Source organism: Balaenoptera acutorostrata, chromosome 12, assembly GCF_949987535.1.
Source record: "Balaenoptera acutorostrata chromosome 12, mBalAcu1.1, whole genome shotgun sequence".
Taxonomy (NCBI): Eukaryota; Metazoa; Chordata; class Mammalia; order Artiodactyla; family Balaenopteridae; genus Balaenoptera; species Balaenoptera acutorostrata.
In genome coordinates, this window is record NC_080075.1 from 41,338,982 (window position 1) to 41,483,160 (window position 144,179).

Here is a 144,179-nt window from a genome sequence, read left to right on the forward strand (position 1 = left end):
ATGTATTTTGCATGTAAGAAAGACATGAATTTGGGGGGCCAGAAGGCAGACTAATACAATGACTATAAATTAGGTTAGGGCAAGAGAAGTTTAAAAGATGAAAATAAGTTTAAAAGAAGAAAACAATCGTAGAAATTTAGAATTCTACACTCATTGCTCTGTGAGTATCCTTAAGTTCTTCACATGAAAAAAAATTAAAACTTGCAACAATAGGCAATGTGTTATGAGTATGGTTTATAGAGGTTATCTGAGGAACTCCAACCAGAACGCAAATTCAAGAAGTTTTGACCCTACATCAAAGCATTAGAAGATAATTATTCACACATCTTAAGTTAAAATAAAATGTTTAAGTATACATGTGTCAATTAGAATTTGCATTTGACTACTAATATCCAAGATCCACACTTACTGTGTAATAAGTCTCACAAGGTCTTATTTTCTCACTGAAAGGAAGGCCTGAGATAGGGAGAGTTTGGCAGCAAAGTTATCAGCAATCAGGCTCCTTTTATGCCATCTCTAGTGGCATATAAGATGGCTGCCAGGGCTCTGACCATCATAAATGAATTCCAGATAGGAAGCAAGAGGAAAGGGAGAAGAATGAAAAAGTTATTTCCCAGAAGTCACACTCAACAGAATCCACTTACATCTCATTGACCAGCTCTAACTGCAGAGGAGGCTGAGAAATGTCTTTTGGTTAGTACACTGCCTACGCAGAATGAAACCTCAGTTTTATTGGTAAGGATGAAGGGAAGAATGAAAATTATTTAGGCAGCTAACAGGCCCTGCCAGTGTATATAATTTTGTAATGATTTCCTGATTTAGTGACTTAAAATTAATTAACCAATTAACCAGCCCTAACGGCATCAGAGAAGAGAGCATCTACTCTACAACCTATTCAAGTGGGATACTGGAAAGCTGTTTGGATTTGGTTTTTTTACTCATGTGGCATATAAAAGGTATAAACTCAGCTAAAACCTGAAAATATGAGACTTGAAGGCTGGTCAGAGTTTAATCGTGTGACATGACAGCCTGTTGGATGAACTCATAGAAGGGTAGAAAGAAAAAGAAAGTCTAGGACATCAGCTCAGATAATCATAGTTAAAGAAGAGTGAAGAATGTTAAAATAAAAAAATTAGAAAGGATAGAATATGATACCATGAAGATGAAGGGTGAAAAAAGTGGGTGATTGGGCTTCCCTGGTGGCGCAGTGGTTGGGAGTCTGCCTGCCGGTGCGGGGGACGCGGGTTCGAGCCCTGGTCTGGGAGGATCCCGCATGCCGCGGAGCAGCTGGGCCCGTGGGCCACAATTGCTGGGCCTGCGCGTCTGGAGCCTGTGCTCCGCAACGGGGGAGGCCGCGATGGTGAGAGGCCCGCGCACCGTGGTGGAGAGTGGCCCCCACTTGCCACAACTGGAAGAGGGCCCTCGCACGGAGGCGAGGACCCAGCACAGCCATAAAAAAAAAAAAAAAAAGTGGGTGATCAGCATCAAATGAGATAAAAAGGTAAATGCGGACTAATTAAGCCTTTGGGTTTAATGGTAGTCACTGGAAATATTCAAAGGAATAGTTTCAGACCTCAGTATTTATCTTGGAGGCTTTCTTTAAATGTCTAGTGATCCTTGGCTTTCCATGCACAATTAAAGGGTAAGTTGATTGGACTATCTGTTTATGTGGGCATTTTATTAATTAAAGGACTTTACTGTCAACTTGGGGAGGGCGCTAAGGGACCTGACCATTTTGTTGAGGGTACTCCCAAAATATCACCTTGAGGTTATTTCCTCTGAGACCTCAAGATTTATTTAGAGAAAAATCTATTGCATGGGGTGTACACACATGGCTATCAGTGCTCTGAGAGCACAGTGGAAAGGGGCTGGGGTGGGTCTCACTATTCAGTACAGAGACTTTCATTTAATCTGGTTTTTTGCTTGACATGAGGTCCCTGAATCTGGGTCCCCTCTGGTTAAAACTCTCCACCAACTAATCCTCGTATTTCACAGAAGTGACTAGGGGTGAGCTAGTAACTTGGCTACGTGTCCTAAGGATGGTGACCTAGACCTAGAAGTCTAACTACTTTGTACAGATTTTCAATCAATCCTCTGGTCTTTCCTTCCACACCTTCCCATTGATGAGGTACTTCCAGTTTATGAGCCTGTGGTACAATAAGCCATATATTTGGTCTTTGTCCCCAGTTCCTGACACAGAGCTCCTAAAACCTTTGGAATTTCCTGACTGATAGTATCTTTTGTTACTCAGAAGGTGCCCCTTTTGAGCACACATGATTTTATGCTAATGAGGTGATTTAGGGGAGAGCTCCTAGATGGCCGCAGGATGGGGCTGGTCACCAGAAAGACCAGGTGATTAGAGGGCTGGAACTTTCAGCCCCAACCACAGATTGCCAGGAAAGGGAGAGGGGGACTAGAGATTAAGCTCTATAAAAAATTCTTAAACAGGAGATTTGGTGAGCTTCTGGCTTAGTGAACACGTGGAGGTTCTGGGAGGGTGGTGCACAAAGAGAGGGCATGGAAGTTCTGTGCCCCTTCCTCCTACCTTGCCATATGCATCTCTTCCATCTCTCAGTGGCTGTTACTGAGTGTATCCTTTCATAGTAAATCAACCAATGTAAGTAAATATTTCCCTGAGTTCTGGGAGCCATTCTAGCAAATTCTTGAACCTGAGGAAGGAGTCATGGGAAGCTCAATTTATAGCTGGTTGGTCAGAAGTAGAGGTCGCAACCTGGACTTGTAATCGGCACCTGAAGTGGGGGTAGTCTTGAGTCAGGGTTCTCCAGAGAAACGGAACCAATAGTATATAGATAGATATAAGAGGAGTTTTATGACAGGAATTGGCTCACATGGCTATGGAGGCCAAGAAGTCCCATACACTGCTTGCTGTCTGCAAGCTGGAAAAACAGGAAAGCTGGTGGTATAATTCAGCTTGATTCCAAATACCTGAGAACAAGGAGCACCACTGTGTGAGGGCAGAAGATAGACACCCCAGCTCAAGAAGAGAGAATCTGCCTTTCCTTTGTCTTTTTGTTCCACTGGGGCTCCCAACAGACTGGATGATGACCACCCACATTGGTGAGGGCAGATCTCTTCTCAGTCTGGTGAGTCAAACGCTAATCTCTTCCAGAAACACCCTCACAGACACATCCAGAAATAATGTTTTACCAGCTAACTGGGCATCCCTTAGGCTAGTCAAGTTGACACATAAAATGAGCCATAACATTTTAACCTCTGGGATCTGATGCTATCTCCAGGCGGACAGTGTCAGAATTCAGTTAAATGTGTAGGACATCTAGTCAGCGTCAGCCAAGAATTGGAGAACTGCTTGGTGTGAGATAAACCCCCACATACCTAGTGTCAGGAGTACTGAGAATAGAAGAGAAAAATAAAATTTCCCTTTACAGAGCCTTTCTGGAGTTCTGAAGTATGAATTACAGGTTTCCCTCCCCTATTATCTTAAAGGAGAGCATTCCCATGAAACCTTTCCTAAACTGAAATGGTATAAAGTGAAGACACAATTACCTTGGGGACACATCTTGCTAACAGATGCACAAAATAAATCGAGATGCTCAAAGACACAGTTCAAAGCTATGGCAGCTTGATGCTGAGATGCTCTGTACAGTTCTTACAATAGAACACACTAACACCTCTCATTCTCTATTGTCTCTTCAGCACTCTTTGTCTTTGTGGGTTTTACATTTTCTTATTTCAGTGGGGTTTCACAGGGAAAGAAAATAACACATGTTTCACCTCTCAAATTAAATCAAAAGTCACTTTGTGGAATATGTTTCCAAAATTATGAATTTTTAAAATCAATGATGCAGTTTTCAATTTCTTTCTTTTTTCTGATTAGAAAAGTAATGCTTGCTCACTATGATAATCCAAATAATATAGAAATATCTAACAAAGAGAAAGTCTCTAATAGTCCTAACCCTAGATAAAGTCACAGGTTGGTTTCTATCAAATATACTGTTTAGTGATTCTATGCTTATAAAACATATGATAGGAGAAAACAACAGAAAGATATTAAAGTATTAACAGCAGTTAACTCTGGATAGTGGGATTAGTGGATTTTCCCCTTCTTTTTGTTTATCTGTATTTTCTAATGTGCCCAAATAAACATCTAATTTTTTTTTGGAACTTTATTTTAAAAAACTTATAATGTTAAACTATAAGTATCTTCCTTAAAATATGTGTAATTATATACAAAGTCTTTTTGCAGTTTTTTGAAATGAAAATTTTCACTTAAAACAATATTCCAGGGGCTTCCCTGGTGGTGCAGTGGTTGAGAATCCGCCTGCCAATGCAGGGGACACGGGTTCGAGCCCTGGTCTGGGAGGATCCCACATGCCGCGGAGTAATTGGGCCCGTGAGCCACAACTGCTGAGCCTGCGCGTCTGGAGCCTGTGCTCCGCAACAAGAGAGGCCGCGATAGTGAGAGGCCCGCGCACCACGATGAAGAGTGGCCCCCACTTGCCACAACTAGAGAAAGCCCTCGCACAGAAACGAAGACCCAACACAGCCAAAAATAAATAAATAAATTTATTTATTTTAAAAAAAAATTCCAAGAATAAAATAGTAAAAGGCTCTCTGATATCTAAAAATTAAGAGAAATTTAAAATTATAATAAATAGTAGCCAACGAGTCGGTATAACCTACCATAAAGTTTCCATCACTTAGTTTTGTAATTTGTTTTAAGATAAACAGGTACTTAAGCCTGAAGAGTTTCACAGATGAGCACACCGTCAATTCTTCCTTTGAACATCATTCACCAGATCGTCTGGAAATCTGGAAGCCTTACCCGTCTGCCAGGTCTCCCATGGAGGTATTACTCTCTAGAAACATTATGTGATTCTTGCCCACTCTCTGGGGCTCGAAACGACTTTTAGCAAAGCTACTAATTCATCATCATAAAGTTAGATAATAGCCAAAGTGAACGGAATGAATTTTACAACGCTATTTACCGGCTGTTTTTAGTATTCTAAAGACACAAATCAGGGAACCACTTTCCACGGGCAATTCACAAAGACTGCCTTAAAAGACCTCACGTCCACATTTCTACCCAAATGTCCTATTGATACCCTAAACCCAACGGCCATTTATCTTGAATGACAGTCGTTCAAAAATTCGTTATCAACCCCCGCCCCAAACACAAGCTTAGTCAGGTCTATCTAGTTCCCAGTAACCAGGACGGTGACCCTCACGAGTTAACGCGAGGGTGTGGGCCTGCTCATCTGCCGGGCCCCTCACCTCCTAACAGTCTACTCTCTCGTATCAGCGCGGTCTAGCGGGGGCGGTTCGGGGCAGTGGGTCCCTCCACTCCCGCTTTCCCGCCCAGGTCTTCCCCGCCCTTCGCTACGCAGGCAGCGGCCCGCACGTGACCCGACCTTTCGGCCTGGGCCTCGCGTCTCCTTCCTCCTCTGCAGCTCCTCGCCTGCACTGGGTCCGGCCTCGGAGAAAAGCCTCGCCAGGCCTTCATAAATGCCCTCGCTCCGCCCAGTTCCCCGACTGGAGCACCCACACAGGCACCGTGGAGACCGGCAGGAGCGCGAGGACGCCTCTCCGCACGCGCGCCGCGCCGCCCCGCCCTTCCATCGGCCTGAGGAACCGGGGGCCGGTCAGAGCGTGCCTCGCCTCCGCGCCCGGGGCTCCGCCGCGCACCGTCCACCTTTCCGGGCGGCATTAGCACACAATAGTCGGCTCGCGGCATTTAAGCTCGCCGTGTTCCTGCAAGTCGTCACCCGTAGAAACAGCCTTCCCCGGGGCGGCCTCGAAGCTCCTGCGGAGTGACGGGAAGAGGCTGGTAGAGGGGAGGGGGAGACAAGGAAGACTTTCATTTTCAAGAAAAACTTTCGCCCTCCCGACCTCCCCCGCACTCATCTCAGGATAGAAACGTCCCTTGACTGAGCTAATGGTGTTGTGTTAAAGGAAAGAGATGGTTTTTCTTTTAAATGTAACAGTTTCTTCCTTGTGAGGTAATGCGGAGCCCGTGCGTACCCAGAATCCCCGAGGTCTCGCGTGGCGTGTTTCCGGTGGCTGTGCTCCCGCGGCAGCGGCGGGGCGAGGCTCGGACGAGCGTCATCCGCTTCTCTCAGCCTCCGCTCCGGCGGGATCCTCACTCGTTTCCCGTTTCTCTCCGCAAATTAACAGTTTCCTTGTATTTTGTGATTGTAAGAAGAATACTGCTTTTTAAAAAAATGCCTACTCCCTGCAACTGTCCAGTAGTAAGTACATAAACCTGTATGAAAGAAACTTAAACTCACCCGATCTCGTCACCCAGAAATAACCGTATTAACATAGTGCTGTATAAACTTGGAGACTTTTCCATATATACACGTAAAGCTTTTTTTAAAATAGAATGTGAACATGTTATATTCTCCAAATAATGTTTCATATCTTTCCAGATAAATTAAAGTAGGTTACGTAATCATTTTTAATGGCTATGTGGATGTAATGGCATTTAATGGCTATATGGTTATAATATGTACAACCAACCCCTAAATTGTTGGACTTTTAGGGTATTTACAGTTTTTTACTTGTGCAAGCAAAACTAGATGAGTGTTCTTATACATAAACCTGTACATATCCCTGATAATTTCCTTACTATAAATTCATACAAATATAATTACTGGATCAAAGGGAATGCACATTTGTAAGATTCTAGATATTGTTACCAGACTCTTCCCTTGAAGAGTATAGAATACTTTTCCACCAACATAGTAGCTAATGAATGACAGCTGGGTCTTCCTCTCTTTGCCAGTCGAGTATTGTTAATCTTTGTGATCTTTGTCACCTTTAAAAAAATCTTTTATCATCTTTATCGTCTTGTTTTAATTTGCATTTTGTTGACTAAGTGTAAAACTGAACATCTTCCGTACATTTATTGGGTCTGTTTCTGTGAATTGCCAGTTCATGATTTCTGCCTATTTGAAATAGTCACATTTTTTAAATTACAAGAGCTTTTTGTAAATTAGGACTATTAACCTTTGTCTGAAACATAATCACAAGTATTTTTCAATTTTTAAATTTATCTTTAAATATAGCCTGTGGTGTTTATTTGCCGAAGGAAGTTTTTCTTTCTTTTGTTTTCTTTATATGGCTTCCACCCAATGAAACTTTTATTGGAAGAAAAAAAGGGGCGTCTAGCAAAAAGAACATAGGATGCCAGATGGACTAATACAATTAGCAAAGGATACGGTTCATCTCTAAGTTATTTGTATATTATCAGTTTCAATTAAAATGCAAAAAAAAAAGATACTTTATAGATCTCAAGAAAACAATACTAAAATTCACTTAAGAAAAAGTACATGGTTTTAACTTTCAAAGAAAGTTATTTTAAAAGGGGAGAGAGAAGCAGAGTAGAGAATGGACTATCCTGACATGATGTGTGGGCTAAATAGAAAGACAATAGGAGTACAAGAAAAGTACATGATAAGGTTATATAAAATGTATACCATAAAATTATATATGTTCAGTTTTGTATTATTTAAAAACTTTATATAGAATTAATCAGAATTAGAACCCATAAATAGGTGCAAATGAGTAAGAAGTTTAAGGTGATGGGGTTCTTGTGAAGTTTTTCATTTTTAGGTAGGTCTTTTCCTTTATTTACATTTCCAGCTTTAATGTCATGCTTACCAGTGTGTATTTTCTTCTAACATTTTTAGGTATCTTCTTAAAAATATTTCAATAGTTAATCCTCCTGAAATTTGTTTAGGAGGAGGAAAGGAAGAATCTAGCTTAATTTTTTTTTCCCTAAACGACTTGATGGTTGCCCTATACCATTTAGTGAATGCTCAGTCTTCCCTGTAGATTTGAAATTCTACCTTTATACAGTACTAAATTTCCATATGTACTTTATTTTCTGTTCCATTGATTTATTTGTTATTGGACAATAATATTATTGTTTTAATGTACTTTTTTTTTTTTTTTTAAGAAAGTCACTTTTTTTTTCTAACTTTTGGGTTTTATTTATTTATTTATTTATCTATTTATGGCTGTGTTGGGTCTTCATTTCTGTGCGAGGGCTTTCTCTAGTTGCGGCAAGTGGGGGCCACTCTTCATCGCGGTACGCGGGCCTCTCACTATTGCGGCCTCTCTTGCTGCGGAGCACAGGCTCCAGACGCGCAGGCTCAGTAGTTGTGGCTCACGGGCCTAGTTGCTCCGCGGCATGTGGGATCTTCCCAGACCAGGGCTCGAACCCGTGTCCCCTGCATTGGCAGGCGGATTCTCAACCACTGAGCCACCAGGGAAGCCCCTGGTTTAATGTACTTTTAAATTATTTTTAAATTTCTGGTAGGGTAAATCCCTGCTTAATGGTCTTCTTTTTTGGAGTAGTTCTTTAAGAAGTGTCTTTTTGTAGAGAAGGGACTTGAGGACACGGGGAGGGGGAAGGGTAAGCTGGGACGAAGTGAGAGAGTGGCATGGACCATGTATACACTACCGAATGTAAAATAGATAGCTAGTGGGAAGCAGCCGCATAGCACAGGGAGAACAGCTTGGTGCTTTGTGACCACCTAGAGGGGTGGGATAGGGAGGGTGGGAGGATGACGCAAGAGGGAGGAGATATGGGGATATATGTATACGTATAGCTGATTCACTTTGTTATACAGCAGAAACTAACACACCATTGTAAAGCAAGATGTTAAAAAAAGACGTTAAATAAAAGACACTGGGGTTTGTGTTAGTCATTATCCCTCTTATAAGCATAGAAAAAAGGGAATAATCAGAATCATTGACATAGGAAAAGTGGTGTTACTGGTGTTTTACCAAGAAAAAAAAAGTGTCTTTCAAAAATATATTTGATATATATAAAAGAAAATTTTGTCATATATATACATTAAAAAACATAATGTGAAACAAACCACCAATGTAATATCTAGAACATAACCAATAACTTGCATCAATCTATGTGCTCTTCCCATTCTACCTATGCCATTCTCTCCATAGATATTTCTTCCATAGTAACTTTAAAATTATTTTATCAAATTAAGAATTGTGATTTTGATTTGAATTGCATTAATTTTATAGACTAATTTAGGGGAAATGGGCATCTTTATAAAAGTAATAAAATATGTGGTTTTTACTGAGTGCTTTATTTGTGTTAATTCATTTAATCCATGCAACAACCCTATTATCATCACCCTCATTTTACAGATGAGGAAACTGAAGTGTAAAGAGATTGAATAACTTGTTGAAGGTCAAGCAACAAATAAGTTGGCAAAGTCAAACTCAGGCAGTTTGGTCCCAGAGCTTGTGCTCTTAACCTCTGTATTGTATTGCCTCTCCACAATGTGGAATCTGCTCATCTATAATGGACATGTCATTCAATTTGCCTGCACCACCCACTCATGTTCCAGTCTGCATCCTTATCCCATGTTAGTAAGCAGATAGCCACTTAACCCTCTCTCTTCCCCTGCCATAGCTGCTTGGACCAGGAGTAGGTGGATAACTGATTCAAACTGGTCCAATCAGATTCTCTCTCAAGAAATTTGCAATCAGTCTTACCTGGGCTCTTGACCTAGAAAGTGATGACACAAGGGTAAGGCAGGGAGAGACGTTTGACCCACGTGCAGGTAGTACAGAGAAAGCAGGCCTGCAGAGAGCAGCAGATGCACAGAGAGCAGCAGAGTTAGGAAGCCCTGTGGTCCCCGAAGAGGGTAGTGGGGTAGTTGCCTGGCGTTCTGGGGCTTTCCAGGTCCTGGTTTACCCTACTAAGGTCTTACTGCCCTTTCTGCTCCTGGGGACCTACACAAGTTACCTCTCTTCAAATAAATTTCTCTTTCAGTTTAAAGTCACCTGATTCCTCTTCCTTTTGAAACCAAATATGCAGTCTAGAAATATGTGGCCCTCTATTTACCCAAGTTTTCTTTTAATGTTTCCCAGTGGCATTTTCTTCATAGATCCCGTACATTTCTTGTTCACTTCATTCCTAAATATATCTTAGGTGTTTTTTGCTCTTTACAGTGATAATATCTGTTACTGTTGTCCGCTTTACATTTTAATCTACAAAAATTCTACTTTCATCAGTTGAGTCTGCCAAATGTCAGTGGCTTGTAAGTGTGACATTAGCCTTTCAGATGTGTTTCAAAATGATATGTTTCCACTAGACAGTTTTTTTTAGTTCTATACTGTCAGTTGTTCTGGTGATGATTCATGTGAGGATGATGATGATTCATCTGATGGGAGTGAGCCACAGGATCCCAAAGTATAGAATTTCCTTAATTTAAAAAGAAAGTATCATATATGAATAGAAACATTGAGTTTCCAACAATATTTAGCTAATGTTAAAACAGATAAAATGAAGAAAGCTTTTTTTTTTTTTTTTTGGCCGCACCGTGCAGCTTGTGGGATTTTAGTTCCCTGACCAGGGATTGAACCTAGGCCCACAGCAGTGAGAGCACAGAGTCCTAACTACTGGACCACCAGGGAATTCCCGAAAGCTATTTTCATTAAGACCAATTTTTCAGATACAAAATGAGAAAACAATAGGGGGCATTATTTAGATAAATATTTCAAATACAGTAGACAAAAATACAGGGATTAGAGAAATTGATATCTCACTCAATGCAGGCACATAATCCTTCATCCAAACCCTTTGGGCCAAATGTGTTTCAGAACTCAGAATTGTTGGGATTTTAGACAGGAATATAATGCATATACCATATTTTCTATAACACCTCAGTGGGGTCTGGTGTAGCATCTTAGAATCAAACATATTAATATTCATGCCACAAAAATGCATTAGTATTAACATTAATTTGGATAAAGCTATATAACATATAATAACTACGTATCTGTTTGGGTCAGATTTTGCTGCTAAATGAGTTTGCCTTAAACTTGTGAAAAATTTTAGGTTTCTAGAGCTTTTTTGGAATTTGGAATTTTAGATAATGGTTTACAGACCTGTGCAAGCAAGTATGTTCTGATTTCAATATCTGGCCAGCTCTGGGGTTCAATTAAAGCATTCTTTGAAGTCCTGGCTATGTTAGATAGTCTTGTGGTTTGGGGTGTTTAGTCTGAAGGCAAGAGAGTTCACTTTTAGAAGAACAAAATACAGACTTTGAAGTAATTATTGAAAAAGTAATGGGTAAAGTATCTTAACTTGAATTCTTGACCTTTGTCGTCAGTCATTATTTCAGTGGGAGGTGTTCTGGTTGAAAAGAATTGTAATAAACAATAACACTTCCTAGAAAATCTTAACATTAAAAATTGCCTTATTTTTCCTTAAGCCTATTGATGAAGGGCTCCTTGGTGTGTTTTCATCTTTTATTTTTAGCCCATAGAAACACTACCTTCTAAATAACATATGACTGTAAAGATATTGTTTCAGTTGACTCTTTTAAGGTATCAAAATTAAGGAACCTATTCAGTCATTATATACGTTGAGTGCCTACTCTGTCAGACTGTGCTAAGTACTGAGGATATAGTCTGGTGAGAGAGAGGCACACATAAATAGGACTTTATAATATCCTGTGATAAGTGATGGGATAGGGTAAGTACAGTGTGCTGTGGAACACCGTGTTCTGGGGTGAGGGAAGGACTGAAGGTTAAGTAAGAATTAGGCAAGTGAAATGGGGAGGGAAATAAAAAATGTTCTAACACAATGATTTTCCAAGTATGGTTCATGGACCAGCAGCATCAGCATCACCTGGGAATTTGTCAGAAATACAGATTCTCAGGACTTATCCCAGACCTACTGAATTTAAAACTCTGAGAGTGGAGCCTAGCAATCTGTTTGTTTTTTTTTTTTTAAGCATTATTTTATTTTGTTTTGTTTTGTTTTTGGCTGCACCAAGCGGCCTGTGGGATCTTAGTTCCCTGACCAGGGATAGAACCTGTGCCCCCCTGCAGTGGGGGGCACAGAGTCTTAACCACTGGACCACCAGGGAAGTCCCTAGCAATCTGTTTTAATAAGCCTGATCAGCCGGGTGATTCTGATGCACACTAAAGTTTGAGAACCACAGTTCTAAACAGCAAAAGTGGAAAAAAAAAAACAAAAAACCAAACACATCAGAGCACATAGGCAATCTGCTATAAATGGCAAGATGTTTAGTGTAACTGAATGGCGTTATTCACTATTTAGTGTAGCTGGATGGGAGTGGTGTGGCAGGGTGGAGGAGCCATGGAAATGAAAGATGAGGTTGGAAAGGTAAGCGTGCTTCATTTAGGATCTTATAGGTCATGTTAAAGAGTTTGGACTTCATTTATTCAACAAATGTTTATGCCTACATTATAAGTACAGTATACAAAATAGGTTCCCTGCTCTCAGGGAAGTTATCCTAATAAGCAAATAAATATGTATGTATATATGTCAGGTGATAAAAAATGCCATGACAAAACAACTTGGATGCATCTCCAGGGAATTATGCTAAGTGGAAAAAGCCAATCCCAAAAGGTTAATACTGTATGATTACATATATATAACATTCTTGAAATAACAAAACTATAGAAATGGAGAACAGATTGGTGGTTGTCAGGGGTTAAGGAGGGAGTAGAGGCTAGAGGGTGGTTGGTGTGGCTGTAAAAGGGCACCATGAATCCCTGAGGTGATAGAACTGTGGAAATGTCTGTATCTTGGCTGTATCAGTGTCAGTATCCTAGTTGCACTATTGCACTGTAGTTTTGTAAAATGTGACCATTAGGGGAAACTGAGTAAAGCGTACACAGGATCTCTCTGTATTATTTCTTGCAAGTGCATATGAATCTACAATTATTTCAAAATAAAAAGGTGTTAAGAATAATAAATCAGGATAGGGTATCGAGAGAGATGAGGGGACTTATTTTATACAGGATAGTTAGGAAAGGCCTAGGTGACAAAGGAAGGTAGAGCATTACATAGGAATACTTGGAGAATGTTAGAAGTACAAAGGCCCTGAGACAGAGTGTGCTTGGTGTCTGTGAGGAACAGCAAGGACACTATTGTGGATACTGTGGGTTGAGCAAGAGGGAGAGCAGTAGGAAATGAGATCAGAGAGTTGGTGGAGGTGGTGGTGGTGGTGGAAACATCATAGGGGGCTTATAGGTCACAATTAAAGACTTTTCATTTTGAGTAAAATGGGAAGCCATAGGAAAGTTTTAAGCAGAAAAAGTAACAATCTAACTTACATTTTAAATGCATTGCTTCACAAGATAAAAAACTGACCAAGTGAAGGGGACATGAGATGATAGAAGTTTGGACTAAGGTGGCAGAGCAGAAGGTAATAAGAAGTAGTGTGACTGGTAGTGTGAATAAGTTTACAGCTGACTGGATGTTCTAATGGACTGGATGTGGGGTGTGAGAGAAGGAGAGGAGTCAAGAATGATTCCAGGGTTTGGGCCTGAGCAAATGGAAGAATGGTGCTACTTTTATGAAATGGAGAAGATGAAGGAAGAGCAATAGGGCAGAAGATTAGCAGTTTAGTTTGGGGCTTGTTGAGATGCCTGTAGACATCCAAATGGAGACGTCAAATAGCCTGTTGGATATGTATACCTGTCTGCAGTTTGTGTAGGATTTGGGCTATGTGTATGAATTTGGGAGGCAATAGCATGTAAATAACATTTAAAGTCATGGACTGGATGAGAACTCCTATGAGTGAGTGTATGTAGATAAGGAAGAGGTCTATACAAGGAGTCCTAGACACTCCAATTTTTAGAGGTTAGGAAGATAAAGGAGAACTCAACAAAGAATGCAGAATGCAGAGAAAGAATGGCCATTGAGGTAGGAGGAGAACCAAGGAGGGAGGTGTCTTGGAGATCTAGTGAAAAAACTGTTTCAGGAAGAAGAAACCAAATGCTACTGATAGGTGGAATGAGATAAGAGCTGAGATTTGTCCTTGAGATTTAACTGCATGGAGGTCATTGGTGATTCTGATAGGCGCAGTTTTGATGACACAGTGGGAGGAAGACCTGATTGAAGTAGGCTCAAGAGAGAAAGGAGAGTCAGTGGAAATTAAGTATACACAATTCTTTGGAAGAGCTTTGATCAGGGAAGAGGAAGTGCAAAGAGAAGAGTCAGTAGCTCTTGCCTAAGAACAATGGGGAGTCCATGAAGAACTCTTGGTGTCTACCCTTTCAAGGACAGTTTAAAATGCTTGACACGACTGCTTTGTTAATGTGTCTTCATTAGCTATTACATGCCAGAAAGAGTGATTATGTTAGCTAACATTTAAATTTTGTGTCCTGTGAAACAATGTCATTGAAAGTGAATAAATAACTCAACTATTTAAAGAATATATGATATCAGATTTTGATTGTCTGTTTTAAGTAATAAGAGATTTGTTCCATGCCTTTGTGTGTATATATATGTGTGTGTGTGCATGTGTGTATGTATATATACAGTTGACCTTTGAACAACTTGGGATTGAATTGTGAGGGCCATTTATACACATATTTTTTCAATAAATATATTGGAAAAAGGTTTTGAGATTTGTGAAAATTTGAAAATAACTCACAAACTGAGTAGCCTAGAAATACCAAAAAATAAAAAAAGGAAGAAGAAGTTAGGATGTCATGAATGCATAAAATGTATGCAGATACTAGTCTATTTTATCATTTACTACCATAAAATATGCACAGATCTATTATAAAAAGTTAAAATTTATCAAAACACACTTAGACCATACATGGCACCATTCCCAGTTGAGAAAAAGGTAAACAAACATAAAGAGCCAGTATTAAATCATAACTGCATAAAATTAACTGTAGCACATAGTATACTACTGTAATAATTTCGTAGCCACCTCCTGTTGCTATAACGATGAACTCAAGTGTTGCGTGTTGTGAGTACAGTGCTGTGTGACGCTAATCATCTCCATGTGAGCACTTGTCTCCCTAGTAAATTGCATATTGCAGTAAAAAGTGATCTCTCATGGTTTTCAAGTATTTTTCATCGTGTTTAGTGCAATGCCATAAACTTTGAATAACACCAGGGACCCATATGAAGTGCTGCTAGTGATCCTGGAAATCCTCCCAAGAAGCAAAATCATGACATTACAAGAAAAAACTGAATTGCTTGATATGCAGCATAGATTGAGGTCTGCAACTGTGGTTACCCACCATTTCAAGATAAATAAATCCAGAGTAAAGACCATTGTTAAAAAAGAAAAGGAAAATCATGAAAACTTGTAGCTGGTGCAAAACTTTGCACTTTTGGCGAAATACCTTTTTATCTCATATTGAAAATGCAGCTTTTATGTGGGTGCAGGATTGCTATAAGAAAGGCATACCTATAGACTCTAATATGATTCGAGAGAAAAACAAAGCCATATGACAACTTAAAGCAAAAGGAAGGTAAATGATCTAAAGCTGGAGAAGTTAATGCCAGCAAAGGATGGTCTGATAATTTTAAAAAGAAGTTTGGCTTTAAAATGTCAAGATAACAGGAGAAGAAGCTTCTGCTCACTAAGAGACAGCAGAAAAGTTCCCAGACGCCATTAAGAGAATCATTGAGGAGAAAGGATATCTGTCTGAACAGGTTTTTAATGCAAACAAAAGTGCCCTATTCTGGGAGGAAAAATGCCACAAAGGACATTTATTAGTAAGGAAGAGAAGCAAGCATTTAAGGCAGGGATAGGCTAACTCTACTGTTTTGTGCAAATACAGTCAGGTTTATGATCAGGACTGCCCTTATCTATAAGGCTGCTAACTCCTGAGCTTTGAAGGGAAAAGATAAACACCAGATGCCAGTCTTTTGGTTTTACAACTAGAAGGCCTAGACAACCAGAACCATTTTTCTGGATTGGTTCCGTCAATGCTTTGTCCCTAAAGTCAGGAAGTACCTTGCCGGTAAGTGATTGCCTTTTAAATTTCTTTTGATATTGGACAATGTCTTTGGCCACTTCGAACCCCATGAGTTCAACACCAAGTGTGTCGAAGTTGCCACTTGCCCCCAAACACAACATCTCTAATTCAGCCTCTAGATCAGAGGTCATAAGAACCTTTAAACCTCGTTGCACATGGTACTTTATGGAAAGGATTGTCAATGCTATGGAAGAGAACCCCAAGAGAGAGAACATCATGAAAGTCTGGAAGGATTACACCATTGAATATGCCATCACTGTTATAGAAAAAGCCGTGAACACCATCAAGCCTGAAACGATGAATTCCTGCTGGAGAAAACTGTGTCCAGATGTTGTGCGTGACTTCACAGATTGACAGAGCCAATCAAGGAGATCATGAAAGAGATTATGGATATACAGCAAAAAAGGTGGGGATGGAAGGTGAAGAGTTTCAAGATATGGATCTTGGAGAAATCTAAGAGCTAACAGACACCACACCAGAGGAATTAACAGAAGATGACTTGGTGGAGAAGAGTGCTTCCGAACCAGGGCCAGGAAATGAGGAAGAAGACGTAGAAGAAGCAGTGGCAGAAACAATTGACATTAGACAATCTGGCAGAAGGGTTCTGATTATTCAAGACTACTTTTGACTTCTTTTATAACCTAGGCCCTTCTGTGATATGGGCACTGAAACTAAAGCAAATGGTGTTTGCTACCATATAAAAACAATTTTAGAGAAATGAAAAAGCAAAAAAGTCATTCAGGAATTACAATGTACTTCCTTCAAATTACACCAAGTGTGCCTGCCTCTCTTGCCTCCCCTTCCATCTCCTCCACCTCGGCCACCCAAGACAACAAGACCAACCCCTCCTCTTCCTCCTCAGTGTGGAGACATGAGGATTAAATGAAATAATGTACATGAGGGGTTTATTACAGAGCAATAACAAAAAGTACATCTGATTTGATTTTTTTAAAGCAAAACTATTAATTCTTTTGCAACTAACTAGTTCACATCTAATGCTTCCATATATTTACATATATATATTCCCCAAAACCCTTTAATGTAGATTTACATGAAAATATTCCTTGGTTCCAGAAAGAAATACAGAAGTGAAATCAGTTTTAGTAATTGTTTCCCAATTTAGAACATTATGTGGGCTGGAATTCTGCTTTTAATGGACTAGTCTCTTAAAGTGTACAGATATAAAACCTAGAGATGGGGGAGGGGACAATCCTATAAGACAGGAGATTTGGACATTTCTGCTGTGTGGTCTGAATAGTACATAACCAGTTTTCAGAGAAAATACTTATATGTAATATTTGCCAAGAATTTACTGTCAAACTACCAGGCTCTGTGCAGAGAGGTAACCTGTCCAAAGCTCTGTAGTTTGTAAGTGGGAGAGGTGGGATTTGAACCCAGGCAGTCTGCCTCGGGAGCCCAGGAACTTCACCACCACCCTTGCAGATAAAGAGAAAGAAATTGAGGCAACAAATTGCAAGAATACTGCTTAAATTTGCCTAAGCAGAAAGCAAATTGGGAGTTATTATAAAGACACAACAAACCTGGTTACCTCCCAGAATCCAAGGGCAAGGTCTGTGGAAGGACTGTGAACTGGTGATTCAACAGGAAGCAGGCAAGAGGTCTCATTACCAAATGGCAGACTTTATACGGAGTCTGCAGTATATGTTTGGGGCTTCGACAAATAAAATATTTAATCTTCAATTATGTTCTTTTCCATAAGTGTATAATAGCACACAATATGGATGAATTAACAAACTCACAAACAAACATTAACAAACATTCATTATGTTAATTATCATTAACAAAATAACAAACTTTCTTCAAGTATAAGAGAAGCAGCACCAGCCTAGGAGTCTGAAGATTTGGTTTTTGTTCACACAAAAAGTTGACGGAAACTTTTGGGAGTGATGGATATGCTTGATATGTTTAATATCTTGGTGGCGGTGTTGGTTTCACAGATGTATACATATGTCAAAATTTAACGTTCAGTTTATTGTAAATCATTTATACCTCAATAAAGCTGTTTAATCTTTTTTTTTAATTGAAGTATAGTTGATTTACAATGTTGTGTTAGTTTCTGGTGTACAGCAAAGTGATTCAGTTATACATATATGTACATATTCTTTTTCCTTTTCTTTTCCATTATGGTTTATTACAGGATGTTGACTATAGTTCCCTGTGCTATACAGTAGGACCTTGTTATTTATCTATTTTATATATAGTAGTTTGTATCTGCTAATTCCAAACTCCTAATTTATCCCTCCCCCACTGCCTTTCCCCTTTGCTAACCATAAGTTTATTTTCTATGTCTGTGAGTCTGTTTCTGTTTTGCAAAGAAGTTCATTTGTGTCATATTTTAGATTCCACATATAAGTGATATCATATGGTATTTGTCTTTCTCTTTCTGACTTACTTCACTTAGTATGGTAATCTCTAGGTCCATCTATGTTGCTGTAAATGGCATTATTTCATTCTTTTTTATGGCTGAGCAGTATTCCATTGTGTATATATACCACATCTTCTTTATCCATTCATCTATCAATGGGCATTTAGATTGCTTCCATGTCTTGGCTATTGTAAATAGTGCTGCTATGAACATTGGGGTGTATGTACCTTTTTGAATTAGAGTTTTCTCCAGATGTATGCCCAGGAGTGGGATTGCTGGATCATATGGCATCGATTTTTAGTTTTTTTAAGGAACTTTCATACAGTTTTCCATAGTAGTTGCACCAATTTACATTCCCACCAACAGTGTAGGAGGGTTCCCTTTTCTCCACACCTTCTCCAGCATTTGCTATTTGTAGACTTTTTAATGGTGGCCATTCTGACCAGTGTGAGATGGTATCTCATTGTAGTTTTGATTGGCATTTTTCTAATAATTAGCAATGTTGAGCATCTTTTCATGTGCCTATTGGTCATCTGTATGTCTTCTTTTTTTTTGTATGTCTTCTTTGAAGAAAAGTCTATTTAGGTCTTCTGCCCATTTTTTGATTTTTTTGTTGTTGTTGTTGTTGTTGAGTTGTATGAGCTGTTTGTGTATTTTGGAAATTAAGCCCTTGTCAGTCGCATCTTTTGCAAATATTTTCTCCCATTCTGTAGGCTGTCTTTTTGTTTGTTTTTTGTTTGTTTGTTTGTTTCCTTTGCTGTGTAAAAGCTTATAAGTTTGATTCGGTCCTATTTGCTTATTTTTGCTTTTATTTCTATTGCCTTGGGGGACTGACCTAACAAAACATTGGTGCGATTTATGTCAGAGAATGTATTGCCTATGTTCTCTTCTAGGAATTTTATGGTGTCGTGTCTTACGTTTAAGTCTTTAAGTCATTTTGAGTTTATTTTTGTGTGTGGTGTGAGGGTGTGAGGGCAGCCACATGTAAATCAACTTTATTGATTTACATGTGGCTACCCACCTTTCTCAACACCACCTGCTGAAGAGACTGTCTTTTCTCCATTGTATAGTCTTGCCTCCTTTGTCAAAGATTAATTGACCATAAGTGTGTGGTTTATTTCTGGGCTCTCTGTTCTATTCCATTGATCCATATTTCTGTTTTTGTGCCAATACCACACTATTTTGATTACTGTAGCTTTGTAGTATTGTTTTAAGTCTGGGAGGGTTATGCCTCCTGCTTTGTTCTTTTTCCTCAAGATTGCTTGGGCAATTCTGTGTCTTTTAAGGCTCCATATAAATTTTTGAGTTATTTGTTCTAATTCTGTGAAAAATGTCGTGGGTAATTTGATAGGGATCACATTAAATCTGTAGATTGCTTTGGGTAGTATGGCCATTTTAACAATATTAATTTTTCCAATCCAAAAGCATGGGATATCTTTCCATTTCTTTGAATCATCTTCAATTTCCTTTATCAGTGTTTTATAGTTATTTCATCTCCTTGGTCAGGTTTGTTCCTAAGGTTTTGTTTTGTTTTGTTTTGTTTTAAATATGATTTTAAAAGGGATTTTCTTTTCTTTCCCTTTCTGATATTTCATTGCTAGTGTAAAGAAATGCAACAGATTTCTGTATGTTAATCTTGAATCCTGCTACCTTGCTGAGTTTATCAGTTCTAGTAGTTTTTGTGTGGAGTCTTTAGGGTTTTCTATACATAGTATCATGTCATCTGCATGTAATGACAATTTTACCTCTTCTCTTCCAATTTGGATACGTTTTATTCTTCTTGTCTGATTGCTATGGCTAGGACTTCCAATACTATGTTGAATAAAAGTGGTGAGAGTGGGCATCCTTGACTTGTTCCATATTTTAGCGGAAGGCTTTCAGCTTTTCACCGTTGAGTATTATGTTGTCATATATAGCTTAAAAAGCTGTTTAAAATGTTTATGGAGTGACCAGAGTGTCATCTGTTAAGAACTAAAGCTAAAAGAAGATGCAAATTATGTTTAGTGCAGACTCAACATAGAAAATGAGTAATAAATCTCTAACAAAGTGCCCAGCTTATAATAAATGCCCATCACAATAGTTTTTGAATGTATAAATGAATGAATAAATTTGAATGTATTGCCATATGTCCCATATAGGTCATTTTAAATGACTTGTATATCAACCAGTAATTTTTTTTTCATCTCACCTGATTCTATCTCATTTAAACTTAAAAGTCCTGGCCAAGGATCCAGCAAGTGAAATAATTTCCTTTAATAAAGACTTAAGTTTATTTTCTATGTATTTCCTTAAAGAACCTCTGTCACATATATTAATAGCAGATCTTATAAGCTCTGCAAAATGGCATTGTTATTGAATACTTAGATTAGTGGATTCTCTTTTATCTAAATAATATTGAAAATATTTACATAACTATAAACTTTAGTATTGGAAAGAAACCCACGTTGACTGAGCACATACTGCTTCCCTAAATTATTATCTACATTAGTCCTCACAATATTAGTTGAAAGAGGTATTATCCTCTTTACTGCTGCAGGAACTGAGGGTCTGGGAAGTTAAGTAAATTGCTCCAGGATAAATAGTAGGTAGTAGAGTGATGATTCAAATCCAAGTCTTTGGATTCCATGAAGAGGGTTCTGTCTCCTTGTGCTTGCCAAGTCCCAGGCATTAGAAGTAAAAAGAAATACAAAGATAAGTAAGGCACAGTCCCTGCCCTCTAGAAGCTTAGAAGCCAACCGGTCAGTTAGAAATGTAAGCGGTTAGTTGAAATAAGTTCTAACTTCTTTGTGTACTGGAGAGTTATCCAGTCTCCTGGAGTAGCTGCAGCTTAAGGTGGACATCACATCCCAGGTCTCTTTCTCAGTTTAGCATTATTTTATTTTATAGTATTTATAAGTTTTAGTTTCTTTATAAAGATTAACTCATATAATTCTCATTTAACAATGCTATGAGGTAGTCACTATTATATCCCCATTTTACAGATGAGAAAATAAGGTACAGGTAAGTTAAATAACTTATCCAAAGTCACACAACTAGTAAGTGGCAATGCTAGGATTCAAATCCAAGCAGTCTGGCTCAAGAGTCTATATTTCAGCCACTAGATTATGTTGCCTCTAAACCTTTCTAGACTTAGAAAAATTAATATTAGCATCCACCAAAGTGATCTGATTCTAGGACATTGACCCATTAGGTGCCATCCTATTGCTTAACACTGAACAATATAACTATCAAGTAGACTGGGTACACTTGTTCGTTTATTACGCTCTTTCTAGGCAATTCTACCTAAGAAGGCAATTTATAATCAAAGGCTTGTTGGTGTGCTTGGAATTAGATGAAGGGGAATTACTGGCTGATCTTAAGGATCTGATTCCATTTTCACTATAAGGTTATATCTGTGGCAACCATCTCCCTGGACAATACTGAAGGCATACTGCTTTTGAGACTCTTTCTAAACTTAGGATGATGACCAATCCTCCTCAACGTTTGAAATACTCTTTAGACATTTGTGTTAGTCAGAATCCCTCTATTTTTAAGTGTGGAGAGTCCCAACTCAAATAAACTTTAGCACAAATGGGAATTTTTTGACTCATGTCCCTGGAAAGTGAAGAGGTGGATGTGGCTTCTCATATTTTCACTCAAATGAAATCATCCTCCAGATTTCTTTTTCTACCTGTGTCCCTCACCCTCCACAACTCTTGGCTTTGCTTACCTCTGTGTGTTGACCTCATTCATTCCTACAGAAAGATACTTATTGGGCCATGCTGGGTCACCTATTCTGTTTTCTATCAATCAATATCAATATGGTCAAGAGAATGAGATACTCTTGTTTGGTTGGATTTGGTTCACTTGTCCATCTGTGTGGCCTTGGGGTCTGAGTTTACTTGATAATCTCACCAGGGGAACAAGTTGGAGGGAAGGAGGATACATTCCTCAAAGGAAATAGGGATGATGTACAGACAAAAACAATAGGATCAGTAAACCGTATTGTGGCCCGAGATAAGAGAAAAAAATCTTAAAACGAATTCTATCCTTGTTTAAAATCTTGATGGGTTCATCATGGATTTTTTGCCTTAATTTTGATTTTTAAAATATTGCATTAAATATTATTTATCTTGATTTTTCAGTTTTTTGGCATCCCTTAAATTTTGCATTAAGGGCAGATGTCTCACTCGCCCTGCTTCCTCACCCTAGACCTGGTCCTACCACGAGGAGTCAACTTACTTCACAGATTAACATGGTGTCTGACTCAAAGTAAGTGCTCAATAAATGTTTTCAAAATGAATAGATTTATGAATAAATTGAAAAGTTTAGTCACTGAGATATATGATAAAGCTACTGTCAATTCTATCATTTTTTAATATACAAAAGTACACATTTTATAAACTTATGTTAAGCAAGCATAAGAGACTGAATGATAATCAGAATGTCATTTTAAAAGTTTGCAGTTAGAAATGTGAGACAGTAAACTTCTTGGAGGGAAGGGTAGAAGAGTAGAAAGGTTACTAATGTTTGTTGCGACCTTATACTGTGGATGTACTATCCACTATGTGAGGCATTTTGGATGTGTCATTACATTTAATACAAGTCTATGAGGTTGATATTTTTGTGTTGTTTAAATAAGGAAACTAAGCTCAGACAGACTTGCTCTATAACTGATAAGTGACAGAGAAAGGATTTTAAATAAATGTATTTATTTTATTATATTTTTTATTTTTTTTAATTTTTGGCTGTGTTGGGTCTTCGTTTCTGTGCGAGGGCTTTCTCTAGTTGCGGTGAGCGGGGGCCACTCTTCATCGCGGTGTGCGGGCCTCTCGTTATCGCGGCCTCTCTTGTTGAGGAGCACAGGCTCCAGACACGCGGGCTCAGTAGTTGTGGCACAAGGGCCTAGTTGCTCCGCGGCATGTGGGATCTTCCCAGACCAGGGCTCGAACCCTGCATTGGCAGGCAGATTCTCAACCACTGCGCCACCAGGGAAGCCCTATTTTATTTTTATTATTTATTTTTGGCTGCATTGGGTCTTCGTTGCTGCGTGCGGGCTTTCTCTAGTTGCAGTGAGCGGGGACTACTCTTCATTGCAGTGCGTGGACTTCTCATTGCGGTGGCTTCTCTTGTTGTGGTGCACGGGCTCCAGGTGCACGGGCTTCAGTAGTTGCAGCACGCGGGCTCAGTAGTTGTGGCTCACAGGCTTAGTTGCTCCACGGCGTGTGGGATCTTCCCGGGTCCCCTGCATTGGCGGGAGGATTCTTAACCACTGCGCCACCAGGGAAGCCCAGCGAAAGGATTTTAATCAAGGTCTTTCTGTCTAAAACGCCCTTATTCTGGCTGCTGTGTTTGTTGGAGGCAAGGTAAGCTAGAGGGGAAGAAAAAGAGAAAAATATAGTGGTATCTGTCCACTCAAGGAAAGCAGGTTTATAGATGATCTGTTAATAGAAGAGAGATAGTTGAAGAATAAATTAATGAGTGGGAGATAGAGGCTGCGGAATTTTCCCTTATTCATTTCAAAAGACAAAGAAAAGTTAATAGATCTAGAAGTTTCAATATTTATGTAATAGAGGCACTAGGAAGAGAGAAAGAGGGAATGCAGAGGAAAAAATAATGATAAAAGTGTATTTCTCAGAGTTTATGAAAGATGCAAGTTTTTATAATTGAAAATGTTAACCAAGATGAATGAAACAGAACCAACACTTAGACTCATCATGGTGAAATTTTAAAACACTAGGGATAAAGATAAAGTTCTAAAGGCTTCCAAAGGAATAAACAGGTTAAGCTCAAAGCAATGAGAATCCGTGTGGCATCAGATTCCTCACTGGCAACACTGCTGGAAGACAACATAACAATATCTTCTAAGATCTGAGGAAAAAACGATACTGAGAAAAACTAGCTTTCAAGTGAGAGTACAAAATATTTTCGCATACCCAAAGATTCAGAAATTTTACCCCTCACCACCCAGATCTTCACTGAAATAATTATTTGGGGATGTACTCTAGCAAAGTGAATGATGAATCCAAGAAAAAGGAAGATGTAGGATTTAGGAACTAATGTGAGGGGGAGACTGGGTAGGCTTGAGGTACAGTGTATTCTGGATTACTGCTAATGACCTTGTATCCTAGACCTCCAACACCACACCAAATAGGACCCATTCCAATTCTAGATGGTACTTAAGATTTTCATCACCAACAAGCTTCTCTTCAAAAAATATAATCAGAAATTTTGTTGGCTATAAGGAACTCTACCAACTCAGAACTAAACTCTGGAATATGGCTTTACTCTATTGTTTCTTATAGGGTTAGAGTTAAGAAAGTCACATTTGTTATGAAAATAATTACATGATATTTTATGCATCACCATATTTTGCCAACTGCAAAAGTTTGGATTAATAGGTTGTTCTTTCTCATAGAGGTATATAAAGATGGGAACTGGTATAGCAAAATGTTCTGTGATGTCAGACCCATCTGGGTTTGAATTATGACTCTGAGATTTGATCTTGAGAAATATATTTAGCCTCTCTGAACCTCAGTTTATTTACACATAAGGATAATCAGACCTACCTCTCAGGTTTGTATAAGGATTTAAGAAGTTAACATATGTAAAGTGCCTCTCAGGTTTGTATAAGGATTTAAGAAGTTAACATATGTAAAGTAGCATGGTGTGCCAAGAGTTTCAACTCTGGTTGCATATTAGAATCATCCAGGAGGCTTTTAAAAACTATAGATGCTCAAGCCCCACCCCTAGAGATCTGGTTTCAATTGGTTCCAGGTTGGTATATTTTAAAAGCTTCCCAAGACATTTAAATAGACATTTCTACAAAGAAGACATACAGATGGCCAAGAGGCATATGAAAAGATGCTCAACATCGCTAATTATTAGAGAAATGCAGATCAAAACTACAATAAGGTATCACCTCACACCGGTCAGAATGGCCATCATCAAAAAATCCACAAACTATAAATGCTGGAGAGGGTGTGGAGAAAAGGGAACCTTCTTGCACTGTTGGTAGGAATGTAAATTGATACAACCACTATGGAGAACAGTATGGAGGCTCCTTAAAAAACTAAAAATAGGACTACCATATGACCCAGCAATCCCACTATTGGGCATATATCCAAAGAAAACCATAATTCAAAAAGACACATGCACCAATGTTCATTGCAGCACTATTTACAATAGCCAGGACATGGAAGCAATCTAAATGTCCGTCAACAGATGAATGGGTAAAGAAGATGTGGTTCATACATACAATGGAATATTACTCAGCCATAAAAAAAGAATGAAATTGGGTCATTTGTAGAGACGTGGGTGGACCTAGAGTCTGTCATACAGAGTGAAGTAAATCAGAAATAGAAAAACAAATATCATATTTTAATGTATATATGTGGAATCTAGAAAAATGGTACAGATGAACCTATTTTCAAGGCTGGAATAGAGATGCAGACATAGAGAAGAGATGTGTGAACATGGTGGGGGGGGAAGGGGAGTAGGGTGAATTGGGAGATTGGGATTGAGATATATTCATTACCATGTGTAAAATAGTGGGAACCTGCTGTATAGCACAGGGAGCTCAGCTCAGTGCTCTGTGGTGACCTAGATGGGTGGGATTGGAGTGGGGGGAGGGAGGTCCAAGAGGGAGGGGATATATGTATACATACACCTGATTCACTTCGTTGTACAGCAGAAACTAACACAACATTGTAGAGTAACCATACCCCAATTCAAAAAAAAAAAAAATACAAGCTTCCCAGGTGATTCAAATAGTGGGTTGGCCAAAAAGTTCGTTAGGATTTTTCCATAACATCTTACAGAAAAACCCGAACAAACTTTTTAGCCAACCCAATATATTGACAAGGTTGAGAAAATTTGACAAGCATATATATGGCTGGCACAAAGTTAAGTGCCCAATAAATGGTAACTTCAAAAAATTGGGGGGAAAATGTAACAGAAAGCTTCTAGGTAGAGATGGATTTAAGCAAATAAGGCTTAAGTTTTAGGACCCTTCACCGGCACAGTCTCCTTCTAAGGCTCAGTGAGGCTCCTTAGAGTGAGGGGAAGATGTTAGCAGCCCCAGCCCAGTGCGGGAGTGCTGCCCCACCTAGGGTCATCTGCCTGGGCTATCTAATTCTCTTTTGCTTCAGAAAGCGAAATCTGGAATCGCTCCAGATTTCAGAACAAGGATAAAAATTATTTCCATGGGAAGATCTCGGTATACTCCACAAATAGGTAATTCTTGTTATTCTGTTTTACTAGTGTTGAAATAGACACCCAGAGATTATATCACTGCCGCAAGTCACAAATCAGCAAATAGTAGCCAAAGCAGCATAGTAACAGAATCCGCAAGTCTTGTCTTACACTCCTGTGTCTAAGCACACTGGTATATCTCCTGGGCAATTATGCAGGTCTGTGCTGGGTGATCATGCATAAACTCCAGAGGATGGTGCCACTGACCTTTCAAAACTTGCCTCATTCCTTGAGTAATTGATACGTCCTCAGGCCTTACTAGCTTGTGACCTCAGAACAAGGCCACGCAGCTTAATATCCAAACTGCAGCTCTGAGCCCCTGGAGTTGGGAAGTCTGTTCCTCTGCTGGATCCACACGTTCCTCCCCACCTCCCCTAAATCCAAGGACTGTTTAGGAGTTGCTTTTCATCTCCATCAGTCCATCACTTGCATGGGCCTCCTCCAAGGCCCTGGGAGAAGCCCTGGCTGTGTATTCAAATGGGTGTATGATTTTATAAAATTTGTAAATATTTTAATAGCAATCAGTTGACTTCTGTCTCTTTCTACCACTTCTGCTCCTTTGCACTCTCCTGTCTAGTGTGGTACTGGAGCAGCTATGGGCCTTTTTATAGAATCTGGCTAGGAGGAAGGTAAATACTATACTATATGTACATGTTCCTCAAAAATATTTTTTAAAAAGAAAGTTAAGTTGGAAATATGCTATTTTTAGCAGGTTTAATGTCAGATATTATTGACATACAATAAAGGCACATTTTTAAAGTGTGCAATTTGGTAAGTTTTGACTTATGTATAGTCTGAGAAACCATCACCAAATCAAGATAATGAACAGACCCATCACACTCAAAGGTTTCCTCATGCCTCTTTGTAATTCCTCCTTCCTGCCTTCACTCCCATCCCCAGGAAACCACTGATCTGCCTTCTGTCAGTATAGATTAGTTTGCATTTTCTATAATTTTTCTATAAATGGAATCATACAGTATGTACTCCTTTTTGTCTGGCTTTTTTCATTCAACATAGTTATTTTTGGATTCATCCATGTTATGTGTATCAATAGTTTGTTCTTTTCTTTGCTAAATAGTATTCCATTTTATGGATATGTTACAATTTCCTTATCCACTCTACTGTTGAGAGACATTTGGATTGTTTCCAGTTTGGAACTATTACAAACAAAGCTGCATTGAACATTTGCATATAAGTCTTTGCATGAACATATGCTTTCATTTCTCTTGGCTGAATACTTGGAAGTAGAATGACTGTGTCAGATGGTAGGTATATATTTAATTTTTAAGAAATTGCCAGGTCTTCCAAAGTGGTTGTATCATTTTACATTCCCACTAGCAATGTATGAAAGTTCTAGTTGATCCATATCCTTGCTAATACTTAGTATGGTCAGCCTTTTATTTTAGCCATTCTAATAAAGGTAGTGGAATCTCACTATGATTTTAATTTATATTTCCCTAATGGCTAATGGTGTAGCATATCTTTTCATGTGCTTATTTGCCATCTTTATAGCTTCTCTATGAAGTATCTTTTCAAATCTTTTGCCCATTTTTAAAATGTTTGTGTTGTTTGTTTTCTTATTATTGAGTTTTGAGAGTTCTTTATAGATTCTAGATATTCTCAGATGTGGTCTGGCTCCATATGGCCAGGATAAACCAATCACCATGGATGACAGAATATTTCCAAAGCTGATTACTGAGTCTTGAATAATGCCACGTGTGGGACATCTTCTACCCCACCCTGCAATGTAGTCTATACACTGGGCCAAACCACTCTGTAAGGGAAAAACACTTCCTGTGTCTCCTGTACTCTCACACTACTACCACACTTCACTTCACTTCTGCCACCAGATGTGCGAGTTTTCCACACATCTAGAAATTCTGTCACACCAGCTGGGTGTCCCATAATTTAACTCAATTCTGACACTATTGGAGACAGTATCAGATCCCATAGTTTAAGGTCTCAGTCCCACAAGACACCCCCCGCTTCAGATGCCAATTGCAAGTCCCAGGTTGTCACCTGTGCTTCTGACTGATCAGCTATACATCTCACAACCTACTCCTTGGGTTTGATAATTTGCTACAATGGCTCGCAGAACTCAAGGAAATATTTAACTCATGTTTGCCAGTTTATTTTAAAAGGATATGATAAAGGATACAGATGAATATCCAGATGGAAGAGATGCATAGGGCAAGGTATGGAGGAAGGGACACAGAGCTTCCATGTCCTTGCCAGGCATGCCACCCTCCTGCTACCTCCATCCTCCATGTGTCCAGCCACCTGGAAGTTCCCTGTACTTTTGGGATTTCTATGGGGGCTTCATCACATAGGCAAGACTGATTATTAACTCATTTTCCAGCCTCTCTCCCCTTCCTGGAGGATAGGGGTGGAGCTGAAAGTTCCAAGCTTCTAATCACAGCTTGGTCTTTCTGGTGACCAGCCCCCATCCAGGAGCCCACCAACCACTGCCTCATTAGAACAAAAGACACTCCTATCAGTTAGAAAATTACAAGTTTTAGGAGCTTTGTGCCGGGAACCAGGGGCAGAGACCAATACATATATTTTCTAATTATTTCACACGCTCTAAGTCCTTTTCATGGCTTTTTTTCTACCATGGGGAGAAGACAAGTTCAGACCTGCACAGTAACCTGCCTGCGGTCTAACCTTACAATCTCCCATGAGCAAATGCTTTAACAAAAACACACACACATCTTCCAAGAAGCATCACTTTCAGGGACACTCCAGTCTACAGTTACAATCAGAAAAACAAAAAACAAAACCAGTTCTCTTACTGGAAAGCATATAGTCTTGCTAACAGTTGTTTCCCTGAATTAAAGGCTTAATATTTTAAGCTTTCACATGCTTTACAACTGCCTGCAGTTTATCTTCACAGTGTCTCCAAGAGCAATTGATGGATTCCTGCTTGTCATTTGCATTTTGCAGGTTCCATTTTGGCAACTCTTCCCCAAAGCAAAGATTTTCATCTTTGCTTCTAGAGACAGAACGTTTATAATATCACTTCTTCAGCTTCTCAAAACACTAAACTTGCTTGTCCACTGGACACTGAAAAAAAAAAAAAAAAAATATATATATACACAAACATACATATATATGACTGTTGCAGATGTTCCATATAGTTATTTGTATATATATCTGCAACTCTCCCTTCTACAGAACTTTTGATTGAGGGGGAATGAGGAGTCTCTGGATCAATGAACAAGCATTTTGGAGGTTCCTAATGCTCCTAGATGTGTGAGCCTAGCATCTAGTCATTTCTAAACACTGGTAAAACTGACAGAAGAGTGAGAGAGTGACCCTAAATGGAGCCAAGAAGTGGATGGCAGAATTTTTTTTCCATCCTAAACTTTTCCCTGCTGCTATAACCTTTAGTTATACAAAAACAAACAAAGAGTTTACAGAGGGGCATGGAATAGGAAAACTCATGGGAATTAGAGCTAAAATTGTGCAAAGAACAGCTGTAGCTGATCTAAGACTGGTAAGAGGCCACAGAGCAGAGAGGGAGCTGAAGGAAGTCAGGGGTCTTGGAATAACTTGACAGTAGTATGAAAATTAGTCGTATCTCTGGATCCCAGGAATATGAAAATATTTCCTGAAGTTTTGCCACTTTTTTTCTGCCTTAATGCCCTTTTTTTTAATGCTGCTTCTTAGTTTAAATGAGAAAATTCCTTAAGTCATTTTTCATCAGCTTTTATTGCAGAATCTTGCAAAACTTTGGAAACTAAAACCAAGTCAACCAAAGGAATTAAAAAATCACAGTTGTTTGGGAAACAGTTATTATAGAATCAAAAAGCATTATACCCTTCAACATCCTTTGACCACCTTATCATAGTCAATGTAGTCATCATCATTATCATCATCGTATAACTATTGTCTTTTTTTTTTAAGTTTTTTTTGATGAGGACCATTTTTTTAAAGTCTTTACTAAATTTGTTACAATATTGCTTCTGTTTTATGTTTTGGTTTTTTGTCCGCGAGGCATGTGGGATATTAACTCCCCAACCAGGGATCGAACCCTCACCCCTTGTATTGGATGGCGAAGTCTTAACCCCTGGACTGCCAGGGAAGTATTATTAGTGTTATCCATCTGCCAGGCACCAAACCACATGCTTTACACATTGTGTCAATATCTTTCAATATCTCAGTACAGCCCTATGTGTTAGATATTATCCCCTTTTCACAGATTGAAAAACAGAGGCACGGAGAAATTAACTTACTCACAGTCACAAACTAGTTAAAGTGAAGTTAAAAATCAAACGCCAACCCATTTAACCCCAGAGTCAGGCTCATAACTGGCTCACCATATTCACACTTTCACTCAGTGATTGATACTTGTGGAAGCAGGTTTACCATGACCTAGTGAAGCGTAAATTTCAGGCCCTTTCATTTGTACAAGCCCCTTCCAAAGCCTTGGGAGTGGGGGTCCATGATGATGTGTTCACATGACCATAAGTCTTTGTAAAATTAACAATCAGTTAAGACTGCTGTCTCTTCAATCCAACTCCTCCTCCATCACACTTACCCTCACATCATGGGGCATTGGAGTGACTGTGGACATTTTCGGGATCATGCTGAATTGGGGGTTGGAGGATATATTTAATCTGAGTTTTATGTGATATTTTATGTAGTTCACAATCATGTTTGTGTACAATTAAGCAATTGCTATCTATGTTGGTGTAGGAATGACTTTCAGTAATTCTCTTAACCACTGGTTGTGCCAACTCACCTGGTGTTGTGACAGTTAAACTAAAAGAGTAAAAATGTGGTGGGAAGAAAAAAGAAAAGAGAGGGAATTAGAGCAAATATTACATTTTTGACATTTTAAATTAAACTTGTATAAGAATTCATAAGTCTTAAAATTAAGCTCCTTACTATTAGAATTAACTATTTTAAACCATTAATGAAATTAGGTACAGTATAATCTCTAATACATTTTAGAGAGACTTTATTAAGTGGTTTATATAAATGATCATCATTTTCCTGGGTAATATGCTTGTATGAAGCAGCTCATTCCCCTGTGGTGCCTGGTGAAGCATATATTTGATGTGAAGGAGCCCTGGCGTATGATCACATGTGATGTGTGATAAATTTATAACATTGGGCTTCCCAGTTTGAATTGTCAGATGAGCAGTGAGAGGCCTACCTGGCACATACTTAATGAAGCATTTGTGAAGTGAATGAGCAAATGAATGAGTGAATGAATCATTAGATTTATAAGGTTTATATGTCATCAGATTTACATATCATTCCCTAGATTGAGACCCCTTGGTTCAGAGAGGCTGAGTGATTTACCTCCTAATACTCAATGGCAGAGTGAAACAAGGATTCAATTTGCCTGACTTTCAATCATGCATTCTTTAATAAGATTTCAGATCATGGATATTTTCTAGAAGGCTTTAAATAAATCTCCACCATTTCCAAGCACTAAAAGTACCTCTTTAATAGCCTAGAAACTGCTGTCCTTCAATGGAAAAGAATTCCTCTTTAGAATATCCAGGAAATTAGGCAGTGATTGTTTTAAATATGCCTTCATGTTACCTGACCTGCTTCTGATAAAAAAGATGCCAAAAGAGTCTTGTGGCAGCCGGTGGGGTGGGGTTAGGAGTGGGGGGCGGTGGGGAGGCTCTTTAGATCAAGGGTTTTCAAACTGAGAGTTTTGACCCATTAGTGGTTAGTGAAATCAATTTAGTGGCTGAATTTTTTTTAATAGAATAAAAAGGAAAATATCAGATTGCGTTGCCACATGGTAAAGGAACTAAGTATTGCTTAGGGAAAACTTTGATGCACCTTGTCACAATATAAAATATATATATACATATTTTTAATTAATTTATTTATTTATTTTTGGCTGTGTTGGGTCTTTGTTGCTATGTGCAGGCTTTCTCTAGTCATGGCGAGTGGGGGGCTGTTCTTCATTGCGGTGCACAGGCTTCTCATTGCGGTGGCTTCTCTTGCTGCGGAGCGTGGGCTCTAGGCTCACAGGGTCAGTAGTTGTGGCGCACCGGCTCAGTTGCTCCGTGGCATGTGGGATCTTCTCCGACCAGGGCTCGAACCCGTGTTCCCTGCATTGGCAGGCGGTTCTCAACCACTGCACCACCAGGGAAATCCCTAAAATATATTTTTTTACTGTGGATCATGGTCAGAATTTTTTAAATTAATTAATTTTATTTTTTAATTGAAGTATAGTTGATGTACAATATTATGTAAGTTACAGGTGTACAATATAGTGATTCACAATTTTTAAAAGTTATACTCCATTTATAGTTATTATAAAACATTGGCTATATTCCCTGTATTGTACAATATATCCTTGATGCTTATTTTATACCAATAGTTTATACCTCTTCATCCCCTACTATTGTCCCTACCCACAGAATTTTTTTTTTTAAACTAGTGTTGGTGACCAAGTGCCTAGAACAGAATAAGAGTATAACATTCAGCATAGTATGTATTTAGAAGGAATAAACCCGGGGGTGGAAATGTAATTGTTTTGGGTTGATGAGAAAAGGAGGGAGGAGGACTATCACAGTTGGGCCAGCCCTTAAATGATGCACAGAGGAGGGAAAGCTCAGAGCCTGTGTTGTAAGGCCAGAGGTCAAGGCCTGGAGGTTTCTACAGAATGGGTAGACCTCCAGGGCCGTGGGAAGCTTCGCATTGGATGCAGATTCAGCCTGAGCTGGGCCTGTGATGGAATTTGATATGGACAGGCTTGCAAGAGGCTAAGTTGAAGTGGAGATATCACTGGGCATGGGGGAAGATCAAGGTTGTTGACTTTGAAGTTGGTTGAGCTCCAGGTGCAAGTGTAGTTGGTTTATTCAGTGCTAGATTTTGAAAGAGTGGCATGAAAGGATGTAACTAGAGTTCATTGGGAGTGAGTATAAAACACTGGGGAAACTGGCACTGGGCACCTACTGAATTGTGGGGGACCCTACAGGCAATGGGGTGGGGTAGGCAAGAACGATACATTGGGATTGAGAAGTCATCGCTATTACCTGTTTGCTTCAGACTGCTTAGTACATAAAAGTTATATATTTACAATACTGCAGTGCTATACCAAATAATATCCAAGTAGAATAATGAGTATAAAAGTGTTATATCCACCTTTTATTAGCATTTTCCTAGTGAATCTTTTTCCATTCCTTTATTTTTAACTTTGACATATTGTTTTGTGTGTCTCTTGTAAATAGAAAATATTTTCATTTAATTAAGAATATATCAAAATGTAAAACAGTGTTTTGATTAGGAAGGTGAATTACTGTCAAGATTCTTACCTTAAAGAATCAATTATAAGAAAATACTAAAAATTATTAACTATATAACTGGATGGGTTAAAACAAATAGTTCACCAGGTAGCTTGAAATACAATTCATTAAATCTGAATCTATAAAATTGTAATTACTTTAGAGTAAGTGACCAGAAGAAAAAGAGGTGTGGGAGCAAATAGTACTATCAGATCACACTGAACCAATTTCAGATTATTAGGGATTTGACATCCCGCTATTGCTGAAAGAAAAAATAACAGAAAAAAAAAAGGATATGTGATCAATCTATTTTAAAAATCATTTGAGGCCTTGGAAAAGGGTCAGAATTTAACTTGAAATTTTTATATAAGAAAAATTCTCTAATAAATCTACATCTTAATGAGGTATTTGTCTTCTAGCTAAAAGGGTAAAAAATACGTCAATCTTAAAATTCCTGGGAAAGAAACTTGAAATATGTTTATCATATTTATATAAAAATACGATATAAAGGCTCCACTCTCAAGAATTCCAGGAGTTGAGTATAGTTTTATTGTTGTTATTGTTTTCATTTGTTTTTTCCAGTAGGAGGATAGGTTTTGGTTGAAATATTCATGCTCTCTTACCTGATCCACTTTGTTATATTGTGAAGAAGGCTGCCTAAGGATCAGAACCAGGAAAGTCAACCTGCCCACACTGGCATCAAACTTTGGGGATTATGAGCATCAGATAACTCTCTGAGTGCACCTACTACAAATAGCTGTGAAATACATTATGCACGCTGACATTATTCAGGCAGCTGCATTTTCTGTTCTGATTATCTTTGCATAGAATAAATTTTTTTCTCAGTTTCTGTGTTAACAGAAAGACGGTTAAGATTGGATGGTCAGTGTGGTAAACATGGACCAACACAACAGGGCCAACAGTTACCAAACAAATTCATTTTCATAGCCAAGCTAAGCCAAAACTTAAAACACAAAACAATCATATTCTCAGGTAAGACAGAAATACTTTGTGGGCTATAGTGAGCTAACTCCAACAATAACATTTAACAATATATCAAAAGTCCCTTACATCAGCCATGATTAATTAGTATAAGGTAGCAATTATACCATTAATGTGGAAAGACCAAGATATTATCTGAATGAAGTAGTAATTAAATCAGAAAGGATTTAAAAGATAACTCTGTCAGAAATCATGTCATCATACTTACTGGAAAAATAATCATTGTTGAAGCTGAGTTATACTTGGAGGTTCTATTTTCTCTACTTTTGTATATCTTTGAAATTTTCCATTAAATAAGTGAAAAGGAAACAGACAAAAGTTAGAAAAACCTAAATCACTTTTTTTTTTACTTCTCTAGAAGTAAAAATAAAGCTTTAAGTGGCAGGTTATGGAAGAGTGAATGCTACAATGAGTATAACTAGACTTTACCACAAATTGAATTCATATTCATTAAAAATTTTGCATTCATTTTTGTGTGTATAAGTGTGTCGGCTTCAGTGCTCATAATATATGTCATAAGGTTGAGTAAAATGTTTTTGTAAGTATATATCACAATATAAATGTCAGATATTCTTATTCATTCTGAAAATTACCAGTAGCCGATGTCACTGAAGCTGATAGAGGGCAGTATGGTCTTGTGATTTTTAGCAACAGATCCTGAGAAATGGGCTGTGATCCCAGTTTTGCTTACTAAGGAAGCAGCCCAATTCAATCGTCATTTAAGTGACATTCATTAAGGGTTCAACACCATACTAGAACCGCGTGACATAATGGTAGGTTTGGAGTCACACATGGGCTAGAATCCTGGCTTGGCCATTTACAGTCGTGTGATCTTGGGCAAAATAACTTAAACTCATTGGACCAGGCTCAGCTTCATCTTCTGTAAATGGGAACAGTAATAGCTAACTGAGAGGGTTGTTGTAAGGATAAAATGAAATACAGCCCATTATGTATCTAGAACAGTGTCTGACGTGTATTGACAGTATGTGCAATAAACGGTGGTTGTTATTATTACTGTTTGCCCCATTGAGTATGATATATTCTCTCCATAGTGATAAGTAGAATATAGAAATATACTTAGTGGTAAGTAGAATGCAGAAATAGGTAATATCCTATTGCACTAGGCATTCTAAGATAGACACGTATGCAGGGTAGCCTAGCTCTTGACATGGACATGCATGTTGTGAAATCCAGGGGACATTTTCAGTTCTCTTGTTACTTAACCTCCCAGCAGCATTTGACTCTGTGACTTCCTTTTTGAAACACTGTCTTCCCATGGCTTCTATGGGTTTGCTCCTTCACCTCCAGCTGCTCCCTCTCTGTCTCCTTCATGGGTTAATCTTCATCTTCTAGCCAAAGTTACCATCTTTCAGCCTCTACGACATACCACGGCCTCAGCAACATGCTTTTCCCTCCTTCTGGAATGCTCTGCCCTCCCTCCTATTGCCAGCTAACTCTTCCTCACCCTTCAGTTCTCCATCCTTTTTTTTTTTTAAGGTTTAATTTTATTTATTTTTGGCTGTGTTGGGTCTTCATTGCTGCGCACAGGCTTTCTCTAGTGGTGGCGAGTGGGGGCTACTCTTCGTTGCGGTGCGTGGGCTTCTCCTTGTGATGGATTCTCTTGTTGTGGTGCACGGACTCTAGGTGCGTGGGCTTCTCTTGTTGCAGAGCACGGGCTCAGTAGTTGTGGCACGCAGGCTCTAGAGCACAGGCTCAGTAGCTGTGGGGCACGGGCTTAGCTGCTCTGCGGCATGTGGGATCTTTCCGGACCAGGGCTCAAATCCATGTTCCCTGCATTGGCAGGTGGATTCCTATCTACTGTGCCACCAGGGAAGTCCCTCCATCCATTCTTCACTTCCTCCTTGTGAGGTCAAATTTCCCTTATTCTATATTCCTTCATAGCTCTTACATAGTTAAAACTTTACCATCTTTAGTGTAACTCTTTAAGTTGCCCCTCCCTCAGAATGTAGGCTCCATGAAGGCAGGAATCAGTCTATTTTTGCTCATCATTATATCTCCAGAACCCAAAATATTCCCCAACACATAATATGTGCTCAAGAATTAGTTCTTGGAGTAAAAGGATGAATGTATAACTATACAGTGATATTTTATTGTCTGTCTTCTTCCAGCTCCATGAGAGAAGGAAACCATATCTGTTTTATTCACAACCATATATGCGGTACCTAACACATACTGCATGGCACATAGAAGGAAACATAATAAATTAATTTTTTTAAGGAATAAAAGAGTAAATGAATGAGTACGGTTCCAAGGCAGACATTCTAGTAGTTCTACAAGTAGCATGTCAGTGTTTGGGATTTTTTTTTTTTAACTATCTTTTGATAAAGTTTCTGGTTATAATACCTTTATTGTCTCTAGAGAAGAGTCTTTTGGAAAATATTACTTACTAGCTTGTTCTCCTTGCAATATGTCATGTCTAAAATAGGCTGTCTATAAAGATCTTGAATCTATACACTTCTCCCCCCTTTTCGTTACCGTCACTCTCATCAAAGTCACTATCATATTTCCCCTGGACTAAATTAGGCCACACACTTTTCCTTAAGCATTATTTATTAAACTGTATATAAACTTGGATAGTCCAGAGTTTTTATTGTATCTCAGGGCCAAGTATCATATCTGTTTATGTTATCTCCAAAGAAAGGTAGGCAAGTATAATATTTTTACTATAAAAAAAGCATAAATAATTTTTTATTTTGTTGTGGGAGAGGATTATTTCCGTTCTTCATTCTACAAAATATTTCCTTTACTTAAGGAAAAGAAGTATTTTTTAAACTAGCAACAAATCTTTGTTTTCAAATGACCAAACTGAAAACATTCAGTTTAAAAACAAAACAAAACAGCCAAAGACGTTTTAAGTCCCCCTACCTCCCTGCCCCATGAATTCTTAGCCTTTGAGGTACCTGAGATGCTCAAGGAGATTGACAAGAAGAGTCAATTATGCAACTGTGACAGCCCTGAGAATGCGCCCAGTCTTGTAGTCGGCATATCGGGATCCTGCCCTTCCTCCAAGGCAAGGCTCCTGTCTTTCTTCCTCAACAAACCTTCCCTTCACCCACTCATAGCTGTGAATCTCAACTTCTTATATATGTCTAAATAAACATATGTGTATATGTATCCTTTCTTCTCCAATCAGCCTGGGAAGGATGGAACACATATCTTACACATTGTTGTATCCTCAGAACTTAGTGCAAAATCTTGTAGGTATAATGTTTTTCTGCTGCTGCTGTTTATTATTATTATTTTTGCTAATAAGATTTACAAGCACTTGCTATTGTGCCAGGCACTGTGTTATGCTCAGTAGAGTCTATTATTGTTCCCTTTTAACCAATAAGAGTTTAAGTAACTTGCACAAGTCTCATAACTAGTGAGCAGTGGACCCAGGACTCAAACCCAGCTTATCAGATTCCACAGCTTGTGCTTTTCACCACTAGGATACCTTGTCCCTCATGAATATTCATAGGTACCAAACTCGAACAAGGCTGCATTTGCTCCTGACTAATGTTGAGAGGGTACCAGGTGATCAGCTTTGCTCGTAACTACTCAGAGGCATTTCACATTGTTTTCAAATGAAGTTGTAGGTCTGAAAATAATTAAAGAAACCATTTTTAAAACAGCAGGAAGGGGTGATGTATAGAGGTCCACTTTGACATTTTGATGTGTGTTTAAACACATAGCTCAGGGCTATAAAAAACCACTACACTGAGATTGCAGAAGCATTAAAAATCAAATTGCCTTTGAAAAATTAATAATTTTTTAGAGAACTGTAAATGACATCCTATCATCTCTGGGGAAATCTTTCCCTAAAGCTCCAAGCCTCTTGGTGACCAGGATGAATAAGTTGGCCTCCTTCCTTTTTGTTTCTCCATTTTCTGCCCCAGAGGGCCAAAAGGAAACCATCTCAATTTAAGATTTAAGCTTTATTTGTTGAAGTTACTAGCTATTTAAACTGGAAGCAAGAAAAGCCATTTCATGTTGGCATGACAGTAGAAAGCATTTAGCCACATTCCAACTTAATGATGGAAGATTAGCCAAGGTTATTATTAAATTTTAATCTCTTCACTTAACTAATAAGGTCGATTAATACCCTTCCTGTCAAGGGAAGAAAAAAGCTTTACAAAGTCTTGACTATTGGTATTTTAACCAGCTTACCCTGTTGTATTTTGAGTAAAAGCCACTATATCATGGACCGCTGAGTTTCCTCGAAAGCTCCAGAGAAACAAACAGATGGAGAAAAAAAGTCCAGGTGTAAGATAACCCAGAGACTTGAACCTGTAGCAAAATGGAGTTTCTCCAAATTAGGCAGCAGGAGAAGCAGCAAATAAGAGCAACTGGCAACTGAAGATATCCTTGTTATTCTCTGGGCTAGAATCATGCTGGCAGAAGCTTTAACTAACTAAATTTACTTGAAGGTTCTCCGAAGGGAGTGATCATATTGCACCAGGGTCACTTTTCATAACACACTATTTTGCAAACGAGTTCCCAGGACCTTGTAAAATATTTGACTTCTAAACCTCAATATAAGTATTAAAATGTCAGTATGTCCATTACATGTCCCAACTATAAAAAATATGAGTTTAACTATCTACTGAAAATGGAAAGTCCAATAATATTTATGACTTCTTAGAGCATACAGTCTTCATTTTGAAAGACTTAAAGCCTCCAGGAGGTATTTATCCAAAATTAGCATCCAGTAACAACACCTTGGGATATCCCTGTTCTGGCAGCACCTGTAGCCAGATCTGGTTACAGTTATTAAATCTAATGCTGGAGTTGCTGACCTCAGGAAGACAGGTGTCCTCTCCAACAGCAGGTCCCTATTCTGGTCAATAAAAAACGTGCTTTTCAGGCCTGGTCTGTTTGCTCAGATATGTGGCCAGCATAGTAGCCTTGTCACAAAGAATTAATGGAGTTTTCATCTCTTCCCCAAATAAGTTGCTCTGTAGTTAATTGAGCATTACGTTTCCCAAAAGAAATGCTCACTTGGCTAAATACATAATGCCATTCATCAATTTATTTATTAGTTAATCCAATATTTATTGAATACCTATTATGTGCTAAGCATTGGAGGGTTATGGCGATACAAAAATTAATGACAAGAAATCTCTTTGATCAATAAGCTCAACTTAGTAGCCCAATAATTGTTTGAAGGATCCAGATTAGATCCTCTATCTATATTTTATCCACTCAGCCTAAACTTCAAAGCCTATTTCAGGTCTTATCTCTTCATTAACTCATTTAGGAAAACTTTATTGGATTCTTAAAACTGTGTTAGGCACTGGAATGATGAAGATGAAGAGAATATAATCCCCACCACCAGGATCTCCCAGCCTTGTGGGGAGATATGCGAGGTAGACAGGACCTGATGTGGAAGATGTTGTAAGCCAGGTTAACCAAGGAATACGGGTTTTATCCTACAGCAGCAAAGAGCTATTAGACAACCCTAAGGAAGAGAGAAGCATGATTAAATTTGCATTTTAGAAAAATCAACTTAACAATGACAAAGAAGATGGATAGTAAGGAAGAATGGCCAGAGGGAAGAAACCAGAGGGGAGGAAAATCCAAATTCTAAAATTTTTCAAGAAATAGAAATAACAACATTTTATTAACAAACTGAATGTGAAGACTGAGGGAGAGGATGAAGTCCAAGGAGACTTCTAAGATTCTGGTCTGAGTGGCATTAGCAGCAGGAGAGGAGGAACAGGGTTAGTGGGAAAATGAGTTCAACCTTGAACATTGCAGGTGCCTTTGGAACATCCAGGTGTCCACATTAGGTTTGCTGTTGTAAATGTTTGTCTGAAACTCATGAAAGAGGTAAGGGCAGGAGGTAAGGATGCAGGAGTCATCACCTTATAGACTGTAGCTGAAACATGATTATAACATTATGAATGACATTGCCAATTCGGTAGCCATCTCATACTACTCCCTAGTCCCAAATGCCTTATACTCATCCAACATTCATTTTTAAAATTAATTTATTATTCATTAGTTAATTTCTTCATTTGGTTGAATAATACCTATGGAACTCTTATATATTCCAGGCAATGCAAAAGACCCTGGGTGTACATACATGAATAAGCTTTGATTCCCTACCCTAAAGGATCTCATAACCTGGCTATTGACTATAAACTAATTCTCTAATTCTATGTGTGTCTGTCATGTCTCCAAGAAGAGGATAAACTCCCAAAGTTTATCCTCTTAGGCTCTTTTTAAAAAAAATGCCTGTAAAGACCTAGCACAAAGTTCTGCTCTTTGTAGATGCTCAGTGTGAACATTGAATGATAGATTGATTACTTATTTTAAAACATAGACCAATTTATTTATTTTTAAATAGTTTTCGGGGAAGAGTTTGGACTAGAAAAGTATTAAATTTTCATTAGAAGAATTTAGAAGCTACATTAAAAAAATAAAGAAAATAATAATAATTATTAATATACTGTCCAAAGACAACCACTATTAATATTTTATGGAAAATACTCATAATCCTTTTTCTAAGTGTAAAAACATGCCTTATTACATTTTTGGTAAAAGGAATCATATTGAACATATTTTTGTGTCACTTCTTTAAATTTAAAAATGCTATATCATGAACATACTCTAGTGCCAGTAAATATAGGTTTTCATCATTATTTTTAAACCATTTCATTGTATTCCATTGTATGACTGTCCTATGATTTATTTAGCAGGTCCTGCACTGGTGGAAACTTAGGTTTCCTAAGAAAAACCTAAGACTTTTTAAAAATAGAAATACAGCATATGTTCATAAAAGTTCACAAATCAAAACTGAGCTTGATAAAATTTTATAAAATGACCACACACATGAAACCCAGACTAAGAAACAGATCATTACCAAAATCTCAGAAGCCCTCTTCTGTCCTCTAGTTACTACACACCATGACCACCTTCTTCCCAGGAAGCTCTCAGCCAGTGACTAAGCATGGCATAGCTACTAGTGCCTGGACATTTCTGCCCAACATTGGCCCCTTCTGTGGGCTGGCCAAGATTTTGTCAGAGCTATACCTCAGTCTAAGGCTCTTCCTACTCAGTCCTTCTTCCTTTCCCCTCTCCTTTCCCAGGTGTCAGACCTGTATCACGGTCTAAAATTCTACCCTGACTACTCCTGCTCCTTTTCCCTTTTGTCCTTTAATAGATGTTACCAGCAATAAATCTCTTGCGTTTCTAACTCTGCCTTGATATCTGCTGCCCAGAGGACCCACCAACACAAATGGTACTGGAAGTGGACTGAAATGACAAGCTCAGTTTGAGGATTGGACCACATACCTCCCTCCTGTTGAGGAGGATCCCTTCCAAGTGGTATGTGGACATGGATAGTCTCAGCCGCAAGTGGTAGCCCAGTTACTAAAAATATCACCAGTAGTGACTTGAGAGTGACATCCTAGTCCTGAATGCCCTGGCTGGTGAGATGATGCAAGCCTTTTTAAATGCCTGTGATCAGGCATAAGGATAATGGAATTGCCTGGGCATTAAAAAGTTGCATTGACATCCTACAGAGGAATAATTGGAAATGGAGGGCAATTAACAAACAGTTATGGCTAAATACAAGAGCCAGAAGGTCTCTTTAGTAGCTTACAAAGTAGAAGAGTTAGCACAACACAGGAGTAAGCTCAGGATCTGATAGCTAGGAGCCCCCCAAACAGTTGACTGCTCAGACATGGCAGGTCTGTTATTCCCTGGTTGAGAAAACCTGGGACCCTGAAACATGGGATGGGAACATCTCAGTGGATACCCTCAAATATAGTGCTTCGGCAGACTCCCCTGAACCCCCAGAATATACAGAGGTGGCCCACCCCTCGCTGTGTAGGACAACACTGCACAGGCCACTCCTCAAGGCAACAGATACCCCCTCAGGAGCTGTGCCACCTCCTCTTCTGGCTGCCAGATTGATAGTTATGGTTAAATCCCCACATAACTTGACTGGGACATACTGGACCTGATAAGAGCAATAGTGTTCCTCCCTCAGCTCACACCTATGGCACAGGGTGCATCCAGTATGACCAGCTAAAGGAGGAGGAAAAAGGCCAATCTTGTTACAGTCAGGTCAGCACAATTGTGGGTGCAAGCTTTGTCACTGGAACTGGCACAATGGGCACATGAATGGAGTGGCCCCGGTGGCAGAGACAGAAGCTACGTATGGGCCCAATGGCATGGACTCCCACATATCAAAGCTGGCCTTGCAATTACTGCCTTTGAATATGCAACCTGTCAGAGACCAATGCCCAGCCCCTTATATGGCTCTATTCCTTGAGGAGGCCCACCAGTAATAAGTAGAATAATTGGGCCCCTTGCATGCCGGAAGACAGAGATTCATTCTCACATAAATGGACATTTATTTGAATATGGATTTGCTTTTCCTAACCTCAGAGCTGCAGCCATTGCTGCTATCCAGGTTTCCAGGGGCTTACAGAGTATTTGGTCCACAGGCATAGAATCCCACACAACATAGGATATGACCAGGGGACCCTGTTCTCAACAAAGGAGGTGTGGGTGTAGGGCCAGGATCTTGGGATTCGCTGCAGCATCAGAAGATGCTGACCTGATAGAGTGATGGAATGACCTGCTGAAAGCATAGCTGAAATGCCATCTTAGAGGCAAGACTCTTAAGGATCAGGCACTGCTCCTGGATGCAGTATATGCACTGAATCAGAGCCCTCTATATGGTGCTGTGTCCCCAGTAGGAGGAAAATATGTGCCTAGGAACCAAGAAGTGGAAGCAGGAGTGACTCCACTCACCATCACCTCACTGGAGGATTTTGTGTTTCCCCTTACAGCAACTCTGGACTCTTCAGGGTTGGAGGGCCTAGTCAGGGAGTACACTCTTGCCATTGAACACAGTGAATGACAAACTATGGCTGCTGCCTGGTCACTTTGGATTCCTGTGTCTGAGGACCAACAAGCAGGAAGAAGAGCCACCATACTGGCAGTGGTCATTGTCCCTGATCAGCAAGTGGAGGCAGGGATCCTGTTATACAATGGGAGAAAGGAGGACTATGTGTGGAACTCAGGAGACCCACATGGGTGCCTCTTAGCAATTTATCATCGAACTGCAACCTTGAGTGGACAAGTGCAGCAATCCCAGCCTGAGAAGGGTATGGTTAACTAAAGCTCAGATGCCACAGGATGGAGAAACATGAAGGAGCTGCTCCCTGAGCCTGTGCAGAGAAGTAAATCTGTGTGGCACAAGGCATGAACCACGGCAACAACGGATAGGTGTGCTGTTCAAATGTCCCTTCAAGAAAGAACTTAGTGATGAGCTGCAAGGGGAGCAGTTAACTGACAGTCTCAATTTGCAGCACCGTAGGGATATGCTGCAGTAATTGAGCTGAGGCCGAGCTTTTCCCTGGCAGTCTCCAGCCCACGACTGAGCATGGGAAGGGTCTGCCCAACACGCTCCTTTATGTAGGGGAACTTCTCTACCCGAACTCCAATCATAGGTTTCCCACAGGAGCAATCAGGCTCTTATATGTCCCGGCTCCCACCACCCAAGTTGACTGGTCTAAGGATGGGTACCTGACCCAAGCTAAGCCACCCATAGTCCTTCCCTTGGATTTTTTCTTTTTTTTAAGTTATAACACAGGGTGACTTGCCTGGTGGCACAGTGGTTAAGAATCCACCTGCCAGTGCAGGGGACAAGGGTTCGATCCCTGGTCCGGGAAGATCCTACATGCCGCGGAGCAACAAAGCTCCTGTGCCACAACTACTGAGCCTGCACTCTAGAGCCCGTGAGCCACAACTACTGAAGCCCACGCACCTAGAGCCTGTGCTCTGCAACAAGAGAAGCCACCGCAATGAGAAGCCTGTGCACCGCAACGAAGAGTAGCCCCCCCCCGCTCTCTGCAACTAGAGAAAGCCTGCACGCAGCAACGAAGACCCAACGCAGCCAAAAATAAATAAATAACATAAATAAATAAAAATAAAATAAAATAAACTATAACTCAGAAGAAGCTCTCTCCAGTGGACGAAGTTGCAAGAGGTAGTTTGGGGAGTTGTTGGTTTCTGGCCACGGGAGGAAGCCCATCTGCAGTGAGCGAGAATGAAATCAGCACACACAGAAGCACAAAGACAAGAGACAGAGAGTGCCTGCAGCGTTCAAAGTTCTTGAGGTCCAGCTGTACCCAGCTCCCTGGGGTCTGACTGTTCTAACTTTTCTTTCTATTGGGTAAGATAGTCTAGTGTGCTTCCAATAAATAATTAATTGGAATCAGATGTTGATCACATGTGACCACATAAGTTCTAGCACACACTTAAAGTATCCTATGCTTATTTTATATTAATAGTTAACACTGATTGAGTTGAGGGTTTATTATATTCCAGACACTGGTCCAAGCACCTTACATATATGAATTCATTTAGTCCTCTCAGCAATAATATGAGTCCACCCAAATGCCCTCTCTCTATTGTTTTCCCCAAGGCTACTTTATTTTAAAATCAAAAATAAATAAGAGTTTCTACTACATGTCCTTTTAATAGAGGCTCCAAAGAGCCAACTATGGAGATGTACAATCAATCTTCAGCATTTTGGTCTCTCACCCAGTGATGCCATCTCTGATTTGGGGCTTCAGCAAGACAGGTTTGCAGGTACAGGTGTCCTTCAATGCCTCAGAAAGGCCCATTTTTAATAATAGAGAAAGTGGTATTACAAATAAGCAGAACAGATAATTTCCTATGGATACACATTTTGGAATTTTAAATTGGGATTCCCAAGGTTTGACAAGTATGAATACTTACACGGTCAGAACATGTAAATCAGGACAATCTTTGAAGTCCAAGAAGGATGCCACCAGCACCTATCAACAGAGACTTCTACAAGGCCAAATACCCCCTCACTGAGGCCTGAAATCCAATTGACAGTGAGCCATTCCTTTATGTAAGGCATCCACATGATCTCTGCTGTCTTTTAAAATTAAATACTCTGTAGAGGTATGATTAGGTACCTAATCCCTTCCCTACCTCAAGGGTGTGAGGAGTAAGAAGGATGGAGAGAAAGGACGAATGGAGACAACTAGAGTAGTAAAAATTGGGGAAAGGCCTTACAACCCCACCACTTGACTGAAACTTCTGTTAGTACCAGGACCCTACCTTCAGATCCAAGCTGTCCAACAGAAATATAATGCACACCACACGTTCAATTAACATTTTTCTAGTAGCCACATTAACATTTTTTTTCTACAACCAGGTGAAATTAATTTTAATAATGTATTTAAATCAACATGTCAAAAATATTATTTCAACATGTAGTGAATTAAAATTATTAATGAGCTATTTTATATTCATGTCTTTCATATAAGTCTTTGAAATCTAGTATATATTACATGTACAACAAATATCAATTTGAATGCTAACTGTATTTAGAGTTCACAAATTTTTTAATTGAAAAAGTAGTTTTATATATTATTGTTCAAAATATACTTAAAAATTTCCAGTAACTGAATCAGATGTTTTAAAATTTAAATTTAAACTAATTAAAATTAGGGACTTCCCTGGCGGTCCAGTGGTTAAGATGCTGTGCTTGCACTGCAGGGGGTGCAGGGTCCATCCTTGGTCGGGGAACTAAGATCCCGCATGCCATGGAGTGCGGCCAAAAAATATAAAATAAATAAATAAATAAAAATTTAAATAAATTTTTAAATAAACTAATTAAAATTAAATAAAATTAAAAGTTCAGTTCCTTGGTCACAGTAGCCACATTTCAAGTGCTCAGTCGCCACATGTGGCTAATGGCTACTGTATTCAACAACACAGATGGAGAACATTCTATGAGTGCAGAAATGTTACGGGACTATGCGGCTCTAGACGTAGCCTTTGGCGTACAGTAAACTTCACTCACTACTTGGTTGGCAGTGTCAGGGAAGTGGGTTACATCTATAAAAGAGATTCCTTAACAGATTCCAGAAGCCTCGCCACGCCTCTCCATTGACTCCCAGACTGATTTCTCCAGGTCCCCTCTCCCATGCTGCCCCACCCTCCATCCACACCCAGCAGGCTAGTAAAGAGCAAGGGCTCTGGAGTCAGAGATCCAGTTTTCATCTCAGTTCATCACTTACCAGTTGACTTCCAACAGCTTAATTAACTTCTTTGAGCCTTAGTTTTCACATTAATTAATTGACGATATTTTAAAGGATTGTTGAGTAAGTGAGGTAATGTGCACAAGACATTTAACACAATGTCTGCCACATAGAAAAGAATAAATGGTAGCTCTTAAACAAAAACCTCTGTATACGCTTTTGTATGTGTTTCCACAACTTCCCGCCACCAGGAGTGGTTATTCCTGGGTATTCTTTTTTTTAAAATTATTTATTTATTTATTTATTTTTTGGTTGTGTTGGGTCTTCGTTTCTGTGCGAGGGCTTCCTCTAGTTGCGGCAAGCGGGGGCCACTCTTCGTCGCGGTGCGCAGCCCTCTCACTATCGTGGCCTCTCTTGTTGCGGAGCACAGGCTCCAGACGCGCAGGCTCAGTAGTTGTGGCTCACGGGCCCAGTTGCTCTGCGGCATGTGGGATCTTCCCAGACCAGGGCTCGAACCCATGTCCCCTGCATTAGCAGGCAGATTCTCAACCACTGCACCACCAGGGAAGCCCATTCCTGGGTATTCTTAAGTGGGGCAGGAGTTAATGGGGGTGGGAGAGAGAGGTGGGGAAGAGCCCTGGCATCTGGGCACTGACATGTGTCCCAACTCAGCCTTGTGGCTAATTTACAAACAGTTTTTACTGCTACTGTTTTCTTCAGCTCTTCCTTCCCAGCTTATCAGTTCAGATGGCTTTTGCTCTGGAACTCCAAGTCCCACATGGCCCCCCTCATTCTGCTCTGAACTAGAACAAATGATTAACCACACAAAACAGCCATCAACACTCTTCCCAAGGACATCAATGACCTCTTTAAGCCCAAGCCCAGGGACGCTTTCTCCTCAGCCTCTCTGCAGTGTGTGACACTGTTGCTTCTCTCTCATCATCCTGGTTCTCCGCTAACATCCCTCAGACCATTCTTCCTCCTTTTTTTTTGTTTATAAATTTTTATTTTATTTATTTATTTATTTTTGGATGCATTGGGTCTTCGTTGCTGTGCGCAGGCTTTCTCTAGTTGTGGCGAGCGGAGGCTACTCTTCGCTGTGGTGTGCAGGCTTCTCATTGCAGTGGCTTCTCTTGTTGCAGAGCACGGGCTCTAGGCGCGCGGGCTCGGTAGTTGTGGCTCACGGGCTCTAGAGCACAGGCTCAGTAGTTGTGGCGCACGGGCTTAGTTGTTCCGCAGCTTGTGGATCTTCCTGGACCAGGGATTGAACCTGTGTCCCCTGCATTGGCAGGCAGATTCTTAACTGCTGCGCCACCAGGGAAGTCCCCTTCCACCTTCTTCTGCAAAGGCAACCCTAGGCCTGAACCTCCCCCAAGGCACGGTCTCGTTTGCGTACTCCTAGGCCTCAGCACAGTGCCCCTAAACTGATGACTCCTAAACCTGTACCTCAAGCTCCCACTTCAGCTTTGGGCCCAAACTCACTGCTCCCCACTGGCCTCTCCTCCTGCGTGACCTACCTCTGAATTCATCCCGTTCCCTTCAAACCAGGTTCCCAGGTTGCTCTGAGTTGGGTAAGGGAACACACACTGACCCCAAGCTCCCAAGTGCCACATACTGTGCTAGCACCTCATTTAATCTTCACAATGGCTCTGTGAGGAAGGAACTGTGATCTGCATTTTATAGCTGAAGAAGCCACGAGGAAGAAACCAAAATCTAGGTCTGTCTGGATCCAGACTCCATGTTCTTTCTAACGCATAGGACCACCTCCCATAATTCATTCAGTGGGTTGATGCTCTCAGCCAGGATGAATAATCTACCATCTACCCCTTAAAGGTTTGCAATTTTAGTGAGAGAAACAGAAGATACAGGTAAATATGGTGGTGTGGTAAGTGCTATGATAGGGCCCTATGGGAATGCACAGAAGGAGCACCTATCACAGCCTTTGGGGTTCAGGAGAAAGAACTGTTGGGCTAGAGATGGAGGTTTGAGTTTCATCAATGGTAACTTAAGCAATAGGAGTCTGAATCCTCCAAAGGGATATAAAGTGAGAGGAAGAGCAGGCTGAAGAAGGAACTCTGAGGCATACCCACATTTAGGAGCTGAGGAGAAGAAGAAGTTACCTTAAGGGAGGCTGAGAAGAAGCCAAAAACATTGGAAACAGGAGGAAAACCAAACAATATGATCTTGCGGAAGAAAGGGAGGGAAGGAGTGGAGTTTAAGACGCTGAAAGTGTAACCAGTTTCAGCAATAGGGAAATTATGGGTGCTCTTACTGAGAGCAGTCTCAGCTGAGTTTGGGTGGCAAAAGCCAGTCTGGAGTGGGTTGAAGAGAGATTAGATGGTAAGCAAATGCGGGTGATGAGCATAGACAACTATTTCAAGATGTCTAGTTGCAATAAGTTCACTGTGAAGATTAAATGAGGTGATGAAAATAAAGCAGTTAGCACAGTCCATGGCACATAACAATAATTCAATAAATGTTGGCTGTTATTATTATATATTAAGGAATATATTTTAAGGAATAAGAGAGCCAGTAGTAGCTATAAGGAAATGCGAGTTTAGGGAGAATTTTTTAAAGACCTCTCTCTTTACTATATTGAAAAAAGCTTCAAAAACCACATCAAAGAACTACATGCAGTTGGTTCTAAAAAGCAACAACTCTCCGAGTCACCGTCCCCGACCCAGAGGCAACCACTTTGAACTACTTCTGTGTTGTGGTAACCTCCATATTGCTAATTAACCTCATAATACGACTATTTCTTGATTCACCTTAGACATTATTAACTTCCTGATATGTTGAATGAGAATTTAATTCTCCTATACCTCTATCATCCAAAGTGGTTGTATCACCATTCTCAGTTTCTCTGCTGGCCACCTTCACAACCTAGTTATGCTCTATTTATCGTTCCATTAATCATAGATAGTGTCTCTTGGCTCCCTACATTTAAGATGAGGATGTCAGTAGCCTACTCTTCCCTCCACCTTTCAAGGGGAAAGGCTTGTTTTGTTTCATTTTTTTAAATACAGGAGACTCTTGAGTAGGCTTGAGTGAAAGTGAGCAATTGAAGATAGATGACAAAACAGTTGTTGGTGTGAGACGATGAGTTCAGAGCCCAGTGTGGGACATCTCCTCCATAATGGCACCACCAATTTCCTAGCCAAGTCTTGAAACCTTCTAGAAAACATGCAACTCCTTTGCACACTGGATCCAATCAGCCATAAAATTCCATAGATCCCACTTCTTCAGTTACCATCTTTTTATTATTTTCTCTCCTGCACATGACTTTAGGTCAGACTTTCATTATTTCTTTTTTTAAAAAATAAATTTATTTATTTTATTTTTGGCTGTGTTGGGTCTTCGTTGCTGCACGCGGGCTTTCTCTAGTTGTGGCGAGCGGGGGCTACTCTTTGTTGCAGTGCGCGGGCTTCTCAATACTGTGGCTTCTTTTGTTGTGGAGCACGGGCTCTAGGCGTGCGGGCTTCAGTAGCTGTGGCACGCGGGCTCAGTAGTTGTGGCTCGTGGGCTCTAGAGCGCAGGCTCAGTAGTTGTGATTGCAGGGGCTTAGCTGCTCTGCAGCATGTGGGATCTTCCCAGACCAGGGCTCGAACCCATGTCCCCTGCATTGGCAGGCAGATTCTTAACCACTGTGCCACCAGGGAAGCCCCGGGCTTTCATTATTTCTGACTTAGACAATAGACTTCTAACTGATCTTTCTCCTTACTTTTCCCTTGCAAGTCTATTTTACACTGATGCCGATTAATCTTAAAGCAGAGCTCTCATCATCTTACTCCCTTGTTTAGAATCCATAGTCTGGCTTTCAAGGTCTTCTACAATGTGATCCCAGCCCAGCATGAGTTAAGGGAATGTTCAGTCAGGAAGGAGAGGGGTGGAGGTCAGAGGCAAATGGAACATGTTCCCCAGGTAAAGCATAGTTTCTCAGGCGCCCCTATTCAACAGGAGCTTCAGGGCCCTTCTGGAAGAGGTAAAGGCTGGTTAACCACCCCAGATGTGTCTTTTGCAAAGTCCAATAACCGTAACCATGTGCTCTGGTTCAGAAATTCTCTTAATATTTCCTTTGGAAATTCACAAAAGAATGCAAACAGCCAATAAACATTTAAAAGTTCAACATCACTAGTTAGAATGTCAGCCATGAGAAAAGGTATGTACCATTTTTTTTTAAAGAGTTTATCCATTATTATCTAATAGCTGGACAGTTTAGCTGGCATCTGCTTTCCCCTCCTCTCTGGTCTGAATCCTTTGGGGAACTGGATAGGCCTGGCATGGGGCACTAACTGCAGAGAGCATGTGAGGCATGTACTTCTGTGTCACGGAAGCTGCGACACTGAGCGAGATTATTTTTAGAGGTGACCTTCTAGGTTCCAAGGAAAAGTAAACAGACATGCACATGATTTCCTCTGAGAGACTCGTGGTAAACAAATTGGCATGCACACACTCACTATTATCCCATGTTCTGACTCCAGGGCTCTTAAAGAGCAATTTCAGGTGAAAAGCTTTACTGAAAGCTGAAACCAACCAGGATGAAGAGAGGGGTAAACTGAGTGAAAGTTCACAGCTTCTAGCTACTGGGTCAGAGAACTGCAGGTGAAACAACTTATCTATTCCAAATTCTTGGAAAACATGTTGTTTTAAATGAAGTTTCAATAATTCCTCATGAAAATATTGCTAAAACTTATTATTTAATGTCTCACCTCTTATTTTGTATTATTCCTTTTGTTTTACCTTTGTTGTTTTTCCTATGTAATGTGTTTATTATTTTTAAGTGAACATTATAGAAAATGCAGAAGGAAAAAATCCCCATAATCCTGCTCCTTATTGTTTGTTATGTATCCTTCAGGTATTTTTATGTATATACTTAAATATATATATCAACAAAAGAAAAACATACTGTCATAAATTTCTTTGTCATCTTATACTGGATCTAGGGCATCTTTTCACATTGGTATATATAGGTCTGCCTCATTCTATTGATGGACATTTAGGTCATTTCCAGTGTTTTACTATTACAAACAATGCATAAGCAAGCATCTTTGAACAGATATCTTGAGCACTTGCATGAAAATTTCTGTTGGACAGCTTCTGGGAAGAATTTCTGGATCAAAACATTTACATATTTTTAAAGGTTTTTTTGTTTGTTTGTTTGTTTGTCTTGGCCGCACCACACTGCTTGTGGGATCTTAGTTCCCCGACCAGGAATCAAACCCGGCCCTCGGCAGTGAAAGCGCAGAGTCCTAACCACTGGACCACAGGGGATTCCCTAAAGTTTTAATTTGGTTATTGCCAAGCTGCTCTCCACCTGTTTCCTGGAAACATGCAAATAAATAAATTTCTCATGAAGACTTAGTAGCAAACACAATGCCTGGCACATAGTAGCTGTTTGTTAATTGATGGTTAGATTAAAGCTTCATAAATATTACTTATTGTTCTGACTGTGACACTAAAGTGCATTGCCCTGCCTGCCTCACTCTTAATTATCCCAGACAACTGAGGTATTTAAGTGTGGTAAAGTAGTAAACACAATACACATTAGTAGTAAATACAATAAAAAATAATAGTATTAATACATACCACAATACATAGCATTTCTGATTGTCTCCTCTGTGGCAAGATATTGTTGTCATCTGAAATCATAAAATTCTAGAGTAGACAGGAACCTAGACATCAAATAGTGTTTCTTTTTTTTATATGAAGAAGTGAAAGCCCAGAAAGGTAATGATTGTCCAAAGGTTTGAGAATTAATAGATCCTACTGAAAACACCTCTTATTTCTTCCTTGACTTGAATGCACAGATCTATTATCATTTTATTTCACTTGACTATATCATACAAACAAGGCACATTATTGACTGAGATATGTGTCCTCAAGTCTTCTTAGTTCTGTCAATTTACCTGCCTAGAGCTTTCCTGCTTGCCCTTCTAATTTTCTACTTCAAGTTGGCCAAGGATTGAAAACAAGAGAGCCAAGCTTATTAGAACTATACAGCAGGGCTTCCCTGGTGGCACAGTGGTTGAGAATCTGCCTGCCAATGCAGGGGACACGGGTTCGAGCCCTGGTCTGGGAAGATCCCACATGCCGCGGAGCAACTGGGCCTGTGAGCCACAATTGCTGAGCCTGCGCGTCTGGAGCCTGTGCTCCGCAACAAGAGAGGCCGCGATAGTGAGAGGCCCGCGCACCGCGATGAAGAGTGGTCCCCGCTTGCCACAACTAGAGAAGGCCCTCGTACAGAAACGAAGACCCAACACAGCCATAAATAAATAAATAAATAAATAAATAAAAGAACGTGAATTTCTTTTTTAAAAAAAGAACTATACAGCAAGTGATGGGATCTGAGAGTGAGTCTAAGATTTTCTTATGAGTGAAACACAAGAGCCTTAATACTTTTTTGTCAGCTATTTTGGCTACTCAGGACAGCTTGTGTGTGTGTGTGTGTGTGTGTGTGTGTGTTTATGTGTGTGTGTGTGCATATGTACTTCCTAAGCTTTAGCAGCTTAGGAACGTGTTGCCATGTTCTGGATAGATGAGACTGTTATCTATATATAAATAAGTGTATATGCAGTTGACCTTTGAACAACACAGAAGTTAGGGGCATCAACTCTCCTTGTAGTCAAAAATCTGAGTATAACTTTACAGTCTGCCCTTGGTACCTGTGGTTCTGCATCTTCAGGTGCAACCAACCTCAGATTGTGTAGTACTGTAGTAGTATTTATTGAATATAATCAGCATATAAGTGGACATGCACAGTTCAAACCCCTGTTGTTCAAGGGTCAACCGTATATGAAATATTGCTAAGAGTAAAATCCTGGAAGGTATTCAGAACCATTTAGATTTAAAAATTTTCCCAATTCTAAGGAAACAAATAGTCGAAGCGTTTGTCTTCATGTGCTATCAACATTTGGCCAAGGTCTATTTAAAGGACAGTGAAATAAGAATCCTTTCTCCTTCACTTTGCCGATATATAACGCCAACTTTGGTCTGATCATCAGTAATTTCAGGAATAGTTTCTGTGGCAGTCAGAATAATGGCTGCCCAAAGATGTCCACATCATAATTCCTGAAATCTGTGAATATGTGCCCTTACATGACAAAAGGGACTTTGCAGATATGATTAAATTAAGGGTCTTGAGATGGGGAGAGTAGCCTGGGTCATCCAGGTGGGCCCAATGTAATTACAAGCCTCCTTAAAAGTAAAAGAGGGAGGCAGGAGAGTCAGAGAAGGAGGTACGGTGACAAGAGCAGGGGTCAGAGTGATACGACCCCTGTTTGTTTGAGGAAGAGACCATGAGCCAAGGAATGCAGGCAGCCTCTAGAAGCTGGAAAAGGCAAGGAAGCAGATTCTGCCTAAGAGTCTCCAGAAAGGAATGCAGCCCACTGCCAACACTTTGATCCTGGTCCAGGAGACCATTTTAGATTTCTCTCCAGAACTGTAAGATAGCAAATTTGTGTTATTTTAAGTCACTGAGTTCATGGTAATTTGTTATAACATCAACAGGAAGCTAACACAGTGTCTTACCATAAGCCAGTGTAAGTTTGAGTTTTGATTGAAGGACAATTGTTCTTTTGCATTTGAATCAAATATTTAAAGAATGTGAAAATGTTTAAAAGAAAAAAAGCTGAAAAAAGTAACCACGTAATAATAGTAATAGTTAACATCAATTGAGCACTTACTATATACAAGACATTGGATTTACAAAATTTCATGGAAGGCTTACAATGAAAGGATGATGTAGGACTATGACAATAATCCGTTTATTAGATAAGAAAGCAAATATAAAGAAGGTGAAGAATTTAACTTTAATAAGCAAAGAGATTAGCTGAACTATCCTGTGGTAAGGTGCAGAATTCCATCCTCTCAAACCAAGCAGGGAAAGTTTGAAGGTAGTTACTATAAAAATTAGGCAAAGGTAAAGCTTGTAAGATTCCTAAGGGATAGGTGATGCCTTAGTTTGTGAAAATAAATCCCACCTGAAATGCTTTGAGTTACTACTACATGGCAGGCAGCTCCCGGCTATTACAATGGGCTCAGTTTGTTAACTGGCAGACCAGGTGGAATCCCCAGAAGGTGCATCCTTTCCTCCCCCACCCTCCCTACCCCCATCTGGAACCTTTGACCCATAACCCTGAATTCATAACCCCAATCTTGTCTTTGACTGACAACCCTGAATACATGACATCAGATTAACAGTCCCAAAATAAATCTGTTCCCGTCCATTGGAGTGTCATTGGATAATGACTGCAATCCCAAATAATATACACGATGATATAGTTCTAATGACATCTTATATTTACAAGATGTAGTAACAAATTTTTAACTCACTGTGCTGTTTGTGTATGTGTTCTTTGTATTTAAGATATTTGAAATGTTTTAGAGAATCTCACAGGCTGGATAAAGATCTGACATTTTAAACTGATTTTTCATTGAAATACTTAGGATTTGACCAATTAGGGATATAGTGAATATTTAAACGCTTAAGTGAACTATAGGTTTGATTTTTATGCTGCATAGATGCCTAAGAGAATCTGATTTACTATATTTACAATAACACATTTGTTAAGTGCTTATTACTTACCAGGACTGTTTTAAGTGCATTGCATGGACTAACTCAGGTAAACCTCATAACAACTCTATATGAGTTTGGTATTATTGCTACTCCCACTTTCAGAGGGTAAAACAGAGGCACAAAGAGTTATGTGACCGAACCAAGATCAGGCAGCCGGTTAGTAGCAGAGCAATCTGGCTGGGAGTACATGCTCCTAACCAATGTCCCCTCAGTGCTCAGGAAGACTCTTACAGGGGTACTCTGATAAGTGCTCAGGACTTGGCAGAGAATGGCCCAAGATGATTTACAGAGTGTAAATCTGACTTGTTAGAAGCATGAAGTACCTGGGACAATCAGATACAGCAATGTGTGAATTTGACATATTTAAGGGAATTTAATAAATGAGGTTTATAAACAGTGTCTAAATGTGCAAGAGAATGTGATTTGTTAGATTTGTATGCTTTTGTGACTTTAATATGTAATGCTTAAAAAAATTCTATCCCATTTATAAATGGGAAGTTTAATACGTCAAATTAATATGCTCACTGGCATTAATCAAAGAACAAGTGAAAGTGTTTTAACATGAAATTGACAGATTTATAAATGAATTTGATTTGTGTTTAAATACTTAATAACGACTAGACTTAAATTTTACAACCCTAATAAATATCATTTAAAACACAAGCAACTTTATGGGTTCCTTCCCGTGCACAAGAAGTCCGCTCTGACATTTAAAATCTCAACTGATCATTGGTACAGTTTTAGCCCTGTTTTGCAGAGGGGGAAACTGAGGGCAAGAGAAATAACTTCCCAAGGTGACAGAACTGGGAAGTGATGGATGCCGCGTTCCAGCCCAGATGACACCAGACTGCCAAAGCCAGCACACTAACCACTCTCCTGTACCACCTCCAGGTTCTAGAGATGCCATTTCTATAGAATACAGTGTCGGTTGTGAATACATAACCTGCAGGAATATACACCAGTACAACAACACTGGTCTTTCCTGGAATGGGAATTATGGAGGACTGTTATTTCTGTAACATTTAAGACTTGAGTAAAAGGAGTTCTCTACCCCTTCACCCCACTTTCCAACTAATTTCTTTATTGACAATTTAAAATTAAGAGAATTCTGCACCTCTTTATATTTCACTTCTCTGCATTGTCAATCAGCATTTTGTAGTCATTTATTAATATTTACCTCATGAGCTTTTTTTTTTTTTAAACACTCCTGCTTATGCTCAGATGGGTATCATTACTGGGTGAAACATTTTATGCCCTCATCCCTGTATGTCCCATAGAATGTCACTTCTTCAATTATGCTGCTTTTGTATCTAGTATATGCTTTTATTAAGTGTATAACACTGAATTATAGTTTTTCTATTCAGCCATCTTCCCTATTAGAGTATCTGTGTTATATATGACTTTCCCCAGGGTCCAGCACAGAATTTGGTTGGTTAAACCACACATATTTTTCAGTTATGGAATCTGAAGTATGCTTTGCATAGGCAATCGTTATAGTTTTTCCTTTTCGGAAAAGGCTTACTTTCTTTCTGTCTTTGAACTCTTTGGTCTAGCATTGGGGTAAATGACACAGTGCAGACTTAAGTAGACCTGGGACTTCCCTGGTGGCGCAGTGGTTGAGAATCCACCTGCCAATACAGGGGACACGGGCTTGATCCCTGGTCAGGGAAGATCCCACATGCCGTGGAGCAACTAAGCCCATGTGCCACAACTACTGAGCCTGCGCTCTAGAGCCCACGTGCCACAACTACGGAGCCCTCGTGCTGCAACTACTGAAGCCCGCGCACCTAGAGCCCGTGCTGCACAAGAGAAGCCATCACAATGAGAAGCCCGCGAGCAGCAACGAAGACCCAATGCAGCCAAAAAAAAAGACTTAAGTAGAACTAAAAGTGGAGGAATTCAGTTAAGAAGTTATCACAAAACTGGAAAAAAGTTTCTGAAAACACGAATCATTTACAAGGAGGAGCTGAGAGTGGAGCTATGTAACATATTAACAACTGGGAGAGAGGGAGAATCTTCTCTTTGCTTCCCCTGAGGTGCTCCATGTTCGGTTGCTCTCAGACTAGCTAGGCCGCCACATCTGGTATGTGTTTCTAAGGGTCAGGTTTTCTACTTAAAAGAAGAAAAAGCAGTTAACCCCTTAATCAACAGAATAGTTTTAGATAGTTGTGGGTCACAAATACTTCGGTTACTTATCATGACCCCAGTACATTTGCATTTTATCCTGGATTGCATCTATGGTGGGAATCTCGGGGGCGCCGGTAATGTTTTGGATGATGCAGTCCTGCAGACCACCTAACTCCCACAATAGTGCCCCTGTGCCCTCCAGCGTGGGTGCGAGGGTGGTGACGCTGGAGCTGGCCCCGGCCACTTCCTCCCCTCCAAGTCTGCGGCCAGGGCGGGAAAGTGAAAATGAAAACAGAATCTGCTCTGATTGCCCCCTCTCCGGCTGGCGACCCGCGCTGGTCACACAGACTGTGTGAGAGGATGGGAAGAGCCGCGAGATCACGGGCTGGAGACCCTCTGAAGAGTTTGCCTCCTCCTCTGGGGAAAGGGCGGGGGATCTCCTTTCCCACCGCGTGCGGACTAGTGCAGCCCGACCGCCCACTTGGAGGAGGCTCTAGCTGCCCCGCCCCGCCTCGCTTGGGCTCGCCCCATGAGTCTCCGCCCCCACGAGGCCCCGCCTTCCGTGTTGGTCCCTAAGGCCACGCCCCCTGGGGCCCCAAGCCCCTGAGGCTCCGCTAGGCCTGGCCAGCCTCGAAGAGGGAGTTTCCTTTTCCTCTCCTGCTCCACCTCCTCCTCTTTCTGGTCTCTCCGCCTTCTCCGCGCTGCCTTGGGTCGCCTGATGCAGAAGTTCTGGCAGAGACTGGGCCGAAGCGAAGCCAGGGTGCTTTCTTATTAGGGCCTTGGCCAGGCCTGGGGATCCGGCGGCGACGGCCGACAACCTTAGGGTTGAGTCTCCTTCCAGGCGCATCTCTGCAGTGAGAACCTTTTGGGGAGGGTAGATCCTGAAGATCCGTTTGGGAATTTCTTTCTCCTGGCTCACCAGCCCCACGTCCCCCAAGTGTAAGTGATAGGACGGGGAGTAGGTAGACTGTTGAAAGCTAAGGAATGCAGCCGAGTTACGAAGTGCCTGGCCAAAGAAAAATCAGGGAGCAGGGATATGAGAGCAGTAAAATCTGGGGCGGCCAATTCATTGTCAGTTAAAAAAAATACAAATGGCTAGAATCACCATCAAAGTATCACTAATTTCAAACTGCCTTCTAATTAATTACAGTTCACAGGATGCCTGTTAATTACAGGAGACTCCTGACCTAATGTTTGCAAACGAAGTGCAGATGGCAATATTTAGAGAAATGCAGGCATGAAGCAGGAAAATGGGGTGTTGGTGTTTTCAGAGTTCCCATCAGGTATCTGAAAGATAGTGGGGTATCTATCTGAAAGATAGATCCAACGAATATATATCAACGACATAATCAAGAATGACTTAGTCACTGCCTTCTGTAGTTCTCTGATAGCAGATTGTAGTCAGGGCAAGTTATTCATTGGCTGGTGTGAACCCTTGTGATTCAAATGAAGTCAGATGGTTTAGCACATACAGTTGTTTGCCTATGTTCTCAGACACTGAAGAACGTTGCTTTCACACTTGTAAGGAGTTTAAAGGAAAAAAACAAAACAGTTACCTGCTTCAAGTGCTTAGCATTGTACTCAAACAGTTATAGACGCCATCCTTTAGCTTCTGTGAATTTTTGCCTAAGGAAATGTGTAGTTGTGAAACTTACTTCATGACTACCTATTCCTAGTGAAACTTTGTCCTTTAGAAATTACTTAGCAGTGGTTGGTTGCAGAGTGAAAGGTACACACAGTTGTATCTGCCTGTCAATGCTGACAAGGACATACTGAAAATTCTAAGAGTTGTCAAACGAGATATAAGTTCAGGCTGTTTCTCCAGTGTTCCTTCTGCCTCTGACAAAGAATAAATGAATGTGGTTAACAGTCAGAAGTGAGGAAGAAATCAGTTTATAGATGTCTATTTGAAAGACCCCAAATAGAAATTTAGAAATATGAAGGTTTTTAAAAATCCTACCTAGTAGTAAAAGGTGAATTGAGAACAGGCTGTATGCTGGACACTTGCTGTTCTTTATTTTACAGAACATTCACAACTCTGAGATCACCACTATCCACATTTCACAGAGAGAAGAACCTAGGCTTTGAGAAGTTAAGGTAACCTGCCCACGGTCACATGGCTAGTAAGTGATGAGTTTAAGATTGAACTCAGGTCACCCATGTCTCCAAATTAAAAACCATGCAGAATGCATGTGTATACATTTATCTAAGTGCATCAAGATGTACAGTTTAAATGGGTGAATTTTATCTAAATCATACCCCAGTAAAGTTAATTTTTAAAAATCATGCAGGATGAATGTGATGTTTTTATGATAAAACTCATCCAAGAAAGAGCACTATGATGATTTCACACCTGACAGTTTCTGAGGAAAAAGGGATGGAGATGACACATGTATGTTATTAGCATACACACTGAAAGACTGCTGACACCACAGACTAGAATTGTTCATTCAGGTAACCTTCCCAAACTTAAGATACATATAGAAATATCAACCAGGATGCTACCATGTGTAAGAGACATGCAAGTCTCTTGTGGAAATCAACCAAGCAAATGCAAAATTGGAAAAGACATTTAAAGTATGTGATATCAAAATTGTCTAACAAAAATATGTCCCAAGTACTGGGCATTAAAAAGTTAGATACTTTTGCTAGTGGTATGCATTAAAGTCACATTTTCTGTGTGTAAGATAGTATGTACTATATTAAGCATTGCGATTATAAGCTGTACAGCAGAATTTACACGTTATTTTCAATTAAAATTTGTTTGAACAGTCTGTCAAAACATGCCAAGGCACCAGTTGTTAGTGCTTTTGTGTTAGAAGGCTGTGTTTGGCTGTTTATAGAGAATATATTGACTCGTTTTTCATTTTATGATGTTCCATTTTGAAGTTTCACCAGTTTCAGAAACATTTTAAACTTAAAGCTTTAATTAAAATGTACCAAATTTTAAAAATAAATTTATTTATTTATTTTTGGCTGTGTTGGGTATTCGTTGTGGTGCGCGGGCTTCTCATTGCGGTGGCTTTTCTTGTTGTGGAGCACGGGCTCTAGGTGTGCGGGCTTCAGTAGTTGTGGCATGCAGGCTCTAGAGCGCAGGCTCAGTAGTTGTGGCGCATAGGCTTAGTTGCTCCGTGGCATGTGGGATCTTCCTGGACCAGGGATCGAACCCATGTCCCCTGCATTGGCAGGCGGATTCTTAGCCACTGTGCTACCAGGGAAGTCCCTCAAATATTTTGTGAACTGGGTATTCTGAATAATCACAGTTGCCCATACATATGTAGAAACAGGACACAAAATAGCTCATGGCTTTTTACAAGCACCCAAACTGGCTTTCTTAGGATGCTTAAACTGATAGTTGCCATCCCCACCTGAAACAGATATATCTGTATTGGTCAGTTTAACAGCCCCAATAATGACAAACTCCACAAGACCTTGGAATAAGATTTGATCAATGAGATTTCACTCTTAGGAATTCTGCACAACCTTAAATTCTCCCAGAGAATATATTCTTCAGTGGCAATCATGAAGACAGTGACATATCTTGAGTGAAAAAGAAAACAACTGTGACAGAAAGCATGAGTCTTTTTGTCACAAATGAGGCAATTTGATCAGGATGCATACTTAGCACCCCTCTTGAAGTCCAAGAGGAAACTCTAACCCAGCGCTCCCCATCAGGAGAGTCCTTTGCAAGTCTGAGCATAACAACAGAAAATCACTACTCTTGGTAATTCAACATAACCAGGGTGGCGGGGAATAGCACAAAGCCTGAGATGAGATCTCTGAACACCTATCCTTCCTCTCTTTACTATTTTACTTCTTTAACATTTGTTTAGTATTAGTGCAGCTTGCTTGGCAATGAAAGCTATGTCTTCTCAGACATGCATAAGCCTATAGTTGACGGACTACTAAAAATGTTTCCACTCCAACTGACTTCTAGTGTGGTTTTTCATAATTTATTCACCAAATTTATGATTCATTCCAGAAATGTACAATTTACTAGAAAGCATTCTGGACAGGTGGAAGCAGTTTTATTTTGCATACCATGGATGTGTTATCCATAATAAATCCATAGTAAATGCACATTTTTTCCTGTTCATAGCATATCACCTCTAGTCCTTCTATCTGCATAATAAAACTTCAGGTACAATTTCAAAACTATACTTCAAATTCTTAAGATACATTTTGGTGAGATATATTAAGAACCTTTAAAAAGTGTATGACCTTTGATCCAATAATTGCCCTCTAGAAATCTATCCAAAGAAAACAGAAATTCAAGCAAAGATTTTTATATAAAAGATGTTCACTGCAGTGTCATTTATAAGGACAAACATTGGAAAATCTAATCTAAATCAACCTTAGTAAAATCCTTTAATGAATTGATGTATCAATTTATGGTTATTTTAAAATATAGTCATTTAAAATTTATGGGAGATTGGTTCAAGATGGCGGAGTAGAAGGATGTGTGCTCACTCCCTCTTGCAAGAGCACTGGAATCACAACTAACTGCTGAACAGTCATCGACAGGAAGACACTGGAACTCACCAAAAAAGATACCCCACATCCAAAGACAGAGGAGAAGCTGCAATGAGACAGTAGGAGGGGTGCAATTACAATAAAATCAAATCCCATAACCGCTGGGTGGGTGACTCACAAACTGGAGAACAATTATACCATATAGGTCCACCCACTGGAGTGAAGGTTCTGAGCCCCAAGTCAGGCTTCCCAACCTGGGGGTCCGGCAATGGAAGGAGGAATTCCCAGAGAATCAGACTTTGAAGGCTAGCGGGATTTGATTGCAGGACTTCGACAGGACTGGGGGAAACAGAGACTCCACTCTTGGAGGGCACACACAAAATAGTGTGCACATCAGGACCCGGGGGGAAGGAGCAGGGACCTGCATAGGAGACTGAACCAGACCTACCTGCTAGTGTTGGAGTGTCTCCTGCAGAGGTGGGGGGTGGCTGTGGCTCACCACGGGGACAAGGACACTGGGAGCAGAAGTTCTGGGACATACTACTTGGCGTGAGCCCTTCCGGAGTCCGCCATTAGCCCCACCAAGGAGCCTGTGGGCTCTGGTGCTGGGTCGCCTCAGGCCAAACAACCAACAGGGAGGGAACTCAGCCCCACCCATCAGCAGACAAGCAGATTAAAGTTTTACTGAGCTCTGCCCATCAGAGGAACACCCAGTTCTACCAACCACCAGTCCCTCCCATCAGGAAGCTTGCACAAGCCTCTTAGATAGCCTCATCCACCAGAGGGCAGACAGCAGAAGCAAGAAGACTTACAATACTGCAGCCTGTGGAACGAAAACCACATTCACAGAAAGATAGACAAAATGAAAAGGCAGAGGACTATGTACCAGATGAAGGAACAAGATAAAACCCCAAAAAAACAACTAAATGAAGTGGAGATAGGCAACTTTCCAGAAAACGAATTCAGAATAATGATGGTGAAGGTGATCCAGGACCTCAGAAAAAGAATGGAGGCAAAGATCGAGAAGATGCAAGAAATGTTTAACAAAGACCTAGAAGAATTAAAGAAAAAACACTTAGAAGAATTAAAGAACAAACAAACAGAGATGCACAATAAAATAGCTGAAATGGAAAATACACTAGAAGGAATCAATAGCAGAATAACTGAGGCAGAAGAACGGATAAGTGACCTGGAAGACAGAATGGTGGAATTCACTGCTGCAGAACAGAATAAAGAAAAAAAGAATGAAGAGAAATGAAGACAGCCCAAGAGACCTCTGAGACAACATTAAACGCAGCAACATTTGCATTATAGGGGTTCCAGAAGGAGAAGAGAGAGAGAAAAGACCTGAGAAAATATTTGAAGGGATTATAGTTGAAAACTTCCCTAAATTGGGAACGGAAATGGCCACCCAAGTCCAGGAAACACAGAGAGTCCCAGGCAGGATAAACCCAAGGAGAAACACTCTGAGACTCATAGTAATCAAATTGACAAAAATTAAAGACAAAGAAAAATTATTAAAAGCAATAAGAGAAAAGCGACAAATAACATACAAGGGAACTGCCATAAGGTTAACAGCTGATTTCTCAGCAGAAACTCTACAAGCCAGCAGGGAATGGCATGATATATTTAAAGTGATGAAAGGGAAGAACCTACAACCAAGATTACTCTACCCAGCAAGGATCTCATTCAGATTTGACAGAGAAATCAAAAGCTTTACAGACAAGCAAAGGCTAAGAGAATTCAGCACCACCAAACCAGCTCTACAACAAATGCTAAGGGAACTTCTCTAAGTGGGAAACACAAGAGAAGAAAAGGACCTATAAAAACAAACCCAAAACAATTAAGAAAATGGTCATAGGAACATACATATTGATAATTACTTTAAACATGAATGGATTAAATGCTCCAACCAAAAGACACAGGCTCGATGAATGGATACAAAAACAAGACCCATATATATGCTGTCTACAAGAGACCCACTTCAGAGCTAGGGACACATACAGACTGAAAGTGAGGGGATGGAAAAAGATATTCCATGCAAATGGAAATCAAAAGAAAGCTGGAGTAGCAATACTCATATCAAATAAAACGGACTTTAAAATAAAGAATATTGCAAGAGACAAGGAAGGACACTACATAATGATCAAGGGATCAATCCTAGAAGAAGATATAACAATTATAAATATATATGCACCCAACATAGGAGCACCACAATACAGAAGGCAAATGCTAACAGCTATAAAAGAGGAAATTAACAGTAACACAATAACAGTGGGGGACTTTAACACCTCACTTGCACCAATGGACAGATCATCCAGACAGAAAATTAATAAGGAAACACAAGCTTTAAATGACACAATAGACCAGATAGATTTAATTGATATTTACAGGACATTCCATCCAAAAACAGCAGATTACACTTTCTTCTCAAGTGTACATGGAAGATTCTCCAGGATAGATCACATCTTGGGTCACAAATCAAGACTTGGTAAATTTAAGAAAATTGAAATCATAACAAGCATCTTTTCTGACCACAACGCTATGAGATTAGAAATACATTACAGGGGGAAAAAAAAGTAAAAAACACAAACACATGGAAGCTACACAATACATTATTAAATAACCAAGAAATCAAAGAGGAAATCAAAAAATACCTAGAGACAAATGACAATGAAAACACGATGACCCAAAACCTATCAGATGCAGCAAAATCTGTTCTAAGAGGGAAGTTTATAGCAACACAATCCTACCTCAAGAAACAAGAAAAATCTCAAATAAACTATCTAACCTTACACTTAAAGGGACTAGAGGAAGAAGAAACAAAACCCAAAGTCAGTAGAAGGAAAGAAATCATAAAGACCAGAGCAGAAATAAATGAAAAAGAAAACAATAGCAAAGATCAATAAAACTAAAAGCTGGTTCTTTGAGAAGATAAACAAAATTGATAAACCTTTAGCTAGACTCATCAAGAAAAAGAGGGAGTGGACTCAAATCAATAAAATTAGAAATGAAAAAGAAGAAGTTACAGCAGACACCACAGAAATACAAAGCATCATAAGAGACTACTACAAGCAACTCTATGCCAATAAAATGGACAACCTGGAAGAAATGGACAAATCCTTCCAGGTACAACCTTCCAAGACTGAACCAGGAAGAAATAGAAAATATGAACAGACCAATCACAAGTAATGAACTTGAAACTGTGATTAAAAATCTTCCAGGGGCTTCCCTGGTGGCGCAGTGGTTGAGAGTCTGCCTGCTAATGCAGGGGACACGGGTTCGCGCCCTGGTCTGGGAAGATCCCACATGCCACGGAGCAACTAGGCCCGTGAGCCACAACTACTGAGCCTGCGCGTCTGGAGCCTGTGCTCTGCAACAAGGGAGGCCACAATAGTGAGAGGCCCGCGCACCGCGATGAAGAGTAGCCACCGCTTGCCACAACTGCAGGAAGCCCTAGCACAGAAACGAAGACCCAACATAGCAATCAATCAATCAATAAATAAATCTTTAAAATAAAAAAAAAATCTTCCAGCAAACAAAAGTCCAGGACCAGATGGCTTCACAGGTGAATTCTATCAAACATTTCGAGAACTAACACCTATCCTTCTCAAACTCTTCCAAAAAATTACAGAGGAAGGAACACTCCCAGACTCATTCTATGAAGCCACCATCACCCTGATACCAAAACCAGACAGAGATACTACAAAAAAAGAAAATTACAGACCAATATCACTGATGAATATAGATGCAAAAATCCTCAACAAAATACTAGCAAACGGAATCCAACAACACATTAAAAAGATCATACACCATGATCAAGTGGGATTTATCCCAGGGATGCACGTATTCTTCAATATACGTAAATCAATCAATGTGATACACCATATTAACAAATTGAAGAATAAAAACCATATGATCATCTCAATAGATGCAGAAAAAGCTTTTGACAAAATTCAACACCCATTTATGATAAAAACCCTCCAGACAGTGGGCACAGAGGGAACCTACCTCAACATAATAAAGCCCATATATGACACATCTGCAGCAAACATCATTCTCAATGGTGAAAACCTGAAAGCATTTCCTCTAAGATACGGAACAAGACAAGGATATCCACTCTCACCGCTCTTATTCAACATAGTTTTGGAAGTCCTAGCCACGGCAATCAGAGAAGAAAAAGAAATAAAAGGAATACAAATTGGAAAAGAAGAAGTAAAACTGTCACTGTTTGCAGATGACATGATACTATACATAGAGAATCCTAAAGATGCTACCAGAAAACTACTAGAGCTAATCAATGAATTTGGTAAAGTAAATGCACAGAAATCTCTTGCATTCCTATACACTAATGATGAAAAATCTGAAAGAGAATTTATGGAAACACTCCCATTTACCATTGCAACAAAAAGAATAAAATACCTAGGAATAAACCTACCTAGGGAGACAAAAGCCCTGTATGCAGAAAACTATAAGAAACTGATGAAAGAAATTAAAGATGATACCAACAGATGGAGAGATATACCATGTTCTTGGATTGGAAGAATCAATATTGTGAAAATGACTATACTACCCAAAGCAATCTACAGATTCAACGCAATCCCTATCAAATTACCAGTGGCATTTTTTACAGAACTAGAACAAAAAATCTTAAAATTTGTATGGAGATACAAAAGACCCCGAATAGCTAAAGCAGTCTTGAGGGAAAAAAACGGAGCTGGAGGAATCAGACTCCCTGACTTCAGACTATACTACAAAGCTACAGTAATGAAGACAATATGGTACTGGCACAAAAACAGAAATATAGATCAATGGAACAAGACAGAAAGCCCAGAGATAAACCCACGCACCTATGGTCAACTAATCTATGACAAAGGAGGCAAGGATATACAATGGAGACAAGACAGTCTCTTCAATAAGTGGTGCTGGGAAAACTGGGCAGCCACATGTAAAAGAATGAAATTAAAACACTCCCTAACACCATACACAAAAATAAACTCAAAATGGATTAAAGACCTAAATGTAAGACTGGACACTATAAAACTCTTAGAGGAAAACATAGGCAGAACACTCTTTCACATAAATCACAGCAAGATCTTTTTTGACCCACCTCCTAGAGTAATGGAAATAAAAACAAAAATAAACAAATGGGACCTAATGAAACTTAAAAACTTTTGCACAGCAAAGGAAACTATAAACAAGAAGAAAAGACAACCCTCAGAATGGGAGAAAATATTTGCAAATGAATCAATGGACAAAGGGTTAATCTCCAAAATATATAAACAGCTCATTAAGCTCAATATTAAAAAAACAAACAACCCAATTAAGAAATAGGCAGAAGACCTAAATTGACATTTCTGCAAAGAAGACATACAGATGGCCAAGAGGCACATGCAAAGCTGCTCAACATTACTAATTATTAGAGAAATGCAAATCAAAACTACAATGAGGTATCACCTCACACCAGTTAGAACGGGCATCATCAGAAAATCTACAAACAACAAATGCTGGAGAGGGTGTGGAGAAAAGGGACCCCTCTTGCACTGTTGGTGGGAATGTAAATTGATACAGTCACTTTGGAGAACAGTATGGAGGTTCCTTAAAAAACTAAAAATAGAATTACCATATAATCCAGCAATCCCACTACTGGGCATATACCCAGAGAAAACCATAATTCAAAAAGACACATGCACCCCAATGTTCATTGCAGCACTATTTACAATAACCAGGTCATGGAAGCAACCTAAGATGCCCATCGACAGACGAATGGATAAAGAGTTGTGGTACATATATACAATGGAATATTACTCAGCTATAAAAAGGAACGAAATTGGGTCATTTGTTGAGACGTGGATGGACCTAGAGACTGTCATACAGAGTAAAGTAAGTCAGAAAGAGAAAAACAAATATCATATATTAATGCATATATGTGGAATCTAGAAAAATGTACAGATGAACTGGTTTGCAAGGCAGAAATAGAGACAGAGATGTAGAGAACAAACATATGGACACCAAGGGGGAAAGTGTGGGTGGGGTGGGGTGGTGGTGGGATGAATTGGGAGATTGGGGTTGACATATATACACTAATATGTATAAAATAGATAACTAATAAGAACCTGCTGTATAAAAATAATAAAATTTTAAAAATAGAACAAAATTTATGGAAATTTTAGGGACTTCCCTGGTGGTGCAGTGGTTAAGAATCTGCCTGCTAAGGCAGGGGACACGGGTTCGAGCCCTGGTCCGGGAAGATCCCACATGCTGCAGAGCAGCTAAGCTCGTGTCCCACAACTACTGAGCCTGCGCTCTAGAGCCCACACGCCACAACTACTGAGCCCGCGTGCCACAACTACTGAAGCCCACACGCCTAGAGCCTGTGCTCTGCAACAAGAGAAGCCACTGCAAAGAGAAGCCCTCACACTGCAACGAAGAGTAGCCCCCACTCGCTGCAACTAGAGAAAGCCTGCACACGGCAATGAAGACCCAATGCAGCCAAAAATAAATAAATAAATATGTAAAAAAATAAAATAAAATTTATGGAAATTTTAAAATGTGCTTCATTTTCATTTGATCATATAGAGTATCATCCCATCTTAGTAAAAATACATGTGTATGCATAGAAAAAAGAGTAGAAGCAATTACATAAAAATGTTAACTGTGGTTATTGCTGAATAGTAGGATTATGAGCCATTTAAATTTTCTTTACACCTTTAATTTTTTTCATATTCTCTATAATAAACATTATTTTTTTATTGTCAGGAAAATAAATGCTATTTTAAAAAATTCTTAGAGGGCTTAGTAAGTGCTTGAGTTCTCAATTCATAACTAGTAGAATGAAATATTAGTGCTTATGCATGGGAAATAGCCCAGAAATAACCCTAAACAATGACTACTTTAGAAATCAATCAGTTTCACTCTGCCTCCTCCTTTCTTTCGTTCTTATCGTGAACTAGTTGTTTAAAATGTTTCCTATAGTTGAAAGCCTATTTCTACCAAATCAGAATAGTATAAAATGAATTAAGTCTAAAAGCTTACAGCTACATAAACCTAAAGTGTTAACATAATAAAAAGAGGTTAATAACACAAGCCCCAAAACAAATGTTATACATAATGACATATTTTCTTCTTTCCAAAAAAGCCAAAGAGCCCTAGGCCCTGTGCCAAATACTTCAGAAGTGCCATAACTGGAGGTTTTTTCTACTAAAACAGTGATATATATATATATATATATATGTTTAAACATATCTAGGAAAAGGTCTGGAAAGCTACACCTTGATATCAAGATATCAAGTCTCTGGGTTGGTAGAATTATAAACGTTTTCAGACATTTTTGCACGTCAGTATCTTCAGATTGTTCTAGAATGTACAAACATAGCCTTTTGTAAAAAGAAAAAGGTGTTTTAATGTCATTTTGGAAAAAAAAAAGATACCACTGGGAGCTGTCAGAATTAGTCTCTCTGAGACCTCCCTAACTTAAAATTAGGAACAAATTACCAATTACAGTATGGAGGGTTTTTTGTTTGCTTTTTGTTTTTGTTTTTTTAATTATTATTATTTTTTTACAGTAGGTCCTTTTTGGTTATCTATTTTAAATATAGCAGTGTGTACATGTCAATCCCAAACTCCCAATTTATCCCTCCCCCTCCCCTTTTCCCCCTGGTAACCATAAGTTCATTCTCTAAGTCTGTGAGTCTGTTTGCTTTGTAAATAAGTTCGTTTGCGTCTTTTTTTTTTAGATTCCACATATAAGCGATATCATATGATATTTGTCTTTCTCTGTGTGACTTATTTCACTTAGTATGATAATCTCCATGTTGCTGCAAATGGCATTATTTCATTCTTTTTAATGGCTGAGTAATATTCCACTGTATATATGTACCACATCTTCTTTATCCATTCATCTGTCATTGGACATTTAGGTTGCTTCACAGTATGGGGTTTTCACAGGCTAAATAATATAGCTTTATATTTGGTATTTTCCTAATACTTGGGAGAAAAAAAAATAAGTCCTTTGAATTTATCTGTGAAGCAATTTAGGAAATTCTCTTGGAAAGTTCAGTTGTGCAACAGCTATTTAAATAGATTACACATCTTTCTTTGGCAGTTGTATCAATGGAGTTGTACATTGATAAAAATTTAAAACAAAACAGGTAGAAAATTAAACAAACAAAGCATCATGTGAAAACAGACACGTTTCCTAAAAGAACTGCAACAAGTTAATAATTGGTCATTAAATAAAGCATCTAGGACATTTTTGCATGTCAGAGGTTTTTGAGATGGACAATTATCAGTGGTTTGGTAACATGGCCCATTTTACAAAGTATATTAGCACAGTTTTTTACATAAAGTAGATGTTCAGAATCTTCTTATAAAAATTTATTTTGACTAAAACGTGTGCAATAGAAAATGATTCCAAGTTTATTTTACAAATTAATTTTTATTATTTACTATACAAAATACATGGTGCTAAGTTTTTTCCCTAAATTTGAGCATCTGGAGGAAAGACTTCAATTAATTTGAGTACACGTCTAACCCAATGAAACAAAACCATCTGATTGAGGCACTCTGATACACTAAAAAGCACTTTGAACACTGCAGTGTACTCCCAACATTGCAGGTAACTAGCTTGTAACCTTGGGGTTCATTGTCTTCTACTGTTAAATAAAGTAATTAAACAGGATCATCTCTCGCCAAGATTTCTTCTGGGTTTAAAAGTCTAAGATCTGAAAACAAACATAGGAAGATTCTAAAAGGTAGAGAGAAGGTCGACCAACTGTGGACCTTGGGATCTAAGGCACAACATAGGGATGAGTCCTCTGGGTCATCTTTCTGCCTCATATATCCTAGACTCAGAGCTGAAGAAGCTGGCAACCAGCACAAATAAAGGAAAGCCCCAATAAAAGCCTACTCGCTTTAGCCAAGAGACCTGGAAAAGAGCAGCCTAGCAGGGCAGAAGAACTTCAGGCAATAAGTGCTATACTCTAGCCAAGCATGACAAAAGAAAGCTGTGGCCCCAACCCCACCCAGACCAGAAGAAGCCAAGTGGAGATCTCAGACTTCCACTTTTGCCAGGCTGTAATGAAGTGCCCCAACCCTCTCCCCAGCTCTCCCTACCGCAAGTGTGGTGTCAGAGGAAGCCTAGTGGAGAGTCAGGACTTTGATGGCAACCTAGTAGTAATGAGGCCAGACACCATTCACCCTATGCCTGTGGTGTCAGTGGAGTCCACATGGGGAGAAGTATTAAATCCCTCTTACCCCTCCCTAGTAGGGAGGTATCAGTGGAGGTATAGTGAGAAGCTGGAACTCCCATCTCCACCTATAAGTAATGAAAATCAGCCACAGCTCAGGTGCCAACAGAGGCTGAGAAGAAGCTGAGAGAGTCCACTACCCATCTGGATTTTACCCCAACTGGCAATAATGAGGTAACCACTCCCAACCCCCCCTTCCTTCTGCTGCTGGAGCAGTGTCAGAGGAAAGCAGCTAAAACAGAAGGTTTAAATGAGACACATATGGTCTCCTTTGAAGCACAAAAGTTTTTAATTTTGATGAAGTCCAGTTTATCTATCTTTTCTTTTGTTGCTCATGCTTTTGGTGTCATATCTAAGAATCTTTTGTCAAATTCAAGGTCATGAAGATTTGACCCTATGTTTTCCTATAAGAGTTTTATAGTTTTAGCTCTTACATTTAGGTCTTTGATCCATTTTGAGCTAATTTTTTATATGGCGTAACATAAGGGTCAAACTTCATTCTTTTGCCTTTGGCTATCTACTTGTCCCAGCATTTGTTGGGAAAAAAAAAGATTGAATGGTCTTGGCAGTCTTGTCAAAAATCATTTGACCACAGATATATGAGTTTATTTCTGGGCTGTCAGTTCTACTCTATTGATCTATGTATCTGTCCTGGTGCCATTACCACACTGTCTTGATTAAGGTTGCTTTGTAGTAAGTTTTGAAATCAGGAAATGTGAGCCCTCCTACTTATTGTTCTACTTTTTCAAGATCAATTTGGTTATTCTGGATCCCTTGAAATTCCATATGAATTTTAGAATCAGATTGTAAATTTCTACAAAGAAGTCAGTGGGGATTCTGATAGGGATTAAGTTGAATCTGTAGGTCTGTTTCAAGAATATTGCATCTTAACAATGTTAAGTCTTCTGATCCAAGAACATGGATTTTTCCATTTCCTTAGATCTTTAAGTTCTTTCAACAATGTTTTATGATTTTCTGGGAAATTTTACCCTTCTTTGTTAAATTTATTCCTAAGCATTTTATTCTTTTTGATGCTATCATTAATGAAATTGTTTTCTTAACTTCATTTTTGGATTGTTCATTGCAATTGTATAAAACTACAATTAATTTTTGTAAATTAATCTTGTTGTCCTGTAACCTTGTGAAAATATTTCTAGTTCTAAAAGTTTTTTAGTGGATTCCTTAGGATTTTCTACGTAAAAGATCATGTCATCGGTGAATAGAGATAGTTTTACTTCTTCCTTTCCAATGGATGCCTTTTCTTTTTTATGTCTTATTACCTTGGCCAGAATCTCTAATACAGTGTTGAATAGAAATGGTAAGAGTGGACATCCTTGTCTTATTCTTGATCACAAGGGAAAAGCATCCAGTCTTTCACCATTAAGTATGATGTTAGCTGTGGGTATGTTGTAGGTATCTTTTATTGAGGAAGTTCTCTTCTATTCCTAGTTTGTAGAGTATTTTTATCATGAAAGGGTGTTGGATTCTGTCAAATGCTTTTTCTGTGTCTTTTGAGATTGCCTTACTCTGCTTGGGCTGCCATAACAAAATACTGTAGATTGAGTGGTGTTAACAACAGAAATTTATTTTATCATAGTTTTAGAAGCTGGAAGTCTGAGATCAGGGGGCCAGCATGGGTAAGTTCTGGTGAGAGCTCTCTTCCTGGCTTGCAGACAGCCACTTTCTCATTGTATCCTTACATGGGGGAGAGAAAGAGACCAAATTCTCTGGTATCTCATCTTATAAGGGCACTAATCCCATCATGAGGGCACTTCCCTTATGACCTCATCTAAACCAAATTACCTCCAAAATGACCCATCTCCAGATACCACACATTGGGTATTAGGCCTTCAACATATGAATTTGGGTGGTACTCAATCCAGTCCATAGAAGAGATCATCATGTAATTTTTGTTTTCTATTCTATTGAAATGATGTATTACATTAATTGATTTTCAGATGTTGAACCAACATTGCATTCAAAAATAAGTCAATGTTATCCACTATATAAACAGGCTAAAGAAGAAAAATTACATGATCATATCAATTAATGAAGGAGAGCATTTGACAAAATTCAACACTTTTATTATAAAAGCTGTCAGAAAACTAGCAACAGAGGGGAAATTTCTCAACTTGAGAAAGAGCATCTACCAGAAAAACACCATTAACATTATACCTAGGACTTCCCTGGCGGTCCAGTGGTTAAGATTCCATGCTTCCAATGCAGGGGGCATGGGTTCAGTCCCTGGTTGGGGGCCACATGCCACGTGGCATGGCCAAAAAAAAAAAAAAATTATACCTAATAATGAAAAATTGAATGTTTTCCCCCTAGAATCCCAAACAAAGCAAGGTTGTTCAATACTATCACTCATTCAACACAGTGCTAGAAGTCCTAGCCAATGCAATAAAGCAAAAAAAGAAAATAAAAAGCATACAGATCAGAAAGGAAGAAATAAAATTCTCCCTATTTGCAGATAACATGATTGTCTACATAGAAAACCCCAAGGAATCTACAAAAACAAAAACCCTCCTAGAACTAATAAGTGAGTTCAGCAAGTTCACAGGATATAAGATAAACACAAGAATCAGTTGCATTTCTATATGCTGGTAATGAATATGTAACCACCAAAATTTTAAATTCAATACTACTCATATTTGCTCCCCTAAAAATAAAATAAGGTGTAAGTCTAACAAAACATGTAGAGGATTTGTATGCTGAAAAGTATAAAACACTGATAAAAGAAATCAGGAAGATCTAAATAAGTGGAGAAATATACTGTGTTTATAGACTGGAATACTCAACAAAGTAAAAATGTCAGTTCTTTCCCAGATGGATATACAAGTTTAGTCCAAGTCCTATCAAAATCCCAGCAAGGTTTTTTGTAAATAAAAAAGTTTATTCCAAAATTTATATGAAAATGCAAAGGATCTAGAATTGCTAAAACAATTTTGAAAAAGAAAAATAAAATGGGAGGAACTGGTCTATTTCAAGACTTCATTATATAGCTATAACAGTCAATATCATGTGTCTATTTATACCTAGATCAATAGAACAGAATAGAGAACCCAGAAATAGACACACAAATATGCTCAACTGAATTTTGACAAAGGTGCAAAAGCAATTCAACTTAAAACAGCCTTTCCAACAAAGGCCGGAATAATTGTACATCCATAGGAAAAATAATAAATCTTTCCCTAAGTCTCACATATTATGAAAAATTAACTCAGAATGGATCTTGGACTTAAGTGTAATACATAAAACAATAAAGCTTTAAGAAAAAAATAGGAGAAAATGTTTGGGATCTAAGGTGAGGCATAGAGTTCTAAAGCCATTCCACAAAAGGAAAAATTGATAAATTGGATTTCATATGTTGAAAACTTTTTCTCTGCAAAAAACCCTGTGAAGATGGAAAGACAAGTTACAGACTGGGAGAAAATATTTGAAAACGACATATTCAGGATTAGTTTCTAAAATATTTAAAGAACTCTCAAACTCAACAACAAAAAATAAACACTCCAATTAGAATATGGGTAGAAGATATCAAGAGACCTTCTACCTAAGAGGATATAAAGATGGCAAATAATCACATGCTGGCAAGGGTGCAGAGAAACTGGATCACTCATTACATGATAGTGCAAATGTAAAATGGTACAGTCACTATGGAAAATAGTTTGTCAGTTTCTTAAAAAAACTAAACATGTAACCACCATAGGACACAGCAATAGCACTCCTGGGCATTTGTATCAGAAAAATGAAAATGGGTTCACCCGAAAATCTGTACACAAATGTTTATAGCAACTTTATTTATAATAGCCCTAAACTGGAAACAACCCAGATGTCCATCAACGGATAATGATTAAACAAACTGTGGTACATCCATCCCATGGAATACTACTCAGCAATAAAAAGGAACAGACTATTAATACATGCAACAACCCCTGGATGAATCTCCAGAGGAGTGTGCTAAGTGAAAAAAGCTAATCCCCCCAAATTATATACTGTATGAGTCTACTTATATAATCTCGAAATGACAAAATTATAGAAATGCAGAGCATATTAGTGATTACAGGGATTAAGAAGGAGGTAGGGGCAGGAAGAAAGAACATGTGGCGCCTTGAGGGATACTTATGGTGATGGAAATGTTCTATATCTTGACTATCAGTATCGATATCCTGGTTCTCTAATTTTGCAAGATGTTAACATTGGAGGAAAGTGGGCAAAGGGTTCATGGGATCAATCTGTGTTGTTTATTACGACTGCATATGGATCTACAGTGACCTAAAAAGTAAAAGTTTAATTTAAAAAAGTCTATGATCTGCCATGCAGATAAATAAGAAAAGCTGACATTATAATATTGCTGTAATTTAAAAAAATAATAACTGCACTTTTCTGGTTGGTGAAATTATGGTTGAGTTTTTTTCCTTTATACTCTTCTGTATTTATGATGTTTTCTTCATTGAGCATGCTTTATGTTTGAAATTAGGAAAAAAGAAGGAAGAATCAAGAAAAAAATTCTGTGTCCTATGAAACACATTGTTACCTGGAGAATTTGAAAAAGGAGATAGAGTATACATCAGAAACTGTCCTGAACTAGGGTTCTTAGAATAAAGGAAAACCTTTTTTTTTTTTTTTTTTTTTTTAAAGGACATTGTATTTATTTATATTTTATTTTATTTTTTATTTTTTTTTGGCTGTGTTGGGTCTTCGGTTCGTGCGAGGGCTTTCTCTGGTTACGGCAAGTGGGGGCCACTCTTCATCGCGGTGCGGGGACCGCTCTTCATCGCGGTGCGCGGGCCTTTCACTATCGCGGCCCCTCCCGTTGCGGGGCACAGGCTCCAGACGCGCAGGCTCAGTAGTTGTGGCTCACGGGCCCAGCCGCTCCGCGGCATGTGGGATCCTCCCAGACCAGGGCTCGAACCCGCGTCCCCTGCATTAGCAGGCAGACTCTCAACCACTGCGCCACCAGGGAAGCCCCAAAACCTTTTTGATTTAACAAAATTCTATTGAGCCATTACTTGTGATAGTTCTGAAGCACAGATTCCTAAAAACACTATTTGCCACAAATTCTGTTTTCGCTATAGTTAGGAGGATCATATAATTTATTATTTAAATCAGAATACTTTTGAAAGTAAAGAGGAATGTTATTAATTATTCTTGAAAAAATGGGTGAAAACTAATACTCTCCCAAAACACCTGGTACATATGCTTATCCTTGCTTTTGATCATGCTTAATTCTTATAAATCTAGAATTTTTTATATTAAAATTCAGCGACTTTAATATATGGCATCATATCAAATTAATGTACATAGCAACAGTGTTAAATACACTGTTGTTAATCATTCTCTCCTTGAAAAGCTACTTTCTTTACTTGGGTTCCAGGACCACCCTCTTTTGATTCTCCTCCAGCTCCAGACTCTAACTGTTGGAGTGTCCCAGGGTTCAGCTCTCAGCTCCCTTCTTGTCTCTTCCATAGCCTCACTCCTTCTCTAGGTAACCTCATCCTACCTTGTGGTTTTCTATACCTCTGAAATGCTGTTGACTTCAAAACTGGATCTTCAACCCAGACCATTCCTCTAATTTATGTATAGGCTCTTATATCCAACTCCTACACAAACATCTCCACTTGAATATCTAATAAGAATCTCAACTCTAACATGTCCTGTGAAGAATTCTCAATTCCCACGCCCCCTCCCCCACCAAAATGTGTTCCATTATTGGTAGTCTCCATTTCAGTAAGTGGCTTTAGGCCAAAAACTTAAACTCATCCTTGTTTCCTGGCTTTTACTCACAGCCCACATCCAGGTCATCAGCAGGTCCTGTTGTTTGTACCTTCATAATCTATCATGAATCTGTCTTCACTTCCTCATCTCATCTTCCTTGTGTGAGCCACCATCATCTCTTTCCAATTACTGCACTGTCCAATGGTCTCCCTACTTTCATTTTTGGTTTTGCTCCCCACAGATTATTCTCCAAACAGCAGGCTGAATGCTCCTTTATATAAATATATTTTTTGTTGTATACATTTGTTTTATTTTTTAGATTCCGCATATCAGTAACAACACAGAATATTGTCTTTCTCTGTATGACTTATTTCACTAAGCAGAATATCCTCTAAGTCCATCCACATTGTTGCAAATGGCAGAATTTCATTCATTTTTATGGCGAGTAAAATTCCATTTTGTGTGTGTGTGTGTGTGTGTGTACACACACACACCACATCTTCTTTATCCATTCATCTGTTGCCAGACACTTAGGTTGCTTCCATATCTTGGCTATCGTAAATAATGCTACTGTGAATATTGGAGGGCATGTATCTTTTCAAATTAGTGTTTTTGTTTTCTTCGGATATATACCCTGGAGTGGAATTGCTGGATCATATGGTTGAATGCTCCTTTTTAAATTTAAATCAGTCATGTAGCTCCCCTACTCTCAAGCCTGCAACGGGTTCCTAGTGCTGTTATTGTGGCCTACAAGGCCTTCACGATCTGCTCTCCTGCTTCCCCCCCACCTTTTCTCTAACCTCTTTTCCCAAGAAGCTCCCTTTTACACTGTGTTGCATACTGGCTTCCTTGCTATTGTTTAAACACCGAGCACATTTTCATCTCAGAGCCTTTGTACTTATTGTTCCCTCTGTCCAGAATACCCTTCCTCTAAATATCTACAGTTTCCTCTTGCTTTCAGGTCTCTGATAAAATGTGATGACTTCTGAGGGACCTGGTTACCAACTACCCTGCCAACCTAGTCATCCTCTAGCCCCTGACCCTTTCTATATAGCACTTACCACCACCATTACATATCTGTTTGCTTAGCATCTACCTCCTTCTCTAGAACACAAGCTCCATGAGGACAGGGACTTTGTACATTGCTGAATCCCTAGAGCCTAGGTCAGCATTTGGAACACAGAAAATGCTCAATAAATATTTGGTAAATGAATGAATTAAGATAATAGGGGAAATGGAACACTAGATTTTCCATAGGGATTGCCAAGCAGAAAGATATAGTGAAAATAACATGAAGGAAAAGTCATACCAACAGGCACTGAATGTGCTCAAAGGGAGATGACTGCTGGCTGAGTATCAGAGTCTTGTTCTTGCCCTGCTGAAGATCTGGAATCGACAAGATAACAGCCTGGTAATATCTTTTTTTTTTTTTTTTTAAAGAAATTCACGTTATTTATTTATTTATTTATTTATTTATGACTGTGTTGAGTCTTCGTTTCTGTGCGAGGGCTTTCTCTAGTTGCGGCAAGTGGGGACCACTCTTCATCGCGGTGCGCGGGCCTCTCACCATCGCGGCCTCTCTTGTTGCGGAGCTCAGGCTCCAGACGCGCAGGCTCAGTAATTGTGGCTCACGGGCTTAGTTGCTCCGTGGCATGTGGGATCTTCCCAGACCAGGGCTCGAACCCGTGTCCCCTGCATTGGCAGGCAGACTCTCAACCACTGCGCCACCAGGGAAGCCCCGGTAATATCTTTAATAGAAGTAAGACAATGTACAGAAGTAAGATAATTTTGTGAGATAAGAAAATTTTCTGTGTTCATGTTTTTAATAAGTATTTCTATGGAATTAAAAATAGAGAGGGATGGGGAAGAAGTTCATTTTGGGGTCTTATAATATGTAAGACAATTTGGGGTGATGGTTATGGCCATGGTGTGACATGACTTTGGTCATGTTTTTCTGAGTAGCTTTGATTCCTTACTAAAGATTGTGAAAACAAGTTTGGCCTGATTTGGCCAAAGTGACACCAATTTCCTGAGACAGCAGTAAGCTGCCCACTTTATAACATATTTACACTAATTTCTAGACAGGTGGTTGTCTGTTGCTGGTGATTCTTGGTTTAGGATGTTTATTCCAGCTCAGAACTACTGGACTACCTCACGGCCTTAATATTCAATGTTCAGTCAAGCAGTAAATGTCACAGAACCTGTGCATGGTAGATTCAGAGCTAACCTGGTTCTGGCCCAGCTCAGGAGTGTGGATGACACAGGTGGTTCAGCAGCATCTCTGTTTGAAAAGAGGAATTTAACCCTGCCCGTATTAGATTATCCAACTCTCCTAACCTTCAGCAGTTCATTACTGATCGGGTAGAGTCTGAATTCCTCCAACATCAGACTTGATTGTACCTATTGTACCTATGTTTGGTAGAATTCAGTAGTGAAGCCATCTGGGCCTGGGCTTTTCTTTGTGGGTAGTTTTTCTTTTTAATTACTGATTCAACCTATTCACTTGTTATAGATCTATTCAAATTGTCTATTTCCTCTTAAGTTAGTAATAGTAGTTTGTGTCTTTGTAGGAATTTATCTGTTTCATCAAATTTATCTAATTTGTTGGCATACGATTGTTCATAGAATTCTCATCATTTGTGGCTTAGCTGAACTAAGTATTCCTAAACATGACCCATGCTTTCTTGCCCTTTCACTTTTGCACTTGGAATGCCCTCAACTTAATCTCTACCTATTGAATTGTATTGAATACCTACTGACACCAAAGCATTCTTCAGAATTCTCTAGGGAATACATGAACAAATGTATACAATAAGGTCATGGCATCGAAGAGCTTACTGTCTAATATAATATTTCCTAAAGTGTGTTCTTCAGAAGTCCTACAAATTTCAACTCAAAAATAAGGTTCTGGGACTTCTCTGGTGGCGCAGTGGTTAAGAATCCACCTGCCAATGCAGGGGACATGGATTCAAGCCCTAGTCTGGAAAGATCCCACATGCGACAGAGCAACTAAGCCCGTGTGCCATAACTACTGAGCCCATGCTCTGCAACAAGAGAAGCCACTGCAATGAGAAGCCCGTGCACCACAGCAAATAGTAGCCCCCGCTCGCCGCAAGTAGAGAAAACCCATGCATAGCAACAAATACCCAACACAGACAAAAATAAAAATTAATTAATTAAAAAAAAATTTTTTTTAAAGCTCTATGCTCAAAGACATGAGGGAGACACATTCATTCTGTAGGTGATTCATAATTCTCATTGGCATGTTAATTGCTCTAAGAAGTACTGCCATGGAGAAGCCCAGTGTTTACCCCAGTGTTTTCCCGAAAGTATTTGACCACAGAACTCTTTCTTATATAACATCTATTAACAACCCAAAGAACTTCTGTTCCATGGAACACATTTAGGAAACAGTGGTCTAGATAAAACATACACTCAAGTTTATGTGTAAACTTGGGTGTATGGTACAGTACAAGTTAGAATGTCATATTTGAGAGTGAGTCCTTAAAACATGAGTAGGAAGGACTGGAGAAAAGAATGGAAGAAAGGCAGAGAAGGAAACATAATGAAGCATTCCAGGAAATAGATAAGCAGAAGAATTGAAGATAACAAGAGTTAAGCTAAAGAAATAGAGATCTGTCAACAATGTAAAGTGCTGCAGAGAGGTCAAAGAGACCAAGAAATGGCACTTGGAATTCACAGTCTTGAAATCAGTGTCAACTTTCAGAAGAACAATTCCAGGACAATGGTGGAAGCAGATGAAAAGGAAATATGGGTAAGTAGAGTAAGCATGTGACCTCCAAGGAAGCAGGGTTTTTTGTCTGTTTTATTTACTGATGTTCCCCATCATGTAGAAGCGTCCTGGCATATTGAAAGTTTTCCATATATATTAGTTAAATAAGTGAATGAATTAATGTATGCATAAGTGGTGGTTGAAAAAAAAGGTCACTGGGACTTCCCTGGCAGTACAGTTGGACTCCGCACTTCCACTGCATGGGGCACAGGTTCAATCCCAGGTTGTGGAACTAGGATCCCACATGCCGGGCAGTGCAGCCAAAAAAACAGTTGGGTCAGTGTGGGTAATATAGGAGAGACTATAATAATGGTGTGGTTGAGGAAAGGGGCAACTTGAACATGCTTTTAGGCAGAGAACTCCAGTGGAAAAGTGGAAATCAAAAGTTCGAAATAGGACTTCCCTGGTGGCACAGTGGTTGGGAATCTGCCTGCCAATGCAGGGGACATGGGTTCGAGCCCTGGTCTGGGAGGATCCCACATGCCACAGAGCAGCTAGGCCTGTGTGCCACAACTACTGAGCCTGTGCTCTAGAGCCCGTGAGCCACAACTACTGAAGCCCGTGCGCCTAGAGCCCGTGTTCCGCAACAAGAGAAGCCACTGCAATGAGAAGCCCGTGCACCACAACGAAGAGTAGCCCCCGCTCGCTGCAACTAGAGAAAGCCCGTGCACAACAACAAAGACCTAACGCAACCAAAAATAAAAATAAATAAATAAATAAATAAAAGTTTGAAATAGAAGAGACCGATAGAACACTATCATAATTGAAGCAATTATGAGAATGAGAACAGAATCATAAATAGAATAGAAGGAAGCAGGTCCCACTTAGCATGTAAAATGAACTCATTCACAACTCTCTTCAAAAAAGTTGTTCTTCATTATGGGTTCCATATTCCCATTAACTGTATGAAAATCCACTCAAGCACCCAAGCGAGAAACCCTAGTCTTCTTTATTACCTCCTTGTCTTCCATCTTCTTGCCTGCTTAAATGTATACCAAGTTACTTCATTTCTACTCCTGTAATGCTCCATGTATCCATTCCCATTTTTCATCCCCACTGGCACTACCCTAGGTAAGGCGTTCATCATTTTCTTGCCTGTAACGTTTTAATGATTTTCTAACTATACTCTGAATTCAGTAGCTTTCTGCTCTCAGTCTTTTCTCCATAATGCCACCAGAACTATGGTCTTAAAGCCCAGATATGATCATACCATTTTTCTCTTCAAAAGAGCAGCAATACATCATTCCTATTTATTTCATGTCATTTATTGGGTGCCTCGTATGGCTAGGTGCAAGAGATGCACTGGTGAGTTATGATAAAGGGAGCATTTAAAATTAGGGGTGAGGGGGCTTCCCTGGTGGCGCAGTGGTTGAGAATCTGCCTGCTAATGCAGGGTACACGGGTTCGAGCCCTGGTCTGGGAAGATCCCACATGCCACGGAGCAACTGGGCCCGTGAACCACAATTACTGAGCCTGCGCATCTGGAGCCTGTGCTCCGCAAGAGAGGCCGCGATAGTGAGAGGCCCGCGCACCGCGATGAAGAGTGGCCCCCGCTAGCCACAGCTTGAGAAAGCCCGCGCACAGAAATGAAGACCCAACACAGCCATAAAAATAAATAAGTAAATAAATAAATAAATAAATTAGGGGTGAGGGACTTCCCTGGTGGTCCAGCAGGTAAGACTCCATGCTGCCAATGCAGGGGGCCCTGGGTTCGATCCCTGGTCAGGGAACTAGATCCCATATGCATGCCACAACTAAGAGTCCGCATGCTGCAACTAAGAAGTCCATGTGCCGCAACTAAGGATCCTGCATGCCACAATTAAAACATGCCACAATGAAGATCCCACGTGCCACAACTAAGACCCAGCGCAGCCAAAATAAATAAATAAATAAATATTTTAAAAAATAATTTAAAAAATAAAATTAGGGGTGAAAAAAATCAAATGGCCAAAACAAAATGAAAAGATGCTCAAGAATGAAATGTTATTTTTCTCCTATGAGATTGGCAAAGATTAAAAAGAATGAAAATGCCCAATGTTGGCAGATATGTGGGAAAATAAGCAACCTCATCCCTTATTGGTGCAAGTATTAATAGATACAGACTTTTTGGAGGGCAATTTAGCAATACCTGTTAAAACTTTAATAATACCCATTTGTCCTAACGATGGTTCTCTCTGGGGTTGTGGAATTATGAGATACTAACTCTCTACTTTTCACAGTGTTTTTCACTACTTTTCACAATATTTAATGTTTATAATGTATATATTTTTATGTTTCAATTTGAAAAAATGAAGACACAAAATGGAAAAAATTATCTTTCTTTGACAGATTCACACTTCTAGGTTAACCTTCAAGAATGCTCAAAATGAGTCCCTAGCCCAATTCCAGCCCCACATTCTGCCACTCCCATTCACCCAGGACTACCCCAGGTAGTGCTTTTCACTCCTGTCTGCCTCTGCTGTTCCTCTTTTTTTTTTAAATTTATTTATTCATATTTTATTTATTTGGTTGTGCCGGGTCTTAGTTGCAGCAGGCCGGCTCCTTAGTTGTAGCATGCAAACTCTTAGTTGTGGCATGCATGTGGGGTCTAATTCCCTGACCAGGGATCAAATCCAGGCTCCCTGCATTGGGAGCGTGGAGTCTTAACCATTGCGCCACCAGGGAAGTCCCTGCCTCTGATGTTCCTCTAACTGGAATGCCTCCCCTTCCTCTATTAATCAAAACAGTACTCATCTTCCTAAAAGAACTCAGAATCATTTGCCTTTCTTTTTGAAGCTTGTCCTCCCATCTGATTTACATTGCCCCTCCTTGGTGCTAAGAGGGGAGTTTGTTTATACCTCTAGCAGGACACGTTGGCTTGCATTGTTGTTACTTGTGTCTGGTGTCTCCCTTACCATCATTTTTTCTCCATTTCATCAGCCTTTTCTGTGAAATAAATGTTTATTTCAAAATATTTATTCAGAGTCTTGTATGTTCCATACCTAAATCCACTCTTAAACTATACATTTGTGAACAATTACCTTCAAGTCACAAATGCTATTTTGTATTAATTTGTATTTGAAGAGAGTGCAGGAATTAATTAAACATGTCTGTAGATGCCTGGTGTTTATTCACTGACAATGAGCCGGAATTATTACCTCACTTTAAGCCTTTCTCTGGTGATTTGTTTACAGAGAGTTGTGCTAAATAGCTGAATTGTTGTCATGACCCTTTGCCTAGATCTTTTCAAAACAGTCATTAGACTTGAGTTTTACATAACAAAAACACACACAAAATCTCATAACCAGGAGAGATACTGAAAACAATTCTTAGAATTTTAAGCTTGCACATGCTTTAAGATTGGGTTTACACTGATGGGCATAGCACATGATTTTGTAACTCAACAGTAATTAAATCTGACCATTTGTAAGTGCTGAAGTGTGTATGGTTGCCAAATTGTGATAACGTGTAAAATAAATAACCTTAAATGAACTTGATCAATAGGGATCCTTGCAGTAAATCAAAGAATTAACCACTTTTTGCTGTTTTGGTGACTACACAGTTTCAGGTCCCCAAGTGGGAGTAGCTCTTAAAGCTAAAGTGGCAGCTCCATTATCATTTGTAAATTTCCACTAACAAGCCAGGCTGGCAGCGGCTGCTGGCTGCAAGGGCTGTGACCTTTCTAACAGCATAGTATTAGTCATTGTTTTGTTTATGAGCATCTATATATGCCATGGAAGTTCTGGGGCCAGAGTTTCAGAAAAAGAAAACTGAAACTAAGAAGGAAATCAAAAGCAAAATGCCTAAAACTACTTCTTTAGCCCTTTCTTTATGATCTCAGGACTTCAGGGACCTTGAAAGATTGATTTCCTCTCACTCAAGTTTCTTATAAAATTAGCTTTGGCTCATGCATCTGTAACACAGTAGTTAATTTTACAAGATAAGCAGTACAGGGGAAATGTATCTGAGGGGAAAATCCAGTGCTGGAAGCTCAAGAGACACTTATAAGGTCACAGAACAAAGCTGGTAAGTGAAGTGGTCCTACTAGAGACCTGCAAATAGCAAAGGATCTGCTTCAGGTTAATTTCAGTGTATCTTTCATCACACTTCACTTTTCTTCTCAGCCAGCATTAACTGTAAGTGGACCTTACTCAACCTGTCCTGTGAGAACCATTTGAATCACTCAGCCAAAGAGCAATTGTGGTTTAAGTCGTGAAGTTTGAACTTTGCATGTTAGCATCTACTTACCTGTAATGGTCCTGGAGGCTGTAGTAGCCACGGCAATGACTATTAACCAGTTCTTCCTGTTCACAGCTACTTATGCCATTCCTAGAGACTAAATGTGCTTTCAGATAAGCACCATGGGCTACCTGAGCAGGAAGGTATATTACAATCTTTTAAATTCAATCTCTCACTTTATAAGAGGGGGTGCCTGAGGCTCAGCTCAGAAAGATCAAGCAGGTTCTTTGGGAGCAGAGCTGGAATTAGAACCATGTGTCTCAACTAATCTAGGTTCCTAATCTAGAGCTCTTTATACTCACAGTGACTCAACACCAGAATAATTTCTCACTTTTATAGTCAGAGAAAGACTCTGTGAATTAATTAATCTTTTTATTTGGATTTGTTAATCTTTTAAAATATGCAGAAGACTCATTTAACTTCAATACTGTATATGTCAGTACTGGGAGAATGCTTACAAAGAAGCATGTTGGAGATGTCTTCTAAAACAATTTGATGGGACTGGCCTGTAAAACTGCTCAATGATCCACAAGCTACGAATTTTCAAAAGAACATTAACTAGAACTATTAAATTTCCACCTGATTATCAAAGTGCTGTGGCGCTCAACTTGCTTCAACAAAATTCCCTTCAAGTCAGTCAAATCACTAGGGATTGTCTCTGTTGCACTCCAAGTGGGTGCAGCACCTCAACAGGAGAGTTCAGAGGGACACAGAATTCCTGTGGAACACACAGGACTACTTATGCTCACCTTCTCTTGATACTTTCTCCCTAATACATGGAACTGGCATTTCCCAAGTGAGTCCCTTAGAATGTTAACTTGGATTTGAAAAAATGGTTCCATGATCAAGTAAATTTAAGAAACATAGTTCACTTGGTTTCTGTTATTATGCTAATTTGATTATTTATTCATTCAACAAATTTTTTTTTCAGTGTCTACTATGTTCAGGCACCGTTTGGGGGGCTTAGGATACAGGGGTGAACTAAAAGGACACACATCTCTGCTCTCATGGAACTTAAAGACAATTCGGTGAATGTAGCTTTCTCCTTCTGTTGAATTAATTCTTAGGTTAATGCCCTCTTAAGAATTAATACTTAAGTTAAATTACCAGGAATGGAACAATGAATTACATAATTAATAATTTGCAATAATAATAAGCTCTATGAAGGAAAAACCCAAAGTGCTATGGGAAGATAAAAATAAGAGGATTTGTTAGGAACTTGGTACCAGAATCTCTTGTGGAGGGTTGCTCGCCTTGATGAGATTCCGAATCTGGCTGTGGGCAGGGAGAACTTGGTATGTTGAAAGCCCCTCCTGATGCTTCCAGTCCCTTCCATTGCCCTCCCTTTCCTTCATGAGAACCCTACACCACACCTCAGAGCTCCATTCCTGGGCAGAGCAAAAACCCAGCACAGCCAGCTGCTGTGGCCTCAGGCTCTTCCTCCCTCCCTAGGAGTTCTAGATGAGCAACAAGCAGCAATGGGCCCTGAAAGCAGAGCCAAGTGATGGAAATTTAGTCAGGAGGAAGTGACTCAAGGCTCTCACCATTAAAGACTGACATTTCCTTTAAACTTGACAACTAACTAAACTTTTTCTGAAATGTAAAAAATACTTATTTTTGTGACAAAAACCATGAGTGTTCGTGATCTTTGATTCAGCAATCCCCCTCCTAGGAATTTAACTTAAGAATTAATTCAGGGGGGCTTCCCTGGTGGCGCAGTGGTTGAGAATCTGCCTGCCAATGCAGGGGACACAGGTTCGAGCCCTGGTCTGGGAAGATCCCACGTGCCACAGAGCATCTAGGCCTGTGAGCCACAATTACTGAGCCTGCGCATCTGGAGCCTGTGCTCTGCAACAAGAGAGGCCGCGATAGTGAGAGGCCCGCGCACCACGATGAAGAGTGGCCCCCACTTCCACAACTAGAGAAAACCCTCACACAGAAACGAAGACCCAACACAGCCATAAATAAATAAACAAACAAACAAAAAAATTAATTCAGGGCTTCCCTGGTGGCGCAGTGGTTGAGAACCCGCCTGCCAACACAGGGGACACGGGTTCAATCCCTGGTCCGGGAAGATCCCACGTGCCACGGAGCAACTAAGCCCGTGTGCCACAACTACTGAGCCTGCGCTCTAGAGCCCGTGAGCCACAACTACTGAGCCTGCATGCCGCATCTACTGAAGCCCACACGCCTAGAGCCCATGCTCCACAATAAGAGAAGCAACTGCAATGAGAAGTCTGCGCACCGCAACGAAGAGTAGCCCCCACTCACCGCAACTAGAGAAAGCCTGTGTGCAGCAACAAAGACCGAACTCAACCAAAAATAAATAAATAAAATGAATGAATTTATTTAAAAAAAAAGAATTAATTCAACAGAAGAATAAAGCCACATACACCAAGTTGGTAGTTGTAATGTTAAATACAGTAACAAGGGGATAAAAGCAGACAATCTAAATATTCTACGGTTGGGAAACTGTTAGACTGTGGTATATTAACTTGTGGCCATTATGTCAACTTTAGAGAAATATGAAGTAACAGCAAGTAAAAGGCAGAATACAAAGTTGTACATTAAAGAATACAAGCTATATAAAAATGGGTATGCAAAACACAAATGACAAGATTAAATGGAAAAGTGGAATCAATTTGCTAAGGTGGTAGGAAAACAGGATAGAAACCCATCATGAACTGACTTAAGCAAAAAGGAAAAAATTCACTGGCTCAAATAACCAAGTCTTGGGTAGAGCAGGGCTGGCACTGGCCTTGCCAGTCTTGAAAGAGGGACAAATATTGCGGTCAGGACTTTGTCTGCCTCTCTCCTCACTTCCCTCTGCAACAAAGCCTCTTTTCTCTCAAACCTCTTCCCAAAATAAGGAGATCTTCATCTCCCTAAGATGAGTTTAGATCCCTCTACACACATTCTTAATATATTCCAACTAGGATGAAAGTGCTTGCTCAGCTCCAGTTTAAGAACAATTCTGGGGAAGAGTTGGGATTGGACTGGCTTCAGTCATGTGCCCATCCCTGGACCAACAATGGCTAAGCTACCATGATTAGTACCAACCTCTCAACCAGCCATGCGATCAAGGAATATGGATCACTTAAGAAGCTGGTAACTTCCATTAGGCTACTGTGTCTGGAGGAAGAGGAAAGCATTTCCCTGAAAGGAGAGAGGTGCTGCTCCAAGTGAAAATTAATTGGCCCATTGTTCAATCTAACATTTTAGAAAGATGTCTTATTCTCTTAGTACCACTCCCAATAACGTTGTGATTTCCTAATGCAACATGCTTTATTTTAACGCCACATAGTACAGTAAAAAGAGCACTACATTGAATGCCAGGAAAATGGATTCTCCTAGCTCTACCATGAATCAGCTGTGTGTCTTTAAGCTAGTCCTTAAATCTCTCTGATTTCAGTTTCTTCATCCCTGCCAGAATACTGTCAACTCCATGAGGGCAGAAACCAAGTCTATCTGAAATGGAGATTTGCACTTGGGAAAAACTGTGGGGGCTTGGGTTAGGCAGAGGAAGAAGTTGAAGAAGTTGAACTATGATATGGTTGCCAAAAGGCCTCAGTTGGTCCCACAGGAAACTCTGGGCTTAGGATGGCCTTTCAGAGTAGTCACAGCTTCCAGTGAGTGGGTCTACTTCATACATCCGTATAGACTGGATGTGTGCTATCCCTAGGGATGGACAGTAAACTTGGGCAAGGCAGTTGCTTGAGTCTCAGGTTAATTCCTGGAGATGGATTCAGCTAAAAGCTGTTGGCAGCCAACACCCCCAGCTCCTGGGAGAATGAGTGCCTTGGTCCTGAAGGATGGCAGCACAATACAGCATCCACTACAATCAACATATTCACAGCACCAATAGGTACAGTGCCTGGCACAGGGTAGGTGCTCATTAAATATTTGTAAAATGAATAAATTATATAACATAGAAGGTGTGGATTAGATAATCCCTTTTAGCGATATTGTGTACATCTATTTGTCTCCTGGAGGATATGTGGGAAAGGTGGTAAATCAAAATCCTCACAGTTTTTGTTATTATTGTTTTTAAATAAAGGAATGGAGATAGGAATAGGAGAAGAATATCTATTAAAATTAATGTTGACTGACCTGTTTAGCTAGAAAAGATAAAGCATTTTTTGTGATTGAGTTAATAGTAGAAAGCATTAAGGAAGCAATGACTATAGACATTACATAGAGTCAAACTGTGCCCTCCAGTACAGTAGCTGCTAGTCACTGGAGGATAATTTAAACAAATTAAAATTCAATGAAATTTAAAATTTGTTTCCTCAGTCACACTAGCCACATTTCAAGTGCTCAGTAGCCATCTGTGGCTATTGGCTACCACATTAAACAGTGGAGATACAAAGCATTTTCATCATCGTAGGAAGTTCTATTGAACAGCACTGGTCTACACTGAATAGTTGTGTTCTTTTCCTCCATTCAGAAAAATCTAATTTACTCTCATGAATTTTGCTGCTCATTATTGTGACAGTGCTGGAAAGGGAGCAAAATTTTTAAAGGCTTGAGTGAAAAAGGATTGCCCCATATCCAAGTTTCTTCTTGGAAATCCAAGTAGTACAGGACAATCCCCAAATGGAATAAATATTTGTTGTCATTTTATGCTGTTCCTGCCAGCTGGATCATCTGGGTGTAAGCAGGACAGAAGGCCCTGGGCTTCTGAAGTGAGCTTTACTCCTGGCTCCCCACAGCCAGTGAGACACGACTGCTCTTTCAAGGCTCAAACTGTCAAGATTTAGACATTCAACAACCAGAGTTGTGTTCTTTTTAAAATGCCTCCTAGAATCTAGGCATTAGCCCAGATGTAATGTTGTCTCTTTCTTTATTAATTTTTTGACCTCTTATATTATTGAAAATTTTGAACATATACAAAAGTAGCAGATTCATGTAATGAATTCCCAAGTACCCACCAAGCAGTTTTAATAATGATCAAATCAGAGCCTATCTTGTTTCATTTATATCCCTACTCCCTCTCTCCATCAGCATTAACTTGAAGCAAACTCCAGATACCATATCATTTCATCTGTAAATATTTTCCTATGTATCTCTAAAAGATAGGGATGCCTTTAAAAAATTATATTAACCACAATATCATTATAATGCCTAAAAAACCCTAATAATTCCTTAATATCTTCAAGTACGCAGTCATCCAAACAAGGTCCATACAATGCAATGGTTGAGGTATCCTTTTACATCTTTAAATCTGTAAGTGCTCTTCCATCTCTCTTTTTCTTTCTCACAACTTTATGTAGAGGAAATCAAGTCTTCTATCCTGTAAAGTCTTCCATAGCCTGGACTTTGCTCATTGCATACCCATGGTATAATTTAATATGTTCCTCTTTCCCCTTTATTTCCTGTATATGGGTAGTTGGACCCAGAGGCTTGTAAGACATTTTTATACATTGTATTGTATCCTTCTATTTGGTTGAAGTATCAGATAATGATGTGATCAGTCATTGCTAATAATTGCCTAGAACCATTAATTCATTTTAGGCAATAAACCCGTGATATTCTAATTCTATCATTTTCTTCATTTACTAGCTGGAATATATCCATTAAAAAAAGATACTACCTCTCATTAACTATTCAGTTTTCCATAGGTAAACATAACATAGGAAAGGCAGAATAAATGTTTGATTTTTTTTCTCTTTATTACCAATTTTCAAAAGAATGAGCTGACTCCTTACCATCCTCTAGGAGATTAACAGTGAGTTTTTATTTTTATTTTCTTAGTATCAGAAGAGGTAAACACATCTGATGTGTTTTAATCTATTGTAGTTATTTTTCTTACACAAATTGTTCCATCTTTGGCCATTGGGAACATCTTCAAGTTGGCTCTGGAGCCCTTTTGACATGACCTCAATAGTCTTTGATAATTTCTTTATTATCTAGTATAACAACATGTACCCACTTTCTAATCTGTTTGCTGTGATATTATCCCATATTCTCCTGCAAATACACCAGTCACTGATTGTGCAGTCTCAGAACCTGAGATATTTCTTATATAAGAACAAAGAGAGGCAATCGTTACATCTTTAATACATTTTGAATAATTTATATTCATTTATTTATCTAACAAGTAGTTATTGAGAACTGGCAATGTATTAGGCACTAGCATAATTCTCAATCCAGCAGGAAAGACTGACAATAAAATTCTATAAATAGTTATATGTAAGTGTGCTATGGTGAAAAGGATTGTAAAAGAAAAGGAGAGGGTGCGATGAGGATATATAACACCTGGTCTAACGTGTTAGGGAAGGCTTTCCTGAGAAAGTCAGTGAGAAGTGCAAATTCAAAGAGTAAGTAGCATGATAGTAGCCTAGCAAAGGGGTAGAGACAGAGCAGCATGTGCAAAGTCTGAAGGGGGAAGATACTTATCACATTCAAGGAACTGAAAGGTCTCCGTGAGCAGGATGGTGGTAAGGAAGAGAAGGTACATGATGAAGCTGGAAATGCATGAGCGGAGGTCAAATCACGCAGGGCCCTGTGGGTCACATTCAGGATTTTAGGCTTTCTTCTAAAAGGGATGGGAAGCCACTGGAGAGTTTTAAGAGAGATACAACACAATCAGATTTTTATGTTTCAACTCTAGCTGTTGTGTGGAGAGTGAACTGGTCAGGGCAAGAATGAAAATGAAAATTGGGGGTTATTACAGGTGAAAAATCACAGTGTCTTGGACTAAGATGACAGTGGAAATAGAGGGAAGTAGACAGATTCCAGAGATTTATGGACAACAAAAAGCCAGCTTCACGCTCAATGGGGAAACAATGGAAGCATTCTCACTAGACACAGGAGCAAGACAAGATGTCCACTGTCACCACAGTTATCTAATATTGTTCTAGATGTGTTAGTCAATGCATTTGGCCAAGAAGAGGGAATTAGTGGTGTCAAAACTGGAAAGGAGGAGTTATAAAGTATCACTATTGATAAATATGATTATATATCTGGAAACCCCAAGAGCCCCAAATGGAAAATCCATGATAAACAAAACAAGATTGTAATTAATGTATACAAACCAATAGCTTTTATGTACACGAATAGCAATCAGTTAGGTATAGTGGAAAAAACACTATTTATAGTGGCAACAAAAACATAAAAATTCCCAGGAATAAGCTTACCAAGACATGCACAAGACCTATATGATGAAAACTTTAAAATGTTCCTCAGGAACACAAAAGAAGATTTGAACAGATGGAAAGGCCAGTAGTGTTCTTGGATAGGAAGTCAGAAGATTCAATCACAAGGTATCAATTCTCTCTACGTTAATCTCTACATTTAGAAACAGATACATCTTTTTTGTTGTTGTTGTTATTATTATTATTATTTTTTTTGGCTGTGCTGGGTCTTTGCTGCTGCGCGCAGGCTTTCTCTAGTTGCAGTGAGCGGGTTCTACTCCTCGTTGCGGTGCGTGAGCTTCTCACTGTGGTGGCTTCTCTTGTTGTGGAGCACGGGCTCTAGGCGCGTGGGCCCCAGTAGTTGTGACTCACAAGCTCTAGAGTGCAAGCTCAGTAGTTGTGGCTCACAGGCTTAGTTGCTCCGCAGCATGTGGGATCTTCCCAGACCAGGGCTCGAACCCGTGTCCCCTGCATTGGCAGGTGGATTCTTAACCACTGCGCCACCAGGGAAGCCCCTAGAAACAGATACATCTTTGATCACAATGGCAAACGTAGTTTGGGTCACTCTATATGTGAAAACAGAAACCAGGAGGTAGTGAGGGGCTGAAATGCAAAAGATAAGTAGATGATGTTAGCTTAGTGTCTTTTTTATGGGAATAGAGATGGAACAGCACATGCAAGGGTCTGGGGGCTCAAAATACCTGTAACATTCAAGAACAGAAAGACCTGCATGAGGTGGACTGTGGTAAGGGAGGATGAGAGGGTATGGGAAGAAGCTGGAAAGAGAGTGAGTCCAGAAGGGTGAATAGAGAGTGAGGCAGTAGACACCAGGGAGGCAAGCAACTCTGTCAGGAAGACTAGCTGCTCAAGGGTGCTGGCTAGTGTTTCCTTCTTGAGGAAGGAAACCAGCCCCAACCTGGTTCCCTCTAAGTAAGAGGGTAGCACAGGGATTCTTCACTGCTACCTTCAGGGTAGTGCTGTACATAAATCAGACCTTCATGAATGCCTCCTGAGATCACTGGGCTGAGAGACTTGCTCCTTCCTCACTCCCAGGCTCTCAATGGAAGTCGGTGACTTAGCAGTGTATTTTTCAGCCCTTCACTATTATACTGTTCTTTTCACAAGACATCCCCATGCTTGACTTAATACCAGCAGAGGAGGAACTTGGCAGTCCAGGAATGGGACAGGGCTAGAACCTCCACTCTCTCCAGGCCCACCCTACCGTGGTGAGATCTGCTGAACATTGGCCAGAGAACCAGCTGATCATGGGGGTGCAGCTTGTGGTGAGGAATGTGGGGGAGCTAACCTGACATTTGAACAAGACCCTGCCCTCATTATCCAGTGTCCTGCCCAAGAGAGTTAATGAATGATGTGGCAGTACAGACCTAGGAAACACTATTTAACACACCTGCCTAATGCCTGATTTCCCAGAGAACTAATGTCCCAGAGAAGCTTGGGCCCTGGGAAGGTAACTTGAAGTCCATTTCCTGGAACAAAGGCCCATAGCAGTCCTGCTTCACGAGCTGCCAAGTAAAACTGTCAGAATCTATTTAAGAAAACCAGGCCAGTCTGGCTGTGTTTATTGAGAATAGCTACATGAGACAAAGGGGAAAAGAGTTTTCATTCCATTCATTCACAGATATTTACTGAGTGCCTACCATCTGCCAAGTCCTGTTCTAGGTGGTGGGCATACAGAAAAGAGCCAACTAGATGGAACACTCGTCCTCGAAAAGCTTACATTCTAATGGGAAGAGATAGACAATAAAGATAACAGAGCAAATATGTATATATTAGAAGGTGGTAAGTGCTACAGCTTCAATTCGTGTAGAAAAATGTCTACAGGACATTTTTAGAACACAAGTGGGTGCTGGTAGAGAGCATAGATAAGGTGGATATTAGTTATCATATTAGGTATTAGGTAGAATGGTTAGGGAAGAGCTTTCTGAGAAGGTGACATTTAAGCTGAATCCTAAAAGATGAGCCAGCCTTGTGAAGAGTGAGGGAGAGAGAGAAATGTTACAAAGGCCTGAGTTAGGCAAGAACTTGGAATGTTCAAAAAACAGAACTAACGTCCATTTCTTCAGTGTGCTAAGCTAGGGGAGAGATCCTAAACACAAGGCTGGGGAGGCAGGCATGCCTTGATAAGGGATGTGGGTTTCTCCTAACTCACTGTGCTCATTACAGCACAATTATCTATTCGACCGTGACTCTGCCCACTCAGAACTCACCGGCTAACTCTGCTGCCTGGCTTCGACTCAGAGAGGACATCTTAAGAAAGTCCCAGGAGTGGCCAAAACAGATGTAATAAAGGCTATGCTCTAAAGCTCACACACAACACCCTTCAGGGAGCTTCTGGGATTTTCTCTCAGGTCATTTACTTTCATGTTAAATACCCTTTAAATAAATTTCCTCTTCGGGTTTCCAAGCCCATAGCAGATTACAAGCAGCAGATTAGAAGGGGGGGGTGCAGGGCAGGCACTCTGTTCAGCTGACATTTTAATCCAGTGAGTCATTTTGCTTGGAAACCACCTTTCCGTGTGACGGACTTCATCCTGTACTGTAAGGACTCCAGGACCCCTCGGAACGCATTTATTGTATCATGATGTAGTGGCAAGAACACTGACAAACATCAGTCCTCGATGCACGCCCTGACCCCAGCTTTCATAATTCCATGTTCCCACTAGATGGGGAATGACTTAAGGACATCATGTCTTGGTCATCTCTGAGTTCACTCATAATACATGCCCCTACTCCAAGCCAGGAGTAATGCTCATCATGTAATGGTGCTTGACAAATGGATCTTGAATGAATAAACGACAGTATGACCTTGGATAAATTACCCTCTCTGATCCTCAGTTGCCTCATCCGTAGAAGGAAATAGCATCACCACCTCAAGGGCTTACTTGGAATGTTAAATAACAATATATGTAGAAAGCACGATGTACGGTGTAACACACAGTATACACGAAAGGTATTTTGCAACTTGGGGCTGAATCAGAGGTGTCCTTCAAAGGGTCAAGGGTACCTCTAGGTCCTTGTGTCTACGACTTGAAATAGTTGCCACTAGATGGCAATGTTTTCTTAAGGCACGTTGAACCATTTTTCAGTTTACCCTAACGGCCTTCAAACTGAGGGTTCTCATACCACTGGGAGTGCAAAATGCTTTCGGAGACGTGCTTAATTATGTATAGCTTTGAGGAAATCAGCATTCCCATCATCAACTTCTATGTGTCCTCTTTCCTAAAACTAACCTGCTTAGGAAAGTACCTGTGTTCACGATAACTCTTCTCCAGCTTTTCAAAAAGAAAGGTATACCCATTATTCCTCCCAAATCTGATTTTTTGGCACCACCAGGTGAATAATATCATCTAGAGCATCGAACAAAGAGGAAGTCTCCTTCAACGATACAAGGAACCAGTCTTTCCTTATCTTTTACATACTTCTGTGAAGCGTGAAACTTGGCTTTAGAAATGGAGTATTTTGGCTCATGCTGTTATGGTCTGAATAATATGTGGTATAGTGGGGTGGTGGAATTAAGCCTTCTTCTGTCCCCTAAGAATTATCAAAGAAAGCATTTATTTTAAGGAAAAGAAGCACAGAGAGCCTCTTTTCAAAAATACTAATCAATAGTTTCTCAAATACTTAAATATAATTACTTTTACCTATTCTCAATACTCATCCCAAAGTCAGGTCATTAGCAGGAAAGAAATATGTTAGAATCGCCAAAGTAGTTGATCATTTTAGGTGTAGCTATAATATTTTCCAGGGTCACCAAATTTTTCATGACACACTAGCTAAACAAACCAAGTTTTTACATGATTAAATTTCAAATTTGATGTGTTATTCAGTAAGATAGTTAAAAACTATTTTTATGAAATCATATAATAAAATATTTATTCCAGTTTTAATCAATTCTCATCTTTATTTCATCTTATTTATTTAATATTGCCTATTTCTCATTAACAAAAATACAATTGTATGTTACATGCCAGATCAATTAATTTTTACAGTCTATATCTTTCCATTTCATTAAATCACGGGAAAAGTTTTATCATAATATCTAATGAAATAATGGCGCTATTTCTGATTTTTATATTTGAGACTTATTTATTGTCAGAAGCCGAACCTCAGAGTTTGAAACAGACATATAGATACATTTGACCAAAGAAATATCAGAACTGGTATCATATTCCCTGCTTTACAAATAGCTTATAATTTGGCTATTCATGACATTGCATTATTACAAATTAGGTAATGAAGAATAGCATATTGATTTATTTGTTTTACTAACTTTAAAAATTGATTAATGAAAAAAAATAAATGAATTATATTAAATCTACCTTAAATTAATCCTGACCACTTTTAATCCTTACAACCCTTGAAATAGGTCCTATTATTAAAGCTTTTTTTTTTTTTTTAAATATTTATTTATATTTATTTTTGGCTGTGTTGGGTCTTCGTTTCTGTGCGAGGGCTTTCTCTAGTTGCAGCAAGCGGGGGCCACTCTTCATCGCGGTGCGCGGGCCTCTCACTGTCGTGGCCTCTCTTGTTGAGGAGCACAAGCTCCAGACGCGCAGGCTCAGTAATTGTGGCTCACGGGCCTAGTTGCTCTGCGGCATGTGGGATCTTCCCAGACCAGGGCTCGAACCCGTGCCCCCTGCATTGGCAGGCAGATTCTCAACCGCTGCGCCACCAGGGAAGCCCTAGGTCCTATTATTTCCCCCACAGAGAGGTTAGGAATTTATCCACAGTCACAAAGGCAAGAAAAGGCTCCGAGTAAGCCAATATGAATGTCACCATAACCATGTAGTAAACCTTAGGCAAGTTATACTTTATATAGTCCAACTTAACACAATAAAATAAGCTTGATCATCTGATTTCCAACCTCACAGCAGAAAAGAAGAAAAGTAGAGTGGGGAGCAGAATTTTGGAGGGACAAACACTTTGACACTAGTGAGAAATGACAGTCAACAGTCACTTGGAAAGCAATCCTCAAGATGAAAACTGGAACTATTTTAGTGAAGGTGCTAAAAATCCTACCCTATATTGCTATTTTTAATTAAATTAATATGTAATGTTTACATTATGGCTGTGTAAATATTTTTACTGAGTCACTTAGTGTACAGTTATTTAAGTTGGGCAACTTATTGTTTTCCCTGGAAGTAATAATTGCTTCATTTTCTCTATTACTTAGTTTTCCAGATACCTATTATTGATTAATTCTCAAACTCTGACATTACAGAAAAATGTCTGCTAATGTAGTCAAATTCTTCAGGTATATTTTTTCTTCTTGTTTTTTCTTTTTTAAAAAAATTTATTTATTTTTATTTATTTATTATTTTTGGCTGTGTTGGGTCTTCGTTGCTGCGCGCAGGCTTTCTCTCGTTGCGGCAAGCGGGGGCTACTCTTCGTTGCAGTGTGCGGGCTTCTCTTGCTGCGGAGCACAGGCTTTAGAGCACTTGGGCTTCAGTAGATGTGGCGCGTGGGCTCAGTAGTTGTGGCTCGTGGGCTCTAGAGCGCAGGCTCAGTAGTTGTGGTGCATGGGCTTAGTTGCTCCGCAGCATGTGGGATCTTCCCTGAGCAGGGCTCCAACCCGTGTCCCCTGCATTGGCAGGCGGATTCTTAACCACTGCGCCACCAGGGAAGCCCAGGTACATTTTTTCTTGAAGTCATCCTTCTGGAGCTTTTCATTCTTCTGCTTCAGTCTGGACAGGTTCTCTGTATGCCTGAGACTCATCTATCCTCCTAGAACTTCTCATCACTACTTTCCTATGTATTCTTTTATTTGTCTTCTGTGTTCAACCCCTTGCTTCTTCGATTCCTTCTCTTTCTTGGTTTAATCCCTCAGTTTGGTGGAACACATTCTCTAATAACTTCCTGAGAAATGATGAGCGGGAGATAATTTATTTGAACCTTTCTACATCTGAAAAAAGCTGTATTTTACCCTCAAGCTTGGTTAATAGTTTAGCTGACTATAAAATTCTTCAGAATTTTGATGGCCTTTCTCAATTGCCTTCCAGGTTCCAGGAAGACTCTTGAAAAGTCAGATGCTGTCCTGATTCCCAATCCTTTAGACGTTACCTGTTTTTCTCTATGGAAACCCCAGGGTTCTGAAGTTTCAGAATGATGGGTCTTGCTTTATTGGGATATAATTTATATATTATAAAACATACCCAATTTTAAGTATATAGTGAGATGAGTTTTGATACATGTGTATAGTCATGTAATCTCTGCCACATCATGATATAAAATATTTCCAGCACTCCAAAAATGTCCCCCCTTGCAATTAACCCCCTACTCCCAACCCCTGGTGCCTGGAAATCACTGATTAGCTTTCCATCACTGTAGTTTTGCCCTTACTAGAATTCCATGTAAATAAAATCATACCGTATGTAGTATTTGGTGTCTGGCTTCTCTCCCTTGGCATTAACTCTTTTGAGATTCATCCATTTTTTTGTGCACATCAGTAGTTTCTTTCCTTTTGTTGTTGAGTAGTATTCCATTATATCAAATATGACAATTTTTTTTATCCATTCACCAGAAGATGGATACTTGTGGTATTTCCAACATTTGGCTATTATGAATAAAACTGCTATTAACATTCATGTACAAATCTTTGTGTGAATCTGTTTTCATTTGTCTTGGATAAACTCCACCTAGGAGTAGAGTTTCTAGGTCTTTGATAAGTATATATTTAACTTTATAAGAAATTGCCAAACTGTTTTCCAAAGTGGTTATACCATTTTGCATCCCAGGCAGCAATATGTGAGGGTTCCAGATGCTACACATCCTCACCAATATTTGATGTTGCAATCTTTTAAGTTTTAGCCATTCTAGTGGGTGTGTAGTGGTATCTCACTGTGGTTTTAATTTGCATTTCCCTAATTAACGCTGAATAGCTTTTCATGAGCATATGTGTCATCTGTATATCTTCTTCGGTAAAGTGTTCAAATCTTTCTAACCCATTTTTTATTGGGTTGTTGGTCTTGTTATTATAGGATTGTAAGAGTTCTTTATATATTCTGGATACAAGTCCTTTGTTTTATAAATATTTTCTCCCAGTCTCTGGATTGCTTTTTGTCTTAAAAGTGTCTTTTGAAGAGCAAAAGTTTTTATTTTGTTGAGTTCCATGCAGGGGATTGAGTACTGTTCCCTCAAAATTTATGTCCACCCAGAACCTCAGAAAGTGATCTTATTTGGAAATGTAATCAAGGTAAGGATTGAGATGAGATCACACTGGATTAGGATAGGCCCTAAGTCCAATGATACTTATCCTTGTAAGAGACAGAAAACAGCACAAAAGACACAGAGAAGGCCATGTGAAGATGAAGGCAGAGATTGTGATTATGCTGTAAATAGGTTCTGGTACCAATCCAGTGTGTGGGGGGGTTTTCCGCACACCACCAATTCTCCCACCTCAGCTGGGTGTCCTGCAATTCAACTCAATTCTGACACTATCTACCCAGAGTTAGCATCAGATTCCACCGGTTAAGGGCTCAGTCCCATAAGGCTACCTTCCACCTCAGATGCCAATTACAAGCCCAGGTATTTCTGATGACTGGCTTATAAATCATAGGCTCCCACAACCCCTGCCTTGGGTCTGATTAATTTGCTAGAGCAGCTCACAGAACTCAGAAAACCCATTTATTCACTAAATTACTGGTTTATTGCAAAGGATATTAAGGATGCGGATCAACAGCCAGATGAAGAGATATATAGGGTGAAGTCTCAAATAAAGGAGTCTGGGGCACAGCACGGTGCATGTGGAGGCATTCTGGTTTTCCAACCTAGAAGCTCTCCTTTAGTTTTTTTATGGAGGCTTTATTACATATACGTGATTGATAAACTCATTGGCTATTGGAGATTGCTTTAACCTCCAGCTGCTCTTCCCTGCCCAGAGGTCAGGCAAGTGGGACTGAAAGATCCAACCCTCAAATCACTGGTTCTCCTGGCAACCAGCCCCCTTTTTTGGGGGGGGGGGGCATCCAAAACCCACCTCATTAACATAACAAAAGACACCTTTGTCACTCCCTCTACGCAGGAAATTCCAAGGGTTTTAGGAGCTTCCTGCCAGAAATGGGAGAGAGACCAAATATATATTTCTTATTATAAATCACAATATCATATGCTGCCACAAGCCAAGGAACACCAGGAGCCACCAGAAGCTAGAAGAAGCAAGGAAGGATTCTCCTTTGGAGACTTCAAAGGGAGTGTGGCCCTTGCCACACCATTTTGGACTTCCGGCCACCGGAAGTGTGAGAAAACACATTTCTGTTGTTTTAAGCCACCCTGTTTGGCACCTTAGAAATCTAATACAATCCAATTTATTATTTTTTTTCTTTTATAGTTATGCCTTTTTGGTTCTATTTAAGAAATATTTGCCTTATACGAAGTCACTAAGATTCTCTCTCTTTGTTCTTTTTCCTCCAAAAGTTTTATAGTTTTAGCTCTTACACTGAGGTCTATGATCAGTTTCACATGATATTTTTTATGCTATGAAGTAAGAATTGGGGTTAATTTTTTTTCATGTGGATATCCAATTATTTCAGCACCATTTGTTGAAAAAATTTATCCATTCGCCATTGAATTACCTAGGAATCTTGGTCAAAAATTAATTAGCCATGATTCTGTGGGCCTATTTCTGTACTCTTTATTCTGTACCATTGATCCTCATTCTACTGATATCACAATGTCTTGTTTTCACAACTTTAGAAAAAAGTCTTGAAAATAGATACTGTAAGTCCTCCAACTGTGTTCTTTGTCAAAGTTGTTTTAGCTTTTCTAGGTCTTTTGCATTTTTATCAGGATTTTAGAATCACCTTTGCTAATTTCTACAATTGGGATTTTGATTGGAATTGCATTGAATCATTGAGTTTCCTTTTTTTTTTAGTTATTATTTATTTATTTATTTGGTTGCGCTGGGTCTTAGTTGCGGCAGGCAGGCTCCTTAGTTGCAGCCCACAATCTCCTTAGTTGCAGCACGCCGGCTCCTTAGTTGTAGCATGCAAACTCTTAGTTGCGACATGCATGTGGGATCTAGCTCCCTGACCAGGGATCGAACCTGGGCCCCCTACATTGGGAGCACAGAGTCCTATCCACTGCGCCACCAGGGAAGTCCCCATTGGGCCTTAACTGAAGCGATTTTATGCCCAAGGCAATGTTAGGCAATGTCTGGAGACATTTTTGGTTGTCTCAACTAGGAGGTGCTATTGGAATCTAGTAGACAGAGGCCAGAGGTGCTACTAAACATCCTACAGTACACAGGACAGCCTCTTACAGCAAAGAATTATCTGGCCCAAATGTCAATTGTTCTGCTGCTAAGAAATCTTGCATTGACTATATAGGTCATTTTTAGGACAAATGACATCTTAAATGGAATCTTTTGACCCAGAATCAGTATTTCCCTCTACTTACTTAAGTCTTTAATTTCTCTTAACAATATTTTGTAGTTTTTGGTGTACAAGTCACGCACACTTTTTGTTAAGTTTATCACAATCCACCATCACCACTATCTAATTACAGGACATTTTCATTATCCCAAAAGCTGTACCTATTAAACAATCACTCCCCATCTCCCTTCCTCCTGCCTCTAGTAACCACTAATCTGCTTTCTGTCTCTATGAATTTGCCTCTTCTAAATATTTTATATAATGGAAGCATACAATATATGACCTTTTGTGTCTGACCTCTTTCACTCAGCATAATGTTTTTAAAATTCATCCATGTTGTAGCATGTATCAGTACTTTATTCCTTTAAGGCTGAATTATATATATATACCACATTTTGTTTATCCATTCATCAGATGATGGACATTTGGGTTGTTTCCACCTTTTGGTTATTGTGAATAGTGCTCTATGAACATTCATATATAAGTTTTTGTTTGAATACATGTTTTCCTTTTTTTTTTTTTTTTTTGTCCACATCACATAGCTTGTGAGATTTTAGTTGCCAGACCAGGGACTGAATGGGAACTCTTGTCAGTGAGAGTGAGGAGTCCTAACCACTGGACCTACAGGGAGTTCCTGAACACATGTTTTCAATTCTTTTGAGTATATACCCAGGAGGGGAATTGCTGGGTCACATGGTAATTCTATGTTTCACTTTTTTTTTAATAGATAAGATTTTTTTTTAATTTATTTTATTTATTATTATTTTTGGCCGCGTTGGGTCTTTGTTGCTGCGTGCGGGCTTTCTCTAGTTGCAGTGAGCGGGGGCTACTCTTTGTTGGGGTGCACAGGCTTCTCATTGCAGTGGCTTCTCTTGTTGTGGAGCACGGGCTCGGTTTGTGAGCTTCAGTAGTTGTGCGTGGGCTCAGTAGTCGTGGCTCGCGGGCTCTAGAGCACAGGCTCAGTAGTTGTGGCACATGGATTCAGTTGCTCCATGGCATGTGGGATCTTCCCAGACCAGGGCTCGAACCCATGTCCCCTGCATTGGCAGGCGGATTCTTAACCACTGCACCACCAGGGAAGCCCTATGTTTCACTTCTTGAGGAACTGCCAAACTGTTTTCCACAGTGGCAGCACCATTTTACATTCCCACAAGCAATGTACAAAGATTCCATTTTCTCCACATCCTTGCCAACTCTTGTTAATTTCCTTTTTTTTTTTTTTTTTAATTGTCATCCTGGTGGGTCTGAAGTGGTATCTCACTGGGATTTTGATTTACATTTGCCTAATGATTAATGATGTTGAATATATTTTCATTTGCTTATTGGACATTTTTATATCTTTTTTGGAGAACTATCTAGTTAAGTCCTTTTCCCATTTTTAAACTGGGTTGTTTGTCTTTTTGTTGTTGAGTTGTATGTGTTCTTTGTACAATATATTCCAGACCCTTATCAGATATATGATTTATAAATAATTGCTTCCATTCTATGAATTGCATTTTCACTCTCTTGACAGTGTCCTTTGATGCATGAAAGTTTTTAATTTTAAGTCCCATTTATCTATTTTTTCTTTTGTTACTTGTGCTTTCAATGTCGTGTCTAAGAAACCATTGTTGAATCCATGGTCATGAAGATTTAACCCTATGTTTTCTTATAAGAATTTTATAGTTTACCTCTTATATTTAGGTCTTTGATTTATTTTGAGTTAGTTTTTGTCTATGATGTCAAGTAAGGGTCCTACTTCATTCTTTTGCATGTGGGTATCTAGTTGTCCCAGCACCATTTGTTGAGACTATTCTTTCCTCATTGAGTGGTATTAACACTCATGTTGAAAATCAATTGACCATAGTGTATGGGTTTATTTCTGAACTCTCAGTTCTATTCCATTGACCTAAATGTCTATCCTTATGCCAGTACCACACTGTTTTGATTACTGTAGCTTTGTAATAAGTTTTGAAATTGGGAAGTGTGAGTCCTCCTGCTTTGTTCTTTTTCAAGATTGTTTTGGCTATTCAGAATCTCTTGCAATTCTATATGAATTTAAGAATTAACTTTTCCATTTCTGCAGAAAAGGCCATTGGGATTTTGATAGGAATTGCATTGAATCTGTAGATTTCTTTGGGTAATATCGCCATCTTAACAATATTAAGTCTTCTAATCCATGAACACAGGATGCCTTTCTATTCATGTATATTTTCTTTAATTTCTCTCAGCAAAACTTTGTACTTTTCAGTGTACTAGTCTTGCACATTTTATATTAAATTTATCACCAAATAGTTCATTTTTGATGCTATTGTAAATTATATTTTTTAATTTTAATTTTTTGATTGTTTCTAGTAAATAGAAATATATAGCTTTTTGTACATTGACCTGTATCCTGTAAACTTGCTAAATTCATTTAGCTTTTTGTAGATTCTTTAAGATTTTATGTAGATTATGATGTCTTACATGAATAAAAAGAGTTTTACTTAGTGGAAGAGAAAATTTTTTTAATTTTTTTTTTTAACCATGCTACACTATCTAGGACCTCTAGCACAATGTTCAATAGAAATGGCTATAGTGGGCATCCTTGCCTTGTTCTTAACCTTAGGGGGAAAGCATTCAATCTTACACCATTAAGCATGATGTTAGCTATAGGTTAATCATAGATGCCCTTTATCAGATTGGGGAAGTTTCCTTCTATTCCTAGTTTGCTGAGAGTATTTAGCTAAATAGATGTTGAATCTGTGAAATGCTATTATTTTTATTTTATTTTATTTTTTTTAATTTATTTATGGCTGTGTTGTGTCTTCATTTCTGCACGAGGGCTTTCTCTAGTTGTGGCAAGCAGGGGCCACTCTTCATCGCGGTGCGTGGGCCTCTCACTATCACGGCCTCTCTTGTTGCGGAGCACAGGCTCCAGACGCGCAGGCTCAGTAGTTGTGGCACACGGTCCCAGTTGCTCCGCGGCATGTGGGATCTTCCCAGACCAGGGCTCAAGCCCGTGTCCCCTGCATTGGCAGGCGGATTCTTAACCACTGCGCCACCAGGGAAGCCCCCTATTTTTATCTATTAAGATGACCATGTGGTTTTTCTCCTTTAGTCTATCAGTGTGTTGAATTACGTATTTGAGTTTTGACTATTAAACCTTACATTCCTGGTAGAAATGCCACTTAGTCATAATACATTATCCATTCTATATATTATTGGATTCAATTCATTAATATTTCATTAATGATTTTACATCTATGTTTATGAGAGCTGTTGATCTGTAGTTTTCTTTTCTTGTAATGTTCTTGATAGTTTTGGTATCAGGGAAATGCTGACTTCATAGAATGTGTTTAAAAATATTACTCTAACAGCAGAAACTAACACAACATTGTAAAGCAATTATACTCCAATAAAGATATTTAAAAAATTACTCTTCCTTCATTTTCTGGAAAACTTTGTGTAGAATTGGTATTATTTCTTCTTTAAATATTTGGTGGATTTCTCAGTGAAGCTGTCTGGGCCTAGCATTTTATTGTGGGAAGGTTTTCATCCCCCCAAAAATTTCTTTTGTAGAGATAAGGCTATTTAGGTTACATATTTCCTCTTGAATAAATTTTTTGTGTCTTCACTCTTTTTTTTCCCAATGAATTTGGCTCAAGGTTTGTCAATTTCATTGACCCTCTCAAAGAACCAGGTTTTGGTTTCATGTTTTTCTCTATTATTTTCCTGTTTTCTATTTCACTGATCTCTGCTCTTATCTTTATTATTTCCTTTCTTTTGCATACTTTGGTTTTAATATGTTTTTCCTTTTCTAGTTTCTGAAGGTGGAAGTTAAGGTCATTGATTTGAGACCTTTCTTCTTTTCTAATACAGGTGTCTAGTGCTATAAATTTCCCTTGAAATGCTGCCTTAGTTGCATTCAAAATGTTGATATGTTGTTGTTTTCATTTTTATTTAGTTCAAAATACTTTCTAATTTCCCTTTTGCTTTCTTTTTTTTTTTGACCCACAAGTTATATAGGGTATGTTATGTAGTTTCTAAGTATTTGGGAATATTCCAGAGATCTTTCTGTTATTTATTTCTAATTTAATTTTGTTTTGGTCAGAGAAAGTATTTTGTATGACTTGATTCCTTTTAAATTTATTAAGACTTGTCTGTGGCCCAGAAGATGGTTAGAAATATGGTCCACCTACTGAGAGAAATGCAATCATTATTATGCTTATTCAAGGACTAAGGTCTGAGCAACAATATGTTCCTTATTGTATATTAAAGTTTGGATTTTATACATCAGTCTGCTGAGTTCAGTAAATGTGTGTTTCCTCCTGAGAGAACAAGCTGCCTCTTAATGCTCTCTACACACAATGGCCAAGATCTTAATTGAAAACTGAACATTTGAATCTTCCAGGTATTTTCAAGTATCCATATGTTTGTATTCAGGTATTTGTTTTAGCTTTAGAACATGAATGAAGATCTTAGGTCTCTGAACAAATTGCCTTTTCTTGGATTACTTTGTTTCCCATCTGAGAATTAAAAATTAACTTGAATAAATTTAATTTACTATATTGATACACAGATGTATTCTGAGAGGAAATGTGATTCATGTTGCTCAATATCACTGAATATAACAGTTTAAGTTGTCAGTAAATGTGTAGAATTTGAGCCTTCTTGGAATCACCCCAAAGTTCTGTTCATGAATATATTGAAATTAAATATTTTTAGAGCCATTAGATGGGGTGCACATACATTGTTGACTTGGAATATTTTTCATATGCTACTAGAGATCATAAATGCAATATCTGAATAAAATTACTGGCCTATTAAAAGTTGTCACCAGTGTCAAAAAGCAAAGCAAAACAAAACAAGACAAATGAAAAAAGTGACCTTCTTCTCCTCCTACAAAGCAGAGGGGAGGAATAGCTGGATGAAGCAAAACTCTATCCTTCCTTTCTACCCCACAGTCAATATTTAATCTCTAATTTAGTGTGCCCTCTGTCCTTCAATGACTAGACATATCATGTGGTAAAGAGGGTAGAATGACAATAGGATTTCCTTAAGTCATTAGGCCTTTGTGACAACTGTTTTCTCCCACAGGGCTATCTGGGAATTTCAAGCTCTAATTATCAATATCTTCTCAATGTATGTATGTAGGGCCCACATGCCCCATACTAGGCATGGAGCCTTTCACTTGCAAACTCTAAAGCTATATAGAAAACTGAGTGTTATAGCACCAGATCTCAGGAAACAATCATCAGGTTCCCCCCTACCCCCCTCAGGGAACTTTTGTTCTAAAATAACCACAGGTCTGAATGCACAAGACTAAATTAACTTATAACTTATAACATCTCAATGATAATTCAACCCCTCTCATTTGGTAAGTGTTTTTCAACTAAACATTCTTGGCACACCTTGGTAAGTTTTATAAAAAAGAGAAAAAGAAAGTATTACTAAGTTCAGTCTTATATTTAAGGCAGAGAAATGAAAGAAATGTCCTTCATTTCTGCCACAAACCTATGACAAGGAAAGCAGCCAATCCACTCTGCAGAGGAATTTTTCCTGAAGTTCCTCAATTGCTTTTTTAAAAAATAATATATACCCTTGTTAGTGACTCCCTTCACATTCAATAATGTCACTTTGTGGACATTATTCAATGTGAAAAGAAGAACTATATATATTGTATAATTCAAGAAGAACCATATATACATAATTCAAGAAACTTGAGTTTTGTGGGAGGTAACGAAGTTAGGAACAAAGCCCCCACAAATGGAACACTCCAGAGTGTCACTAACTTTTCCCAGCCCTCACCCAAGGCTGAGTAAGAAAGATCACCTACTCATGCTGCAAGGAGGTAACACAGAGTTAAGAACATTGAAGAGGGAATCAGAAAACCCGAATGCTGGTCCTGGCTTTGTCACTCACTAACTTGTTGGTTGAGTTGGAATTAAACCCTTCTTTCTGATCTGGAGTTGCTCAGGTTTAAAGTTGGGAGACTGGATTAATAAACTCCAGCTTCCTATAGACTCCTCCCATCTGCTTCCATGTTTTCTATGGCTCTCCGCTCTCTGTGTTCTCCTCTATTTCTGGTGTCCCCTTCTCTGACAGTTCTTGGTCTTGTTGTCACATAAATGCAGGAGTCTCTCCAGTGAATTGTCCTTGGCTCCCTTTATGCTCTAATCCTCTCCTGCAATTTTAGTTATAATCCCTGCGGTAGATACTGGTTTATTGCCCAAATTCTCCCTTCTGTACTGAAGCTTTACTTTCCCCAGCTGCTGGGAAGTTTGGAAGATAACAGCTCTCAGCTGAGTTCTTCTCTGGGAATTGCCTTCATGCAAAGAGATCAACCTCACCCAAGCTCACATCCCCTCCCTGGGGAAAGCCCACATCCAGTGTTTCTTCAATGTGGGAATGAGAAGGACCAGTCCCCTTGCCTCAAAGTGGGATAACTTTGAAAGGCCAGCCATACCTGCTCTGGAACTCCCCTGGTTTTTGTTGTGACTGTACTGCACTTCAGTGCCTCCTTCTGCCCAGTTCTGCAGGTGTTGATCCCTGAGAGCATTCCTCAATAAACCACCTGCACAAAATCTTCATCTCAGAGTCTGTTTCCTGTAGAACCAACCTAAGACAGTTGGTACCAGGAGTGGTTCAAGGAAGTAGACTCTAAAATGAGATTTTGGAACTGGCCCACCCATCTGCCAGGTGGCAGTGAGGTCCCCATTGCCACCACTGGTGGTAGGAGGAGCACTGCAAGCTCCTGGCATTCAGTGTAACTGTTAAAACTTTAACTAGTGGTGAACATTAATATTCCACCCAAGTTCACCACTAGAAGACCAGAGGGCCTCCATGGAACCATAGACAGAGACTCATCTCCTGCAGCCAGAGGGCAGAGAAAGCTTAAATTTGACCCTGGACTTAGTTATAGGAGTTGCACAACTCCAAAGAAGTTTGAATTCTTCAGTCAGCTGTGCCAAGTTAGGGCCCTGACTAGGAAGAAGTGAAATCCTGAGACTTGGGATGGGAACATTTGGATTGATGCACTCAAAAACCTTGGAACTGCAGATCCCTCTAAACCCTCTGGGCCAGCAGAAATGGCCCAGTGCTCCTGTTAAGGGCGAGTGTTCCCACTTGCTTGGAAATAATGCTGAGGCCTCTCAATCTAGACAAGAAATCAGAGAAGAATTTTCAAGAGCAGCCCTGCCAACTGGTCAATACAACCCAGCGAACTTTATGGTATTGGAAGTATCAGTAGTAGGAAAGTATGCCTTGTGGAATTTATGGTGACTTCCAATAGAAGAATCATAATGTAGACCCCTAGGGTATTAGAACAAGTCTATGTCAACTTCAGTGAAGAATTTTCCACCATTTGAAAAATAGCTCCAGATGTGCCACTGCACTATGATAGAGATAGAAGAACTGATTATGGGACATCAAATGAACATGTGGCCAAGGTTACCTATTATGAGTTGGTTTCTCTCAAGCCCATCTGAATGGTTAGGTCATTCAAGATGGCTGTTCTCTTGCTCTCTGTATATCCCCTGTTTGACAAGTCCCTGCTTCACTCACATGACATCAAATCCTCTTAATTATAGGGCTTTATTAGTTCCTGGGAACTGGTGAGCCCACCTGATGTCAATTCACCATATAAATGGTAGCTTCTTTCTCCCCCAAGCAGCGAAGATTGCTGCCATACCCTGTCCACCATCTGCCATTAACGGTAGGGGTGTTGCTCCAGGACCTTTTGTGGAAGATTCCCCGGTCCAATAAACCATTGCTGTCTCCAGCTCTTTCTTCAGTCTCAAGGCTGGGCAGCTTCAAGGCTTACAGGCCTTCGGGGTGCAACCCAACACCAATCCATTACACAATGGAAGTGGTACCTCAGATCAGGTAAGAACAAGGTCAAAGGGCACAAGTAAGCTGCACAGGTAGGTGATCCAGACCCCCGTGTTTTCCCCCACTGTTACACTGATGTCTCTCCCTCAGTTTACACCTATGGCTTCAGTGGCATATTCAGTGATCCATTGGGGTCTTTCTTGGGAGTCCCTTGCTCAATTCTGAAGGTAAATGGACAAGTGCAGCAGCCACAGACTAAGAAGGTTCTGGTCACCAGAGGCTCGCCCCTCAGGCTGTGATCATTTACTTTGTGTGGAAAGAGAAGTGGCCTGACACAAGAAGATATGGGCAGCCCTGAATAGCTTGTTAGTAAAGTGGTTCCGAACAAGCCTCCCAAAATATGCCACTTTGGCGTGTGGATCACTTTGAGCTGAAGACAATGGAGGCCCAAAGATTCAGGAAGAGCTTTTTAGCCCCCCCCCCCACCACCTCAACCACCTAAAAGAATTTAGATAGAGGGCCTGGTCCAGGAAGAGAGCTATCACCAGAGGTAATTACAAAGAGTATGGGCAGGTGTGGTAAGCTGGGGGAACCCTTTGTTTGTTCAAAGTTATCTCTGCGTCCCATTGTCGTTTATCAAACACTTGCTCTTCCCATCTTCTTGTGAATTGCCTTCCTTCTCTTTGAAACACCAGACTACTATCCCCTTCTCCTTAGCTCAGAATAGTGTAGAAGCCTCATTTGCCTGTCAGAGAGCCTCTCATAGTATTTGTGGGGCTCCCATACGTACAAAATTACCTTTGTTTTTTTCCTGTTATTCTGTATTATGTCAATTTAATTAATAGATCAGCCAAAAGGACCTAGACAAGTAGAGGAAAATTTTTCCTCCCCTACAGGTTGGTCAGGGGTCAGAAAGGGGAAGGACTGAAGGATAGCAATGAAGGACTAGTTCACTCAGACCACGAAGGAAGCTGCCTAGACCAGCAGAGGCACTGGCCGAGGGTAAGGGGACTCTGGAACAGGTAGTGGAGGAGGGCAACTGTGAGTTTCACTTGCACCTGGAGACCAGCTGCCATGGCGAGGACTGAGTTCATCCCACTGATCTTCCTCTCATAAGTTTCCCCCAGGAAAAGAGACCAACCCAAATTCTGGAGTAACTAAATTTATTATACGAAGCAAGTAGCTCTGAGTGGATAAGGGGTGGACTGTCATGGATGGTGTGGTATGCTGCCCTGTCCTCTGGTCTAGACCCAGGCACTCATTCTCTCAGAGGCTGGGCATGTTGGTTGCCGAAAACTGATGAGTTCTTCTCTAGGAACTGCCTTCAGCTGATGAGCGCTGTCTCACCCAACATCATTTTCCCTGCCTTGGTATAAAGTCCAGGCCCCTTGCCTTAAGATGGGACATCTCCAGGGGCCCATCCTGCTCCAGAGCTCCCACTGGGTCAGCTGAGGCCTCAACTGCAACTGCACTGCAGTTCAGCTCCTTGGCTGCCCACTCCTCCTGCATTCACTCCCACATAGGTATTGATCCCAAGGGTACTTCCCCAATAAAATCTGGCACACAGCAGGAACCGGGTGTTCATAGATTTTTTTTTTTTTTAAAGGAATTCCTTTATTTTTATTATTTATTTATTTTTAGCTGTGTTGGGTCTTCGTTTCTGTGCAAGGGCTTTCTTCTAGGTGCGGCAAGCAGGGGCCGCTCTTCATCGCGGTGCGCGGGCCTCTCTCCATCGCGGCCTCTGTTGCTGCGGAGCACAGGCTCCAGACGCGCAGAGCTCAGCAGTTGTGGCTCACGGATCCAGTTGCTCCGTGGCATGTGGGATCTTTCCAGAGCAGGGCTTGAACCAGCGTCCCCTGCATTGGCAAGCTGACGCTCAACCACTGCGCCACCAGGGAAGCCCAGAACCGGGTGTTAGTGTTAAATGGGTACAGAGTTACCGTTCAAGAAGATGAAAAAGTTCTGAAGGTAGATGGTGGGGATGGTCACACAATAATGTGAATGCATTTAATTCCACTGAACTGACTGTACAATTAAAAGCAGTTAAAATGGTAACATTTATATATTTTACCACAATAAGAAAAATAATCCTGCAAGTGAATCTCCCAGTCTTTTTTTCCTAGGGAATTTAAACTAACAGCCTCCGTGAGTATGGCAAAGATTGCTAGCTAGCTTCCACCAATATTCATTCTTTTTCTCCTTTATTATTGGAACTCAGCCTGAGACAGCAAGCTGTCTTGCAGCTGGCCATGGGATGTGAGACATGTGACTAAGTTTGGCCAATTGGATGCGAGAAGTGATATGTGTCACTTCCTGTTAATTCTCTTAAAGTAGTAGGCATGCCCTCCACTCATCTCTGCTTCCTTCTTGCTGGCTGGGATGCAGATGTGATGGCAGGAGCTGGAGCCAGAGAGGAAGCCATAGGTAGAGGATGACAGAGCCACCCTACCAACCCTAGACTATCTCTGGCTGTTATTTGAGATAGCAATAAATTCTATATTGTTTAAGCCACTGAATTTAAGGTATCTTTGTTATACCAGCTCAGTGTGTATCCTCATACTTTGGATGACTCCAAGATCCATTTCTCTAACCCTAACAACTTTCACAAACAGTTCATGTTTCACATTTCCAGCTTTGAGATTTGGCATGCCCACACCATAATATATCCTAATGCTTTCTAAATCTTGTTTTTTATTTTTGATAATACCACAATTCTCCTACCAATGAAGAAAGAGCCCTAAACATTTACACAGTGGAATATCATTCAGCCGTTAAAAAAGGAAGAGGAAACCTAAGATACACTGATATGGAACAATCAGCAAGATCTACTGAGTGAAGAAAGCCAGAATTACAGTGTCTATAATATAACACTACTTATATTAGAAAAACAAAGTATATATACATATGTAAATTTTTGTATGTGCATAGAATATCTTGGGAAGGATAACCAAAGACTGAGTCGCTGCCTTAGATAGGACAGCCAGGAGACAAGGTGGCAGAGAAACTAATTTATTACTACATACCTGTTTGAACCTTTGAATTGTGTACTGTATGCAAAGGGCCAGTGGTTCACTATTCATATTCTAATCTGGGTAAATTGCACCCCTGGAGCTGTGCTGTGTGTGGCCTGGGCAGCTGTACACATCCATCCTGCTGTGCGTGTTTTATGTACTAAAAAAAAAAAAAAAAAAGTTTAAGAAAATATACTTACTTTTGTTCTGTAGCTTGGACAGAACAGCTATTCTCTGAAACCATCTCAGTTAAAATATCCTAGGATTTCATAGATCTCTGTCTAGACTGTTATTTGCATCTCTGTTACCAACCATCAGAGCTTTTATTATCATTTTAAAAGATTATCCACTCTTCCTTGAGAACTTCCTTCAGTGCTGAAATGACCTGGCAGCTTTTGCTCCTAAGAATTCCACAGTGAGAGTGGGGAAGCCTCAACACTGAAACATGCCTAAGGATTTAACCCCCATCTTTGTGCTTCTCCTAGGATCTGTCAATTATCATTTAATATGGACTGAGAACCTGAAAAAGGTCCTTAACATTTGATCTTGCAAATTCTGCTTCTTGAATTTCCCACGTTATCCTGAGGAAAGCATCAGAGCTACACACCAAGATGTATATACCAGAACGCTCACTGTGGCTTATTTCTCTTATCCAAAAACATGGTCACAAACTAAAGAGCCATGAATATGGAACTAGTGAAACCTAGTACAGTTCATTTAGGGAATGGAATTCCAAATCTTGGAAGAATAACAAAATGGGGAAATGATTACATTATATTGATAAATGAAAAAAGCAAGTTACAAAACAGTAGGTAAGGCATTATCCTTAGACTTTCCCAGTTTGGTTTTTAAAGAAAATTGAATATCTGTATCTGGAAAAGATATTCACCAATATGTTAATACCGCTTTTCTTTGGGAGTTGGGCTTATTATAGATTATTTTAATTTCCTTTTTTGTGTTTGCCTGTATTTTCCAAAGTTACTACAATTAACCTGTTTTCTCTTATGATTAAAAAAGTGTTACCCCCACCCAAAGTCAGTTTGGGGGGTTCTATGAGCACTTCAGTTTGCTCATTAGTCCCTGATAGTACTCTGAGGCATGCATATGAATTTTAAATGAGAAACATCAATCTGGGTTATGTAGAGAATTCCTCCAATTTCTACAAGGAGGAGGTAAGAGGAGAAGGGTGGCAGATGGTAAGGGGAGGATAAAACAGCTTAAATAGCTTTGTTACCTTTGTTACAAGTTTTCCTTCCAGGAAGAGTCTTTTAATGGTTTTCTAGCTAAATGAGCTATTTTACATTTGTAGAGATGACAAACTTCACTATTCACCAGGACCATATGCTTTTTTGATATTCATAAAGGCTTTGAAGTCTAAAATATATGCTGTTTAGGAATGTTAGTCTAGACTAGAGAACAATAGCTCTCCCCTAAATAATACATAAGTACCTTTTTAAATTGGCCTTGGCGAGGGGAAACTTTAAAAATGGAAGATATGGGTCAGAATCAAGTTCTATAACTCAGTACAGTCCTTGTAAAAGATTTATGGATTTGGTTGAAGGGTTATTTTAGACACGTTTGTGCATAGCATAAATACAAATTATTTATAAATTTTTTTTAATAATGAAAAAGTGAGTCCTAAAAAGACCAGCAGGTGGCATAAATAATTTATTTAATCAAAACTGGCAAGATACGTATTGTAAAAGATATCTTCCCTGACCTTTTGCCCATTAAAAAAATTCTTGAATATTGAGACCAAAATTCCCAATTAAAGCATCACTAAAGAAGACTTTACTTAGTTATAAATAAAAAATTGGAATTGCAGGAGAGATGGATCTCATAGATATCAATCCTAAACTAGGTTATAAGCCGTATGCGCAGGCCTATCATTAAACTGAAACACAAAAGACAACATGTAATGAGAGCATCTAATCTCGATGCTCCACCCAGCATGCTTCAGCATCTCTGAGGTGGGAGGAGTGTGCTGACATCAGAGACTTAGGAAAATCATGTTGTCAAAAGCTATGTGGGTATGTACCTGTCACAGTAGATTCTGCAACAGCAACAGGAAGCCTCTTCCTTCAAATGCAACTGGAAGATTGGTCTCAACATTCAGTCTTTACTGGGTCCTGGTAAGGCTCCAAGACACTAACCCATCAGATACCTGTTGGTTGCCTTGAATCTGAAATATTTTCCCCATTTACCAACATCTGATGAAACGGCCGACAGGAAGTGTGTGTCTTCACTTGCTTTGTACCTGTTCCCGTGGAAATAGCTCCCATCAATAGATGTAGTCCTGCAGGTCTTGACTTTCAGCAGTGTGTAGTGCAGAGGCAGAAGTCTGTGAGACCAGACATATCACCCCTAAGATATCTAGAGCAGCATCCTGACCTGCAACCCTCAGTGGGAGAGCCAGGGACCACAGACTTCTCATCACAGGTTAGAATCCGGATACGTGTACCGACTAGAACAAACTGCACCAAGCTATTAGTAATAATTTCTCTGGAAGGTGAGTTTATAGGAGATTGTCTATTTTATGGTCACTAATATATCTTTAGTGCCTAGTCTTGGGTCTTATACATAGTAGTAGGTGGTAAATAAATACTTGTTGAATGAATACTTTAATGTTTAAATTTTTTGAAATGAGCCTGTTACTTTTGCCATCATAAGGAAAATAAAAGGTTTGCTGGCATTCTCACACTCAAAAGAGAATCATTCTTCTAGCGAATTTTTCCCTAAGTGAAAACCTAGTTATTTTTTCTTCTACAGTCTTTATTTGAATGAATTTAATTTTTGAGTGCAAATACATACAAGCTTGACAAAACCCACCTAACCTAAAGAGTGTCTAAATCAGCTAACCAATTATACAGATCACCAGTGACTCATTTCAGAGACTTTCCAGGTGTCTCCGCTACCTATTTCAATAAACACACACTCCACTATTACCTTACTGTTTGCTTTCCTGTGGGCGCCTTACACACAGCTGCGTTTTGAAGCATCACCTCTCATGGTCCTGGTCCCTTTCCCAGGAAGCAATAATGAAAGTCAGCAGCTTTTTCCCAAGTGAGACACCCACTGTGTTGCTCTGTGCCTTGCAGGCAATTCTCAGCTTGCATCCCAGGTAGGCCACATATTAACTGGAAGGCAGTTGGGGTGGAGGGATGTAGAACAAAATTTTCTTTAAAACCATGTGACAAATAATGGCTGGTGTTCAAGTCTACCCCACAAAAGTTGGATTCACACATAATATAATTGAAACCATCCAAATTTTGGTGTATAGATATAGTACGCACGTAATATGTATTTGTAGAATGAATGAATACTGATAGTGCTTCTTAGCAAGAGGAATTTATAGACTGAGACCCAATCTTACTCTGCACTGCCCAAGGAGGCACCTTCTCTGCTTCAGTCACCTGGCAGCTTACAAGTTGGCTGTTGGTATTATAACTTGGGAGATGCTGTTTGGTGTCTTAGACAAAGATCTTCTGGTTGAAAGTCACTTGAGGGGCCTTACTGTAAGGGCTCCAGCCTGCTGGGGCTCACACCTTCTGGTGCGGCAGTTTTCAGAGAAGGAAGGTTGTGGGCTGGAAACAGAAGAGGTGTCTATTGTGTTTGGTGTTTTAGCTTAGATTCATTTAGTCGTAAGGAACTGAGATTCACTAAAGTTAAAGGGGATTTATTATAAGGCATGATAACAAGTCTCTAGCATTAGTCCCGAAGGAGTCATGCAGAGCTCATTCATATGCTATGAATACACATCTGCACTGTTCTAGCCTCCCTGCAAACTGGCAGGCTTACTGTATTGGGCAGTAGGGTAAGGTCATTGGTTAGCTTGAAGACTGACTAACCACCCTGGTGAGTGAGCTGTGGCCCAGAAGGACAAGATACAGAATCAGTGGGAACAGATCATAACTGTCTAGCCATGAGGACTGTGAGGGCCCCTTAAATATGTTTAGTATATTTGGGTATCTGGTTTAAGAAACCTGGGTGCATTTCAGGCTACTATGGACTCAGGACTGACCCTGAATACTGTCTAAATGAGGAGAAATTTCTCCTTAGGCCGTAACACACATAGGCACACATATACACTCAGGAAAATATGATGCCTGGCGCGTTAATGTTGCCCAAGACCCTGACACTAAAGTCCCACTCAGGTCTGCCTCTGTGTCAAAGTGCTCAGGATACAAATTATGTCATCATGACCTTAAAAATTGATGGCTATAATGAAGTTTCAGGCAATGTGACAAAGTAGCATTCTAAGTATGTAAAGCAGTGTAAAATAACCGGTTTGGGCACAGGGAGGGAGGCAGCAGCTAGAGAGAAAGTGTGTCAGGCCTTCTTTGCAACTGATGTCATACCACATCATCAACAATTCCCAGAAGGACTGGCCTCCCTGCGCCCTCCATTCAACTATCCTTGCCTTTCCTGTGAGCCTTTAGACTATTATCATTAACATAAAAAACTTTATATACATTGAATGAATATGCCTTAACTTGTTCAGCAGTATTAACGTTCATAATTTTGACTTCTTTAGCTGTAATTTTCACAGGGGATTGGTTGCATTCTGAAGAGGGAGTAAAGCTCTTGCCCTGGTCCCAGCTGTCCTCATTGAGTCCCTAATATTGGCTGAATCTGCCACCATTTAAGGAGTAGGTCGTCAGAAGGAGAACAGCCACATCCTATGTATAAGATGAGCTTAAAAAATCACATAGCACTTTCATTCATCCATTCACCAAAAGTCTTGGAATGGCTGCTATTGCCAGGCACCATGCCAGGCTCTGGGGGATATGGCAATGGGTAAATTAGACAGGGTTCCTGCACTCAGGGAGCTTGCAACCTGTGCGGGGGTGGAGGAAGCGGGAGATGAACATCAAACAAATAATCACAAATAATTACTTAAAACAAATTACACTGAGAGCTGGGCGACGAATCACATACTGTAGTGGGCAAGAATTACGGGAGAATCAAATTCAGATGGGGAGGGGACTGTGGTCAGGAAGGGCTCTGAGGAAGCAACTTCTCAGCTGAAACTGAAGAAGCTGGAGTTAGCTAGGGGAAGAATAAGGGGGGAGAGCATTCCGGGTGGAGGGGACAGCAGGTGCCAAAGCCCTGGGACAGCAAAGGGCTGGACATAGTCAAGGAATTGAATGAGGACCATGTGTTGTGTACTGAGCAAGAGCAAGAGTGGTTCAGGATGAGGCAGTTACTCAATTCTTGTCTTTTATTTGAAAGTTTATTGTAAGGAATCTAATCTGTTGCTTTCCATGGAGACAAAGCAGGAGTGTGTTAAATGGCTCTAACCCTACACTATCCATATAGGCAGCCACTTATGGCTATAGAACATCTGGCTGATCCAAATTGAGATGGGCTGTAAGTAGAAAACACACACTGGATTTCGAAGACTTGGTATCAATAATTTTTATATTGATTACATATTGAAACAGTATTTTTGATATATTGAGTTAAATATTTCACTAAAATTAATTTCACTTGTTTCTTTTTTGCTTTTTTAATACGGCTACTAGAAAATTTGATATTACATATACGACCTGCATTATATTCCTGTTGGACAGCACTGCTCTAAAGTGTTAACTTAGATATGAAGAAAAACTACTTGACTATAAGGGAGATTGGGTAATTTAGGAAGGGAGATTAAAGATTTCAGTCCCAGGAGATCTTTAAAAACAGGGCAGCTAGCCAATGACTTGAATTGAATGACTTGAATGACTTAGGACTTTTGTGGGTTTTTTTGGAAGCAGGGAAGAGAAGAAACCACAGAGGCTCTTACGGTGCCTTCCAAGGACAACAGAATCCACTTACTATCAAGTGTTAGTAGGCGAACAGAATCGTTGGAAGGGCTGGCGGAGCAGGTTCTAGGTGGAGCTTCTCAGAACAACCCTCAACCCCCAGAATCACGCTGCTTCTTCTGTGGTGGCAGGGAGAGTGCTGCTGCCACCACAGGAAACTGATGACCATTGAGCACACTGTCTCCTTGGCCACATCCATGCCAGAAATACATGACTCTCCTGGTTTTACTGAATTCCAAATTCATAGTCTCACATGCAGGCAGCTGATTGGCAGAACATAAAGTGGCATCTAGCTGAAAGGAACTCCGGGAAGTGCAGTTTGTCGTGTTCCAGCTTTTGCAATAGATCATACCACACTAGAAGCAAGTTGCAGTGGGTATTGACTGAGCCAACCCACAGTACCTACCGTAAAGATGGGGGGAATATTTGCAAGGATGACGATGTCAGAAAGAGAGCTTGGCACGTCCAGCCAAGCTGGAGCACACCGCTTTGGTGAGGGAAATGGAGTAAGAGGAATGACTATGAACATAGATGAACCTTGAAAACATTATGCTAAGTGAAAGAAGCCACTCAAAAAGAACCAAATATTGTATGATTCCATTTATATTAAATGTCCAGAATGGACAAATATATAGAGACAGAAAGTAGATTAATGGTTGTCTAGGGCTGGGGAATGAACCTTTGATAGAACCTTTCAGAAGAACAAAGGCTTTGTAGAGATCTCAAAGGTGTGCCTTGATTATCATAGTCCCGGGGTATTCAAGTCATCCCCACCCCCACCCAGCATTGCACTTTTCCCAGCTGAGGGCCCAGTTACCATGGAGCAGAGACAAGACATCTCTTTGAGGCCCTACCCACATTTAACCCACAGTGTCTGAGAGCAAAATAATGGTTATGGTTTTAGACAACTAAATTTGGGGTAGTTTGGTATACAGCAATAGAAACCAGGATAGGAAGCATGACCCATTCAAAGAACCAAAAGAAGGTGGTTGGGCATATAACTGTGGGCTACTCCCAAGCACTTGAAGTAACAATCATCTCTGTTGTTTCTACCATAAGAAATCAAAAGTCAGGTAAAGAAGAAAAAGGCAAGATTAACTGAGACGGGTGTGGTTGGGAAAATTATGGAAATGTGGCTTATACCTCTGTATAACCCCTAAACCAAACAGAGCACATTACTCATTTTCAGCCATTCCCATTTATTGTAGAGATAAATACAGAGGCCTCTGGCCCTAGCCAGGTTTGCATTACATCAGGCTTCCTTGCAGAGCAGGGCTGAACCAGGGTGGCTCTCACCCCACCCCAAGCAGCAACCCAGTAGACGACTAAGCTGGCCCCCCACATGTCCCTGCTCTGTTCCTTGCTGAAGCCACGCAACAGCTGCAAACCCTGGGGTTGAGACTGGCCCATCCCACCTTCAGCAAAATCATCTTTCTATTCGTGGCCCTAGTTGTTTGATCACTGGGGGGAAAAAAAGCAAGAAATTCTATACAGTTTCTTTTGGCTCAGATATGATTCTCCTGTCCCCTGGGCCATTCTCCTACAATGGGCATCAGTTTCAAGGACACCCTGCCATGGCTTGCTCATCCTATATGAATTGTGTACCTTTGCATGAATTCTAAATCAGAAGGCATTCGATCTTTAGGTCATTTGTGCATGGTTTTCACTTTGGAATGCACTCAGGGTGCAGGACAAATGCCTGCTGACCCCATGTTTATTTTTTCAGCTGGTGATTGAAGTTCTGGTCCAGTTATAATAGATGGGAATGCTAATATCTTTTGTCCATTTTCAGCTTTATTGCAAATCTTGCATTGCATAGGGGTCATATTTCTACTCTCAGCATGTAAAGTAAATGTAATTTTCATGTCTGTGTTTCCAAAGTAAATATCATTGGGTTTGCCCCCCACTTTCACCCCATAGAACTATTTTAAAAAGAAAAGATATGAGTATGGAAGAATAATGTTCCAAGCTTCTGGGGGAATGTTATTAATATATGAGGCTTTTTTAAGTTACAAAGGCTTTTAAAGAACATTCTATAATCTGTGACCACTATTCTGCCTATAATATCTTGCACCTCCTTAATGAATAACAGTACTCCTTTTTCTATGTATTTAATCAATCATTTAATAAATAGTGATTGAGTGCCCACTGAGAGCCAGATATTGGGGCTACAAGAGCAATCAAGAAAGACAAAATGAGGTTCTCACTTTCATGGCACCTATATTCAGGTTCAGGGAGACAGTAAACAGGTAAACAAATAGATAAGGTAATTTCACATTGAGAAGAATGCTTTGAAGAAAACAAGCAGGGGTAAGGAACAACTAAGAGAGGTCACTCTGGGTAGAGTGGTCAGAAAGGCCTCTCTCAGTAGAACCTATGAACTAGCCAGCCATGCAGAGGGCCCGGGAAAAGATGTATGGGCTGAGGGAACAGCAGTGCAGAAGCCCAAGGACGGAAAGAGTTTGGAAGAAGTCAGAACGGAGCTGGAGAGGCAGGCAAAAGGCCAGATCATGCAGGACCTTATGGGCCTCCCCACTGAGGTGATTTTTACCAAGGGAGTCACATGATCAGATTTATACTTTTAGAGTATCACAGCTTACTTTGGCTGACGTGAGGAATGGATGGGAGGTGGGTTGGGGGTCAAGATAGGAAGCCAGAGTCCAGTTAGAAGATTGCAACAGTTCATAAGAAGAGGCTGCTGCTCTTGTGCCAGCAGCAAAATATATGTTTTAAGTGTTTTTAAGGCAATGCTCACACATTTGCACTGGTTAATTCACATGCATTGTGATATAGTTGACTAGTAGGTACTCAGTAGATGTTACGTCCCTTCTCTTGACATCTTTGGTTCTGTATCTCACTAGCTGAATGAATCACCATCTTCAATCTCTGAAAATGCAATAAACATATTAATTCAATACTACAAATGTTTTGAGCACCTGATATGTGTAAAGCACTGTGTTAAGATCTGAATGTTCAAAAATAGATGACACTTGGTCTCAACTCTCTAGGAAACTACAGTGTGAGAACAAGCAGGCAGCCTACCAGAGACAAGATGGTGCTGGGCTTTCCTTGCGAGAGTAGAATAAACCCCTCAGAGCCTTGGGAGCAGAATAATTCTACAGACCTCTGGATAGGATTGGGAGAGAAGAATCAGAAAAACTTAGCTCATGTCAGAAATGAAAAGAGAATTTGTATCCTCAACTTCATTTCATCTATGTAGCCCTCCCTGGAGTGGAGCTCCTGCAACTGATTTGCTGGTATGATTTTCTTTTTGCTTCCTGATATCTGGAATGGTGGAGGCCAGTGAGAAAAAGAGGTCCTCTGGCTTCAAGGAAGGTTAAAGTCAGCTCACTCATAAAAAGTGATTTCTTCAAGCAAACAAAATATTTCCCACAATACATGTCCTTCCCTTGCCAAATAAAAACAACTTCCACAGATCATGACATTTAAAAATTACTTTCTGGACTTCCCTGGTGGTGCAGTGGTTAGGAATCCGCCTGCCAATGCAGGGGACACGGGTTCAACCCCTGGTCCGGGAAGATGCCACATGCCGCGGAGCAGCTAGGCCTGTGCGCCACAACTACTGAGCCTGCGCTCTAGAGCCCGCGAGCCACAACTATTGAGCCCATGTGCCACAACTACTGAAGCCTGCACACCTAGAGCCCATGCTCCGCAACAAGAGAAGCCACCACAATGAGAAGTCCGCGCACCGCAACAAAGAGTAGCCCCCGCTCGCCGCAGCTAGAGAAAAGCCTGTGTGCAGCAACGAAGACCCAACACAACGAAGACCCAAAAATAAATAAATAAATACGAAGCAACAAAGACCCAACACAACGAAGACCCAAAAATAAATAAATAAATAAGTAATAAATAAAAAGACTGCATACTGTAACTTAAATAAGAAACACTGCAGTTTTTTTTAAAAATTAAAATTACTTTCAATTTTAGGGGGTTGCCTGGTGGTCCAGTGGTTAGGACTAGGCACTTTCACTGCCCTTGGCTCGGGTTCAATCCCTGGTCGGGGAACTGAGATCCTGCAAGACACGTGGTGCGGCGAAAAAAAAAACTTTCAATTTTAAAATGTTTGGAAAAGCTCCTTTAAAAGAGAGATGCCTCCCCAACACGACAGCAAGCTAGAAGCTGAGCTCAGCCATCCACTTTTGCTCAAAGCACTTCTATGTCCAAGTTTGTATGGCAAAATTGAGCCCTGAAGCAGTTCTCAACCCTGACCACACATTGGAATCACCCAAGGAGCTTTAAAATATATTGATGCCTGGATCCAGCTTCAGAAATTCTTTTTTTTTTTTAATAAATTTATTTTATTTATTTATTTTTGGCTGCGTTGGGTCTTCGTTGCTGTGCACGGGCTTTCTCTAGTTGTGGTGAAGGGGGGCTACTCTTCATCGCGGTGCACGGGCTTCTCATTGCGGTGCTTCTCGTTGCGGAGCACAGACTCTAGGTGCATGGGCTTCAGTAGCTGTGGCGCACGGGCTTAGTTGCCCCGCGGCATGTGGGATCTTCCCGAACCAGGGCTCGAACACGTGTCCCCTGTATTGTCAGGTGGATTCTTTTTTTTTAATATAAATTTATTTATTTATTTATTTATTTATTTACTTATTTATTTATTTATTTTTAGCTGCATTGGGTCTTCGTTGCTGCGCATGGGCTTTCTCTAGTTGCAGTGAGCGGGGACTACTCTTTGTTGCGGTGCATGGGCTTCTCATTATGGTGACTTCTCTTGTTGCGGAGCACAGGCTCTTGGTGCATGGGCTTCAGTAGTTGTGGGATTTGGGCTCAATAGTTGTGGCTCTCGGGCTCTAGAGCACAGGCTCAGTAGTTGTGGTGCACGGGCTTAGTCGCTCCATGGCATGTGGGATCTTCCTGGACTGGGGCTCGAACCCGTGTGCTCTGCATTGGCAGGTGGATTCTTAACCACTGCACCACTAGAGGAGCCCAGAGATTCTTATTTAATTGGTCTGTGCTATGTCCTGGGCATCAGTATGTTTTTAAACTGCCTTCCAGGTTATTCTAATGTGCAGCCAGGATAGGGAACTACTTGTCTGCTAGCCCATTAAAGAACTGCACTTGGGGTCAGGGACTGAAACCATAGACTCAAAATATGACAACTTGTTTCCACAGACTAGATCTGGTTCCCCAACCATGCACTCCTATAGCAACCTGTATTTTTCCTTCATGGGATTTAAATAGTTTGTTACTCTGTGTCTGTGTGTGTGTGTGTGTGTGTGTGTGTGTGTGTGTGTGTGACAGAGAGAGAGAGAGAGAAAAATTGCTTGACTAATGTCAGTCTCCCTGTTGAAATATAAGCTTCTTGAGTGCAAGGCATCTGTGTATCAAGGCAGTATAGCACTGCGGTTAAAAACACAAGTTCTAGGGTCAATCTGCTTTGGAATCCCAATTTTATCACTTGCCAGCTGTGGGACCTTGGGTAAATTCCTTAATCATCTGTGTCTCAGTTTCCTCAGCTACAAAGTGGGTTTGTTGCAAAATTACGGTCGCTGTGAGATTACATGAGATGTGTGGTGGTTTTCAAATACGTCTGCAAATTCTTCAACACTTTTCCCTCCAAGATATGCAGCGGAAGTTCTCTTCCCTTGAGTATGGGCGACTTAATGACTATCAAATAGAATATGACAGAAGTGGTAGTGCCTTTGAGATTAGGACATAAAAGGCATTATGGCTTTGGATCATTTGCTCGGGGGAAGTCAGCTGCCTTGTGAAGACAATCAGCTGATGGAGAGGCCCCTGTGGTGAGGAACTGAGGCTTCCTGACAACAGCCTTGTGAGGGAGCCGTCTTGGAAGTGCATCCTCTAGCCCCAGTCAAGCTTTCAGATGACGGCAGTCCCTGCCAACATCCTGACAGAAACCTCCTGAGAGACCCTGAACCAGAACCAACCTGCTAAACCACTCTGGAATTCCTTACCCACAGGAACTGAGATAATAAATTCTTGTTGTTTAAGCCATTACTTTTTAGGGCAGTTTGTTACCCAGCAATGGAGAGCTAAGAGAAGATGATAATGTGAAAGCACTTAAAAGACACATAGTAAATACTCAGTAAATGTTAGTCACTGTTGTAACTGCTGTGTTCTCCTTTATGTCCTTAGCACCTATTAAGGGCCTGCTACACCTGCTACCTATTAAGGGCCCAATATACAGCATGTGAGTGAATGAATAAACAGACACAAAGTAAAATAAAGGGTTGAGGCAATCATCCATGGCAGTGGTTTCTGAAGTTATTTGAGCAAGAACATTTTCAAACAAAATCTTACCCCATGTTTTCAGTAAGGGTTGAGTCAGAAAAAAAAAAAAAAAAAACACAAAAACCCAGGGGCTTCCCTGGTGGCGCAGTGGTTGAGAGTCTGCCTGCCAATGCAGGGGACGCGGGTTCGAGCCCTGGTCTGGGAGGATCCCGCATGCCGCGGAGCGGCTGGGCCCGTGAGCCACGGCTGCTGAGCCTGCGCGTCTGGAGCCTGTGCTCGGCGATGAGAGGCCGCGATAGTGAGAGGCCCGCGCACCGCGATGAAGAGTGGCCCCCGCTTGCCGCAACTGGAGAGGGCCCTCGCGCGGAGGCGAGGACCCAGCACAGCCATGTATGCATGCATACATACATACATACATAAAAAAAAAGGATAAATAATAAGTTATAAGGTATAGTGTATTTAAAAAAAAAAAAAAAAAAAAAAAAAAAAAAAAAAAAAAAAAAAAAAAAAAAAAAAAAAGGCATTATGGCTTTGGATCATTTGCTCTGGGGGAAGTCAGCTGCCTTGTGAAGACAATCAGCTGATGGAGAGGCCCCTGTGGTGAGGAACTGAGGCTTCCTGACAACAGCCTTGTGAGGGAGCCGTCTTGGAAGTGCATCCTCTAGCCCCAGTCAAGCTTTCAGATGACGGCAGTCCCTGCCAACATCCTGACAGAAACCTCCTGAGAGACCCTGAACCAGAACCAACCTGCTAAACCACTCTGGAATTCCTTACCCACAGGAACTGAGATAATAAATTCTTGTTGTTTAAGCCATTACTTTTTAGGGCAGTTTGTTACCCAGCAATGGAGAGCTAAGAGAAGATGATAATGTGAAAGCACTTAAAAGACACATAGTAAATACTCAGTAAATGTTAGTCACTGTTGTAACTGCTGTGTTCTCCTTTATGTCCTTAGCACCTATTAAGGGCCTGCTACACCTGCTACCTATTAAGGGCCCAATATACAGCATGTGAGTGAATGAATAAACAGACACAAAGTAAAATAAAGGGTTGAGGCAATCATCCATGGCAGTGGTTTCTGAAGTTATTTGAGCAAGAACATTTTCAAACAAAATCTTACCCCATGTTTTCAGTAAGGGTTGAGTCAGAAAAAAAAAAAAAAAAAACACAAAAACCCAGGGGCTTCCCTGGTGGCGCAGTGGTTGAGAGTCTGCCTGCCAATGCAGGGGACACGGGTTCGAGCCCTGGTCTGGGAAGATCCCACATGCCGCGGAGCAACTAGGCCTGTGAGCCACAACTACTGAGCCTGCGCGTCTGGAGCCTGTGCTCCGCAACAAGAGAGGCCACGATAGTGAGAGGCCCGTGCACCGAGATGAAGAGTGGCCCCCGCTTGCCACAACTAGAGAAAGCCCTAGCATAGAAACAAAGACCCAACACAGCCATAAATAAATAAATAAATAAATAAATAAAATTTAAAAAAAAAAACAACCCAGAAACTACCTTAGGTATTTCAAACAGAGGGAAGCTAATACTGGGAACTGGTTACATAGGCAATGGAAGAGCTGAGAAGCCAAATAGGAAAGAGTGAGGTAACTTAGAGATTAGCCAGAGTAGGAAAAAAACTATATATATATATATGAAGAGAGGGAAAATTATAAAGCGAATGTGGTAAATATTAACATATAGGGAATCTGGGAAAAGGGAATTGTTTGTACTATTCTTGCAGTGTTTATTTAAGTCTGGAACTATTTCAAAATAAAAAGTTAAATATAAATGAAAATATTTTTGTTTAAATTACATGTGAAGGAGTTGGGAAAGGTTTGGGAGGGAATGATAAATAAACTAAGAAAATAAAAGAAAGACAAACTTTTGGCCGAATCTGGAAGTGGGCCCGCATGATATCTTTCCATCTCTGGCAAGCCACGCATTGTCTGTAACTTGCAGCTGATGGCTGGGGACATTCCTGCAGGTGCTGACATCTTCAGCTCTCCACCCACAAACCTCTGGAAGGTGAAGACGGAAAGCAACAGCCTGGCAGGATTTACAGAGGATTCCACTGCTCTTAGCTCCCCTCCCTAGTGGCAAGTCTCAAAATGAAAGATTCCAGACCAGGAGAAGAATTTTGAGAATAAAGAATATTTGTAAATATAAGAAGATGAAGGACATATAATTCACTTGGCAAGTGGGGGTAAAAATAAACTTTAAATGATTTAGTAAATGTGTAAAAATGTGGGATGATGCTTAAAACTTCAGGACTACTCTTCATTGGATTTCAAAGAGGACATTAGCATATTATAAACTAAATTTCCTAAAAGATCATCTGGGATTAAAGGAGTACCCTATATGTGAACTTCATATAGGGGCAAAGAGATATAGATTTATGAGAACACTAATCCAGAAGTTTTCTCTAAAATCAAGATTTAGTATCTGAGAACAAGGCTCAAAAATTGTATCAAACACGATTTATCAGAAAATGACTGGCAGCCAGGGGAGGATGTAAAAAGAAAATGAATGGCGATTTACTACGAAGAAATGCAAAATGCCAAAAAAGATACATATTTTTTAAACCTGCCTAATAATAAAAAGATTTATGTAGCAATGAAATATTATTTTTATCTATCAAATTGGCAAATTACTTTTTTAAAACTCTTAATACCCATTGTTAGTAAAGGTGGGACAAAGGAATGTATGTATTTATTATACATATCAAGAAGGAGAGTAAATTGGTAATTTCTGGAGTTTAACAATCCATTTAAACAAACTTAAAAATACATATACTCTTTGACACAGAAATTCTAATTCTAGGAGTTTATCTTATGGAAATAATCATAGGTATCCCAAAAGATTTTGTCACAGGAATATTTATAAAATGGAAAAAATTAGGAACAACCATATTTCTACAATTGGCTAATTAAACCAAAGTATAGATGCATAACACGTAGTACTATGCAGCCATTAGAAATGACATAAAGGAAGAATAGTTTTAGGAAAAGGAGAAATATTCTCATTATATTAAGTAGGAAAAAGTGGGTTATAAAACAGTAATGTCACATTTTTGAAAAAGCTTACTTGGGCCTAGTTACAAGACTGAAAGAATTGACACCAAAGTATTACTTTCGGTGATCGACAGGTGGTAAGATTGTGGGCAATTTTAATTTTCTTTCTCTTGATCATCTATATCTTGTAACTTTCTTCAATAAAAATTATTTTTATTTATTTATTTATTTATTTATTTATTTTTGCCTGTGTTGGGTCTTCGTTTCTGTGCGAGGGCTTTCTCTAGTTGTGGCAAGCGGGGACCACTCTTCATCGCGGTGCGCGGGCCTCTCACTGTCGCGGCCTCTCTTGTTGCGGAGCACAGGCTCCAGACGCGCAGGCTCAGTAGTTGTGGCTCACAGGCCTAGTTGCTCCGCGGCACGTGGGATCTTCCCAGACCAGGGCTCGAACCTGTGTCCCCTGCATTGGCAGGCAGATTCTCAACCACTGCGCCACCAGGGAAGCCCAAAAATTATTTTTTTAAAGTAGTTGGAGAATTTGTTTTTAGTTAGTTACGCATGAAGCTTACAGAAAAAGTCATTGAAGACTGTCAGAACCATTAGGTCTCTACTCACTCTCATGCCTTTTCCCAAATAGAAAGAACTAGGATGCTCCTAGGTAGGTTTAGGAAGCACAGGAAGGGACCACTTGGGAAGCTGAGGTCCCCAGCCAATAAAAGGATGTAGGGGATGCAGGGTTTGGACAACTGGGGAAATTCTGAGGATTTAGTAACTGGTAGAATCAGGAAATGCAGTGATCATAGAAATCCTGGGGTGCTCCGTGATTTAGGAAAAGGAAATTCGGGTCTTGATTTTTAAAAGTGAAATCAGAGAAGAAAGTACTCTTGATTGTTCCTGATACAAAATCAGTGTTCAGATGTTCTCCTCTAAACTTTAGTTTAGTTAAACATATTTTCCCAAAATTATGTTGCTAAAGTCTGAAAATGAAGTTAAATGCTCTGAACCTAGGAGACTATTCACATGTTTAACCAAGGGATCATACATAAGAAAAAATATAGATTTTTTTTTTAAAGATTTATTTGAGTAAAATCAGACTTCAGGTAGTGCCTACTTACGGGGGCTTCTAAAGGACAGAGAGAAACACAATTCATTTGAGTTCAAAACACTTCTGTGGACCACTTATTCTCTGTCTGGGCCTTTGGGAGACCCTAATCCCTCAAATTCCAGACCCTCTCCAGAAGCCGTTCCTTCCCAGAGTACTCAGAGGCAGGATGCTGAAGGCAGGGCCCATCCGACCCTCAGAACTTAGCCCCAGCGCAAACCTCTGCTCAGAGTGAAAAATTCACGTTCTAAGTTTGATAGAAAAATCTCCATTCATACTGAACTGTAGTCAGAAACTTAAGTTACTTCTACATTCTGGAAGAGATATTCCGAATTTCCCAAAGAAATGCTTAAAGAAATCAATTCCTCAAAACCGAAATCGTTACCCTCAATCTGGGAAATTTAATTTCATGCTTCCAAATGGATATTATGGGCACTGCTTTGTTTTTCAGGGCATACATAGCTCTAATTATATGGAAACTGTGCACCAAGGAACCAAATGGCAACCATCATACAATTGGAGAGTAATTATCAGTTCCTTTCTGTTGTTTAAACCACAGCCGCACAATAAAATATTAAAATTGTAAATAATATAGTAGTTAATCTGTTAACTCTCTGGGCAGTGTAGTACTAGGTGTATATGCCTTGGGAGAGGGAAATGTTTAGTCATAAAAATTTCAAGCCTCAATTTTCCCGAACAAAAGGACTTCAAAACAAAAGGAAAAAAATGCTAAGACCCTACGTAGCATCTAGCGTTTAAAAAAAGGCTGAATTGCCTGTTATTGCCTTAAGAAAACTGTAAAGTATTAGATATCCAGCTTTGGGGACAATGGAGGCAGAATGTTAGTCAACCCTGTTAATTTTGCTAATTCATTCAAAATACAAAGGATCCCAACCTGTGAAATGGGATCAGTCAAAACTGATTTGACAATTGATGTGATTACCGTTTAAGCCTGCCTCAGGGGATTTCTCCCTAAATTACTTTCACAATCTTCCCAGCTCTCTAGATCTTTGTAATTCAATAAATATTTGTATTAAGATCTTACTAAAGTGTCAGGTAAGGAGATTCCCAGAGAATTTCTTTGATCCCTCCAATTGCCTGGTGCAGTGCTAAGCTCAGAATCAGAGTCCACAAATGCGTCATGACAGAAGATTCTAAGATCGCTGCCATAAGTTTCTTGACAGCTGTCCCAGGCTGATTGTATTAAGCAGTCAGGTTTCTACCCTCTGAATGTCTACCCTGGCCAAGCACTGTGGACAGTTGAGCCAGTCGAGTTGGCATTAAGCCGCTCGGAATGTGGAGCTAAGAGAACTCCAATTTTGTGTTCTAGGCAGATAGCCTACATTTACAGGGTACCAAACTTTGTAGAAAGACCTGTACTACACACATACAGGAGAGTCAAGGGACTGAAAAACATAATTCCGATGCTCTAAGAGTTTACAGTTGAGGGACTTCCCTGGTGTCACAGTGGTTAAGAATCCGCCTGCCAATGCAGGGGACACGGGTTCCATCCCTGGTCCGGGAAGATCCCACATGCCGCGGAGCAACTAGGCCCGTGTGCCACAACTACTGAGCATGTGCTCTAGAGCCCACGTGCTGCAACTACTGAAGCCTGCGCGCCTAGAGCCTGTGCTCCGCAACGAGAGAAGCCACTGCAATGAGAAGCCCATGCACCGCCAACAAAGAGTAGCCCCTGCTCGTGACAACTAGAGAAAGCCCGTGCTCAGCAATGAAGACCCAAAACAACCAAAAAATAAATAAATTAATTAAATTAATTTGTTAAAAAAAAGAGTTTACAGTTGAGCTGGAGATAAGAATTTGGGTGTTGCTGTCAATTACATCTCAATAAGAATTAAAGGGCTTCCCTGGTGGTGCAGTGGTTGAGAATCCACCTGCCAATGCAGGGGACACGGGTTCAGGCCCTGGTCTGGGAAGATCCCACATGCCACGGAGCAACTGGGCCCGTGAGCCAAAACTACTGAGCCTGCGCGTCTGGAGCCTGTGCTCCGCAACGGGAGAGGCCGCGATAGTGAGAGGCCCGCGCACCGCGATGAAGAGTGGCCCCCCGCTCGCCACAACTAGAGAAACCCCTCGCACAGAAACGAAGACCCAACACAACCAAAAATAAATAAATAAACAAATAAATAAATTTATTAAAAAAAAAAAGAATTAAAAGAAAAAAGAATTTTGGTGCTAGAAAGAACTTTAGGGATAAAGAGATCAGAGTATTAGGATCTTAAATTCCCATGTATGCCCACCTCCCACCCCCTGCCAATCATAGAGAGTCTGCTTATACCCAAAAGGCTAAATAAATGTTTAATTCAGTTTTAAAATAAGTTATTCCATATTATTATTTAGGTAATGCGCATACTAATTTTTAAAGGCACAAAAAGGTATAGAGGAAAATGTTTCCCTATCACTCCTGGTCCCCAGCCATCCAGTACCCCACCTCAGAAGCAACACATGTTACCACTTTCTTACATGTAATTGTGGAGACAGTCTGTGCATCTAGGAGCATGTATATGTGGAGAGAGATATGGATATAGATATACACAAAAGAGTGTTTGGGGTTTTTTTTGGCCAAACAGTGATGTCTTAGTTCCCTGACCAGGGATTGAACCCGGGCCGCGGCAGTGAAGGCACCGACTCCTAACCGCTGGAATGCCAGGGAATTCTCCAAAATAGTGTACTATGACTACGATTCTGCTCCTTGATTTTTTCACTTAATTTGGAGAATATAATCTTGGAGACTCCGTATCAATATATATGGGCCTTCCTCAATTTTAAATTTTAATTTTCTAGTAAGAAATTAGTCACATATTTGAAAATTAATTTTAAAATAAATTAAAAGTTTCTCTCTTACCCATGTCTCCAATCACCAGTTCCTAACCCGTCCCTAAGAAATAACCTGTATTGTTTGTTCTTATGTAACTTTCCAGAATTTCTTTATGTTTATGCTTATAAGCCAACGCATATTCTTTTATTTCCCATATTTTTACACAAAGGCAGGTACTCTTCTGAACCTTCCTTTTTTTCATTTAATAATATTGCCTTTGCAGAACTTTACAGGTTGTGGACAGTTCCTTCCTTCTTTTGTAACAGTTCAATAGTATTCGATTGCACTCTGAACCATGATTTATTTGCTCTTACAAGTTATGCTGTAAGTAACCTTGTACTTGTGTAATTTCCTACATGTGCTAGTATTCGTAGGTTAAATTCCCACACGAGAAAATGATGGATCAATGAATGGGTGCTTGTAATTTTGATTGACATTGTCAGATTGTCCTCTATATGGACTGTACCAATTCAAGCTCCTACCAATAATGTATGAGACCCTGTTTCCCCATTCTCTGACCAATACAGGTTTTTTTAACCAAATTCTTGGTCCTAATCTACCTTATAAATCGAATATAGTGATTTATTGAAGTTTTAATTTCCATTTCTCTTAAGAGTGAGGTTGAGCATCTTTTCTTTTCTGCAAGCATGATTTGTATTTCCTTTTCTGTGGGCTGTATTTTTATATTTTTGCCCATTTTCACACTGTGTTTTTGGTCTTTCGATGATGGTTTTGTGAGAGTTTTTTTTTTTTTTTTTTTGCGTGTGAATTTTTTTTTTTTAAACATCTTTATTGGAGTATAATTGCTTTACAATGGTGTGTTAGTTTCTGCTTTATAACAAAGTGAATCAGTTATACATATACATATGTTCGCATATCTCTTCCCTCTTGCATCTCCCTCCCTCCCACCCTCCCTATCCCAGAGAGTTTTTACATATTAGAGAAATTAGCCTTCATGCCATGCATCGCACACCTTTTTTCTCAGTTTGTTGCTGGTCACTAACTCTTTTTATGATTTTTTTTCATGCAGCGTATTTTTATTTTCACATCATCAAATGCATTAACTTTTTTAGGGATTCTGGGTTTTATGTCTTCATTAGAAAGGCCTTCTTCCCAGGAGCATATACCAGAATATCTCATGTTTTCCTCTCATACTTTTATGGTTTTATTTTTTATATTTAAATCTTTGATCCAACTAGAACTTATTCTGATATAAAAAAGTTAAATTGAGATTAAACTTTACTTTTTCTTGAGATACCCCAGTAGTCGTAAAATCATTATTGAGCAATCCATATTTTCCCCAACTGAAAAGTGTTACTTTAACATACACTAAATTTCTATATGTATTAGAGCCCATTTCTGTACTTTCTATGTTTATCCATTGATCTGTATGTCTGTACAGGCATCAGTGCTATAGTTTTGATTACTGAAGTCTTAAAATATGGTTTAACATCTACTAAGACCAGTCTCCTCTCAATATTCTTCCTGTTCAGAGTTTTCCTGGCTATTCTTGCTTGTTTATTTTCCCACATGAACTTTAGAATCAGCTTGTCAAGTTCCCAGGAAAATAATTCTCTTGGTATTTTTATTGGGATTGTGGTAAATATTTTTAGATTAACTTAGTGAGAATTGATATCTTTATGATGTTGAGCCCTTTGTTCCAAGAACATGGCAGGAGTATCTGTTTGTAAAGTCCTTTGATTCTCTCAAGAGTGTTTTAAAGTTTTATTCAAATAAGTCCTGTACATTTCTTGTTCAATTTTATCTTTTTTTCTTGGTGCAATTATAATGACTTATCTCCTTAAATACTGAATATTTAGGACATCTGCACATCTGGGTCAGTATTCTCTGATTTCAAATATCATATCATATTTCTGAGGCAATGTGACATCAATGCCAAAACACTCCAGGAATTCTCAAATTACAAAGTTTTCATAGTAAATAAGTTGTAACTGATTTTAATTTTTTAAAAATCCGCACACAAGGACACGTTGAGGATCTGGCTTTAAAACCTAGGATAAAAAACAACAACAAAAACCGCTCTAGGTTAAAAAAAAAAAAAGTAAAATCAATGAAAACTGTCTTTTTAAAAATGTTTCCACTACCATCCCTCCAGGCATCCCTAGAAGCAGGGATCTTCTTAAAATATACATTGAATCATCTGACTCCCATGCTTAAAATCATCAGTGGCTTCTGACTGCCCTGTAAATAAAATTGACATCTAAACAGACCCTTCAATTTGGACCAAGATCAGCAGGGTGGGTCATCTCTGCTCCATGTGGCATAAGCTAGGCTGGCTCCACTGGGGGACTGGAGGGTACACTTCAAGTTAGCAAGTTAATTCTGGCTGTCAGCTGGGGCTATGGGCAGGTTCAGCTATACTCCACGTCGGCCTCTCCACAGGCTGCTTGGACTTCTTCCCAACATTGTGACTTGGTTCAATAGTGAATGTCTGAGACAGAAAGTAGAAGGTACCACCTTCTTAAGGTCTGGGTCAAGAAACTAGTATAGCATCACTTCTACCATGTTCTAATAGTTAAGATTCAGGGAAAAGGGGTATAATCTTACTTCTTGACAGGAGAATTGCCAAAGAATCCAGTACATGTGTTAAAACCATGGCATCGGGCTTCCCTGGTGGCGCAGTGGTTGAGAATCTGCCTGCCAATGCAGGGGACACGGGTTCGAGCCCTGGTCTGGGAATATCCCACATGCCGCGGAGCAACTAGGCCCGTGAGCCACAATTACTGAGCCTGCGCGTCTGGGGCCTGTGCTCCGCAACAAGAGAAGCCGCGAGAGTGAGAGGCCCGCGCACCGCGATGAAGAGTGGCCCCCGCTTGCCACAACTAGAGAAAGCCCTCTCAGAGAAACGAAGACCCAACACAGCCAAAAATAAATAAATAAATAAATTTTAAAAAGAAAAAAAACAAAAAACAAAAAAACCATGGCATCCATCTAGATAAAGTAAGTTCGCTCTCCACCCCCTTTGCAGCCAGTCTACCCGAAAGAGTGGTCTCCACCCACTATCTCTTCTTCCTTTCCAGCTAATCTCTTCTCCATCAAAAGCAATCCAACTTCAGCCTCCACAGTTGAACTTGCTCTCACCTAAGTCATCATGCTCATCCAGGGAACCTTCTAGTTCATGGACTAAGGAATTTAAACCAGACTGGGAATGCTTAACTTGAGGTCCAAAGACCTCTGAAATTGTACGTCTAATCATGCACACCGGTGCATTTTTCCCCCGGCAGGTGCCATCAAGAAGTAGGATCAGACTTCCCTGGTGGCGCAGTGGTTAAGAATCCGCCTGCCAATGCAGGGCACACGGGTTCGAGCCCTGGGCCGGGAAGATCCCACATGCCGCAGAAAAACTAAGCCCGTGAAACACAACTACTGAGCCCCCGTACCACAACTACTGAAGCCCGCGCGCCTAGAGCCCATGCTCCGCAACAAGAGAAGCCACCGCAATGAGAAGCCCGCACACGGCAATGAAGAGTAGCCTCCGCTCGCCGCAACTAGAGAAAGCCCGCACACAGCAACGAAGACCCAACGCAGCCAAAAATAAATAAACAAATAAATAAATAATTTAAAAAAAATAAAGAAGTAGGATCATCCAGATTTCCTGGCGGTCCAGTGGTTAGGACTTGGCGCTTTCACTGCCATGACCTGGATTCAATCTCTGGTGGGGGAACTAAGATCCCACAAGCAACTCGGCATGACCAAAAAAAAAAATACTAGGATCATCTCAGCTTCTCAACAAGATCTGTGTTTCAGAAAAGATTACTAGTCAGTCAGTGTTCTGCAGGACCTCTGAGCACCTTAGCTTACATTGCTAAGGAAGGACCATAGCACCTTAGCTATGTCTGTTAATAACAATAGAGCCAGCATTTCTTTTGGAGCTTTCTAAGTGTCGGGTACTATTCTAAAACCTTTATGTTCATGATGTCATTTCATCCTCACAATTACTCTCTGATAGGTATTATTATTATCCCCATTTTACAGATGAGTAAACTGAAACACAGAGATGTTGCTATGGACTGAATATTTGTGTCTTACCCAAAATTCAAAATGTTGAAACCCTCATCCCAATGAGATAGTATTTGGAGGCGGGGCCTTTGGGAGGTAATTAGATCATAAGGGTGGAGCTTTCATGAATGGGATTAGTGCCTTTTAAGAAGAGGCCAGAGAGCTAGCTAGATTTCTTTCCACCATGTGAGGATACAAGCTGGCAGTCTGCAATCTGGAAGAGGGCTTTCACGGGACCTGTACCCTGCTGATACCCTGATCTCGACTTCCAGCCTCCAGAACTGTAAGAAATAAATTTCTGTTGTTTGTAAGCCACCCAGTCCATAGTACTTTGTTACAGCAGCCCAAACTGACTAAGGATCTAGCCCAGGGTTACACATCAGGTAAACAGCAACACCAGGAATCAACCCAGGCAACCTGGCTTTGGAATCTATATGCTTAACCCCTACTCTGCCTCTCAAAATACCTTGATCATTTTAATAGCTAAATAGTATTCCAGTGAGTTAATAGGCCACAATTTGGGTAACCAGTTCCCTATTATTTAAATCCCATTTTATACATGAGAAAGTTAGCTCTCAGAGATGTTAACTAACTTGTGCTTGTAGACTGGTGAAGAACGCAGCTCATAATAATAGCTACTGGCTGTCATTTATTAAGTGCCTTTTATATGCCTGGCCTTTATGCCCTTTGAATCCTTGCCCCTCTATGAGATTAGTGTTAGATATGAGGAAACAAAACCCAAAGGGATTAAATAATGCCTATGAGCACACAGCTGGCAAGCATCAGATCAAGGATTAAATTCCAGAACCTGTGCCCTTTTTCCTCTGATACACCATCTCCAGTTAATCACAGGCACTCTGCTTTTCAGTACTATGTGAAGGGCCCTCTCTCATACAATGCTGGTGAAAGTATATCAATAAACGGGTGCAATCACCATGGAGGGCAATTTGGCAATATTTGTCAAAATGATATATGTACATTCACAACAATGTAAATATACATAACTCTACTGAAGTGAACACTGAAAAATAGTTGAAATGGTAGATTTTATATGTGCTTTTTTACCATAGTAAAAAAAAAAAAGACATATGTGCATACCCTTTAACCCAACAATGTAACTAGAAATTTATCCTGTGGATATACACATTTGTGGAAAATGATGTATCCTCAAGAATATTTATTACAACATTGTATTAACAAAAGATTAGATGCAAGTGACCATTAGAGGGAGACCAGTAAAATAAATTATGGTCCACTATACAATTGAGTACCATGCAGCCTTTAAAAAAGAACAGGGAGGGACTTCCCTGGTGGTCCAGTGGGTAAGACTCTGTGCTCCCAACATGGGGGTCTGGGTTCAACCCCTGGTTGGGGAACTAGATCCCACATGCATGCCACAACTAAGAGTCTGAATACCACAACTAAGAAGCTCACATGCCACAACTAAGAGCCAGCATGCTGCGATGAAGATCCCGTGTGCCAAAACTAAGACCTGGTACAGCCAAAATAAATAAATAAATATTTTTAAAAAATTTTTTAAAGAAATAAAAAGGAACAGGGAGATGTTTATACTGATGGGGAAAGATTGCCATGATATGCTGTAAAGTGAAAAAGGTAAGCAATTGTGTAAAACACAGGTGGTGGGAGGTTAGGGGATAGGAGGGAATGGGAAGAAAATATACACATATTTGCTTATATACTGATAGACCTCTGTAAAGAAACACAAGAAACTTCTAACACTTGTTGCTTCTGAGATGGAGAACACCAGTTCGAACCTGGTGTTCGAACACCAGGACGAACCTGCATTTTACCGTTTTTCATACAACCGGACCTGACGCTACATTCCTTTTTCTATGAAATATGTGAGTTGTAATAAAAGTTGTTGACTTCAAAAAAAAAAATTTTGAAGTTTGTGAACTCAAGAAATTAAATATGGGAATTCCCTCGTGGTCTCGTGGTTAGGATTTGGCGCTTTAACTGCCGTGGCCTGGGTTCAATCCCTGGTGGGAGAACTGAGATCCTGCAAGCTGTGTGGTGCTGCCTGAAAGAAAGAAAGAAAGGGGGAAAAAAAAATTAAATTTAAAATTCTATTAAAAAAATATATATTTAGAGAATTGAGAACTAATGGAGACCTCAAGAAATCTAGCACTAGGTGTGCCCAAGACAGCATCTGAAGTATTTGCTAGGCTCGTGATGAGACTCTGTGTCTCACTTATTCACTGCTGTATACCCAAAGACAGCAGTTCTGGAACCCTTGGTGGTACACAGAAAAGTATTCTAAGGATGCTTGTTAGGTGAGTGAATGAATGAGTGAACAGATAGCTGGTGTTAACTATTTATTCTTGTACTTCTCTGTGTTGTAGGCTTTACATTCATAAGTTCAGACATTTTTAGAGTCAATAATATCCTTCTTAGGTTTAACAAAGACCTATTTCATCTTGTTGCATCCTTGATAGAAATGACCCACAATTGGTTAGAGATTGCATTTTAACCTTCTAAATGCTTAAAGTCATTTGTGACTTCTTGGACTTCCCTTTTACCAATTCAGTGGCTTCCGTTCTTAACCTTCTAGCAAATACCAATTTAGCACCTGTTCAATCATTCTGTCTTCTCTGAGCTCTCCAAATCTCTCTCTAAATGTAGTTTTTCAATTGGTTCATGATATTCTAGTAAGGATCAGATCTCTCAAATACTGTGGAAGGTGTATTGACCAGGTTTTCACATTCCCTTCCATTAACACTTGCCTGTGATATCTTTTGAAAGAAAATCTTTTTTTTTCCCTGGAGGCAGCGTGGAGTTGAGAAAAGAGAACCAGGTTTCAAGCCAGAAGATCTGACTTTTGAATCTGTACCTTCACCATGTACCGGCTGAGTGGCCTTTCATTCATTCATTTAACAAATATTTGTTGAGCCTACTCTGTGCATGGCACGGTTCTGGATACTGGGGACTGAGTAGTGGGCAAAACAAACAAAAACCTCCCTACTCTCATGGACTTCACATTCTAGTGGGGAAAGACCACCAAGAAACAAAATGAACAAGTAAAATATATGTCATGTTATTTTATTTTACTTTTTAACATCTTTATTGGAGTATAATTGCTTTACAGTGGTATGTTAGTTTCTGCTGTATAACAAAGTGAATCAGCTATATGTATACATATATCCCCATATCCCCTCCCTCTTGCGTTTCCCTCCCACCGTCCCCATCCCATCCCTCTAGGTGGTCACAAAGCGCAGAGCTGATCTCCCTGTGCTATGCAGCTGCTTCCCACTAGGTATCTATTTTACATTTGGTAGTGTATATATATCCATGCCACTCTCTCACTTCGTCCCAGCTTACCCTTCCCCTCGATAAGTGCTATGGAGAAAAATAAAAACAGGAAAGCAGGATAGGGAGTATGGGGGGCAGGGGGTACAATTTTAAATTGAGTCAATAACATCTTTCTTGGCAAGGCCACACTGAGAAGGTGAGAATTGAGTCAAGACCCTACGACTGTGAGGGTGTGAGTCGTGTGGATTTCTAGAGGTAGAGGGACAGCTAGTGCAAGGGCTCTGAGGTGGTAAGTGGCTTGATGAAGAACAGCAAGGAAGGGAAGTGAATAGAGAGTGGGGTTCGGCCAGAGAGGAGGCTGTGAGGGGCTGGGCAGTGACCTGTGACTGAGTGAATTAATTTCTGACAATTATAACAATATCTATTCTCTGAGGTTTAAATAAAGTAACATACATGGGAGGCTTCCCTGGTGGCGCAGTGGTTAAGAATCCGCCTGCCAATGCAGGGGACACGGGTTCGAGCCCTGGTCTGGGAAGATCCTATATGCCACGGAGCAACTAAGCCCGTGCGCCACAACTACTGGGCCTGTGCTCTAGAGCCCGCGAGCCACAACTACTGAGCTCACACGCCAGAACTACTGAAGCCTGAGCGCCTACAGCCTGTGCTCTGCAACAAGAGAAGCCACCACAATGAGAAGCCCACGCACCGCAACAAAGAGTAGCCCCCGCTCGCCGCAACTAGAGAAAGCCCGCGCGCAGCAATGAAGACCCAACGCAGCCAAAAATAAAACTAATAAATAAATAAATAAAGTAACGTACATGAAAAGTGTCTGCCAGAGTACGACCTGAGCAGATTCAAGTAAGTTTAATTGTCTGCAATTCTTTGAGGCTGTTTCTCAGGTTGGGGAATTGTTTTTTTCTAATGATATACTCCCTGTGATTAGAGAGGTGTCTGTGTTCTGAAACATCTTCTCAAAAACAAAAAAAACCCCACGTGGCTTATGTCAGTTAAAGTGTTGGCCCACATCCCAGAGTTGATGATTTTTGTATCTAAAAGATATCAGCAGATTACAAACCCACCCACCTGTGGCAGAGCAAAGGCTGACAGGACACCCTCCTTTAACAGAAGCCAAAGGTAAAGAGGTGAGAGAGGAATAGTGGCCTGAGGTCACTGGAGAATACAATCCAATTTAATTGATTCAGCGGAACATTTAGTCAGTGCGTGTATCTGATGGATTAATTCTCTCTGCAATGCAAGCTGAACACCTTATCTAAGACTAGACTTTCCAGACAACAGTATTGCCTAACCAAAATGGGTTTCTCTCTGCAGGCCTTTCTGTTTCTTTACTGAGATCTCAAGATTTTAAAGAAGAGGGACAGAGGTAATGTGACACTTCAGTAGCCAATCAAGAGACAATTGTCTGAGAACAAAGGTGAAAGAAAACCAATGGAGTTGCCTGTCCCCAACTCCAGATTTAGAGACCACAACTGCTATCAATTGCTTCTCGCAGAAGCCCTTGCTTTCTGGCCTGTAGAATAACCTTGCTGTTCTGTCAACAGATAGAAACCTAGGTGGATTGAATTAATTTTGCTATCATAAATCCATATCAATCTCAGGTCTGTTAACTATTAATACCTCAGGCCATGATGACCTCAGGTTCTCCAAGAGGTATCCAGGTAACACAGTTCAAGTACATCAGCAACTAGAACCAACCTAAGCACACACACACACAGAGTTATATTGACAGAGGATAAACTAAGAGTTGTATTAGGGCAATAAAATTATTTTATCCTGTTTTTCAAAATAGTACTTTTGAAATTAAAAAAAATACATATTGGGTTTTAGTAAATGTGGATTACTAAGTATTGTGTGATTAATTTGTGTCTTAAAACTCCAAACAACCTGTTTGATAGAGGAGATTGATTTTTTTTAATTCAGTCCATCAATATAATATGCAGCCATTAAGCTATGTTGTAGAGAACCAGTGAGTGACCCAGAGAATGTTCAGGATATGTTGTGCAGTGAAAAAACAATGAGTACTGTACAACGGCATTGAATAAATATTTTTATACCTAAGGATAGAATGTATATGAAAATGACTAACGTATTAAGTGTTTACTTTCAGAAGATAAAATCACAGGTGGTTTTGTTTTTTTTAATTTTATTTATTTATTTATTTATTTTTGGCTGTGTTGGGTCTTCGTTTCTGTGCGAAGGCTTTCTCTAGTTGCGGAGAGCGGGGGCCACTCTTCATCGTGGTGCGCGGGCCTCTCACTGTCGCGGCCTCTCTTGTTGCGGAGCACAAGCTCCAGACGTGCAAGCTCAGTAGTTGTGGCACATGGGCCCAGCTGCTCCGCGGCATGTGGGATCTTCCCAGACCAGGGCTCGAACCCGTGTCCCCTGCATTGGCAGGCAGATTCTCAACCACTCTGCCACCAGGGAAGCCCTCACAGGTGGTTTTAAATTTCTTTGTGCTGATCTACATTTTCAAAAATTTCTACGATGAACATGTATTACTTTTGTAATAAGAAAAATTATTTCAGTTTCGTGTTAATTAAAATTCAGCTGCCCAACATTTCTAAAAGTCCAATTCATTTTCCAACTAGGAACACAGCTAAAGCAATCGAGATATCTATTTTCCTTGAGAAAATGGCTTGAAAAAAGGCATACAGTCATGAAGATTTGTGCCACTGCCATTTAATAACGGCAGCACTGATTCTGTGATAGGTAGTGTTGTCAGCGTTTTGCCTGTGTCACCTCACCTAATCTGCACAACCACCCGATGAAGAAGGTCCCATTAGGGAGCGCATTTTAGAGAGGAGGAAACAAGAGCAGAGAGGATAAGTAAGTTGCCCAAAGTTAGGAAGAGGTACAGACCCGGGCAGTGTGGTTCCAAGCCTGAGTCCTCACCACTGTTGGCTGCCTCACTACCGGTCTCTGCATCCAGGCAGCCCTGGTAACCTCCTCGTTTAGCGCCCTCAACAGTTGCGGCAAGTCTAGCTCTCTCCTCAAAACCCCTGCTTCCCACCTCCCTTCTCACTTTCAGCAGCTGCCCTAATTTCAGAGAAGAGGAGCTTGCTGCATCCTCCTCTATTTATTCTCTTTAAAATGGAGCAACTCTATATGATTGCAATATTTGGAACATACTTATACTAAAAAAAAGTATTCATTATTTATCTGAAATTCAAATTAACTGAGTGGCCTGTGTTTGGGGCAACCCTACTTAGAGAAGATTCTCAGCTATCTTTTATCCTAAGGAAAATATCAAAACAATCTTATTTCCTCATCCCTCTCCAACAACCAGTCACCAAGCCAGGAGATGCCTATCACGCCTTCCACACCCACCTCTCCTCCCGAGGTAAACTGTGTGACAACAAACCACATCTGCTGTTGCCCTTGACAGCCCGGTTTGAAGCTGTCAGGATCTGGCCTCTGTAGCTGACTAGAGGCTGGCCCGGGGGATTATTTCAACCTCCACTTCTGAACTCAGAGCCTGTCCACTGTTCTAACCAAATTCCAGCTGCCCTCCAGTTGTGGGAGTGTTGAAACAGGAGAGAAGGGGGCAGGGCACAACCTTTAAAAGAATGACATAGCCATAGGACATGACAAAAACTGGTTAGAACCAACTAGGTCCAAGATGGCAGGAGATTCGACTTCCCCTTGAGCCTCATTACACACTCATTGTAATACATTATCATGTTAAATGACATACCCACAGGTGCCATGACAGTTCTGAGGCTAACCATTAAAGGCCAAAAAGTGGGCAGTGGCCCAATTCTTGGAAATCCCCGCCCTTTCCCCCAAAATAGCTGGAAAAATCCTCCCACTCATTAGCCTATGAAATTACTCAGCCCATTAAAACTAACCACACCATATTTCAGGGCCTCTCACCTTCTGAGATGGCCCACACTCTGTGGAGTTTCTCTCTAAATAAATCCACTTCTTACCTACCACTTTGTCTCTCACTGAATTCTTTTTGCAACGAGACATCAAGAACCTGAGTTTCATTAAGTCCTGAGATCAGGTGTGTGATCTCAACTAAAAGACCGTGGGTTCAAGTCCCAATCTGGGTTTTGGCCAGGTTTGAGTCCCGGCCCGTGGATTCAAGTCCCAATCTGAGTTGCGCAGTTTCAGTGTCAATACCTTAGGAGACCCCTGGTCATAGGTTGCCCTTGGTTATCCTCCGGATGTGTCAAATGCAGCCTTTGCCTGACTCAGCACTTCTCCTCCATAACTCTGACTTTATAGCCCCAAGAAAAAGGAAACTTGTTCTGGGCTTGTTGCCATGTCAGTGAGCTGGGGAATGTAGAACCCCTTCAGGAAAGGAGTGGGGCATGGTAGATATTCCTGGAAAAATGGAGTCCATCTGGTACCTTAGGGAAAACAGTAATATACTTTGTTTTCCACATCTACACTATACTTTCCTTGAGAGTAGGAGCTATAACTTTTATGTCCATGCTGAGAAGGATCACAAGGCCTGGATAAATCTTACCGTGAATGAATGAGTGAACCAATGAACAAAATAGCCTACAACAGGAATCACTAAGCAAACTGTGACACCTCAGCCACCTGCTATACTACATATCAACTTACAAGAAGAAGTATATATGCTATGTCAGTACATAGAATTGTGTGTGTGAAACCAATTAAATTCAGAAGGTAGAACATTAGGTCATTTGTAATCTGATTATAACTATGCTAAAATCTATATACAGATCACAATCAAGAGTGTCAGAATATTTGGAGTTGTAAATAGCTTAGAAACTAGTACTACTAAGGGATTTTTCTATAAATTTGCTCAATTTCAAAATAAATATTTTCTTATAGCTGAGAATCCAGAGGGACCTCAGCCCCTGAAGCACTGGAATAAATAAATATGCAGGTCTCAGAATTTGAGCTCCTATTAAAGTGGCTCAAGCTAAAAGATTTTCCTTTTTAGAAGATATTATTTGCTCTCGTGCTGCCCATACTCCAATGTGATAGAAGCAATATCTATTCAACACAGATTGAAGGGAACATCTAGCCATGATCTTGTTGGTTGACCAGTAAAGACCAAAAGCATATATTTTCATTCTGCCAGATAATCCCTGTTGTCTCTTCGCATTTTATATTTGAATTCAGACTGTATTTAAGTGTTAGCCTAGCTCAAGAACTATAACTCTACAGATTCGTGTAAATCTCTCTCAAGACTATGTCTTCACCACCATCCTTCCCTAAAGCTCTCAGTGGTTCTTGGTTGCCTAATCCAAATTCCTCAGCCCAGAAGACGGCTACAGCAGCTGATACCAATCTGCCCTTGCAGTCTTCTTTCACTAATCTCTTCTGCTGCAACTGAATTTGCCTCTGGTATTTTACTTATAGAAATGCCTAATTCAAGCCCTAGTTTCTATGTAAATTCCTCAGTTCTCCCCTATCAGAAGAGAGTTTTGGATCTCTTCTCCAAATTTCTCTGAATAGCATTTACTCTTTGCATTTTTCATTGGCCCTTACCATTTTTCTGGCTTATACTCTTAATATCCTTTATGTGCGTTCATTTGGTCTTCCCAAGTAGACAATGTCATCATGGAAGGTGGAACAAACCAGCAAACTGATTTTCACAAGGTTGGTCGATGCACCATCAGGCAGGTAGAGAAATTCAGTTATGTACATCCTCATAACCCAAGAGTCATCTTAACAATTTCCAGAAGTAATGCCACGCTCAAACTCTAGGAGACTGAATCATGCTAAGCAAAAGAGCCCAAAGA

The 144,179-nt window shown here is 40.0% G+C and overlaps 1 long non-coding RNA gene across 1 annotated transcript; it reads left to right on the forward strand.

Annotated features, from left to right (window-relative positions):
• The first annotated feature begins 5,438 nt into the window (after positions 1-5,438).
• Positions 5,439-98,428, forward strand: LOC103011982 (uncharacterized). The gene is made up of 4 exons (XR_451694.2): positions 5,439-6,227; positions 22,294-22,420; positions 59,431-59,528; positions 98,015-98,428. It is a non-coding gene; the product is annotated as an uncharacterized LOC103011982 (long non-coding RNA).
• The last annotated feature ends 45,751 nt before the right edge of the window (positions 98,429-144,179 follow it).